Raw genomic sequence first — 117100 nt, forward strand, 5'->3', positions numbered from 1 at the left:
ACTGACTATCAGTTGCACCGTGTAGATGGCGAATGATTCAGAGGTTTGTGGAAGAGCTGTTTGATTGGAAAGTGGAAGGGTGACAGCTCTATTGCAGGCAATTGACCAAGTTCATTTAGATCTTGAAATAGAAGTTACACCAATGTGGAGACTGCTAATAGGAAGAGCTTCACCGTATAAACAATACTACGAAATGCTTAACCCAACTGTCTGCAGATTTCCTCAATGGATTTGGTAAATGATTTGAGGCTCTAAAACACCATTCAAGGTAGCCTGTCTTACTTGGGTTTTCCCTTTATGATTGTCTCACTCAAGGGGAATGTAAATTTGCAACAGTTTTTCCATTGTGAAAAGGAGACCAAGGACAGCAAATACCTCTTCTGGCTGTTCTTACGCTAGTCATCTGTGAAAACTCTTTTTGGCAATGTTTGGTGTTAGCTGGTTGATACCAAGGATTACTATAGAACCTTTTGAAACCGGTAGGGTTGTCAATGCAATAAGAATCTGCAGAAAAGAAATGGAGAACCATTCCATTTTCTGTATGTTGCGTCATGCGTGATAATGAAGAAGAGCAATCAGAGGTGCTTCTGGGGCACAGCAACTTAAGCACATATTCTGAATTTGGATGTTTATCTCTTCTAGCCTTTTGGTAGTATTTACAGAATCTATAAATAGTGGTAAATTTGATAGATTATCTTCAGTTTGAACAGGGATTATAACTAGGCAATTGGTAATTTTTTGTTGCTGGGAAGTGACCCTTTTTGTACTGTCCAGCGCTTAGTGCTTGGCTGCTTTTATTTATAAAACAAAATGTTTTGTTCACTTTTGAAAAAAATGCCTCCTCCCCCTTAAAAAGATAAAGAAGATACCTATAGTACGGGTGATGATTGATGTGTTAATGGATAATTGAGTAGCTTCGTGATTCTTCAAAATCAAGATTGTGTTGCTTGAAAAGTTAACTGAAGAATAAGAGTAGAATAAGGAAAATGATTAAAGCAGAGAATCCACCTTAGATTTTGCCTGTCAGAAAATTTTGGAGTTCTGGATTTTCGTAATTTTATTTTGGTGTTTTTTTGCTTACATGTCAAAAGTTTTCTTTGATTTTTAAAATTGTGCGCCCAGTCACACACTTCCACATAAAATCTGACAGAGGCAGTATGTGATGTCTCCAACTTTCTCAAAGCGTTTAAAAGTTGTAGGACCGAAGTCAAACGTTATTTAAAAAAGAACTGGCCCAGGAAGAATGTTGAACCAGTTATACATGCTGTCTCGAAAAATTTCAGGAATGACACTTTTGAAGATGCTTTTAAAAATTTTTCTGCTCTAAATGCTAGTTTGAAAATATTTGGTTGTTTAAAACATTATTATAATATCAGATGCTATACACCATGTTCATTATGTTTCTTTACTATGGCTTAGGTTATGCAGTTGCTGAAGGTAGACCTATAAGGGAGCACCGTCTTCCTTGCTGTGGTGTGGGGATCGGCTGGTTCTTGTATGCTCCTATTCTGGCACCCTTTTCTTGAGCCCTTGTTTTTAAATTTTCTTTATATATTGTGGTCAGGTTGATAAATATTTTGCTTTAAGCGAAAAATGTGATATGTGTAAGCATACTCAGGTTTTATTATTATTTTAGAGCTCTTTCATCGTCTTCAGAGTCTTAATTTATATTAAAATAAAGACTGGTAAGTTGGATGTTGGGGAAACAATGTGAAGATGCACAGGAATAAACTCAGTGATTTCAAAAAGCCTGATCTGATAGTTGCTACTGGATTTACCTCTTTCTGATGTTTCAGTGACCAGATTTTCATAAACTCAATTTATGACTGCTGTAAAGATTGACTAAGATTTCAATGTTGGCTTACTTTCAATTTTTTCTCCTTTGCTTGCCAGGTTCATCTCTGGTTTCTTTCTTGGTACCATACCTTGGTACGTCGGAGCTTTTCTTCTTCTGTGTGTACGGATTGATTATAGAGAGAAGGCTGGCCTTATAGCATGCACATTAGGGGTAATTTCTCTCTCTCTCTCTCTCTCTCTCTAATTACTATGCGGTAGATACTTTATATGCCTTGATTTCACCAGGCATGGCTATGTTAGCCTCAAACTTAATACTGGCTTAATGTCAGATGTATGCTATCATTTCTATCTACTGGTGTTATGGGTGATCCTAAAATTGGGATCCTTTCACATGTGCTATAACTCTCCGTGATATTCTACAAAAGTTATTTAGTCTGACAAAGAGAAAAGGATGAATATGATCATGAAGATAAAAGGATATTAATAAGATTACCACTTAACAAGAGATGAAACGGAAAAAGGAAAAAATGAACAAACTTAAGCAGTGTGTGGACCACTTATTTCCTTTGTTGGGTTAGAGTGGAAGTGGGAAGGTTAAATGAGAAGTTTGAATGCTATATAACTTGTAGATTTAACTCTCGCAACTTGGGTGCATTAGACAAAATATGTTTCTAGTAAGTCCTCCCATTTTTGGGATGGATAATGTGCAGTAGCAATAGTTTGTTAAGTGCTTTGTTTTTGGTTCAATTGTATGGTTGATGATATCCCTTTTGTCACACATTCTTGGGCATAATATGTTTTTCTAGGAGTCAAGTTGAGCAATATTGTTGGGGTACAATTACTCACTTTCATTGGGTACAGAGTAACAGAAAGACTTTCAGCACATAGCAAGTACCCTTGGAACTTATGGTTTTAATCATGTTTTGTAGCTTTTATGGATATAAAAGCATGTCATTAAGGTAAAATTTGATGTTTAAAGTTGAAGAGTTTGCAAATATAGAAAGGTATTAATTCGTTTTTGTACAAACTAAGAAAAATATTGTGCCATATAAATAGAATAGGATGAGTAATGAAATTTGGTTTGGGCAGCTATAAATTTTGAAAAGAATAAATGTTTTGTACTTCTAGAGTACGTGGATTTGATATTGAATAACTATATTTTGTCACACCCTGTGAGTGCTTAGGAATTTACTTCATTTCACTTAGATATCCCTTTCCTATGGATATTTACCTTATTTAAGAACAGTCCTAAATGTATATTATAGCTTGGCTTTTCTATGACCATATATTAGAGGAACATTAAAAGGATGGAACAATTAGACTAGGTTGAGAGATGGATTATATTTTGGTAATTAATTCTAAGACCAACCTCTTTTAGCTGCCCTTTTTTGGAGCAATTGCTTTTAGCCCCTTTTCATATGAGCATGTTTGATGTTCCCGTCTGCCAGATTAGCCCAATCATCTAATTGTCATTCCTATGAGGCTGCAATGAAGCATTTCTCACAAATTATTCAACAACAGCCTTTATTCTCGATAGAAAGTCCTAATATGACTCTTGCATTAGTTTTTACTTCTTTATATATTTGTGTTACTTTTCCTTCTGGTGTTGACTGATTCAGGAAAGCTGGGGCTTTAGGCCTTATGTTCATGTGTTCAATCTTATTCTGATTGTGGATTTGTATCCAAGTAGGGTGCAGTTTAATTCTTCCAAATTTGAATTGGTGCAACTTCTTAGCTGTCACATAAAAGCCTTCCATGTAAGCGAATAAGCCATCCTGCACCAATACTCTTGTGCACTAATGTTGCTCTGCTTGTAATACATAAGTAATCTGTTGTAGTCTCAAGCATATTCTTTTTAGTAATGCTAAACGTGAGTTGTAATATGCTATGAAGGTGCTTTAAGCCTTTCTTTGATTGAGGTTGAGGGTAGATGGGGGGAGGAAACAAATAGAGGGAAGATAAGATCATGGATAGACAAATGTTTGTTGTTACCACCCAAGCAGTTGTAGCTATGCACTGATTAGCTTTCTGATTTCTGCAGTACCCAATAGAAGCACAGTATCCGCAGAGCACTCCATTACTTCACTATATCTTAATTTCTTTTGTCATAAGATGTCAGCCTCTAACTTTTGTTTTATTTGTTTGGTAAATCAGGCCATGCTTGCTTTGATTGCTGTGACTTTTGGTATGACAAAGGCAACTCATTCCTGGTGAGGCTATCCAGGCTGCAATCTGTAACTTGTTGTGGCGATCTCCATAAGAAAGGGGGGAAACAGAGAAAGGAAAGGGAAACTTTTGCAATTGGTTTTTGTTTGTAAGATATCTCTTTTTCTCAAATTGCATAGCATATATTGACTTGGGTGGTTCTTATACTAAACAGGCACTTTCCTTTGTAATGTTTATGGTACTTCTTGGTTTTGCTCCAACAGTGATGTATATTTTTTGAAAACTTCCCAATAGAATTGCAGAACTAAATTGGAGATTCAGAGTGTAAAATTTGCTGCTCCATTGGGGGAACTTCATCATTTTTGAAGATTGTTGGAGATTTTGGCTTCTTTGGATACATGTATGCGTGAGAGTCCAGATGAACCATTTTGTTGGTTAAAAAATTCCATAAAGTCTTTTTAAAAAAAAAAACTAAATTTAATATATAAAATAGATTTAATATAAATTTATCCAATTCAATTAGATATTTTTTGTAAATTAAAAAGTTCTTATACTAATTTTCAATACGATTATTAATTCATATTGGAATATGTAACTCTTTTACAAAAAATTAAAAATCGATTTGGGTAGGTTCGATATGATTGGTTAGATGGTTTTTCTAAGTTTCTGCACGGACTGTCATATTTCGAAGTGGTATTTATTGTTTCTCTTTCAAATCTATATATTTAATGAAAATTTGTGCGCTAAATTTAATTCGCTCGGGATAATCTTAGTTGTTATATCTGGACATAAGTTGTATAGTACCTAATTCACTAAACATAAAGTTAAAGAATTTTTATTTTTTTCTCCATAAATTCGGTAGAAATTAAGTTAGGCCTCTTGTGACATAACTTGTGGATTTTTAACTTATGCTAAATGTATTGGAATTAAGTTATTCCTTTTATGGCATAATTTGTGGGCAGGGGCGGAGCCACATAGTGGCTAGGGGATTCCTTCGGCGAAAAATTATACTATTTATATATTGTTAAAATAATATTTTTATGTATAAATAGTAGATGTCGAACCTCCTTCAGCTAGTTCGTGTGTCTACTTCTTCATATTTTGAACCCACTTATTGAAAATCCTGTCTCATCCACTGTTTGTGGGTAAACAACATAAATTGTTATGTCTTTTGAGGCATAACTTGTGTTAGATTATGATATGAAAATATAAATCTATATCGAGTAAAATATTTTTTTTTGTTTTGGATATCAAGGATATTTTCAATCATTTTGTTTACTCATGTTTTTTCAGACCTAGCCTGATTCCAACAAACGTAATATTAAGACATGGGCCGCCTCACCAAATATCTGTCTAGCCCAAATTAGGAGCTAGGGTTCTCTGTAAAGCCTCTTTTAACTTAAAAACTCTTTCTTCCTCCTCTTCACTCACTTCGACGGCATAAGCAGTGCAGAGGGAAAGAGAGCTTTGCCGAAATGGTGACGTACAAGGTAAAGACTCTTCTTTCTTTACTGGGTTTCCATTTTTATCTGAATCTTTCAAGGTTTGATCAACAATGGTGTTCATTCTTTTGCAGTTCCATCAGTACCAGGTTGTCGGGAGAGCTTTGCCCACTGAAACAGATGAGCATCCCAAGATTTATCGTATGAAGTTGTGGGCTACCAATGAAGTTCGTGCTAAGTCCAAATTCTGGTATTTTTTTAAAACTTTTTCCCAATGTTTCTTCTTATCTATATATGCTGGTTAATGCTTATGCTAAATGGGTTTTGTTTGATTTGGTTGGAAAAAAGGTATTTCTTGAGGAAGCTTAAGAAGGTGAAGAAGAGCAACGGTCAGATGCTGGCTATTAATGAGGTATGATGAGATTCATTTCTCTACTTCTCTTGACTCGGTGTATTTTTAGATTATGATTAGTAGTTCAATGATAACAATTTTGGTGTATGGTGTTTAGTATTTGGTAAGTAGTTTTTTTTATTTTAAAGTATTGGGATTCTAATTGATTTGCGCTTTTGGATAACCAAATGTAAATCGTATGAAGTTTTGGTTGCATATGTGAAATCTGCTGTATATTTTATCCAAGGGTGTCTTTCTTTTTGGGCTGTGATTATCCTTGGTGTAAATCCATCTTCAAGATAAGTTTTTTTTCTTTTTATCAAAAGATTTGATTTTGAGATTGCATTTTCAATTACCCATTCATCTTTATTGCCCCAATAATATGCTCTAGGTTCAATATGTGCTAGAATCACTGCTATTTACCTTGTTTTTGTGCATAAGGAGCACATTCAAACCCTGACAACTTAATGCATATGATACAAACAGTCAACATCAACCCCCCCCCCTCCCCCACAAAAAAAAGTACTGGAAGTTGATGTGGACTAGCTGCTTTTGCTTCCAGCTCTCTCAAGTTCTGTTGGTGGTGGCATGGGAACACTACAAATCAACAGACCATCATCAACTAAGTTTCTATTTTCTTGTGCAAACCATCACTGACCAAACATGTACTTATCAACCGCGTGAACTTAGAGAGATGACCCTATTATTGTCTAATCCAAATTAGAGAGAAGAACACAACTTCCTAATCGGATCAGAGTTCTGGCCAAAAGGTGAACAAGTATTTAAGCACACTCTCAGTGAAACAACTTTGGTCCGACAATTGTCAAACAACACTTCTATTCTTATGCTTACATCACTTCTCTTTTTCTCGTGTTTTGGAGTAAAGGTTTCAAATGAGTATACCGTGAAGCAGCCATATCTTGTGATCTGTCTTTTTCAGTCATTTACTTTTGCTAATGAAGTTTGAGTTTGCATTTGGTTTTATCGTGATGTTTTTGGGGTGGGTGGTGGTTAAGGTCAACATGCTTTGTGATCATGACCCATACATCAAATTGGTGGTTGGATTGTATTTGGTAAGTCAAGGAGAAGAAATCCGTGTGTGTGGTGGGCTGGACAGGGGATTAAGTTGTAGGGACGTAATTAACACAGATATCCACCATGTTCGAAAGGGGAGATAAGAGGCGCGCCTCTTACTGTGCAACAGGAATTTCAAGCTATGATAGGATGTTAGAAAAATGCTGCAACAACTTGGTGTAGAACTTCTAATTAAAATGCTTAGGAGGTTCAAATTTGAAGGTTTTACCAACAGATTTGAAAATGTACATTGGTCCATTTTTGCTTAGAGCTGTTTTGATCTTACTAGTGATTTGTTTGTTAGAAGCAAATCTAGCTAACTTTAGTGTTGGAGAACTTAACTGAATAGTCAAATGGAACTAGTTCAGATGGAACATAATCAGTGAGGATTCATATAGTTAGTCCAACTTGCTTGGGATTATGGCTCTGCTGTTCTTTTTTTTGTCTTGTTTATTGAAATCCTGAATTGATGCTTTGGTACAAGATGTAGCTTTTAGTGTTGGAGAACTTAACTGAATAGTCAGATGAAACTAGTTCAGATGGAACAAAATCAGTAGGGATTCATATAGTTAGTCCAACTAGCTTGGGATTAAGGCTCTGTTGTTGTTTGTCTTGTTTATTGACAATCATGAAATGATGCTTTTGGTACAAGATGTGCACACCATATCTGTAGTCCTTAGTTTTATTTATTGTGTGTTAATCATTTTTAAAAGGTTAACTGTGGTTAATAAGCTGTTAGTGGAACAGTCCTGCAGTCTTTCTTTACTATTCAAAGTGTTCAGTTTTGTTGCCTGTTTATAATCCAATGATAGTCATTCCTGGTACCTGTGCTTATTCTTGCAAATAGAATATCTTCCTTCCAATTCCGTTCAACCATCGGTATGACCTTAATGGTTTGGTTATTGTGGCACTGCATCATGCACTAATCGCTGTTGTCTCTCTGTCTGCTGTGTTTAAATTTTTTTGTGGAGATTTTATAAGATTTCCTGAATTTTACTTATTTTCGTGATTGGTCTTTGTTGTTCCCACAAATTGAGAGATTTCGTTTCAGCAATTTTTTCGTCTCCTTTAACTATAAATGCTGTGTTGAACCTCCTAACTATAAGATTATATTTTCAACTTTTTAGATCTTCGAGAAGAACCCAACAAAAATCAAGAATTATGGTATTTGGCTCCGTTACCAAAGTAGAACGGGATATCATAACATGTACAAGGAGTACCGTGACACCACATTGAATGGTGGTGTGGAGCAGATGTACACTGAGATGGCTTCTCGCCACAGAGTTCGCCATCACTGCATCCAGATCATAAAGACAGCAACCATTCCAGCTAAGCTCTGCAAGAGGGAGAGCACAAAGCAGTTCCATGACTCCAAGATTAAGTTCCCTTTGGTGCTCAAGAAAGTCAGGCCACCGTCTAGGAAACTCAAGACTACATACAAGGCTACTAAGCCCAACTTGTTCATGTAACTTGTTTGGTCATATGTGCATTGAGAAGCAACTTCAGATTTATGCAATTTTGGTGGTTATTAGAATATTTTTAATCATGGATTTCCATTTGCTTGTATTGTTGAAGTTCTAGCTAATATATATTTTTTAGCATTGGTGGTAGATCTGGAGTTGATTTTCGTTTGATTCATCTTGGTGATGTTGCAATTTGAGAAGAGGTCAGAGGTCTCACTGGGTATGCCAGAAATGCGTGAAGACAAATTGTGCTTGAAATATTTAAGACAGGAAGAAGGTTATAAATTTACAACAACATAACAAGCTAGACTGTAAGGAACTAGACATAACAAATTGGTTTCTATACATGAAGGAAATGAAGAAGAATAACTAGACATAAACAGAGAAAAGCTAGACTGTAAGAAACTAATTGTGTGAAAAAAACAAGATTTGTTTTTCCATCCCAGGACTAGTGCTCAAAGAAATCTTCAGTGTTGTGTATGTACCAAATTGGTGTTGGGCACAACCAGTATTTTTCACTATGATAGTGTTGCAAACACTGTACAGTTGTACTATCCAAATCGTGGACACCAATTTCATAAGGACCTTGTTGACTATGAAAGGTGTCGGTAACCATTAAACTATCTGTAAAATAGATATGATTCCCTTTATATCCACGAAGACAAGATCCATTTCAAATCTAGCCGGAGATCTTCGAGCCTTGTTACGGACTAAAGTCCTAAAGAAAAGCGACCCCAGTCCCTCCCCAGCCCAGGTCAAAGGTCGATCACTATATCTTTGATTTTTCTTTATCTCTCCTTTGCTTGAGCCGTGCCATTGTTGGTTCAGAGGTAGTTTGAGTCTCAGCTTTTCATCCCTCAGACTTTTGGGTTAGATCGGCTAGAGTTTGACTATGGGGTAGAGGATTCAGTTCGGAATGTACATGAGATTATTAGTGCGTATGTAAGACTGACAGGCTTCGAATGAGGCTTTGAAGAAAGAGATAGAGGTTCTCAAAAGAGGATCTTCAAGAGCAAAATCCGGAGAACAGTAAGCAAGAAGCACCTTCTTTCTCATCTCAAAGTGAACTTTCTCCCCTTTTACTAGTAGTTGAGTGCTCATTGTTGTTCATAACTTGACCGGATCCGAGCTTCCCAAGCTCTATGCTGTTGGGGCAGGCTCGACGATCGGGAGAAGCAAAACGAAATCAGGATTTGGCCGAAAAAGAAGCAAGGCTATGGATTCCATGACCGATCACCATCGATAAAGAAGAATCTTTCTAGCGTCCCCTTTCTCCCACTCTTTTAAAGCTTTCAATAAAGCCTTCTTAGCTGTGGAAGTAGCAACCAGTCTGTTGGAAAGTTCCTGCATAAGTTGTCGGATCCGGTGTCGGTAACCATTAAACTATTTGTAAAATAGATATGATTCCCTTTATATCCACGAAGACAAGAAGGTGTTGAAACTGATGTATTTAGTCCCAAAAACAGCACATTTTCACCCATGTTTTCCACCTTACACCACCTTCGACTGCTGGGTTCATACATATATAAGTTGAAGAATTTTGTTTTTTGACACTTACTTTCCCATATAGAGATTGTCCAGAACAAATGTCGTTGAACCAGGAGCAGCCCAATTGAAGTTTTGACCAAGCAGCTTCGTTTATCCGGTTCCCATTCCCCTTGTTTTTGTGGTGGTGGTAGTGGTGGTTGTATAGTATCGACCAGTTTTGGAGAATCAGCAGACAAATCAAATACGTGCACATGACTTGTGAATGTCACAGCATATAGTAAGTTTTGGTCATGAAATATAACATCATCATGGCTCTTCATACCTTTGTCAATGCATGTCCACCTATCTCCAAGTTTGCAGTAGGCCAAGTTACAACAGTTACTACCATAAATGGCAGCAACCATACAATTAGGTTTGGTAGGAGCTGAAGATAAGACAAGTTTGTCTATATAGCATTTGTGCACAAAATCTGCATCCCTAAAGTAAATTTTCCTGTGGCCATCACTATCATAGGTTTCAAACTCATATTTGTCTGGTGGACAGTATTTTGTCACATCAGGAAAGTTATACCTCGGTGGAAGGGCAATTACAACCTTAGTAAATGGGTTATAGAGAGACATTGTAGGAGAGAAATCATTAGTACAAACTAACCAACCGACAACCGTGGGAACATCCTCCAAACTTGCTACCACCTAGGACCTCTGGAATAAACTCAAGGTTGTGAACCTTTTTTTCATGGAAACAAAGAAACTTTTCATGTATTTCATCACGAGGTAGTAGTAACCACGGAATTGAACGATGAATAGTTCGCAATACAGACCTCCATGAAGTACAAACACATCCGAACCTAACTTGATCAGTAAATGTAACAAGGCAATTAGCTATTAACCTCAACAAACCCACTGGAATCTCCGACCAGCCCGACGCCATCTGATATATCAATTGGGAATGAAATAATATAATTAGAGCAACAGTTGTATATCCAGGTTTAATTTGTACTGGTTTGCCCAAACAGCAATATGAAGGTTGGTTTTATAGGACTAATGCTTCTGATTTCTAGTTTACATAGGTTTTCTTTTCCTTACCTTATTCGGTAAATATTTCAACAATTTTATGGAACTTAATTTATTTGTCCTATTTTTTTAAAAAATATTTTTTATAACTCTTTAATTTCAACATGTGACATGTTTAAGACTATAGAATTAAAGGATGCCACAAAATTCAAAAATCTTTTTTAATTTCTTAAAAATATCATATCAAATTAAAACAAGACAAATAAATTAAATGAAATGATGTATATATTATCCTATTCTTTGTGTGTCTTTGTTCCTAATGCATTCAGGATTTCATTATTTTTACGTATTTGAATTATTTAAACTTCCTCACGTCTCCTATTTTATACCCAATCCTAAACTACCCAAATCCCCCTCCTTCGTGATACTTAAAATTAAATACTTCATGATATTTTTTAGTGTTGATTATTATTATTTTTAATGTAAATTTTATTATCTACAAATAACACATCAAATTTTCATAATACTATATTTTTTTGAAATATTTTGACAAAATTTCTTATAAATAAATTTGAACTAACTAACAACCAATTTTGATTAATTAAACTAAATTGAGTTGGTCAATGTATGATTTAATAATTAACCCAAATTTAAATGAATATAATTTGGGAAAACTGCACAAAATAGATCAATTGTGAAACTATTTACTCAAATTGGACTCAATCCAAACTATTTACCCTCAATAGATTCATGACCCAAACTATTTCCCTCTTATCCCACTTTCAGTCTTTTAATTTCGCGCATGACGTCATGCTGACATCAGCATCACTGCTCCTCTTTGATACCATCAGAGTATATTATACTTTGATGGTATCAAACAGTTTTTCTTGATATCATCATAGTATAATATACATTAATGGTATAAGCAGTTCCACTGAAACAATGTCTCTTCCTCCTTGATACCATCAGAGTATATATATAATCTCATGGTATCAAACATATATTTACGTCATTGCCTCTTCTCTTGTTCCTCTTTGATACCATTAGAGTATATTATACTTTGATGGTATCAAACAGTTTCTTCTTGATACCATCAAAGTATATTATACTCTGATGATATCAAGAAGAAAGAGACAGTGCTTTAGCGAAACTGTTTGATACCATCATAGTATATTATATACTCTCATGGTATCAAATGCGCGAGATAATTAAAAATGAGAGATATGAAAGTAATGAAATATCCAATGATAAATAGTTTTTTTTTTAATATAACAATAATTATCTCATATAATTTTATGGGTTAATTCCCAAAGGGAAAAAGACATGAAAATTAACCAAAGGAAGAAACATATGGGTGAAATGAAAAGAGTAAAAGAATCTAAACACAACAACAACAACAATCCAGTGAAATCCCACATCGTGGGGTCTGGGGAGGGTAGAGTGTACGCAGACCTGACTCCTACCAATGTAGGACGGTTGTTTCCGAAAGACCCTCGGCTCAATAAAAGCATAGAAAAAGGTCAGACAAGAATATTAGAATAAATAAGTAGATAAGTAGATGACGAAAACGGTCCAAACAATAGTATAATCAAAGCACAAAAAACAGTAGATATTATTATTGGATAATAACATAAATACCATAAATAACATACATCAGAGTACAAGAAATCATAGTGCGTTAATACGCCTACGAATAAGGGAGAATAAAACCACTATGTACTAGCCTTCTACCCTAATTTGTGTCCTCCACACCCTCCTATCTAGGGTCATGTCCTCGGTAAGTCGTAAAAGAATCTAAACACGTGGTTAGTAATTAGAGTATGAATTAAAAAAAAAAGGATTAAACTGAAAATAACATAACTTTGTGGACTAAAAACGTAGCACCAATTCACCATCACAAGTGAGCTGAACCCAATTCCAAAAGTTGCCGTACCTCACCTTCTCCGTCTCCCTACAGTGCCGCCGTTGCTGGGTTGTCTACCAAAGGTTCGTCCCACTACAGTACCGACGTCGCCGGTTCTTTCTCTTGTGCTCTTTTCTAGTTTCAGAATTTTTCAAATTGTTTCCTTTACTTGTTACTTTCTGATCATGCAATGCTGTAGTATACTGTAACATAAATCTAGTTTCCTCCATTTTTGCTCACTATTCCTCACTCTTTAGAAGCTCAAAAGCAAAGGTGAAGTCCCAATTTAGCTTTTGAGACCATTCTGAAATTGTTTCAGATTTTACCCTAGTTATTTGAAAGTTTTCCTAATCCCAGGTAAATATGGAGCCAAAATTAATCCTTTTTCCTCGTATTCTTCTTGATTATTCGGTGTTTCCTCTTTCTTATCTAGATTTACTCTTATATGCCTATGATTTTTGCATTATTGACTCTCCGAAAATGCTCGCAAGGAAAGCTGATTGAAATATGGGGCATTTGGTAAATTCAAAGTTGGGTTGATCTTCACATGTTGCTCAAATCCGAGTGAGAAGGATGGATTTAAGTTTTATCTACTTAACATTGTAAATATAACTTGACTGGTTCCAAAAAGTTTTTCCACTCTCTTTTCTTAAGTTACCAACTCATGCTGGGCATAGACACTTACCTGCAGTTGGCTTCTAAAAGCAATTTGATTATTTGAAAAATTCTTTCTTTGTCGGTGGAAAACTCTATTTCACCATTCTACCTCCAATGGTTGGTTTAGCGAAGTTAGAAGAGTTTCAAATTGGTGTAAATACTCTTATTAGAGTGTTTTTTTGGGGGGTGGTTGTATTATCTTATTAATGACGATGTTGCAACAGCCTGATTGCTGTATTCTCATATGAGCTGATAAAGTCTATCTCACAGGAATGAACTTGTGTAGTCTTCTATGTTTGCCTGTGATGTTTCAAGCCAATCTCTGCAACTTATTTGAGGGAAAGGTGACTGATACTGGTAGTTAAGGACACCACATCCAAATCCTTGTACCATTCTGTCTCTTGCGGTTCCCTACCCAGTACCTTTTGCACCTTAACAGTGTTTGTGAGGATTAGAAATCTTCTCCTGATGGATAAATTTCAGTATATGTGCTTGTGGCATATGAAATTCTAAACATTTTCTTGAAATTCCATACTAGCATTGCTGTGACTGCATGGTTTCTCTGTAAGGCCTCATATTTCCCTTGATAAAGCCCACCGTGTTTTGTTTTGTGACAGGTCACTTAAAATGTATTTGAAATCTCAGTTGTCATGGAATGTGATAATCCCTGCTGAGAACCTTGATGTTGAAGGTTTAATGCTTCAGAAGGCAATTGTTATTCGCCTCATGGATGACTTTGCTTCCAAGAAGGCCTCAAAAAATCTCGGTTACTTTATGGCTCTCACTACATTGGAGAGGATTGGGGAAGGGAAAGTTCGAGAACACGCTGGTGATGTGCTTTTCCCTGTGGAATTCAGCTGCATTACCTTCAAGATATTCCGTGGAGAGATCTTGGAAGGGGTTGTTGACAAGATCTTGAAGCACGGTGTCTTTTTGAGATGTGGCCCCACTGACAAGGTATACCTCTCTCATCAGAAGATGGCGGATTATAAGTATGTGCCTGGAGAAAATCCTATCTTTATGAATGAGAAGATGTCAAGAATTGAGAAAGACACTGTGGTGCGTTTCATCGTGGTTGGAGCAAGGTATGTGGAGGCGGAGAAGGAATTCCAAGCAGTTGTGAGCTTGGAGGGTGATTACCTCGGACCCATCTCACAAAGTTCTGTTTAGATTTCGGTTGTTCTCCATGATTGGCTCATTTTGGACATAGACCAGTGACATGTAAATCTAACTTCTCTAGCTATATCTGTGTTTAGTACTACTGTTTTGGATTGAATTTGACTTTTCTGTTGATGTTGCTGACCCTCTCTGAAGTGTCTTACTCACTTTAAGTGGTCAAGTAAATGTTTTAAGGCGTAGCATGTCTTCGCAGATACATTTACTTGTTAAGGTGATAAACCTTTACTTAAAATACCTTTCCAAAGTGTCTAGTTCTCTTGACTGATATTTCTCTCTATGTGATTTTTTTTTATTATGTATTAAAAATGTTATGATCAGCAGTTCAATGATAGAAATTTTGGTGCATGGTGTTGAGTATTTGGTTAGTGTTTCTTGATTTAGTGTGTTGGGATTCTAATTGATTTGTTCTTTTGGACAACCAAATGTAAATCTTATGAAGTTCTGGTTGCATATGTGAGTCTGCTGTATATTTTCCTGAGAGTGGCCTCAAGAATACATACAAAGCTACTAGGGCCAACTTGTTCATTTAACATATTTGGTCATATGTGCATTGAGAAGCAACTTCAGATTTATGCAATTCTGGTGCTTTACTTGAGTTGATTTAAGATTCATTGTGAAGCCTTTTTGTTCTGATCAATTGGTGCTTTAGTTGAGTTGATTCAAGATTCATTGGGTGTGTTGTCCTTTTGTATGGACACTTCCATATAACTATTTTTAGGCAACTTGATAGGTAAAAAATCATCTAGTGTATAAAAGATGGGATCCTTCTTTATACATTGAACCATCAGTATTGGCTTTCTTTTTTTGTTGTTGTGTCAGCAGGGGCGGAACCACGACCGCGGGCTCAATCACAGGCGCCTTATCCACTAATCCACAATCTCCATTTATTAAGGGGATGCAAAAATAATATTTGTACATGAATAAAAAAAATTGCAGTATATATATAATGCAAGTTTCCGACGAAGGGGGTTCGGTCGCCACCCCTCGCACCCCTGTACCCCTGTAGTTCCGCCCCTGGTTGTGTGCAGGTGTTGTCCATTTAAAGGGCTGATATGAATATTTGAAAAAGCAAAAAGAAACTCAAAATCTGCATTGCTCTTGCAACACCTCATATCAGATAGGCCAATTACATGTCATTAAATGTTATAATCATCTGGTTTCACAATGATTAAAGGATTTTGGGTAGAAGTTTTCAGACAATAAAGATAAGAAAAAGTGCATGCATAGCAAAAGATGGAATTTAGGACATGGATGTGACCCCTCACCAAACTAGGATAGATGTCAAAATGTTCTTCATTTGTTACAAAAGTGCTACTATATGAAAATCTCTACTATATATGGAGCCATTATTACTCCAACAAAGGGACTAACGTTTTGTCAATCTACTTTATATAGCAGCAATGTTTGACATGCCTCAGGTGAAATAACCTCAATCAAGAATTTCAAAGAGGGAAAATGAAAAGGGGATACTCAATATATTAAAGTAAAAGTAAGCCATGACACTAATCTTTCTAAACAAAGACTAAAATAAAATACTCCATGAGTTTCAAATTGTGTCATGAATTAACATTTTCCTAAAGTTCCTTCAACCAATATTTCTCAAGTGAAATAGGAAGAGGAATTACTTGTTTTTTTAGTTAAAATAGATAGAGAAATTACATAAAATTGAAATATGGAAATAGTTGCTGAGCAAAAATGTTTTGGATGTTGACTATAGGACCCCAAAGTATATGCTCAATTTATAAAATAGTTTTAAGTTTTATGAATTGAAGACGCATAAGAATTATTCACACAATTAAGTCAATTTTAAGATAGCGGTAACTAACCTACTATCACATGTTAAACTATACTGATATTATATAAAAGAAAATTGACAATCTAATTTACATGTATATGCTTTTATATGGTACACTTTGGGAACCATTATTATGAAGGTGAGGAAAGAAGCTTTTTGTATATGATTACATGGGGCAAAAGCACTTTATCTTTGTCTACCACTTGTATGCAAATATCATTACCATTTTCTACTGTTGAGCTGTCTTGTACTGAAACTTGACATAAACTGACATGAAAAAAAACTTGCTAATCAAGCTTTAGTTGTATCTACTAATAGCAATGCTCATACGTTTTTGTGAAGAAATCACATGTTTGGTGTTTGCTCAATTTTTGGTTAGAAAAGTGATATCTCCCATAAATCCAAATGATTGAAATTTGTGGTGTTCTTCTTCACTGGATATTTAAAAATTCTTTTCTAGCTATAATTGTGTCTCTATCAACCCATTGAATTTTGAGAAGGGAATATATTAAGCTTATGACTAATTATGCAATGCTAACTTACTATCAACTTCAATTATAAATGAGCTTGCTCCCACTGTCAGTCCCAAGTCATATAAAAGGATTGTGGTAGGCTGATAGTCAGCGTAAAACTTATCAATTCATGATGAATCCTCATAAATGATTATATGATATGATTTTAAATGAAGAAGTGGGGATTCATATAGCTAATCCGAACTTGTTTGAAATTGATGCATAGTTGTTATCAGAAATTTCTCCAAATAAAAAAAGAATTCTTATTACCATACATTCTGTCTCCTATATCTACTGTAGTAACTTTTAGTATATGAAAAGTAGATGTTACTACTATTATATATAGCTAGCAATTTTGCACTAGACAGGAAGAAATGGGCAGTTGGTCTTTTTGTTCAATGATCTGAAAAGTAGCTTCTTTATACAAGAAGCAAAAGATACATCCTGGTAGAGATAATACAAATTACAAAATGTCTTTAGTCTAATCTATACAACATGCTCATCATTGCAACCTAGATTAAATAAAGTCAATATGGTTATCCTTGTCTGTCATTAGAAATAGAAAAAAAGGCTATAAAAGTTAAGAATGTTATCAAGTGAAAAAACTTTAAAATTGTCCTTTAATTGCTTGCTGTTAGGAGTAGTGGCTGTCCACATTATGGGACCCACTATAAGAAAATTTACTCCTTCATTCTTATCTCCTTCTTCATTCAGGCTATAAATAGCCATACACGGAGAAGAATGAAACATACCTATTTTTCTTCTATTCTGTTCTTCCTCCTGTTCCCTTATTTATTCTTTCTCAAATTGTTCATTTGTTTAAATATTATAACACGTTATCAGCACGAGGCTCCGGCTAATTTTTCAAGGTAACAAAAGTGGTAAGAGTTTTACTTAATTTTATTTTTATAAAATGGCAAATATTTCCAAAATTGAATTTGTTGCTTTGGATATCTCTGGAAAAGATTACTCCTCATGGGCACTAGATGCCGAAATTCATCTTGAATCGATGGGTCTGGCAGACACCATCAAAGATGATAACACGGCATCTAGTCAAGACCGTGCAAAAGCTATGATTTTCCTCCGCCACCATCTTGACGAGGGTCTTAAATTACAATATCTTACATTAAAAGATCCCTTGAAATTGTGGAAAAATTTAAAAGAAAGGTATGACCACCTGAAGTTGGTCATGCTTCCACAAGCACGTTATGACTGGTTAAATCTGAGACTGATGGACTTTAAAAATATAACTGAATATAATTCTGCTTTATTTAGAATTATAGCTCAGTTAACTTTATGCGGAGATGAAATCACGGAACAAGATAAACTTGAAAAAACATACTCCACATTTCCACCCGCGAATATGCTCCTGCAGCAGCAATATCGCGAAAAAGGCTTTAAAAAATATTCTGAATTACTTTCTCACCTTCTTATTGCTGAAAGACATAATGAGCTATTAATGAAAAATCATGATAGTCGGCCAGTTGGTTCTTTGCCACTCCCTGAAGTGAATCAGGCAAATTCTAACCAACGAGAAAGAGGCCATGGCCCCAGTCGTGGTCGTGGTCGTGGTCGTAGTCAAAGAAGAAATTTTAATCATGATGCTCGGCTGGCACCAAGAAATAACCAGCAATATAAAAGGCAGGGTAAAAAGCCAGAAGCTTTACCAAAGGATAATTCAGAAACAATATGTCATAGATGTGGAGGTGTGGGGCACTGGTCGCGGATTTGCCGGTCATCAAAACGCTTGGTTCAGCTATATCAGGCATCGTTAAAGAGGGCAGAAAATAATCCAGAGACAAATTTTATCTCTGAGGACAATATTGAGCCCATGCATCTGGATGTAGCTGATTTCTTTAATTTTCCAGAAGTAAATATGAATATTGATAAGCCCGATAATATTTAAATAATTTTCTTTGTTGTTGTATGATATTAAATATTATGTTTGTATTTTTCTAGCTCAATGTAATGAAATAAAACTTTGTATAATAAATCAGGTATTAATTATAATATTTACTCTTTTTTTTTTGAAGAAAAAATATGAAAATGCCTCAAATTTTATTTGGATCAATGATCAATCAAGAAGATATTTGTGTAATTGATAGTGGAACAACCCATGCTATATTTAAAGACGAGAAATATTTTTCCGATTTACTTAGAAGAAAAGCTAATGTAACTACAATTTCTGGTAATTCAAAAATGATAGAAGGCTCCGGAAGAGCTACTATAATTCTGCCTAAGGGGACAAAAATTGTTATAGAAGATGCACTATTTTCTTCTAAATCCCCAAGAAACTTATTAAGTTTTAAAGATATCCGCAGAAATGGATATCATGTTGAGACATTAAATGAAATGAATATTGAATATCTTGGTATAACCAAGAGTGTCTCAGGAAAGAAATATATTTTGGAAAAATTACCAACTCTGTCATCTGGCCTATATTATGCAAAAATTAGTGCAATTGAAGCAAATATGATCGTAAACCGGAAGTTTACTGATCCAAATATATTTGTGTTATGGCATGATCGAATAGGCCATCCTGGATCAATAATGATGAGACGAATTCTTGAAAATTCAACTGGACATCCTTTAAAGAACCAGAAGATTCTTACAAATGATGAATTTTCATGTGCTGCTTGTTATCAAGGCAAATTAATTGCCAGACCATCGACCCTGAAGGTTGGCATCGAATCTCCTGGATTTTTAGAGCGTATACATGGAGATATATGTGGACCTATTCATCCACCTAGTGGATTGTTTAGATATTTTATGGTCCTAATAGATGCATCATCTAGATGGTCTCATGTGTGCTTATTATCATCTCGCAACCTGGCGTTTGCGAAATTGTTAGCACAAATAATAAGATTGAGAGCGCAATTCCCAGATTATCCAATTAAGGCCATTCGCCTTGATAATGCTGGAGAATTTACATCCCAAGCATTTAATGATTATTGCATATCAATTGGGATAAAAATTGAACATCCTGTTGCTCATGTTCATACTCAAAATGGCCTTGCAGAGTCATTTATTAAGCGCCTACAATTAATAGCAAGACCTCTACTAATGAAAACAAAATTGCCAATTACTGTTTGGGGTCATGCTATCTTACATGCAGCAGCACTTGTACGTCTTAGACCGACTCACTATAATAAATACTCTCCGTCACAATTAGTATTTGGTCATGAACCAAATATATCCCATTTAAGAATTTTTGGTTGTGCGGTATACGTGCCTGTAGCACCACCACAACGTACAAAAATGGGCCCTCAACGAAGGTTGGGTATATATGTTGGGTTTGACTCACCCTCCATAATTCGATACCTTGAACCGTTGACTGGAGACTTATTCACTGCTCGATTTGCAGATTGTCGGTTTGATGAAACAATTTTCCCGCCATTAGGGGGAGAGAAAAAGGAACCCGAAAAAGAAAAAGAAATTGCGTGGAAAGTTTCATCACTAACACATTTTGATCCACGTACCCGCACATGTGAACAGGAGGTCCAGAAGATCACCCACTTGCAGAAAATAGCAAATCAAATGCCAGATACATTTACTGATTTGAAACGGATAACTAAGTCACATATCCCTGCAGTGAATGTACCTATCCGAATTGATGTCCCAAAAGGACCATCTACAAGTATCATAGCTTCTGAATCCCAAACACGCCAGAAGCGTGGTAGACCGTTGGGTTCAAAGGATAAAAATCCTAGAAAAAGAAGCGTAAGAAATAATAAAGATGATACTACACACGAACTTCCTGAAGAAGGTCAAGGTTTGAGTAATCCTGATATTCCTGAAGAAATCAGTGAACCCGATACTCAAGTGAATGAAGAACTTTCAATAAGTTCTACCGGTGATGAGATAAATTTAGATCGATCAAAAATTACGATGGATAATATTTTTGCGTATAATGTTGCAATTAACCTAATGCAAGATAGTGAAAGTCTTGAACCTAAATCCGTCGAAGATTGTCGACGTAGATGTGATTGGCCAGAATGGCAAAAGGCAATTCAATCAGAATTAGACTCACTTGCTAAACGTGAGGTTTTTGGACGTGTAGTCCAAACCCCTGAAGGTGTAAAACCAGTTGGCTATAAATGGGTTTTTGTTAGAAAACGAAATGAGAGAAATGAAATTGTAAGATATAAGGCACGCCTTGTTGCACAAGGATTCTCTCAAAGACCCGGAGTCAATTATGAAGAAACATATTCACCAGTTATGGATGGAATAACTTTTCGATATCTCATCAGTTTAGCTGTACATAAAAATCTTGAAATACATCTAATGGATGTAGTTACAGCTTACCTTTATGGTTCACTTGATAATGAAATTTACATGAAAATTCCAGATGGATTAAAATTGCCTGAAGCATGTAAAAAGTCTCGGGAAATGTACTCAATAAAACTACAAAGATCATTATATGGTTTGAAACAATCAGGGCGCATGTGGTATAATCGCCTAAGTGAGTATTTAATAAATGAAGGCTATATTAATGATGTTATTTGTCCATGTGTTTTTATCAAGAAAACGGAATCAGAGTTTGTTATACTCGCCGTTTATGTTGATGACATAAATCTCATTGGAACCCCTGAAGAGGTCCAAAAGGCAATTGAATATCTAAAGAAAGAATTTGAAATGAAAGACCTTGGAAAGACAAGACTTTGTCTAGGTCTGCAAATTGAACATTTAGCAGACGGAGTTTTTGTCCATCAATCTGCCTACACTGAGAAAATCTTAAAAAGATTTTACATGGACAAAGCACATCCATTAAGTACTCCAATGATTGTTCGATCACTTGAAGTGGAAAAAGATCAATTTCGACCTCCAAGAGAGGATGAAGAAATTCTTGGTCCTGAAGTACCATATCTTAGTGCTATTGGTGCACTTATGTATCTTGCTAACGCAACTAGGCCTGATATAACATTTTCTGTTAATTTGCTAGCAAGGTATAGTTCATCCCCAATACGAAGGCATTGGAACGGTATCAAACATATTTTGCGATACCTGAAGGGTACTATTGATATGGGTTTGTTTTATACTAACAAAGGTTGCGTAGACCTTATTGGTTATGCAGATGCAGGTTATTTATCAGACCCACATAAAGCTCGATCTCAGACAGGTTATCTATTTACACACGGAGGGACTGCTATATCATGGCGATCTACAAAACAGTCCATTGTTGCTACTTCTTCAAATCATGCTGAAATAATAGCAATTCATGAAGCAAGTAGAGAATGTGTGTGGTTGAGATCGATGATACAGTTCATCAAAGAAAGATGTGGTCTGGAAAATGATGTTAAAGTACCCACAATTATATTTGAAGACAATGCCGCATGTATAGCTCAATTGAAAGGTGGCTTCATAAAAGGAGACAGAACGAAACACATTTCACCAAAATTATTCTTCACACATGATCTTCAGAAGAACGGTGAAATTGATGTACAACAAGTTCGTTCAAGTGATAATCTTGCAGATTTATTCACAAAGGCATTACCAACATCAACTTTTGAGAAGCTAAGGCATAAGGTTGGAATGCGACGTCTCCAAAATATCAAATGAAGTTTTCATCAGGGGGAGTAAAATACGCGCTGCACTCTTTTTTCCTTAACCAAGGTTTTGTCCCACTGGGTTTTCCTGGTAAGGTTTTTAATGAGGCAGCAATCAAAGCGTATTACCAAATATAGATATTCAAAATAACTTTGTATATTTTTTTCAGTAGATTTTTTTTTTACGCATGGACATCCAAGGGGGAGTGTTAGGAGTAGTGGCTGTCCACATTATGGGACCCACTATAAGAAAATTTACTCCTTCATTCTTATCTCCTTCTTCATTCAGGCTATAAATAGCCATACACGGAGAAGAATGAAACATACCTATTTTTCTTCTATTCTGTTCTTCCTCCTGTTCCCTTATTTATTCTTTCTCAAATTGTTCATTTGTTTAAATATTATAACACTTGCATGGTTTTAAAGGTCTAAATAGAAAAAAAAGCCATAAAAGTTGAGAATGTTATAAAGTGAAAAAACTTTAAAATTGTCCTTTAATTGCTTGCATGGTTTTAAAGGTCTATATCTCACTGCAACAAACAATTTGTCATCTTGAGTTTCCTCTTCCATCATAGTACTTTACTTTCCTAAAAAAATCAGATTTCTTCAGTCCTGAATTAGCTGCCCTTTTTAAGCTGCTGTTCTTGGAATTAATACTGATCTTCTTGTATTCTGAAGAATCAAGAATGAGGAAATATTGGCTGCCAATTACTTCAGTCTTTGCTTTTTTTCTACTTCCACATTTCATTGATTGTTTATCAAATGAAGAGATCCAACTCAACAGCCAGTTGATTAGCATCAATCAACATGTTCCCAAGGTATGACTCCCCTCACCCCACTCCATACAAAATTGTTTTGTGTACGTAGGCGGATTCAGGATTTAAATTTGACGAGTTGAATATTGATTTTAGTTAGCAAAGGTAGAAACTTTAGTTATTTTTCACATATATATGAGGGTGGTTTCCTTAATTGTGGCATCGCCTTCATCATCCCTCGGATAGGTTGATGGACTTTTGGACAATTCGATATGAGCAAACTCTAAAAGCATCAGACCGTCTGTAATGTGACATAGGAAGATCTTTTACTTTCCCTTCCTTTCTGCTTTTTCCCAAATAAGGAATTAAGTAATGAAAATTTGACAAGTAATGCAAAGTATGGTACAGGTGAATTCTCACAAGATATTTGATATTGAAATTCATGGAATACTATTATGGGCTTCAATGGGATTCTTGATGCCTGCTGGAATACTCACAATAAGACTCTCCAACACAGAGGAGTGTAGCAGAACAAAACTCAAAATTCTCTTTCATCTTCATGGAACTCTTCAGGTAATTAATACTCTTTCCGTTTTAATTTGTTTGTTTAGTGTTAACTTGACGCGAACTTTAAGATAGTAAAAAAGACTTTTAAATTTTTTGTCTTAAACCAAAGCTAATTAAAAATATGTCAACATGCATTTTAATCTTGTGGTCTTAAACTCTTAAACATTAAACATGAAAAGTTAAAATTAAAGAATTGTAAAAAAAATGTTCTTTTTAAATACTAGTAGGTAACCTAAGACAAACACATTGAAATCGAGCATTTAATTTCAAATGCTGAAAAACTTTTGAAGATGAATTGAAATTGTTGTAAAGAAAAAAAACTTTTTGACATCTATTTGATGAATGATAGATGTTTCTTTTGACCAGTGACAAGGAATGATCATAAATTGATCTTTACTTTGTTCTGCTACTTAATTATCATAGGTGCACTTTAATCATAGTAAAGGTTAAAAAGTTCAAAATTCATTTATGTGAGCCCACAGTTTGGTGGGAGTTATAAGTAAAATAGATTTGACTATGATTATGGCCATTGTATGTGGCAAGTAATGAGAATTAATTCAACTAACAGACAATTAAAAATTATATTATCTCTTTTGTTTCTGGCTGCAATAATTTTTTCTATTTTTAATTGAGAAAGGTGCTCGCTGTGCTGTTGGCTACTGCTGGAGCTGTGCTATCAATAAAGAGCTTTGAGAATTTGTTCAACAACAATCACCAAAGAATAGGCTTAGCACTTTATGTTGCCATCTATATCCAATTTCTTATAGGATTTCGAAGGCCTAAGAGGTAATTTTTCCTTTATTTTCGACACAATTAATAGAGATCTTGAGGAACTTAGCCTAGGTTGAATTATTAAATTATATGTAGGAAAAGCAGCACCTTTGCTTTCTAAAAGAAGATTGAATCTCCGTACATGATCTTACAATTTCGCGGAGACTTGTATTTTTTAATAAACACTCGCCCAGGGCTTGGTCATTGCGACCCCCCCTTTGTGAGGAGGCACCCTTCTCCCGAAGCCTATTGGACAAGAAGCTTCTCAAGTTCAAGCATTTACTTTTCTAGTTAGAGATTAACGTCTTGGGGCTAACGCGGGAGAGTTTTGTCACGCCACTAGGTATTCTCTACCTACCCACATGTGTCTGTTTTAGGTATAAAGTTATTCAAGTTTGACCTAGAAGTATGACATGGTTATTTTAGCATAGTAGCACCTGATATTTCCTAAAATTTCTTGTTTGTCCTTTTGTACCTATAGTTTTATTTTAAAAAATGATGTTGAAGTCATTTTGCACGATGTCAACTATAGTATTGGGTATTTGCTATTTTACATTAATACAAATATCGAATAGATTTATTCACCAACTTATGAATGAAAACGAATTATCTAGTGCGCGTTTTCTGTCTTATTAAAATTTGAACTCTAATTTTTCTAATGATTTTCACCAATTTTATTGACACTATGTCACACCCTTGAGCCTTATTGTATAACAAGCATAATGTCAATATGAGTAATGCACAACTAGGGGCTTCTATGGTTCAACTAAACCATTGATTTCAATTAGAATTATGTGTACATATACCAAACAAAAACATTTAAAACAAAAACATATAATAAAATCGCTCACTCTAAATCAACTAACTCTAAATTTTGAATTCGACTCAACGTAGACACATCTCTATTATCTAGTACTCTCATGTAATAGTGGAGTGGGTGCTATGGGATGTAACTTTAAACTAACCTACTATGAACTGTTTTTGGAATGCAGGGGAAGTAAAGGAAGAAGTGTATGGTACTTTTTCCATTGGCTTCTTGGAACAACAATATGCTTGGCAGGAATTATCAACACTTACACAGGCTTAAATGCCTACCATGAAAGAACATCAAAACCAGTAAGCCTCTGGACAATAATTTTTACAGCTCAAATCTCATTCATGGGACTTTTCTATCTTTTCCAAGACAAATGGGAGTACATACAAAAACAAGGGGTCATTCTTGAAAATAATGAAACTATGACACCCCAAGTGGAAATAGTTGTTCCTCAGACTGATGAGCAAAAAATGATTATGAGAAGTGAATCAGGAAGGAAAAGCAATGCACTTGGGACTTTCTTTTCTAGAAGCAATGTCCTCAACAAGTTACTTCAACAAACTTGAAATGTTTCATGTTTTTTTTTTTTGAAAACTATTTTGTATGTAATAGAGTTTTGGTGTATTTTTATCAGAGGCACCAATTATGTGAATGCATCATAACATGAAATGTGATTTCTTAAGAGTGATTATTAGGTAGTTTTGGGAATGTAATCTTGTACATAGATTAGAGCATTCATCAAGTTTGTATTGTATGACGATATAAATACTTATCGATGAATCATTTAAAATAATGTCATATTTTCATGCTAAATTTGAGGCGGAAAAAATCGACAAAAATATGCACAAGGTTAAAACTTGAAAATGTACTTTCAAAAGAATTACTCCAAAAAGACTCCATAGTCTTGGGAATTCTAGCAAGATATAACTGTGCATCACATGGTTGTAAAATTAAAGAACCAATTTTGTTCACAACCACATTTGAAGGACAAGATTATACCAACTCTTAAATATAAAAGGATCACCATTTGAAAAAAAAAATAATCACCAAACTATTCCCAATAAAAAATAATTTAAGGAATATTTTAATCTAACGGCAGATTCCGAATCTTATCTCTCCCTTATTCCCCGGAGAAACCCTGTCACTGTGAGAATCTCCACTCTCCCAAAACCTCAAATGGCTTCTTCAGATCACCATATGCATGACCATGACCACCACCATCATCATCATGACCATGAACATAGCCATGAGTACAAACTTGCTCTGTTATTTTTAATTAATTTTTTTGGTTGATTCTTGATTAATTAGTTGGCTTAATTTGTAATCAGGGACACAAAAGCAACATCATGGGTAGGAGCAGATGGGAAAGTATACCATAGCCATGATGGGTTGGCTCCTCACTCTCATGAACCTATTTACTCACCTGGCTACTTTAGCAGAAGGGCACCTCCACTTATTGACAGGAACTTCAGTGAAAGAGCCTTTACTATTGGAATTGGTGGTCCTGTTGGTACTGGGTATTTCTTCTTTTCCCTAAATTTTCCATAAATTTATGCCTGCTTATTTGGGATGTGTGTGTTCAAGTAAAAGGGGTTTCAGTATTTGAGAAGAAAAATGCAATCTTTGAGTAATGAGAGCAGAAGGGGGAGGATGACATTTAGTAGCTTTTGGTATCTGTTATAACTAGGATTTTCTTTCAGCTGCAGCAACCCAAGTAAAATGGACCATTTTTATAGATAAAAAAAATTGAATCTTTAGAACCCTGCATATAGGAACACAAATGTTCCATGAGACACATATCTCACTGTGTGAGTGTGTCTGTTTTAGGGGTGGCAAAATCAAACCCAATCCGCCCAACCCAACCCAACCCGTTTAAGTTTGGGTTGGTTATTCACCTGCCCATTTATTAGCTCAACCGATTTCAACCCATAAAAAATTGGGTTGATATGTAACCCGAATTGGCTCATGAGAAATCTTGTTAAAATATTTTTAAAAAACTTTTTTTTTTTCAATTTGATATGTTATATATAGCCATAATAAAGAAAAAAATAATTTTATTAGGTATTAAAATAGTTTTAAAGAACAAATAAAACAATTAAGCTTAGTAAAAATTGGATTGGGTTGGGTCTTGACCCGTTATATAACTCATTACCTAACCCGTTTTGACCCAAACTAATTTGGGTTGGGTTGGGTTTTGAGTCAATTGTTGTTTTAACCCATTATGACCCGTCCAAACTTGACCCAACCCGCCCAATTGCCACCCCTAGTCTGTTTGTGTGCACGCGTATTTTCCGTTTCAGTTCAAGGTTCATAATGTACTGGAGTGAATTGAATCGAACATATTGAGTTTTGGAGGGGCTAACTATTCTTTTATATGCAGGAAAACAGCTCTAATGCTGGCATTATGTAAACTCTTAAGGGAACAATACAGTCTTGCAGCAGTATGTACCACCAAATGATTTCTTTCTTTTGCCATTATGACATAATTGCTTCATGAACGAGTTTAGTCTGCACAATTGTTTGGAACTTGCGGATTTCCTTTTGTGGTTTGAAGTACGAAGCTAAAGTCTATTGGTGGTTTTAATATCTTTCTCTGCCTCATCACTAGAAATTCTAGATGAAGATGGGGTTATGTGCAAGTTTCCATTTGATTGAGTCATTCAAGAGGCATAACTGCATTCTTTATTAACAATTGCCTTTGAAGATTTCTGAATAGGTCATGTTCTTGTTCTTCTAATCATTAAGAACTCCTTCCTCCACATCACATATTGGCATCTGCCAAAACTTCAAACCAAATTTTAGGGACTTTACTAGACGTTTGTTAGCTTGGCAGGAAATAAGTTGTGTGCAAGCATGTATTTGGTGTTCTGGAATTCCGATGCTCTTTCATCACTTTCCTAGTCTATGTTCATGAAATCTTCACTTTTTTGTTTAAAGATGTAGAATGAATCTTTGTCTATGTTAAGATGCATTTCTTTGTAGGTAACAAATGATATATTCACGAAAGAAGATGGAGAGTTCTTAATAAAACATGGTGCATTGCCGGAGGAAAGGATTCGAGCAGTGGAAACAGGAGGGTGCCCACATGCTGCTATTAGGGAAGATATTAGCATTAACCTTGGACCTCTTGAGGAGCTTTCTAATTTGTACAAAGCAGATATACTACTCTGTGAATCTGGTGGAGGTAATTGGTCATAGAAACTGTTTGCAGACACAAACTAATAAGGATATTTAAATTTATATTTTCAGTAAGATAATGGTCGTCTTACATCACTGCTTTACTTGGTTTATAGGAAGAGACAATATCACTATGATAAGATATTAATCCGTTTCAATTTAGATCTATTGTCATTTAATCGAATTTCCTTCATTGCAGACAACCTAGCTGCCAATTTCAGTAGGGAACTTGCTGACTACATAATCTACATAATAGATGTATCAGCGGGTGACAAAATTCCTCGAAAAGGAGGTCCCGGAATTACACAAGCAGATCTCCTTGTATGTTTATTATTTTGCACATTTTGACTTCCAAAATTTATCAAGTGTAAACTTCTATATGCACATGATCAAATTATTATATGATTGTTGGTTCTTATATTTTAGGTGATAAATAAGACCGACTTGGCACCAGCTGTGGGAGCAGATTTGTCTGTCATGGAGCGTGATGCACTTCGGATGCGGGATGGTGGCCCTTTTGTTTTTGCTCAGGTTCATTAATCTTCTCGTCTCTATTCACTTTTTTTTTTTGTAATTTTATTAGTATAAATGAGTCTCAATCAAATCACTGGCATTCAAGCTTTACCTATTTGACTTCTTGTAGAGTTTGTAACTGGTTGGCACTAAGAAAGATCAACTTATAACTCTCCAGTATTTGAAGAGTAAACAATGAGTGTAGATACAAAATGTCATTTGCGTTTTTTCTGAATTCTTGAAATGTAAAATGTTTGTCAGAAAATAACTCCCTTTGTCCAATTTTTGTTCTACCTTCTGTCTGTATAGCCTGTCCGATAAACATTAACCTTTTTTCCATAAATAGACTTTCTATCTCCAAAAAGTCAAAATCAGCTCATAGTAATATCATTTGCATTGTTTGCATTTGATTTGACTTCACCATATTAAATAAACTCAAGCACAAGACGACATTTTGGAACTGATCCTGAATTTACTTGCTATTCAGAATAGCTTGGTCACTTTGGGACTGCTGATTTTAGAGAATATAGTAATAAGGGTGTAAAAAGTCGTCTTGGCTTTGTGTTTGCAATTTGAATCTTTGCCATGGCTATGTAGAATTCCATGTTACATTTGCTTTCCTAAATTGTGACTAAACAATGACACAAGTCAAGAGTGAAAGAAATTGTTTTCATGTCAGACATACATCGTTTGTTCTCTTTTAGTTTCTCGTGATTCTTTGGGGCATTTTCCTCGGTGGAGAAGCTTCTAAATCTTCGTCTATAGAGATGCAATCAAATATGCATGCTTAGTGACCAAATAACATAAATATTCCAGTTCAGATAGATTTCTTTGATAACATTCCTTGATGTAGAAACTTCTTGAACTAAAAAAGAAAAAGCGAGGGGTGCAACAGAAGATTTGCCTACTATTAAGGACAAGTACTATAGAAAAGAATGACGTTTCATTTGTGAGAATGGAATTCTCTTGTGCAAATGGAAGTTGGTTTGTTCATTGATACTGCACATTGCTTAGCCACATCATAGGAAAATGTCCCAGAGTCATTTTCATCGATTGATTCCTAATGCAATATATGAATGTGTTGATTCAACTGCAGGTGAAGCATGGGGTTGGCGTAGAGGACATAGTGAACCACATCTTACAAGCTTGGGAAGTTGCAACAGGCAATAAGAAGCGCTGAAATGTTCAGCGGAAAATTTACTTGAACATTGTGGATCTTTTAGCTTCTCTAATGCTATCCAACATTCAATTTCCCTGTTTCTGGACTAATATAATCTATCTACTGAATAATGCTTGTTATGTACAAGCACCAAATAATTTACAAATTTCTCTATCTAATTTGGTTCGTTTGGTCATCATTAATCATATTTACTTTCTTTCGGAAACAACCCTTATATCTCCACAAGGTAAGAATAAGGTCTGTGTATGCTTTACCTTTCCAGACCCCACTTGAGGTGTGTATTTCTTCTTCTTCTTGTCACTTCAAGTTGTGTATTTTGCCTTTGTCCAAACTCAATATTTTATTGGTTGGTTGAGCTTTTTATGTAAGATTTAGGATATTTTTGAATGAAAACTATTCCAAGATATGGTACTTTTAAAGTACTTTTCAAATCTGTAACGTTTATTTACAAGAAAGTACGTATTCACTTATAGTAATTCATTTCAAAAGGTCCAAATAGACCATTCTAAAAACAAAAAGCTACATACTGTAATCAAACAGACAAAAGTAACAGTTTCTATTGTTTGTCTTTCAATAAACAAAATGACAAACATCCACCAGTAAAACACGAAGCCCCTATAGCTCAGTGGTAGAGCGCCAGTCTTGTAAACTGGAGGTCTGTAGTTCGATCCTGCATGGGGGCAAAATAAGTTGGAGTAAACAAGCAATATTTAGTATTATTTTTTTTATTGTCCACTCAACAAATAAATTTATATATTACTTTATACAAAATAAAACATAAAATAACAAAACATTAATTGAAATAACAAAACTAACACATATATATATAATAACAAGATATTTTTAGTTTGTTTAATTAGTAAACAATTATTTTAAATTATACATTATATATATTTGTAATATATTTCTATTACTAATTTATTTTTGGTAGGTAGCTAATATTAAGATGGTTGAACCCATTGGTGACCCTCTAAAATTGGTCCCAATTTTCATTTTGACACCTTAACTAAGCATTGTTTATTTTAGACACCTCATGTCATGTTCGCTGTGTCATTTTGACACTTTTTTAAAGACACAACGAGGCATGACATGAGGTGTCTAAAATGAACAAAATTTAGTTAAAGTGTTTAAATAAAAATTGATGCCAACTTTAGAGGGGCACCGATGGATTCAACCTATTAAGTTTGATATGCTTTTTAGTTGTTTTGTATAAAATTCAGCATAGCAAATATAGTGTTTGATAATCATTTTACAATTGCACATAAAAAAAATATGTATAAGTTATGAGACAAGTATGTATTATTTTTACAAATTCATAATTATTTTATACTTGGCAGAAGGTAATCAAATTTGCCTGTGATTAACGTGGATTAGATTTGCATACACTTTATCCTCTCTAAATTCTACAACTTGTCACGACTTAATTTCTCAGGTCATGATAACGTTTACTATGATCCCCAGTAGGCAAGCCGACTCATATTCGGAAATTGTGAGTAATGGAATATAAGGGTAGAAGACCAACAATTTAAACTAAAAACAATAATGAAATAACAGGAATACTGATGAACGACGGAAGCAAATCAAAATATATACAAATCAAAAGATTCCTCGTAGAACCTAGAAGTCACTTGTACAAAGCTACTACAAAATAAGTACAAGTTCCAAAAGTGAATCACAGAAACAAGATTGTCTCAAAGAGCAAAAGACGGATAAAATATATATACGGAGAAAAACAAATAAATCTAAAATGTTGTATGCTCACTCTCGCCTCCGATTACAACTGTAGCTGATTCGAAATCAACGCTAATAATTAGTACTCAACCATGCATCTGAAATTTCCCTAGGTACGTATTTGTTATAGTAACAATGAAGGGACATTTAACCCAACTATTAATGAAAGACAAATATATTTTATTTCACCATGATAAAAATTTAAGAAAAGAATATTTGTAAGTTTCTCAGAAAGCCCCTATAAAATGTCGTATTTCAAATAGAGGCTCCAAAATTTCCCGAGTCCTCAATCCTAACCCAAAACCCAAACGACAGGGAGAAGAAGAAAGGAACAAGTAGAACCATCAAAACCAATTGAGTAGAGCAAGAAATCAATGGAGGAAGGCGGGAATAATAAGGAGAAGAAGAGGGTGGTTGTGGAGTCGTTAGGATGGCTAACGGAATCCACCATCATGCCCAAAAAGATCCGACCAATTGAAGGCGTCGGTGCTTCTTCCATCCTTGAGCTTAAAGCCCAATTATACAAATCTCAAGAAGAGGCCAAACGCGTTGCCAAGGAGACCATCCACCCTTCTACTGCTGACCCAAATTATTCCCATCTAGAGATCCACCGTGCTAAGAAGAAGATAACTGCCAAGAACGTCTTTTCGTCTAAGAATCATGGGGTTGATGCCAGAGAGGCCAAGTATAATTTCTGCTTCCCTTTCCCTATTTTTGGTTGTTAATTTTAGCACTCGTTTTCAATTTTCGTGTTCAGGGTTCTGGGGTTTCATAAATGGGGTTAGAATCTATTTTGGTAAAGTAAGAATGTATTAATGATAGTTTGATACTATCAAATAGTGGAATCTAACATTCTGTAGCAATCGGATTCTGCGATTAACTAAGATTGGAATTGGTCTAAAAGTAACTTACATATTGCATTTGTGTTTGTGATTAAGATTCTGGGCTTTCATAGTAGGATTGGAATTGGGAAGGGATGGCGGTTAGCGAGTCATATACTAGAATTTTATTGTTTGATCATTGATGCAATTGTGGAAATTAGGACCAATTTTATACTTTGTTCTGATTGATTATATCATGAGGTAAACCTGGATTTATCTTATTTTGGGATAATTTTCTCAAGTCCTACACATGTTTACACATTTGGTAATTCATATTTTTTCAAGGCATAGCTGTTAAGCAGTGGGTGGAGGATTGCTCTGGCAGCATATTGCTGTCTTATGAGGCCTGTGAGCCGGAAAACCTCCAAGGCATTTAATTGAATCGCCAGGGTAATTAGCACTCCAGCTCTATACTGTAGAATCAAATCATGTTTGGATGTGCCAGCAGTCTCCCCGTAGCAAATTGCTTTGTCTTTCCATATCAAGTTCCCTCTATACTTTGCATTCTTTTTCACCTTTAGATAGGGGTTGGTAGAGAGTGTTTAATTAAATTAGAGAAGACACAACCTTGCAGGAAGAAGTTGGTTTTAATAGAGAAGCAGCAACCTTTAGGGATTTTAGGCATATGTGTTGACTTTCTATGAGGTTAATATTATGATTCCACAACAGTGTCTACATGCTTAATTTATGTCTATTTCTCCTTCATTTAAGGGACAAGCTTAATTTATGTCTATTTCTCCTTCATTTAAGGGACAAGCTTGAGATGAAAGCAATCAAGGATGGATCAGTAAGCTATGCTGCCTTAGAACGAAAGGCTAAGTTATACGATAAGCTGGTGAGAGGTGAGCTTTCTGACGGGGAGGAGGAAGAGAAGTACTGTGTTGATTTCTTTCGGAAGGGACAGGAGCAGGAAGACTCTGCGCAGCTTCAACGGCATGATATTTCTAACACAGAACCAAGAGATGAAGATGGAAATGATGATGCCTCCCTAATGTCAGACACAAAAGCTGCAGGACCTGGCCGCCAAGCTGGCACATTCGACCGAAGTGAACATAAGCGTTTTGTAATGTATGTATGTATGGCTAATTGTACACTATTTTGAGCTTAAATGTTTGTGTGGATAGTTAAGTAAGAAAAAAACCAGTTCCTGTGTTTACACTACTTAAGATGTTTGTGAGACTTTGCAGTCACTCATAAGCCTTTCTGGTTCATTTTGTGCATATCATTATTTGTTGCAAGCACTTTATGCTAATAGTATTTAAGAGCTTTTGGAAAATAAAACATCTACTCATTTTTTATGGAAGAATTACAAACCTATCAATGAACAGAATGGTACTTGCTTATGTGCTCAAACGCAGAAGGGCTCCCATAAACAAACATAGAAAAGAGGAACAGTTAACAATATTCATCAAAATCAAATGAATTGCAAGACACTGAATTTTGATGATGGGGAGTTTGGGTGCTATGACATCCTAGGTATCTTAGGTTGTTCTTGATTGTCAGCTTAAAGGAAACCCCTCTCCTCCTTCCCCTTCTTGTCTTGGTTTATTTTTCCCCTCCTTTTCTCGGGTAGTTTGCTTGAGAAACAACTTTCTACCTGAGCAAAGAATTTGATCCCTAAACATAAGTCAAGTGCAGAAAATTATTGTTACTTCTTTGCAAAGAAGTTCATTTATTGCTTTATCAGTCTGTTTTCTCTTACTATATTCAATATGCTCACAACACTATCTACTCACATTTGCATTGCATGTTGCTGTTCTCAGGGAAGTTCATGAAGAAGCAAGTCAAGCAAGGGAAAAAGCATCAGAACTCAAGGTACGTAGGCAAGAACAAGTTGCAGCACGTCGAGAAAAACTAAAGCAGGCTTATCTCCGTAAGCAGATTGAGAAATTGAAGGCTTCCAAGACAGAGCAGACATAGACCTGAGGAGGTAAACTTCTAACTTCTATAATCGACAATAATGTTCTTCTTTCAGCTTAGGCATCTGAAAGATTGTGAAATTGTCACCAGCTTTCCTTTCACTTCATGGTGATTGGTGACATCATTCTATTTGGAAGAATTTTGTCATCTTTTTCATTCTGGAGTGTTGTGTTTACACCAAATTTTCACCCGAATATAAGCTTCAGGTTTATTGAAGTCTCCAAATAACAGCGGTAGATTATTGGTTTCTTACTGATTGTGACATCATGTGAAGCATGGATGTTTTGGGCCTTAATAGTTGTGTTTGTTATTTACCTCCGCAATTGACAGTCATTCAATAAAAAATTGAAGTAGTATGAAGTCATATTGGGGACTAACTGATTTCTTTTGTGTGTTAATGAACTTACAAGTTTTGAACATATTTGAAAATGTATGTTTATTACATAGGGGAATCTAGTAGGAATCGAACCCACCCCTACCGTTTGGAAGACTCTCGCTAATACTGCTAGACTATAAGCCTTGGTGTTTTGGCAGTGCATTGAATTCTAAATTGTTGGAATTTATGTTATATACTTCTTTAAGGCATGTTTGGAAATGAGTTTTGTAAAATCAGTAAATTTTGTTATGATTACCTTTTTGTATTATTCATATAATCTAATATTGAGTAATTAAGAGGAGTAAGCTATTGCTAATTCTAGATTAAGCTGTAGAAATCTGATTGTTTGATAAGTCATGTTCTACGAAGAATACTCTTTTTTGAGAAAGTAGAGTAGTTTTATAAATGGAAAAAGGGTCAAAAATACCCTTGAACTTTTTGAAATAGGTCAAATTTATCCTCCTTTATGGCTTTGGCTAAAAAATACCCTCGGAGGAAGGGTATTTTTGAGCCAAAAACTTAACGGAGGATAAATTTGACCTATTGCAAATAATTAAGAGGTATTTTTGGCTCTTTTCCTTTTATAAATTTGAACAGCATGAAGGATGTTCTACTGGTACTCTAAAATGTAACAAAAAGAAAAGATATGGCCCTTTTACTTTGTGGGGATTCTGGTGTTTCTAGAACTGTTTCAGCCTCATTACATGTTACATTTGACACCATAAGCAAAACGAAAATATACATTTAACTTTATTGATGGAGCTAGCAAAATCTTCAAAACAATTTTTTTCCCTTTCAGTCCAAATATTCCACCCAAATAAAGTCGGATATAGTTTTCCACCATGGTGAACTCCTCTCTCCTACGCCTTCTCTGTACCAGCATATCATCTGTAGTCCTTGGAATGACACATTGCATTCCGATGATACATAATAAAAGCTGCTACAGTTGCACAGTAACCTGGCAGTGCAAAAACAAGTGGCAAATGCTCTCATTATGTCTCCCACAAAACACATTTGCTACTCCGGGGGAAACCTTTTTTTCCCTCATGAATGAGTCAAGCTTCTTTACACCAAATCCATGAAAAGCTAACTGCCTTCAATGGAGCTTTGGATCTCCAGATTTGCTTCCATGACCAAGGACTTAACGTGAGCTCACTGTAATCACACACTTGTTGCTAGGGATCCATGTTATGCTGTCTTATGTGTTATTTAGCTGCAGATATGTGTTTAAAAGACGGAAGAATTCAGCAGCCCTATTCACCTCTCAGTTGTTAGAATTTTTTTTGAAGTTGATGCTCCAACCCCCATTCACCTCCTGAAAAAAGATTCTAATAGGGGCATGGCATTTATACATGTTCAGTTTGGCTGACAGGTGTTTTTGAGGCTGGAAGCTTCATTTGAACAAGCCCTGAGGTTAGCGAATCCAAGCATCAGCTTTTGGCAACTTAATGGCGGGATGCATCTAGCACTTTCAAATGACTTTCTTAGAAGAGACCAAGTAGTTTCAAGTTTCAGTGCAGCTTTTTGTTTTAGAGAATGGAAAAAAAATTCGTGAATGTCTCATCTTTTTAGTGATTAGAGAGAATAATTTTTTTTTGTTATTACGGTGTTTAGACATCTGCTAATGCTGAGAGGCTAAATTCAACGGATATTATACTGTTGATGAGCAAAAGTATACGATGTATAAGAGTGAAAATGCGACTCCACTGGGGATCGAACCCAGAATCTCTGGTTTCGTAGACCAGCGCCTTATCCATTGGGCCATGGAGTCTTAGATGCTACAACAGTTTCCCTTACAATATTTATCGTTTTTCCCTTGGCTTTTTAACTATGTCTTCGCCTGTGAATTTGGAGAACATTGTAATATATGATGCTATTCAATAATAGCGCAAACTTAATGTAGCATTTCTATTTTAATATTATCATTCAACTTCGACTCTATCCTACTTCTAATCTTAGTCTCGTCTATATCATCCGTTAAAAATTTAATTCATTTATGTCATTTTCGTTTGAAAAATACTCATTTATGCCATTATTTGTGAATTGAAATGACATAAATGAGTCAAACTTTTAACGAATGATATAAATGGGTCCTTTCTCAAAATTCGATAACATATTTGAATCTTTTTTCTTTTTAAAAAATAATTTAATTAATGACTTGACCAAATCATAATTGACCACGTGTAACAAATAATTTGCGTATATAAGGTATTTTAAGAATTTTTATGTCTATGTATTAATTTTGAACCTCTTGAATAAAAAATTAGAGATTAGTTTAGTTGTTGAGGGGTTAAATATTAACCTTGAGGTAAGTTCAAATCTTAAGCTAGCCCTTTAATGAAAACCATGAATCCACTGTTGCATATATGAGTTTTTTCTTAAAATTTGATAAATATTTGAGCTTTTTTATAATATTTATGAGTTACATCGCATATGTTATTATTGTACTAGTATTGTTAACTGATAATTTGAAGAAACCTTGGAGTAACTGATAAAGTTGTTGTCATGTGACTCTCCGAACCCTGCGCATTGCAAAGCCTTAGTGCACCGAACGACCCTTTTTATTGTTTCAAATTAAATTCTTTTGCAATCGGAAACTTCCAGAAGATGAGTCGGTGTAAATATATAAGTTGGAGCGAGAAATTACAGCAGCATTTGGCAAAATCACTTTATCAATTCCAATTCATCTCCGGAATGCCTGAATCTCATTTATGGCGGCGGAGGTCACCGCAGGAGGAGCGGCTTAGAGAAATAGAAGTTCTCATATACTCGGCCGAAGGCCTGAAGAACGTGAAGCACTTGACCAAGATGAGGACCTACGCCGAGGTCTACGTGGAGAGAGACGTCCACGTGGCAAAAACCAAAGTAGCGGAGCACGGCGGCGACGGTGACGACGGGACCAATCCAATCTGGAACCAGGTAGTTAAGGTGAAGTTCCACGAAAACCTGCCGGAAAATGACATCATGGCGGCGTTAAACGTGGACATTTACGCTCACGGTCACCTTCGAGAGAAACCGGTAGGGAGCGCTCGAGTATTGCTCTCCGATGTGTTGAAGGATACGTCGGAGATGCTGGAACATAATCCGATTCAGTTTATGACAGTGCTAGTTCGGAGACCTTCTGGTAGGCCACAAGGGTTGCTCAACCTGTGGGTCCCACCTACGGGGAGGTTTATGGTTCCGTTGCATTCGTTGTCGTTTAGTTTGAAGGGAAGAGACGGCGAAGAGGAGGTGGTAATGCTGGAAACGCCGGCGACGTAGAGTAACAGTGAGGTGTAAGGTTTGTTCCAGCTGTGCATGGATGCCATCTGGTGTCAGCTCTTCATTCCTTTAATTTACACCTTGTTTCTATGTAATAAAGCTAGTTTGTTTTTCTCCGTTCGAATCTTGGTTATGCAATTTTGGTTATAAAGAAAATTCTGTTGGCCTAGTCTAATTCGAAATTAAGAAAAAAGCTTGTTTGTTTTTATTGTTAGTTAAAATTATTTTGATAAATTGATGGTTTTGTTTAGGGGGTGTCCAAAACTGACGATCTGTTAAAAATCTTATTGATTTTATGGGTTATACAGAAGATAATTTATATTGAATTAATATGTTTTTAGCTTAATTTAATATAATTTATTTTTAATATAATCTCTAAGTTAGCTTATTATCCGTCGTTTCAAAATAAATGGTATTTTTAGTTTGAACACTTTTTAAAGAAATTATTTCATTCTTAAAAAAAAAAAAAAAATTATTCTTAAAAAATAAACAGTATTTTAAAAATTAATTAATTGTTCTTAGTTACGTAAATAAATATAATTTTGAAACGGAAGAAGTACTAGCTTAATTCTACCCCATTTTAAAGATTTTTCTTTTAGTTTTAATTTACTATTTGAGATTTATTTTGATTTTTTTTCTATAAATGTATATGGTACACATAAAAATGTTTTTTCTGTTATTAATATACTTATTTGTGGATGTCCATTTATTACTTTTATAAGCAGCTCTGCAGTAGATTTCTTAAGTAGCTTATAAGTAGTTCTACAAGCAGGTCGTTAAGTAGCTTCATAAGTAGGTTTCTATAAGCAGCTTATAAGTAGCTCTAGATTCGTATAAGCAGTTTATAAGCAGCTTCAATTCTTCTATAAAAAGAAAATCATTTCATTTTATTTAGAGATCAGTTTAAACTTGAATAAGATGATAATCTCTCTATATACTTTTATTTGGTGTATTTACTTTATAGTCTTTCTTTTATAACATTTTCAAGAATTTTTTTTCTTGAAAAGTGTTTTTTCTACTTAACTAGAGATTCGACTCTCCACTTAATCCTAACTTAGTGCAGGGATAGATATCAAGGTTTGGATTTAGGTCTCGGATCGAATCATATCTCAAGTCAAAGTCGGATTTGGGGTCCTTGTGTCTTGTGTTGGGCCTGTGCTTTGGGCCTTGGATCTCGGGTCTTAATTTGATCGGGTGGGATTTGAACCCAAAGACTCTAATCTCAATTGATGGTAGGGTAGGGATGGGGTGGGCAAAGGGGGAGGGTAGGATGAAGGGGGAAAATGTGAATCATCATTCAATTTTTTTTTTGATAGATTATGATTATTCAATTTTTATTTTTTAATAGATTATGATTTTAATCCGTTTTAATTTTTAGTTCATTTTAGCCAAAGTAAATTTGGGAGGGAGGGAGTAACAGTGAGAGGAAGTTATTACCCGTTTGAATTGCAGATGTACATATATATGAGATGTGTAAGTAGATTGGATTTAGGGGGTGTACACTTTACTTGATTTGGCAAAATCAAGCATTTAAAGATGACTTTACTACATCAGGGAAGTCTGAGGAAAATAAGCCTCTGATTTGAATATGCAGCAGTAATCAATTTCTTATTTAATAATTATTTAATTTGTTTGTTTTTAACTTATACTCTATTCAGTTATTATAGACGACACTTGGTAGTTGTAATTATAAATAAAAGAAAATACTTGTAAGATAAGACTTTGTTATGAGTTTCCAAACCGAAAATTAAATACAGTATTCCTATATAGTATTTTATTCTTTATATTATAAGGGAAGTCAGTAGTTTGGGGTAGATGGATCTGTCCTTCTGCTTGAATTTTCTCTATTTATATTTAGTGTTCTTTTTTATTTTATTTATATTTTTTAGTATGTTATGTATTTTAAAAAGTACAAAAGTGATATTATAAAATTCCCTCAATTCATATTTAGTGTTTTCTCCATTACAAATAACTTTATTATATAGAAGGAAATTCAACAACTTAGGGTCATTCCATCAATTGATCAATTTGCCTTTCTGCTTGAATTTTCTATATTTATATTTAGTGTTTTTTCCGGTTTTATTTATTTGTTTTACTTTTTTTTGATATGTTATGTATTTTAAAAAGTACGAAAAAGTATTACTATAAAGATTTCTTTGATTCATATTAGTCCTTTCTCTGTTTCAATTTGTTTGTATTACTTTTCTTTTTATTATGTTATGTATTTAAAATTATGAAAAAAATGGTACTATGATCCCAATAATAATAATTTTAAAATAATTTTAAAAAATGTTAAAGTTTTGGCTGGGCTATTCGGGACAAGGTAGGAGTGGCCTCGGTGGAAGACAAGATGCGGAAAATGCGATTGAGATGATTTGGACATGTGAAGAGGAAAGACACAGATGCCCCGATGCGGAGATGTGAGAGGTTGGCCATGAATGGTTTCAGAAGAGGTAGGGGTAGGCCGAAGAAATATTGGGGAGAAGTGATTAGACAGGATATGACGCAACTACAGCTTTCCGAGGACATGACCTTAGATAGAAGGGTGTGGAAGTCTCATATTAGGGCGGAAGGCTAGTACATAGTCTCGTTATTCTCCCTTATTAGTAGGTGCATTAGCGCACTATTATTTCTTGTGCTATGATTTCTGTTATTATCTATTACTTTCTGTACTTTGATTACTCTATTTTATCTGTGTCGCTATTGTTATTTTCTTTTTCATATCGCTTTAAACTTTTTAGCTTATCTAACCTCTCTTTATGCTTTTACTGAGCCGAGGGTCTTTTGAAAACAGCCGTCCTACCTTGGTAAAAGTAAGGTCTGCGTACACTTTACCCTCCCCAGATCCCACATTATGAAATTTCACTGGGTTGTTGTTGTTAAAGTTTTGGCTGATTATCAAAATTTCACCACTGTCACTTAAATTGTGGTAGAGAGAGTAACATATATTGTTTGTAAATTACATAAAAAGTCTTATTTAAATACCATTTTATCGTACCCCACTTACCTCCATTCAGGCTTAAAAGCCTTTTCATTGTCATCACTTACCTGGATCGACATGACTAGTTTTCTAGTGAGATTTCTAGATTGAATTAAGGCTTCGAAGCTCACCTCCTCTCTTTGTAACTAGAGAGATAGGCAACTTGAGTCTAGAGCCACCTTGATTTGATATGTCACAACATCAATCTGTTCAAAAATTGAATTCTAAAGTGACATCGGAACAAGTTTGAGAGCTTCGATCAAAAATCTTTCCTATCTAGTGTCAGATGATCCTTCAACGTCTACACCAGCTAAATCGGAAGCTTCCACAATAATTAACAACTTAAAATATTTAAAAATTATATAAAAGTGTGGTCGACTTTCCTAAGTCTATCCGTGCCACATAAATTTAGAAAGATGGAGTAACTAGAAGAGAGTGTGAGCAGCTTCAGGTCAATTAGTGGATTGACCGATTTGTCCTTCTGCTTTAGTTTCCTCTATTTATATTTAGTATTTTTTTTATTTTACTTTATCGATGATACTTTTCTTTTTAGTATGTTAAGAATTTAAAAATTATGAAAACAGTAATACTACAAATCACAATAATTATCAACTTAAAACATTTTTAAAATAAAATTAAAAATTTGATTGACTCTTGAAATTTCATTTGTACCACATAAATTGAGATAAATAGCATAACATGTATTATTTATAAATTACGTAAAAAGTACAATAAATTACAATAATGAACAACTTAAAATATTTAAAAATTATATTAAATTTGCTTAACTCTACTAAATGTATTTGTGCTATAAGAAGAGAGTAAATAAAAAGACGTAAAATTTTCCATCACCACTCATTTAAAATAAGAAATGATGAAAGTGGTGGTTAGACCGCTATGTTATATGGGGCGGAGTGTTGGCCAGTTAAGGTATCTCACGTTTAAAAGATGAAAGTTGCTGAAATGAGAATGTTAAGATGGATTTGTGGTCATACCAGGAGCGACAAGATAAAAAATGAGGCTATTCGGGACAAGGTAGGAGTGGCCTCGGTGGAAGACAAGATGCAGAAAATGCGACTGAGATGGTTTGGGCACGTGAAGAGGAAAGATACAGATGCCCCAGTGCGGAGGTGTGAGAGGTTGGCCATGGATGGTTTCAGAAGAGGTAGGGGTAGGCCGAAAAAGTATTGGGGAGAGGTGATTAGACAGGACATGGCGCAGTTACAACTTACCGATGACATGACCTTAGATAGGAGAGTGTGGAGGACCCACATTAGGGTAGAAGGTAGTTCATAGTCTCGTTGTTCTTCCTTGTTAGTAGGCGTATTAGCGCATTATAATTCCTTGCGGTCTGTTTTCTGTTACAATCTATTACTTTTTGTACGTTGATTGCTCTATTGTATTTGGGTTGCTTTCGTTATTTGCTTAGCTTTGAACTTTTAATCCTTATCTGACTTCTTCTATGATTTTACTGAGCCGAGGGTCTTTCGAAAACAACCGTACTACCTTGGTAGGAGTCAGATCTGCGTACACTTTACCCTCCCCATACCCCACGTGTGGAATTTCACTGGATTGTTGTTGTTGTACTCATTTAAAATGATAAATTTAATACTTTGCACGTATTTTACCTAGTATGTCAAATTATTCTTTGAATTTTTAAATTCAGACTCTAACCAAACACATTCGCATAAAACTAACATTTAAAAGTTAATTTATCTATTTAGGTTGCCAATTGCATTCTTGATCCATCCTAGAAATATGATTCAACGTAATTACATTTTACAATTTTAAAAAGGAATAAAATTCTATGAAGAGATATATAACATCAAACCCAAAAATATATAATAGGTCACAAACAATTTTACCCTATAATCATTATGAAGTACTACTTAATTTTTGTTTTTCTCTTCTCTTTTTTGTCGAAATTTTGATAATTGAATGAATGAATTAAAATATATCCAAAAGGGGAAAGGTCTAAAATTTACTCATTTATAATACACAAAATATTTCAATTTTACAATTAGTTATACTTTGAGATATTTCATATTCTTGTCATTTTCAAATCGCCGTATATTTCGATTGGATTCCATATGTCAAAATATTTTTTTTAAAAATGTTCAAATTAATTAGTCATCTACTTTTGATTGTTGCTTAAAATTACCCACGGTTAAACTTCAAGTAATTAATGCTTATGTTAACTAAGGTAAATGACAAATATGATTATAATTTATCCCTAACAACAAGAGAATAAACAACCAAAAGTATAACGAAAGAATAAAATTAAAAAATTGATTATAGTAAATGATCAGTATCTTTGACCTTTTTTCATTGCAAAAAGAATGCAAGAGCAAACTCCAAATTGTAAAGAACACAAAAGTGAGTGAAATTGTACAAATTGCCCTTTGGTGTGTGCATCGGGATAAATTTTCACCGTCTAGTAACTTGCAAATTACACAGGATATATAAACAATATTAAACAAGTCTTATATGACAAACTGACTTAAAGGACATTGAGAGGAGATCAATCCCGAATTATCTACATGGATGATCCCTCCAAACCAACGAAGGATATGTTTTTCTAAATTAAGAGGGCATAAATTAAAGATAAAATAAGGGCATAAATGTCAACATAAAGATATAAGGTTGATTGGGCCCTAGTAGTTAACAAAGAAAAAAAAAAGACATATAAGACCCATTTGGATCTGTTTCCATCGTGCCTACCCCTCAAAAATATTTCTTTTCTGAGAGTTTTTCAGCCATGAGAATAAGGAAGCATGCCAAAATTTCCCCGCTCCACTATGCTTCTTCAATATTTTTCCAACAACACGGTGCCGTTTTACAGACCCACGTCTGCCAGCTCAACCAGTCTCCATGGGATGTCATCACATTCCCCGGTGAAGATTTACAAAACGATAATATTATTAACCACCACACACTACTTCCTCCTCCTCCACCGGCTCCGGCACCGTCTTCTTCTTCTTATCAGGTCAGTCTAATAAATCTCTTTTTTTCTTCCTCCCTTTTTCCCAGATCTATAGAATAACGGTCATTTCGTTTCTTCAATGTCCCTTCGTTTTTTTGTTTTATGGTTTAGGGTTTTTTATCCTCACTAGGGTTAATGAAAGAGTCTCAATCTCACCATTTATGTCGTGTATTTAGGCTTATTCGTTCAAATTATTTCACTGTTTCTCTCTATTTCCCAACGCACAGCTTGTATTCTTTTGAGAAATAAAGTTTTCTATTTTTTTTATTTCTGATTTGCTGCGGGCAGTTGGATGGATATGATAGTTGCGCTGTAAATGGGACCTTTTATGATTCTGAACAGAGGTAACTTTTACATCAATTTGGTTTTAGTAGCAGCAGTATCTTTCATTTCGATCTTTTTATATTCTCAGAAAAACGATAATTAGAAGTTCGATTCAAAGTTTTGGCGTAACAGTTGGGTATAATATATAGATCGATTCAAAATTTCATTGAGTTAGCATTGTTTTTCTAGTAGCATCACTACAATGAAGCTGGAGGCGAATGATAGTGAGATGAATTATTTTGAGGATAATATTGTCGCTGATGTTCCTGCTGATTCCGGCGATTTCGAAAAGGATGAGCAAGACAATGAGATGATAGATGGAAATAATAATAATAATATTACAACAATGTGCTGCAAAAATGACGGGAAGGGGTGGCAATGCAGTAGAGAGTCGAAAAGAGGGCATAATTTATGTGACCACCATTTCGCTCAAAAGCATTACATTACTATCAACAACTCAGCTCATTCGACGACTGCGGCTGAGACAACTCATAGTTCTCGCGGCCGCCCGCATCGTCCTAAGAAATCTTCGTCTTCCGAATTTTACTATTATTCGGGTTTTGGTCCTTTATGGGGCAAGAAAAGAGGTCCGTCTTCCACTGACAAGTCTACTAACGGAGCACAATCTTCATCTTCTCAAATGGATAATGAAGGATTTGACTATATGGAAGACGACGAATATGATGATAATGATGACGATGAAGTTGAAATCTGTAAGCTGAAGATCAAAAGAGCCCGAAAGCCCATCAAAGCTAGGTCACTCAAATCTTTAATGTGAAATTCTCAACAATAATTTCTAGCTAGCTTACTACTGCTTTTTCGTTGCGATATATTATATTATCGTAGAATATTGTTAGTTTTTTTTTGTAAGGTGTTTTAGGGTATGCTAGATGATTTTGGTTTCATGTTTGTAGTGTCCTATTCTAGGTGTCTACATATATTAGCTTTAATTTGCTTCAGTGTATTGTAGCCTTGGCATGTGTGGCAATGTTTTTTTTGTTATATATATATATATATATATGTAAACCTTGTGTTATGTCGGACAAATCTAAATAAGGATAAAACTGTAATTTAATCATTGTATAATTTATATTCCAAGTGTGCGGCGTGCGGCGGTAAAATGGTTATGGGAGTTCTTCTTCATCATGTGTATCAAGTAAAAAGAGTTCAAAAAATATATTTTCCTTAAATGGTATTATAATATTAAGCAGTACAACAACAACAACAACCCAGTGAAATCCCACATCGTAGGATCTGGGGAGGGTAAAGTATACGCAGACCTGACTCCTACCAATGTAGGACGGCTGTTTCCGAAAGACCCTCGGCTCGATAAAAGCATAAAAAAGGTCAGACAAGAGTATTAAAAGTAGATAAATAGATAACGAAATAATCAAAGCACAAAAAGCAGTAGGTATTATTAGATAGTAACATGAATACCATAAATCAAAGTACAAGGAATCATAGTGCATTAATACGCCTACGGCTAAGGGGGAGAAATGCCACTATGTGCTAGCCTTTTACCCTAATGTGTGCCCTCCACATCCTCCTATCTAAGTTCAGTATTAATTATTAATTAATCTCTCTCCCCCACTTTATATAACTCTATAGTTTAAAAATATTTTGTAGTTTTTTTTAGTCTAGTTGAAAGTATTGCGAATACTTAATTATGTGTAGTCAAGATTGACCTTCTCGTTTGGTTGACCAAATAAAAATAAGGAAAAAACATTAATTTCAATTCTTATTACTACTACTTGTTTCAACGAATCATATGACGTTTGTTTCATATTCAACGGATAACTATGTAGTTTCAATTATCTGATAACTTTACTTCATATGACGTTTTGATCAACTTATATATACTTATTATTTTCACTTTGTAAAATTGTCTAGAATATATCATCATATAGCAATTAGTGGCATAAATTGAAGGATGATTACTTGAATATCTTTTATCAGAAAATTATATTATATTTATAAAAAGTAATACTACTTGCTAATAAATAAAAATATAACGAAACCATGCAGAAACAAAAATACGTACACGATATATCAGATATACAAAACAATAATGTAATTGTGAGCCTATTGATTTATGTTTTGCATGCAGTTAATATCTTTTACTCCAACTTCCTTTGATCTCTGTATCTACTTTTTTGAGAACATTATTTTACCTACATGTACAGAGTCATGTTGAGATTGATAAACCTGAGGAATAATTGGTAACTCAAAAATTCTGATTAGACCTATTATCCTTAGCTTGTATATTATATTATATATAAGGAGAGTTTTCCATTTCCATTAACTGATCTTAATTAGAAGTTGGAACAAGAAGTTAAGAAAAAGAATATAATAGATAGAATATTAGTAATTACTTAATTAGACATAGTTAATTGCTAAAATTTTATGTTTATACAAAGTAAACATACAGTATGCATTTATTGATTTGATATAAATATCGATGTTGATGCTTTGTTCCTTTGTTGTGGCATCTTCCTGCAACTCATGGTCAGGAAGCTTAATAAAATGTAATACTTAGGAAGGAAAAGATGTGTCGGTTTATCCCAAATTGAACACCTTAAAGAACATAATCTCACTGGGAGAAAAAATAATAAAAATCCATTGATACATCATATGACGTTATCTATTCATAATATTATATATTCGGTCTAAAAGTTTTACTCCAAAAACAAAAGATCAATAGAGACTACTTACTTCCTATCACTTGTATATGCTGTGTATAATTGGCTCTCCGATCCTTTCTAAGAAACGCAGCCATTAGCTTGAAAATTGAAATGGAGTTAATGAATTTTAATCTAATAATATGTACATGAATCTCGATCAATAGATTTTTAAGACAAATACATTTAAAGTTTGAATCAATACTACTGAGTTTGACTGAACTCATATCTGACACTCTAGCCCCGTCTCTATTTGTAACAACACAACACAAAATTCGATTATGAGATTGAGAGTTATAACAACACTATCATTAATTAATGCGTCAAGTGATTTAAAATTTTGCATGGTAAACCAAGTTTTTATTTTACTTGAGATGTCCGCACATGTTTCCTAAATTTCTTTGTTTTGTTAACAAAATCACTTTTACGAGTTTAGCATGGGCAGCTCTTGTAGCTCAGTTGGTTAGAGCACCCGTTTAGTAAGCGGGAGGTCTTGAGTTCGACTCTCAACAAGAGCATTACTTTTTCATCTGATTGTTGTACCTTTTCTCTCTTCCTCTTTACCTAGCTGCCCTTTTCTCCTTTCTTTAAAATCTGCATTTTTGCAGTTCCTTCTTTTTTCTTCACATTAGAACTCTCGTTTGAAGCCTCTTCCTCCAGCTTTGATACGATAATAGAAGCTGAAGAGAGTGTACGCTTCTCTGTAAAGATAGAATGCTATCAGATGAAAGTCACCTTTTGCAATGCCCATTTCACAATCAAAAACTAATTTAACCAAATATAAATAATTTCAATACTATCTCAAGATTTTTACCTTTGGTATCAGCCTTGATGGTAAGGGCCAATCTCAAAGCAACATCGCAGAATTCAGCCATTTTTACAAAATCATTCTCAACTAATGCTTTTGGAGCATTTCTTTGAATAGACTTGCCAAGCACCATATTTATTTCTTCAACTAATACTTTTAGATCCCACGTGAAAGCTAAAGACTAAAGAGGGTAGAGCTTAAGAGCTGATACAGTAATCTCTACTTCAACTTAACTCCAGAAAGAAGCTCCAGAGTGAAAGTTCAAAGATTGGTCTGTCAAATGCACTAGCACTAACTTTTAGCTATTGGAGACACAACTTTCTTTAACAAAACCTCCATCACATGACATCCACTGTAGTTAATGGATGGGGAAGGAATACATCAAGTTTCATGATGTTTTTGTTATGGTTGTCGTAAGAATCTTTCAAAAATCTGCAGATGAGTAAACATGAAATTGAAAAGGAAACAATAAAATAGGAGTAGGAGAATAAAATGCGTTCAAGATGTTCACTCCACATGCACCATCCTCTTTTCATCCATCAAACTACATGATGAAGATAAATCTCTTGATGCCAGAAAACGTTGACATAATAGTAAAAAATTGAGATTAAAGCTTTATGAGTTTGAATAGTCGCAACTACCTCGCACTTGGCTAAAGGGAGCCAAGAGGAGGTGTACTAGAGTAAATAAGAAAAACAAATAAACAAAACATTAAGTAGTACCACCATCATAGCAACTATAATCATCAAGAGGGATACTTGCTTGATTGCCGATTCAGAAACTAGAAAAATCATTAAGCGACAAAATTGAATTCCAGTTGCTATGAGGTTGGTCACTTCTTTTACATTTTCCTTTTCTGGGCATTGAAAAACTTTTAAGATGACGTCTCTCCAAAAGATCATGTATTCCATATAAAATTCACCAACATGTTCTTGCAGATTCATACTTAATAAGACTAAAATTTCAGTACTGAAACCTTAAAAAGACGTTGCATTGCTAGCAAGCCTATCATAAAATCATCAAGATCACGTGTAAAGGATCTGTAAAGACTACTATTTTGGGTATTGAAGTTGACTAACCTTCCAAGGTGCCAACAATTTCCACGAAGGCTGGAAACCTGTACCAGATATTACCACATCAGAATCATCACCAATGGCATTGGCTAGTTTAGCTGATCCATCGGTCAAATCAGCTTTCACCTGAGAACAATCAGAACAATATTGTCGAAGATGTATTTCGGCTTTATTTAGCCTATAGCAAAATAGCTAAACTGGGAATGTTGCAGTGTCAAGTAGCACCAAGTCCTACAAATGTTGAGAATGGAATTTAGACTCTATTTCTTTTATAACTGTATGTTTGGGTCAGCTTGCGCGCTCATTGACTAATTCTACAGGTTATCTGCTACAATAATTTAGACTTAAAGTAGGCTAAAGTTAGAAGGTCAAAGTCTCTAAGATATAGCTACATTAAAAACTGATTTTTTTTACAGAAAAGGTACGAGATTTTCATTTTATCACCAAAACTAAATCATTGATTCAACAGCTTGAGTAAAATTGACAGGACAAGATATGTAAGAAGCATAAGCGATCAAGCGGGCAAGAACGAATACCTATTCATAGCTTCATTGCATCATCACTGTACGCTGAAACCATAACTACCAAAACTTAGATATGTAAGAAGCATAAGCGATCAAGCGGGTAAGAACGAATACCTATTCATAGCTTCATTGCATCATCACTGCACGCTGAAACCGTAACTACCGAAACTTACTTTCGAAAAATCCAGGTAGTATGAAACATTACAAAAAAGATCTGGATTATTTTCATGTATCAGCCAGCTGGTAGAAGTGCTACCATATCATTGCCAGAATGAAAAAGGCTGTAACCAGGATCTTTTGGTAACCTTCTAGTTTGAACCACATCTCGTGCCTTCCAAGCGCTATCCCATAAGCCAGCTGCAGAATACATACTTGCTAGAACCACATAGCTAACAGCATTCGTAGGTTCAATATTACACAAATGCTTGGCTGCTACCTTTCCAAGGTCCATATTGCCATGTATGCTACATGCCCCAAGAACTGAACCCCAAAGAGAGGCACTAGGCTTTATATTCATCGTGCAAATCAAATCATATGATTCATTCAAACAACCGCTGCGTGCAAAAATGTCCACTAGGCAAGAGTAATGCTCATCTCTTGGAACAATTTTATACTTTCTAACCATCTTACTGAAACATTCCCATCCTTCAGCAGTCAACCCATTATGACTACAAGCAAACAGGAGAGACAAGAATGTTATATCGTTTGGCTCAAAGCCTTCACACTCCATCTTCTTAAAATATGAAACTGCATCGACTCCTCGACCATGCATACCATATGCAGAGATCATCGACGTCCACGATATTACATTTTTCTCTGTCATGTGCTGAAAAACATTGTTGGCATCTTCAATTTCTCCTGTTTTTGCGTACATATCAACCAAAGCATTACTCATCGCCACATCAAGAGTGCTCTTATATTTGATCGCAATAGCATGTAGTTGTCTCCCCAAAGACAGTGACGCTGTATTGGCACATATGCTGATCATAGAGCATAAAATAATGCTATCAATTTCCCTATGATTCCGATGTAATTGACAAAAGAGTTCCAGGCACTCATTTATATTTTTACCTTCACGTGCGTATCCAGTAATTAGCGCAGTGCATGAAATCATGTCTTTGTTCTGCATCTTCTTGTATATATAACTTGCATTAGCCAGGTTTCCACATTTCACATAGGCATCAACTAACGCTCCACTAATAATACTAAATGACCCATAACCAAGTCGAATGATACATCCATGTATCATACTGATTTTCACTAGTCCACAACACTTGCCACTTCCTACAGATGCTTTGAGGACACTTCCCAATGTGAAGCAATCGGGAAGTATACCTTGTCTGAACATCCAACGGAACAGCAGGAATGCATCAATGCTATAACCTCGAAAAGCATATCCAGAAATCATGACATTCCAAGAAACCAAATCCCTCTCTGCCATTGACTCAAATATACAAAAAGCATCCTCCATTTCTCCGCACTTGGAATTAAAATCAACCAACGCACTCTGTACATATAAATTATCCACAAACCTGCTCTTCTGAATGCACCCTTGTATTTGATTTCCTAAAGTCATACATGACACACTAGTGCACGCCCTCAAGACACTTCCATAAGTAAACTGATTTGCCCTCACCCCTTCCCTACGCATAGCAACAAACACATCAAGGGCTTCTTTTGAATACCCATTCTGAGAGTACCCAGATAAAAGTGCAGTCCATGAAACCACATTCCTTTCAGGCAATTTATCAAACATCTTGCGGGCGGACACCATGTCACCAGACATTGTGTATAAAATTATCAACTTGGTTCCCAAATGAACATTTGAAGGAAACCCATTAGTTATAAGATGGGAGTGAACCAAACGACCCTGCTTATGAGCTTTTAAGTCAATGCAAAGCTGAATTATATTTGAATAAATAGTATAGTCTGCTTCGATGGGGTTGTCAAAAGCAAGTCTTAGAGCTCCCGTAAGCCTTTTGGCATTACAGAGCGATTCAATGGATGATTTCAGGGGAGGGAATCGAGAGGTTGGGTTAAGCAAGTTCACTACATTTCTATACGTTCTATTCATCATTCTTTTGCATTTTTCCTTTCTCTCCAGAAAAACTAAAAATGAAGAAGGAGAAGAGATAGAAATAACTTTCTTTCAAGCTTTCTGCTACGAAGTTCATTGAAGATGAGCAGAAATATCTTCCACCAAATTTCAAAAAATCGTTGCTTAACCAATTGAAGAAGCTTGTTGCTTCTAGTAACCTAAGAGCTCCTACAAACTTCCATCAGCTCGGTCTGCAGCTTCTAAACCTGTCGCTGCTGCTGCCCCGGCGAAGGAGAAGCCAGCTGCAGCTGCTAAGCCCAAAGGGCAAAGCCCAAGCCCAATTGCCCAAACAAAACTGACAACTGACGAAGTCAGGGTTTCAACTTTAAGAGGAGATTTTGGTGCCAGCCACCGTAGCACTCGCCGGCGAAGCCATATCTACCGGAATTCCGAGTAGTTCGACATTTGGGGACTAAGCTCTCCACCAAATTAAAGTAAGTAATTGTACAATTGCAATGTCCTCATTTCTTATCTTTTTTGCTGATGTAAAGATAAATTTACTTAGCTAACTCTAAAGTATTCAACTCCATCTCAAATCAAAATAATTCAAACAAATTAAAATTAAAAAAATATTATTATTAGGTGCCGTTTAAACATAAATATTTTTAGAAAAAGCACGAAGAAAATATAAAAACTAGTGTTTGATCATATAATTTGATAAATATATTTGGCAAATATTCAAGTTCCCAAATTCTACAAAAAACTAGTATTTGGATCAAGTTCTAATATTTGAAAAAATTTAAAAAATTTAAAAATTACCCTAAATTTTTATATTTTATAAAAATATCCATTATTTATTAACTTCAACTAATATTTATGTACCGACTTACTTCATTAATATTGTCAATCAACACCATTAAATAATATCTCTATCTATTTATAAAAGAATAGTTTGCTACTACCTCCTCCGAAAAAAATAGTTTGAGTGACAAAATTGAGAAAAAAGAATAATTTGTATTTAATACGTTTAATGTACTGCTCTTGCCTATATTGTTATTGATTGTTATCAATTATATTATAAGATTTATTTTTAACGGAACATATTCATTATAAAATAATAATACAAACTTATAAGTATTTTTAATAATTTTTAAAATTTACGAATACAAAATAATATTTTTTGAAACTGTCAAATATTTTGAGAAAATTTGTGGCCTTGCATGGTAAAACTTCACTAAAACTTCTCCTAAAAATAACTTAGCCAAAAATATTTGGGAATTTGGGTTCGCTAAAAAAAAAGTTACATTGTTTATTGATTATTTAATTAAGCATCCCAACTGCAAAGGTGTTAAGTTGAATGGCCAACGGTTTCTGGTTGGGATACATTTCTTCTCTAGCTATAGGTTGAATATAATTTAATTGACTTTAATTTATAAAAACTTGGAGTGTAATTATGTGTAGTAATTTTTTAGGGTTTTGTTATGCAACTAATAATTGATCCTTTTTAAAATATGACAAATCGTAGATACAACAGTAATAATGGTGATGTTTCATTACTTTTTTAACAGATACTGAATATTGATATTCGTTAATTAGTCTAATTATTATCGTATATTGATAGTAACTAGACTTTATGAAACGGATTGAAACATCAAGATTGAAGGGGAGTAGAAAAATTTGCAAAAGAAAATGACTTTGGATCCCAAGCTATGGAAATCTTCTTCTTCAGTGGAGAAAACATTTTCAAAAATTTCAAGGTAGAAAATATTGGAAGTGGGGACAATTTTCAGTCATTCCAAAAAAACTCAGTCAGACCTAGTGCAAACATGAAAAAATTAATGGAGAAAGAAAATGCTTCTTTTGGATGTATGTTCCTGAATTGGTAATAGTCCCATTTCCCTCTTGCTAGTAGAAAACACACAACAGAAAAGTTCAAAAAAAAAAAGAAGCAAATTAATCACTATTGACATTTCTACGCGGATTTCCCGCTGCCTGGAACATCTCTGCCGCTCTTATTACCTGTGCATGTGCTCTGATACGTCTAATCATATTTTCACGCTCCATTTCTTCGATGGATTCTTCATAATCCTTTGTACTGAGATGTCCAATCACAACGTTGGGAATGTGTTGGAGTTTGTGCATATCTGAAACTTGAAGCCTAGCAATAAATGCTTCAGTCATTCCTCGAATCTCCAGCTTCTCAAGGTTAGTCAATGATATCAACTCTTCTGGGAGCCTCCTCAACGAGTTGCATTTGAAGATTTGCAGGCATTGGAGTCCTGCCATTGCACCTTTCCCTAGCTTCATCTCCTGCATAGACATTAGTTGATCCACCCTGAGAAACTTGAGTCCACGAAACCCATTCTCTGATACTGTTAAACTGCCATTTTGCTGAACATATGGACCAAAAGCTTTAACCAGTTTTAGAACTGACAACTTGGTTAACTTCTCCAACACTTGGATTGAATTTGGATGGAGATTGGAGTTCAGCAAAGTCAGCTGACAAAGATTAGGTGGAAATCCGCAAGGATTAGCGGGTATTGATGCTAAGGCTCCCTTCAACTTAAGCTTGATAACATGACTCAACTTAGATAAACCAGCAACCAAAGATATTTGCAAGCCAACCTGTACTTCCAAGCACAAGGATTGAAGGCTCTCAAGCTCTGCAAGTGTATCACATAATCGATCTATGTCTAGGTTATAATAACTTGCAATGAGTAAACCAATTTTTTGGAGATTAGTCATTCTTGTCAGGTTTTCATGGTGCATCCCGATATGAGCAGGTATGCTGCCTAGAGTTTGGAGATTGTTAGGTAGGTCAATCTTCAATTGGCTTGGGGAATTTATGTAACCAAATAGATGCCGTAAATTCTCTAACTTCCACAAGACATTAGGAACTTGCACAGAATAATACCTAGACATGGGCATATCTATTGTTTCCAAGTTTTGCAAACGACTTATCGAATGGGGAAACTTCTTTATGCGTGTCTTCCATCCTATACCTAAGTACTTCAAGGAACATAGTTTCCCAATACTATCTGAGATTTCCGTTAAACCAGGAGAGTCTATGTATAGCACTTTGAGAAGTTTGAAACTACTTGTACAAATACAATCAAGGTTAACTAGTTTAGCAGATGAATCAAAGGATAGAAGGGATCTTATATATGATTTTGAATTACCCAAATATTCGTACCTCTCAAGTGGACAATAAAGGACATGGTGCCGAGATTCAGAGAGGAATGTAGATGGATTATCTACCTCGAGAAATATTTCTTCCTTGGCCTTCATAATACAAAAGTCTCGTAGGAGATCATGGAGCCGGCAACTTTTAACTCTGTCATCTGCTCTAACTAGGATTACTTGAAGCATATTTCTACCAATGAGCTCATCAAGATAATCCTCCACAATGTCCTCTAATGTTTGTTCTCCCTTTTGATGAATAAGACCATGGGCAATCCATATGTGCACGAGTTGCTTCACAGGGATGTCTTTGCCTTTTTGGAGAAGGCCTATGTAGAGAAAGCAAGATTTTAAATGGGGAGGTAAGTCCTGATAACTCAACGCCAAAATTGTTGATACGCCATAAGTTTGAGTTTTGACAAGGTATGAACCGAGGTTTCGCTGTACTCTCTGCCACTCACTTCTTTGCTCCTTCTTCCCGGCCAAGAGGCCTCCTATGACAGTGATTGCCAGTGGCAAGCCACCACATTTTCCCAGAATCTCTTTCCCCACGTCTACCAAGTCCTGCGGACACTCTCTATCCTCGGCAATTGCTTTCTTGAGAAAGAGTTTCCAGCTCTCCTCTTCACTCAACACTTCAAGTTTGTAGGGTGTAGTATGGGCATCTGCATGCAAAGCAACCTCCTTTCTGCGGCTGGTAAGTAGCAATCTACTTGACTTATCATTGTCAGGAAATGACCTAACAATGAGATCCCATGCTTCTGTGGTCCAGATGTCATCAAGAACAATGAGATAGCATGTATCTTTCAAACACTTCTGAAGCATGTCCTCCAAACCAGCCTCTGACAATTTGTCCATCGTATCCACTATCTTCACTTTATCTTCTTCTGGATTTGCCAGTTGTAAAATGAGCTCCTTGATGATCTTCATTGGCTTATAATCTTGGGATACATAAAGCCATGCTCGAGTGTCAAACTTGTCTCTGATTTGATTTTGGTTATAAACTTCCTTGGCAAGAGTCGTCTTACCAACACCCCCCATGCCAACAATTGAAGCAACACGAAGCCGTTTGTCATCCTTCAAAAGGATTGACACAACAGAGCTCACATGCTTCTCTAGACCAACAGCATCCTTGTTGGCAACCAAGGGCGAGGAGCGTCGTAGTTCACGCATCTTCTCACGTGTTGTGCTTGATCCTTCTCCATCTCCAAGACCTTGAATATGCCTGATGCCATATCTTTCACGACTGTTGGATATTTCAAGAATTCTGGTCTGAATTGATTCAATCTCTTTCCCTACTTTGTAAAGACAGTGTAGTTTCTTAGGATAGAAGACACACTTGATGAAGAAACTCTGTCGTTTTTGGGACTCAACGTGGTGGATGAATATTTCAATCAAATCCTCAGCATGGTAGGCAGCTGCTCTGATTTCAGCTACCCAATTGCGGATTGTTGCGGCCTCATCTTCCTCTTGCTTCATATCTGCATCTTTCAGGAAACACTTCATACGGACAAGCTCATTTCGCACTCCTTCAACTCCTTGTTGGACGTTTTTCAGGAAAACAATTTTTTTCTGGATAAGATCAACAAGCCGCTCTACAACATATGTAACTGCTGCTTCAGCCATCTCTATATATTTTTTCTCTCTCTTTTTTCTTATTTCTTGTTGCTTGTCTCCTTAATTTTCTGAATTAATGTGAACTATGTGCTTCAAGGGATAGATTGCTGCAATGTGCTATAATGACACTTGATCATCTTCGTAAAAAGGATGAAACTTTACTTAATCAGTAATCATAGCATCTTCTCTCTCTACTTTTAGTATTATCTTGTTATCAAGTGGCTGTCCACTTTTGTCCACTTTACAAAAGTGGTGGACCCTTTTTCTTTAAGTGGGGCCCACTGAAAGTGGGTAAGTTGCCAAGAGTTTTCTCTTCTAGCTATAAATTGTCATTTTTTTTGGCAATAGAATGACACAACACACGAACTCTCTTTCTCATTTTTTTATTTATATTTTTATCGTACTCTTTCTTTCTTATTTGCTAAATTAGTTTATTTTATAACATATTATCAGCATCAAATTTTAATTTTTTTCTAGAAAATTAACTTATATATCAGTTATAACTACTAAAGAAATTTAATTTTAGGTGTCTTTGTTATTTTTAAAATTAATTTTCATCATGTCAAAATTGAAATTTGTGGCACTTGATATTTCTTGCAAAAATTATTTATCATGGGTACTTGATGCTGAAATCCACCTTACCACTAAGGATCTTGGTGATGCTGTAATCGAAGGAAATAAAGCATCAAGTGAGGATAAAGCGAATGCTATTATTTTCCTTCACCATCATCTAGATGAAAGCCTAAAGGTTGAATACTTGACAGTGAAAGATCCACTTGAATTGTGAAAAAATTTAAAAGGGAGGTATGACCACCTCAGGGCAACGGTATTGCCAAGGGCTCACTATGAGTGGATGCACTTACGATTTCAAGATTTTAAAACTGTAATTGAGTATAATTCTGTTGTATTTAGAGTAACTTCTAATTAAAATTATGTGGGGAAACTATAAATGATGAGGACATGTTGGAAAGACGCTAACTACTTTTCATGCCTCTAATGTGATATTACAACAACAATATCGTGAAAAAGGTTTTCAAAAATACTCTGAATTGATCTCATGCCTTCTGATGGCTGAGTAACATAATGCTCTTTTAATGAAAAATCATGAAGCCCGTTCCACTAGAACTGATCCGTTACTGAAAGCAAATGTGGTAGAAGCACATGGTCAGTCTGAAAGAAGACAAAATAAAAATCAAGGTCACAATAATGTGCGTGGACGTGACAATGGTAGAAGACGATATAATAATTGTCATGGTGATGGTCAACATAAAAAGGAGAACAATATGAGTTCTCAAAGTGGTCCTTCAAGAAGTAACTGTCAGTGTTGTGGTATGAAAGGTCAGTGGAAAAATGAATGTCAGACGCCTGAGAATTAATTTTATAAGACATTATCAAAATTCCTTCAAAAGAAAAGCAAATATAGGTGGTACCTCTTCTTCTAACGCTCGAATAGAGTCACACTTGGCGTTTGAAAATAATGTTGAGGCAAGACTTTCGCATAATGATAATATTGAAGCAAATCTGGCTTTGAAGGATTACGATTTTAATGACCTCAATGATATTACTCATTTGGATGTTGAATACTTCTTTAAGGATTATAATTGATGTTTAATTTCATTGTATGATTTACAATATGTTGTCGTTTTTTTATTTACTTTTGATTATCATATTTTTACGTTTATCTATTTAAAAGAAAAGAAAAAAAAGAATTTATATTTTTCTAGCAATATTTTTACTTATTTTAACTATTATAATTTATTTTTATTTTATGAAGATAAATAAATTTTTCAGTTTTCAATTGGATCCAAGATGAGTAATGGAGATATGTGTCTTTTGAATAGTGTCACAACTCATACGATATTAAAAGAAAAAAATATTTCTGTCATTTGATTATGAAAAAGGCCTATGTCAATACAATATTCGATAGTACAAAATTGATTAAAGGCTCTGAAAGAGCGGTCTTATTACTACTTGGAGGAACGCTATTGGTAATTGATAATGCATTGTATTGTAGTAAGTCCCAAAAAAACTTGTTAATTTTCAAGGTTATTCGCCAAAATTGTTATCATACTGAGACTGTGAATGAAGAAAAAATTGAATACCTTTATATTACTACAATAAATACAGAGAAAAAAATTGTGCACGAAAAATTACTTGTACTTTCTTCTGGATCGTATCATACATATATTGGTACTGTTGGATCACATGCACAGTAAACAAAAGGTTTACTGATTGTAATGATTTTATTATTTGGCATGATCGATTGGGCAATCCCGATTATAATATGATGCGCAAAACTATTGAGAATTCACATAGACACATTTTGAAGAATCAGAAAATTTTTCAATCTAAGGAATTCTCTTGTGTTGCTTGTTCTCAAGAAAAACTGATTATTAAACCATCAACAACTAAAGTTGGGATTGAATTCCCTGTGTTTCTGAAACATATACAAGGTGATATATGTGAGCCAATTCACCGTTCATGTGGACTATTTAAATATTATATGATCTTGATAGATGCATCTAACAGGGCTGGGGAGACGGATAACTAATCTAATACAGTGCAGCTATGATCGGGCCGATTTTTCGACCAAATCCCCCTAAAAACCATACGTGCGGGTCTCTCATGGTCACATGTGTGCTTATTATCAATTCGCAGCATGACTTTCGTGAGATTGTTAGCTCAAATTATAAGGTTAAGAGCACAATTTTCAAATTATGCAATAAAGACTGTTGACAACTAATTTTGACTCTACACAATATATATTAATAATTGAGCTTCTTAGTTTAAAACAACCTAAAATAATTAATTTTTGTAAAGATTAAGAAAGTTTTCACGTCATTTTTAATTAATTTTGTCACTTTTGTAATAAATAAGTTTTGTCTTAATTCTTTAAAATGATAAATATTTTGAGATAAATATTTTAATAAGGACGACTATTAATATTATATTGTATGTAGTATCCAATCGAGCATATAAACTTGTGATATTTGTCCATATGATACTAATTAAGTAGTGGGATTATTGTTACTCCGTTACTAATCATGTAATCATTATGTTAACTAACCCTAGGACTAGAACATTGGAAAACATAATATACCTTAGAAAAAATAATAATTAATAATATTTCGGTAACTCCCTGATCAGATGCCAAATGGATTGGCATTTAATTACTTCTCTCCATTTTTTTTATGTAAATTAATAAATAAAGTAAATAAAAGAGGGATTGCAAAGACCATACATCTTTTTTTAATTTTTTTTTTATTGATTGAAAGTAATGTTAGGTAAAATCTTGACTTTAATAGCAATTGCTATCACGTACACATGATTATTCTTAATTTTAACACATTAATTATGAAGTTAAGTCTTCCCAATCATCGACAAGTGTGAAAAAAATAAAGGAATTATAGGTTTAGTTGCTATATAGCTAGTCAATGCTACTGTATTTTGGTAAAAATTAAATTAAACAAAAACTCATGAAATATTCAATTTGCTCTGAAAGTATACATATGGTATGTAATTTAATCCAAACAACAATAACTACACCTATACATTACTATTTTGACACTTATACTATCTAATTTCCTACAGCAACATCACGCGTAACTCCATGTCTATACTACTCAACCCAACAACACTTGGCAAAATTAGCCACATAAATCCAATTCCACCGCCTAACCACCTTAATTAACTAATTCACTCAACTTCCTCACATACAACAACATAATACTCATCCAGCACCTTCTTCACTAACGCCTATGATATACATATAACAACCCACAGCAATTTCCTATATCATACAACAATATCCAGCAGCCCATCACTGATTTTAACTCCCAAAGCCCATCAAAAACTCTACATACGGAACAGGCATAAACACACCCAACAAACACATACGACGCGTATCATACACCATGATTATACGTGTATGCTCGCGACAATACACATAGACATGTGCGTATGCCCATACCGCGCGCACTATCCCATCTTCTTCCTCGAGCACACCCGATAACATTACAACACTCGAGGTATGGCTCGCGGCATGTGTTTTCTTGTTTTTGGTTCGGTTTTAAATTTGGGGGGATATTTATTGAGATGAGAAAGGTAACCAAAGAAGAGGGAAAAAAAAGCGGAGGAAGGGGTAACGATTTCTGGTTTTGGGGGATTTTTGGTTAATTTTTTTCGAGAGAGAAAGCTAAGCTAGAAAGAGTGACGTTTATAGATTTGGGTTTAAAAAGGAGTTCCCTTAAGGCTAAATTTGGTTTTCCTTCTATTTGTTCACTCTCTGAACTTCTCCGGAGTTCATTTTTGTGGTGGAATCGTCGCATCCGAATTCGGTTTTCGATTTGTTGTCCGGGAAGAGGTAAAAAAAATTCTCAATTTTATTTTGTTTAATGCCTAATTGTTATGTGTTCTTTGTTTAAGTGATTCACAATCTTGTATTAGTCATCCTATGTTAGGAGTAATGATGGAAATTGTGTTATCTTTCTTGAAATCTAGCTATTGTTCTTATTTGAGATATAAAAGAGATATTGGATTCATTACTTTATCATGCCAAGTGTGAGCTGTCAGACCATTGCTCCATCCGGTTCTGATTGATTTACGTATGCTGGAATGATTCCATAAGTAGCACGTTAGCAGAATATTCATGTTTGAAATCACCAACTGCTCAACATTTTTGGTTGGGTGTGTTTTCTTTTCTTTCTTGGTGATTTATGAGTAAATAGTTAGCCAAGATAAGCACGATTTTGCTCCGTTTGTATGGATTCCTCCTATTTTGGGCCTTTTGCTTTATCTGCATATTCTCTAGAAAATGTAGGATGGTCATATTAATTAAATATCTTTAGACATGGTGCCTGTCAACTACTCTAATATAATTAGAATAATCACACTAAGGTTGTCTTTTAGTAATTATTTTGTTGTACAAATCTAAATGACAGTATGTTTGTTCTCTATTTAATTCATTGCTATCATAGACATCTTGTTGTGTTGTTAATTTATCTATCTTTTATATTATTATCATTTATTTATAGTTATTTGTTTTCCATTTGTCGTAATTGAAGCGTCTCTAATTTATTTTTATTTCAATGCCTCTTAGTATGTTATTCGGGTTCATCCATAAGTCATTTACTAATTCTCATCATTTTTTCCTTTTTTCTCACGTGAACTCATCAACTGGAGTCTAATCTGGATTCTATCCCTTGCGTATCATCGAGTCTCGAGTTAACCCTACGTTGTTCAGAAATGAAAGATGATGAGAAGGTATACGAAAGCCGATAAACAGATTCCGAAAAACAAAAAAATAGCTAATATACAACCTGTATACAGTTGTGATACGGAGAAATGGGCCAAAGGTCCTAAATGCAGGTGGCCAACTACTTAGTTCAGGCGTACAAAACTAAGTGTCGGGCCAAATTTTTGTATTTTTATTATTTTATTTATCTTATTTATTTTAATTCGGATTGTAATAATTTAATTTGCTTATATTTATTCATATGTACTTAGACTTTAATTTTAGTTTGGTTTAACTTGTTAAATTCTTTTAAAAATAAACTAATTCATGTTAATTTACTTTTTAAATGATTTTCTACCTTTACTTAGTCATTTGGTAAACTTTTACCCTTATAATTTTAAAGTCTTCGTTTTCTTTTAAATTAATATTTTTAAAAGTTAGTCAAATAATTTTTTTGAAATTGTCAGATAACCGCGAGTTGGCGGTCACTTTGAATGCTTAACACCTTCTCAAAGTGAAAATAAGAACTTCGTACCCTTTTCTCTAAAATTTCAAGACTTATTTTTGTTAAAGTCTTTTAAATTAATTTTTTCTTAATTCCTTTAAAAAAAATTAAGTGACGACTCAATCTTTTAATGATTATTGTATGTCGGTTGGAATAAAAGTTGAGCATCCGGTCGCTCATGTTCATACTCAAAATGGCCTAGCAGAATCATTGATTAAATGCCTCCAATTGATAGCTAGACCATTGTTAATGAGAACAAAACTTCCTCTTTTAGTATGGGGACATTCTATTTTGCATGCAGCAGCACTTATGCGCATAAGACCAACAAATTTTCATGAATTTTCTCCGTTCCGTTGTAGTTGGTTTTTGGAAGTAAGCCAAATATATCACATCTTAGAATATTTGAGTGTACAGTATATGTCTCAATTGCTCCACCAAACTGCACAAAAATGGGTCCCCAAAGAAGGTTGGAATATATGGTGGGTATGAAATTCCTTCTATTATAAAATATTTATAACCTATGATTAGAGATTTATTTACAGCAAGTTTTGCTGATTGTCATTTTGATGAATCAACATACCCAACATTAAGGGGAGAACATAAGCAATTGAAAAATGAGATAGACTGGAATTCATTATCACTATCTCATTTAGATCCTCGAACAAATCAATGTGAAAAGAAGTTCAAAAGATGATTTATTTGCAAAATATTACAAATCAACTGACGGATGCATTTACTAACCTTCCACGATTTACTAAATCGCATATCCCAGTTGCTAATGCTCAATTCGAATTGATGTCCCGATAGGACAATTTGTTCAGGCAAATTTGTCTAGGTCACACTTAAAACGTGGAAAACCAATTGATTCCAAAGATAAAAATCCTCGAAAAAAAAAGGAATAAATAATGAAGATAATCATAATTTAAGGGCAATTGCTCAAGAAGAGCCCAGATACACAACAAATGGTGATACCACAGAAGAGGTCCAACCTTCCAAGCGCTATCCCATAAGCCAGCTGCAGAATACATACTTGCTAGAACCACATAGCTAACAGCATTCGTAGGATCAATATTACACAAATGCTTGGCTGCTACCTTTCCAAGGTCCATATTGCCATGTATGCTACATGCCCCAAGAACTGAACCCCAAAGAGAGGCACTAGGCTTTATATTCATCGTGCAAATCAAATCATATGATTCATTCAAACAACCGCTGCGTGCAAAAATGTCCACTAGGCAAGAGTAATGCTCATCTCTTGGAACAATTTTATACTTTCTAACCATCTTACTGAAACATTCCCATCCTTCAGCAGTCAACCCATTATGACTACAAGCAAATAGGAGAGACAAGAATGTTATATCGTTTGGCTCAAAGCCTTCACACTCCATCTTCTTAAAATATGAAACTGCATCGACTCCTCGACCATGCATACCATATGCAGAGATCATCGACGTCCACGATATTACATTTTTCTCTGTCATGTGCTGAAAAACATTGTTGGCATCTTCAATTTCTCCTGTTTTTGCGTACATATCAACCAAAGCATTACTCATCGCCACATCAAGAGTGCTCTTATATTTGATCGCAATAGCATGTAGTTGTCTCCCCAAAGACAGTGACGCTGTATTGGCACATATGCTGATCATAGAGCATAAAATAATGCTATCAATTTCCCTATGATTCCGATGTAATTGACAAAAGAGTTCCAGGCACTCATTTATATTTTTACCTTCACGTGCGTATCCAGTAATTAGCGCAGTGCATGAAATCATGTCTTTGTTCTGCATCTTCTTGTATATATAACTTGCATTAGCCAGGTTTCCACATTTCACATAGGCATCAACTAACGCTCCACTAATAATACTAAATGACCCATAACCAAGTCGAATGATACATCCATGTATCATACTGATTTTCACTAGTCCACAACACTTGCCACTTCCTACAGATGCTTTGAGGACACTTCCCAATGTGAAGCAATCGGGAAGTATACCTTGTCTGAACATCCAACGGAACAGCAGGAATGCATCAATGCTATAACCTCGAAAAGCATATCCAGAAATCATGACATTCCAAGAAACCAAATCCCTCTCTGCCATTGACTCAAATATACAAAAAGCATCCTCCATTTCTCCGCACTTGGAATTAAAATCAACCAACGCACTCTGTACATATAAATTATCCACAAACCTGCTCTTCTGAATGCACCCTTGTATTTGATTTCCTAAAGTCATACATGACACACTAGTGCACGCCCTCAAGACACTTCCATAAGTAAACTGATTTGCCCTCACCCCTTCCCTACGCATAGCAACAAACACATCAAGGGCTTCTTTTGAATACCCATTCTGAGAGTACCCAGATAAAAGTGCAGTCCATGAAACCACATTCCTTTCAGGCAATTTATCAAACATCTTGCGGGCGGACACCATGTCACCAGACATTGTGTATAAAATTATCAACTTGGTTCCCAAATGAACATTTGAAGGAAACCCATTAGTTATAAGATGGGAGTGAACCAAACGACCCTGCTTATGAGCTTTTAAGTCAATGCAAAGCTGAATTATATTTGAATAAATAGTATAGTCTGCTTCGATGGGGTTGTCAAAAGCAAGTCTTAGAGCTCCCGTAAGCCTTTTGGCATTACAGAGCGATTCAATGGATGATTTCAGGGGAGGGAATCGAGAGGTTGGGTTAAGCAAGTTCACTACATTTCTATACGTTCTATTCATCATTCTTTTGCATTTTTCCTTTCTCTCCAGAAAAACTAAAAATGAAGAAGGAGAAGAGATAGAAATAACTTTCTTTCAAGCTTTCTGCTACGAAGTTCATTGAAGATGAGCAGAAATATCTTCCACCAAATTTCAAAAAATCGTTGCTTAACCAATTGAAGAAGCTTGTTGCTTCTAGTAACCTAAGAGCTCCTACAAACTTCCATCAGCTCGGTCTGCAGCTTCTAAACCTGTCGCTGCTGCTGCCCCGGCGAAGGAGAAGCCAGCTGCAGCTGCTAAGCCCAAAGGGCAAAGCCCAAGCCCAATTGCCCAAACAAAACTGACAACTGACGAAGTCAGGGTTTCAACTTTAAGAGGAGATTTTGGTGCCAGCCACCGTAGCACTCGCCGGCGAAGCCATATCTACCGGAATTCCGAGTAGTTCGACATTTGGGGACTAAGCTCTCCACCAAATTAAAGTAAGTAATTGTACAATTGCAATGTCCTCATTTCTTATCTTTTTTGCTGATGTAAAGATAAATTTACTTAGCTAACTCTAAAGTATTCAACTCCATCTCAAATCAAAATAATTCAAACAAATTAAAATTAAAAAAATATTATTATTAGGTGCCGTTTAAACATAAATATTTTTAGAAAAAGCACGAAGAAAATATAAAAACTAGTGTTTGATCATATAATTTGATAAATATATTTGGCAAATATTCAAGTTCCCAAATTCTACAAAAAACTAGTATTTGGATCAAGTTCTAATATTTGAAAAAATTTAAAAAATTTAAAAATTACCCTAAATTTTTATATTTTATAAAAATATCCATTATTTATTAACTTCAACTAATATTTATGTACCGACTTACTTCATTAATATTGTCAATCAACACCATTAAATAATATCTCTATCTATTTATAAAAGAATAGTTTGCTACTACCTCCTCCGAAAAAAATAGTTTGAGTGACAAAATTGAGAAAAAAGAATAATTTGTATTTAATACGTTTAATGTACTGCTCTTGCCTATATTGTTATTGATTGTTATCAATTATATTATAAGATTTATTTTTAACGGAACATATTCATTATAAAATAATAATACAAACTTATAAGTATTTTTAATAATTTTTAAAATTTACGAATACAAAATAATATTTTTTGAAACTGTCAAATATTTTGAGAAAATTTGTGGCCTTGCATGGTAAAACTTCACTAAAACTTCTCCTAAAAATAACTTAGCCAAAAATATTTGGGAATTTGGGTTCGCTAAAAAAAAAGTTACATTGTTTATTGATTATTTAATTAAGCATCCCAACTGCAAAGGTGTTAAGTTGAATGGCCAACGGTTTCTGGTTGGGATACATTTCTTCTCTAGCTATAGGTTGAATATAATTTAATTGACTTTAATTTATAAAAACTTGGAGTGTAATTATGTGTAGTAATTTTTTAGGGTTTTGTTATGCAACTAATAATTGATCCTTTTTAAAATATGACAAATCGTAGATACAACAGTAATAATGGTGATGTTTCATTACTTTTTTAACAGATACTGAATATTGATATTCGTTAATTAGTCTAATTATTATCGTATATTGATAGTAACTAGACTTTATGAAACGGATTGAAACATCAAGATTGAAGGGGAGTAGAAAAATTTGCAAAAGAAAATGACTTTGGATCCCAAGCTATGGAAATCTTCTTCTTCAGTGGAGAAAACATTTTCAAAAATTTCAAGGTAGAAAATATTGGAAGTGGGGACAATTTTCAGTCATTCCAAAAAAACTCAGTCAGACCTAGTGCAAACATGAAAAAATTAATGGAGAAAGAAAATGCTTCTTTTGGATGTATGTTCCTGAATTGGTAATAGTCCCATTTCCCTCTTGCTAGTAGAAAACACACAACAGAAAAGTTCAAAAAAAAAAAGAAGCAAATTAATCACTATTGACATTTCTACGCGGATTTCCCGCTGCCTGGAACATCTCTGCCGCTCTTATTACCTGTGCATGTGCTCTGATACGTCTAATCATATTTTCACGCTCCATTTCTTCGATGGATTCTTCATAATCCTTTGTACTGAGATGTCCAATCACAACGTTGGGAATGTGTTGGAGTTTGTGCATATCTGAAACTTGAAGCCTAGCAATAAATGCTTCAGTCATTCCTCGAATCTCCAGCTTCTCAAGGTTAGTCAATGATATCAACTCTTCTGGGAGCCTCCTCAACGAGTTGCATTTGAAGATTTGCAGGCATTGGAGTCCTGCCATTGCACCTTTCCCTAGCTTCATCTCCTGCATAGACATTAGTTGATCCACCCTGAGAAACTTGAGTCCACGAAACCCATTCTCTGATACTGTTAAACTGCCATTTTGCTGAACATATGGACCAAAAGCTTTAACCAGTTTTAGAACTGACAACTTGGTTAACTTCTCCAACACTTGGATTGAATTTGGATGGAGATTGGAGTTCAGCAAAGTCAGCTGACAAAGATTAGGTGGAAATCCGCAAGGATTAGCGGGTATTGATGCTAAGGCTCCCTTCAACTTAAGCTTGATAACATGACTCAACTTAGATAAACCAGCAACCAAAGATATTTGCAAGCCAACCTGTACTTCCAAGCACAAGGATTGAAGGCTCTCAAGCTCTGCAAGTGTATCACATAATCGATCTATGTCTAGGTTATAATAACTTGCAATGAGTAAACCAATTTTTTGGAGATTAGTCATTCTTGTCAGGTTTTCATGGTGCATCCCGATATGAGCAGGTATGCTGCCTAGAGTTTGGAGATTGTTAGGGTAGGTCAATCTTCAATTGGCTTGGGGAATTTATGTAACCAAATAGATGCCGTAAATTCTCTAACTTCCACAAGACATTAGGAACTTGCACAGAATAATACCTAGACATGGGCATATCTATTGTTTCCAAGTTTTGCAAACGACTTATCGAATGGGGAAACTTCTTTATGCGTGTCTTCCATCCTATACCTAAGTACTTCAAGGAACATAGTTTCCCAATACTATCTGAGATTTCCGTTAAACCAGGAGAGTCTATGTATAGCACTTTGAGAAGTTTGAAACTACTTGTACAAATACAATCAAGGTTAACTAGTTTAGCAGATGAATCAAAGGATAGAAGGGATCTTATATATGATTTTGAATTACCCAAATATTCGTACCTCTCAAGTGGACAATAAAGGACATGGTGCCGAGATTCAGAGAGGAATGTAGATGGATTATCTACCTCGAGAAATATTTCTTCCTTGGCCTTCATAATACAAAAGTCTCGTAGGAGATCATGGAGCCGGCAACTTTTAACTCTGTCATCTGCTCTAACTAGGATTACTTGAAGCATATTTCTACCAATGAGCTCATCAAGATAATCCTCCACAATGTCCTCTAATGTTTGTTCTCCCTTTTGATGAATAAGACCATGGGCAATCCATATGTGCACGAGTTGCTTCACAGGGATGTCTTTGCCTTTTTGGAGAAGGCCTATGTAGAGAAAGCAAGATTTTAAATGGGGAGGTAAGTCCTGATAACTCAACGCCAAAATTGTTGATACGCCATAAGTTTGAGTTTTGACAAGGTATGAACCGAGGTTTCGCTGTACTCTCTGCCACTCACTTCTTTGCTCCTTCTTCCCGGCCAAGAGGCCTCCTATGACAGTGATTGCCAGTGGCAAGCCACCACATTTTCCCAGAATCTCTTTCCCCACGTCTACCAAGTCCTGCGGACACTCTCTATCCTCGGCAATTGCTTTCTTGAGAAAGAGTTTCCAGCTCTCCTCTTCACTCAACACTTCAAGTTTGTAGGGTGTAGTATGGGCATCTGCATGCAAAGCAACCTCCTTTCTGCGGCTGGTAAGTAGCAATCTACTTGACTTATCATTGTCAGGAAATGACCTAACAATGAGATCCCATGCTTCTGTGGTCCAGATGTCATCAAGAACAATGAGATAGCATGTATCTTTCAAACACTTCTGAAGCATGTCCTCCAAACCAGCCTCTGACAATTTGTCCATCGTATCCACTATCTTCACTTTATCTTCTTCTGGATTTGCCAGTTGTAAAATGAGCTCCTTGATGATCTTCATTGGCTTATAATCTTGGGATACATAAAGCCATGCTCGAGTGTCAAACTTGTCTCTGATTTGATTTTGGTTATAAACTTCCTTGGCAAGAGTCGTCTTACCAACACCCCCCATGCCAACAATTGAAGCAACACGAAGCCGTTTGTCATCCTTCAAAAGGATTGACACAACAGAGCTCACATGCTTCTCTAGACCAACAGCATCCTTGTTGGCAACCAAGGGCGAGGAGCGTCGTAGTTCACGCATCTTCTCACGTGTTGTGCTTGATCCTTCTCCATCTCCAAGACCTTGAATATGCCTGATGCCATATCTTTCACGACTGTTGGATATTTCAAGAATTCTGGTCTGAATTGATTCAATCTCTTTCCCTACTTTGTAAAGACAGTGTAGTTTCTTAGGATAGAAGACACACTTGATGAAGAAACTCTGTCGTTTTTGGGACTCAACGTGGTGGATGAATATTTCAATCAAATCCTCAGCATGGTAGGCAGCTGCTCTGATTTCAGCTACCCAATTGCGGATTGTTGCGGCCTCATCTTCCTCTTGCTTCATATCTGCATCTTTCAGGAAACACTTCATACGGACAAGCTCATTTCGCACTCCTTCAACTCCTTGTTGGACGTTTTTCAGGAAAACAATTTTTTTCTGGATAAGATCAACAAGCCGCTCTACAACATATGTAACTGCTGCTTCAGCCATCTCTATATATTTTTTCTCTCTCTTTTTTCTTATTTCTTGTTGCTTGTCTCCTTAATTTTCTGAATTAATGTGAACTATGTGCTTCAAGGGATAGATTGCTGCAATGTGCTATAATGACACTTGATCATCTTCGTAAAAAGGATGAAACTTTACTTAATCAGTAATCATAGCATCTTCTCTCTCTACTTTTAGTATTATCTTGTTATCAAGTGGCTGTCCACTTTTGTCCACTTTACAAAAGTGGTGGACCCTTTTTCTTTAAGTGGGGCCCACTGAAAGTGGGTAAGTTGCCAAGAGTTTTCTCTTCTAGCTATAAATTGTCATTTTTTTTGGCAATAGAATGACACAGACACACGAACTCTCTTTCTCATTTTTTTATTTATATTTTTATCGTACTCTTTCTTTCTTATTTGCTAAATTAGTTTATTTTATAACATATTATCAGCATCAAATTTTAATTTTTTTCTAGAAAATTAACTTATATATCAGTTATAACTACTAAAGAAATTTAATTTTAGGTGTCTTTGTTATTTTTAAAATTAATTTTCATCATGTCAAAATTGAAATTTGTGGCACTTGATATTTCTTGCAAAAATTATTTATCATGGGTACTTGATGCTGAAATCCACCTTACCACTAAGGATCTTGGTGATGCTGTAATCGAAGGAAATAAAGCATCAAGTGAGGATAAAGCGAATGCTATTATTTTCCTTCACCATCATCTAGATGAAAGCCTAAAGGTTGAATACTTGACAGTGAAAGATCCACTTGAATTGTGAAAAGATTTAAAAGGGAGGTATGACCACCTCAGGGCAACGGTATTGCCAAGGGCTCACTATGAGTGGATGCACTTACGATTTCAAGATTTTAAAACTGTAATTGAGTATAATTCTGTTGTATTTAGAGTAACTTCTAATTAAAATTATGTGGGGAAACTATAAATGATGAGGACATGTTGGAAAGACGCTAACTACTTTTCATGCCTCTAATGTGATATTACAACAACAATATCGTGAAAAAGGTTTTCAAAAATACTCTGAATTGATCTCATGCCTTCTGATGGCTGAGTAACATAATGCTCTTTTAATGAAAAATCATGAAGCCCGTTCCACTAGAACTGATCCGTTACTGAAAGCAAATGTGGTAGAAGCACATGGTCAGTCTGAAAGAAGACAAAATAAAAATCAAGGTCACAATAATGTGCGTGGACGTGACAATGGTAGAAGACGATATAATAATTGTCATGGTGATGGTCAACATAAAAAGGAGAACAATATGAGTTCTCAAAGTGGTCCTTCAAGAAGTAACTGTCAGTGTTGTGGTATGAAAGGTCAGTGGAAAAATGAATGTCAGACGCCTGAGAATTAATTTTATAAGACATTATCAAAATTCCTTCAAAAGAAAAGCAAATATAGGTGGTACCTCTTCTTCTAACGCTCGAATAGAGTCACACTTGGCGTTTGAAAATAATGTTGAGGCAAGACTTTCGCATAATGATAATATTGAAGCAAATCTGGCTTTGAAGGATTACGATTTTAATGACCTCAATGATATTACTCATTTGGATGTTGAATACTTCTTTAAGGATTATAATTGATGTTTAATTTCATTGTATGATTTACAATATGTTGTCGTTTTTTTATTTACTTTTGATTATCATATTTTTACGTTTATCTATTTAAAAGAAAAGAAAAAAAAGAATTTATATTTTTCTAGCAATATTTTTACTTATTTTAACTATTATAATTTATTTTTATTTTATGAAGATAAATAAATTTTTCAGTTTTCAATTGGATCCAAGATGAGTAATGGAGATATGTGTCTTTTGAATAGTGTCACAACTCATACGATATTAAAAGAAAAAAATATTTCTGTCATTTGATTATGAAAAAGGCCTATGTCAATACAATATTCGATAGTACAAAATTGATTGAAGGCTCTGAAAGAGCGGTCTTATTACTACTTGGAGGAACGCTATTGGTAATTGATAATGCATTGTATTGTAGTAAGTCCCAAAAAAACTTGTTAATTTTCAAGGTTATTCGCCAAAATTGTTATCATACTGAGACTGTGAATGAAGAAAAAATTGAATACCTTTATATTACTACAATAAATACAGAGAAAAAAATTGTGCACGAAAAATTACTTGTACTTTCTTCTGGATCGTATCATACATATATTGGTACTGTTGGATCACATGCACAGTAAACAAAAGGTTTACTGATTGTAATGATTTTATTATTTGGCATGATCGATTGGGCAATCCCGATTATAATATGATGCGCAAAACTATTGAGAATTCACATAGACACATTTTGAAGAATCAGAAAATTTTTCAATCTAAGGAATTCTCTTGTGTTGCTTGTTCTCAAGAAAAACTGATTATTAAACCATCAACAACTAAAGTTGGGATTGAATTCCCTGTGTTTCTGAAACATATACAAGGTGATATATGTGAGCCAATTCACCGTTCATGTGGACTATTTAAATATTATATGATCTTGATAGATGCATCTAACAGGGCTGGGGAGACGGATAACTAATCTAATACAGTGCAGCTATGATCGGGCCGATTTTTCGACCAAATCCCCCTAAAAACCATACGTGCGGGTCTCTCATGGTCACATGTGTGCTTATTATCAATTCGCAGCATGACTTTCGTGAGATTGTTAGCTCAAATTATAAGGTTAAGAGCACAATTTTCAAATTATGCAATAAAGACTGTTGACAACTAATTTTGACTCTACACAATATATATTAATAATTGAGCTTCTTGGTTTAAAACAACCTAAAATAATTAATTTTTGTAAAGATTAAGAAAGTTTTCACGTCATTTTTAATTAATTTTGTCACTTTTGTAATAAATAAGTTTTGTCTTAATTCTTTAAAATGATAAATATTTTGAGATAAATATTTTAATAAGGACGACTATTAATATTATATTGTATGTAGTATCCAATCGAGCATATAAACTTGTGATATTTGTCCATATGATACTAATTAAGTAGTGGGATTATTGTTACTCCGTTACTAATCATGTAATCATTATGTTAACTAACCCTAGGACTAGAACATTGGAAAACATAATATACCTTAGAAAAAATAATAATTAATAATATTTCGGTAACTCCCTGATCAGATGCCAAATGGATTGGCATTTAATTACTTCTCTCCATTTTTTTTATGTAAATTAATAAATAAAGTAAATAAAAGAGGGATTGCAAAGACCATACATCTTTTTTTAATTTTTTTTTTATTGATTGAAAGTAATGTTAGGTAAAATCTTGACTTTAATAGCAATTGCTATCACGTACACATGATTATTCTTAATTTTAACACATTAATTATGAAGTTAAGTCTTCCCAATCATCGACAAGTGTGAAAAAAATAAAGGAATTATAGGTTTAGTTGCTATATAGCTAGTCAATGCTACTGTATTTTGGTAAAAATTAAATTAAACAAAAACTCATGAAATATTCAATTTGCTCTGAAAGTATACATATGGTATGTAATTTAATCCAAACAACAATAACTACACCTATACATTACTATTTTGACACTTATACTATCTAATTTCCTACAGCAACATCACGCGTAACTCCATGTCTATACTACTCAACCCAACAACACTTGGCAAAATTAGCCACATAAATCCAATTCCACCGCCTAACCACCTTAATTAACTAATTCACTCAACTTCCTCACATACAACAACATAATACTCATCCAGCACCTTCTTCACTAACGCCTATGATATACATATAACAACCCACAGCAATTTCCTATATCATACAACAATATCCAGCAGCCCATCACTGATTTTAACTCCCAAAGCCCATCAAAAACTCTACATACGGAACAGGCATAAACACACCCAACAAACACATACGACGCGTATCATACACCATGATTATACGTGTATGCTCGCGACAATACACATAGACATGTGCGTATGCCCATACCGCGCGCACTATCCCATCTTCTTCCTCGAGCACACCCGATAACATTACAACACTCGAGGTATGGCTCGCGGCATGTGTTTTCTTGTTTTTGGTTCGGTTTTAAATTTGGGGGGATATTTATTGAGATGAGAAAGGTAACCAAAGAAGAGGGAAAAAAAAGCGGAGGAAGGGGTAACGATTTCTGGTTTTGGGGGATTTTTGGTTAATTTTTTTCGAGAGAGAAAGCTAAGCTAGAAAGAGTGACGTTTATAGATTTGGGTTTAAAAAGGAGTTCCCTTAAGGCTAAATTTGGTTTTCCTTCTATTTGTTCACTCTCTGAACTTCTCCGGAGTTCATTTTTGTGGTGGAATCGTCGCATCCGAATTCGGTTTTCGATTTGTTGTCCGGGAAGAGGTAAAAAAAATTCTCAATTTTATTTTGTTTAATGCCTAATTGTTATGTGTTCTTTGTTTAAGTGATTCACAATCTTGTATTAGTCATCCTATGTTAGGAGTAATGATGGAAATTGTGTTATCTTTCTTGAAATCTAGCTATTGTTCTTATTTGAGATATAAAAGAGATATTGGATTCATTACTTTATCATGCCAAGTGTGAGCTGTCAGACCATTGCTCCATCCGGTTCTGATTGATTTACGTATGCTGGAATGATTCCATAAGTAGCACGTTAGCAGAATATTCATGTTTGAAATCACCAACTGCTCAACATTTTTGGTTGGGTGTGTTTTCTTTTCTTTCTTGGTGATTTATGAGTAAATAGTTAGCCAAGATAAGCACGATTTTGCTCCGTTTGTATGGATTCCTCCTATTTTGGGCCTTTTGCTTTATCTGCATATTCTCTAGAAAATGTAGGATGGTCATATTAATTAAATATCTTTAGACATGGTGCCTGTCAACTACTCTAATATAATTAGAATAATCACACTAAGGTTGTCTTTTAGTAATTATTTTGTTGTACAAATCTAAATGACAGTATGTTTGTTCTCTATTTAATTCATTGCTATCATAGACATCTTGTTGTGTTGTTAATTTATCTATCTTTTATATTATTATCATTTATTTATAGTTATTTGTTTTCCATTTGTCGTAATTGAAGCGTCTCTAATTTATTTTTATTTCAATGCCTCTTAGTATGTTATTCGGGTTCATCCATAAGTCATTTACTAATTCTCATCATTTTTTCCTTTTTTCTCACGTGAACTCATCAACTGGAGTCTAATCTGGATTCTATCCCTTGCGTATCATCGAGTCTCGAGTTAACCCTACGTTGTTCAGAAATGAAAGATGATGAGAAGGTATACGAAAGCCGATAAACAGATTCCGAAAAACAAAAAAATAGCTAATATACAACCTGTATACAGTTGTGATACGGAGAAATGGGCCAAAGGTCCTAAATGCAGGTGGCCATCTACTTAGTTCAGGCGTACAAAACTAAGTGTCGGGCCAAATTTTTGTATTTTTATTATTTTATTTATCTTATTTATTTGGTTTAACTTGTTAAATTCTTTTAAAAATAAACTAATTCATGTTAATTTACTTTTTAATTGATTTTCTACCTTTACTTAGTCATTTGGTAAACTTTTACCCTTATAATTTTAAAGTCTTCGTTTTCTTTTAAATTAATATTTTTAAAAGTTAGTCAAATAATTTTTTTGAAATTGTCAGATAACCGCGAGTTGACGGTCACTTTGAATGCTTAACACCTTCTCAAAGTGAAAATAAGAACTTCGTACCCTTTTCTCTAAAATTTCAAGACTTATTTTTGTTAAAGTCTTTTAAATTAATTTTTTCTTAATTCCTTTAAAAAAATTAAGTGACGACTCAATCCTTTAATGATTATTGTATGTCGGTTGGAATAAAAGTTGAGCATCCGGTCGCTCATGTTCATACTCAAAATGGCCTAGCAGAATCATTGATTAAATGCCTCCAATTGATAGCTAGACTATTGCTAATGAGAACAAAACTTCCTCTTTTAGTATGGGGACATTCTATTTTGCATGCAGCAGCACTTATGCGCATAAGACCAACAAATTTTTATGAATTTTCTCCGTTCCGTTGTAGTTGGTTTTTGGAAGGAAGCCAAATATATCACATCTTAGAATATTTGGGTGTACAGTATATGTCTCAATTGCTCCACCAAACTGCACAAAGATGGGTCCCTAAAGAAGGTTGGGAATATATGGTGGGTATGAAATTCCTTTTATTATAAAATATTTATAACCTATGATTAGAGATTTATTTACAGCAAGTTTTGCTGATTGTCATTTTGATGAATCAGCATACCCAACATTAAGGGGAGAACATAAGCAATTGAAAAATGAGATAGATTGAAATTCATTATCACTATCTCATTTAGATCCTCGAACAAATCAATGTGAAAAGAAGTTCAAAAGATGATTTATTTGCAAAATATTACAAATCAACTGACGGATGCATTTACTAACCTTCCACGATTTACTAAATCGCATATCTCAGTTGCTAATGCTCAATTCGAATTGATGTCCCGATAGGACAATTTGTTCAGGCAAATTTGTCTAGGTCACACTTAAAACGTGGAAAACCAATTGATTCCAAAGATAAAAATCCTCGAAAAAAAAGGAATAAATAATCAAGATAATCATAATTTAAGGGCAATTGCTCAAGAAGAGCCCAGATACACAACAAATGGTGATACCACAGAAGAGGTCCAACCTTCCAAGCGCTATCCCATAAGCCAGCTGCAGAATACATACTTGCTAGAACCACATAGCTAACAGCATTCGTAGGATCAATATTACACAAATGCTTGGCTGCTACCTTTCCAAGGTCCATATTGCCATGTATGCTACATGCCCCAAGAACTGAACCCCAAAGAGAGGCACTAGGCTTTATATTCATCGTGCAAATCAAATCATATGATTCATTCAAACAACCGCTGCGTGCAAAAATGTCCACTAGGCAAGAGTAATGCTCATCTCTTGGAACAATTTTATACTTTCTAACCATCTTACTGAAACATTCCCATCCTTCAGCAGTCAACCCATTATGACTACAAGCAAACAGGAGAGACAAGAATGTTATATCGTTTGGCTCAACGCCTTCACACTCCATCTTCTTAAAATATGAAACTGCATCGACTCCTCGACCATGCATACCATATGCAGAGATCATCGACGTCCACGATATTACATTTTTCTCTGTCATGTGCTGAAAAACATTGTTGGCATCTTCAATTTCTCCTGTTTTTGCGTAATTATCAACCAAAGCATTACTCATCGCCACATCAAGAATGCTCTTATATTTGATCGCAATAGCATGTAGTTGTCTCCCCAAAGACAGTGACGCTGTATTGGCACATATGTTGATCACAGAGCATAAAATAATGCTATCAATTTCCCTATGATTCCGATGTAATTGACAAAAGAGTTCCAGGCACTCATTTATATTTTTACCTTCACGTGCGTATCCAGTAATTAGCGCAGTGCATGAAATCATGTCTTTGTTCTGCATATTCTTGTATATATAACTTACATTAGCCAGGTTTCCACATGTCACATAGGCATCAACTAACGCTCCACTAATAATACTAAATGACCCATAACCAAGTCGAATGATACATCCATGTATCATACTGATTTTCACTAGTCCACAACACTTGCCACCTCCTACAGATGCTTTGAGGACACTTCCCAATGTGAAGCAATCGGGAAGTATACCTTGTCTGAACATCCAACGGACCAGCAGGAATGCATCAATGCTATAACCTCGAAAAGCATATCCAGAAATCATGACATTCCAAGAAACCAAATCCCTCTCTGCCATTGACTCAAATATACAAAAAGCATCCTCCATTTCTCCGCACTTGGAATTAAAATCAACCAACGCACTCTGTACATATAAATTATCCACAAACTTGCTCTTCTGAATGCACCCTTGTATTTGATTTCCTAAAGTCATACATGACACACTAGTGCACGCCCTCAAGACACTTCCATAAGTAAACTAATTTGCCCTCACCCCTTCCCTACGCATAGCAACAAACACATCAAGGGCTTCTTTTGAATACCCATTCTGAGAGTACCCAGATAAAAGTGCAGTCCATGAAACCACATTCCTTTCAGGCAATTTATCAAACATCTTGCGGGCGGACACCATGTCACCAGACATTGTGTATAAAATGATCAACTTGGTCCCCAAATGAACATTTGAAGGAAACCCATTAGTTATAAGATGGGAGTGAACCAAACGACCCTGCTTATGAGCTTTTAAGTCAATGCAAAGCTGAATTATATTTGAATAAATAGTATAGTCTGCCTCGATGGGGTTGTCAAAAGCAAGTCTTAGAGCTCCCGTAAGCCTTTTGGCATTACAGAGCGATTCAATGGATGATTTCAGGGGATGGAATCGAGAGTTGGGCTAAGCAAGTTCACTACATTTCTATACGTTCTATTCATCATTCTTTTGCATTTTTCCTTTCTCTCCAGAAAAACTAAAAATGAAGAAGGAGAAGAGATAGAAATAGCTTTCTTTCAAGCTTTCTGCTACGAAGTTCATTGAAGATGAGCAGAAATATCTTCCACCAAATTTCAAAAAATCGTTGCTTAACCAATTGAAGAAGCTTGTTGCTTCTAGTAACCTAAGAGCTCCTACCTCGGTCTGCAGCTTCTAAACCTGTCGCTGCTGCTGCCCCGGCGAAGGAGAAGCCAGCTGCAGCTGCTAAGCCCAAAGGGCAAAGCCCAAGCCCAATTGCCCAAACAAAACTGACAACTGACGAAGTCAGGGTTTCAACTTTAAGAGGAGATTTTGGTGCCAGCCACCGTAGCACTCGCCGGCGAAGCCATATCTACCGGAATTCCGAGTAGTTCGACATTTGGGGACTAAGCTCTCCACCAAATTAAAGTAAGTAATTGTACAATTGCAATGTCCTCATTTCTTATCTTTTTTGCTGATGTAAAGATAAATTTACTTAGCAAACTCTAAAGTATTCAACTCTATCTCAAATCAAAATAATTTAAACAAATTAAAATTAAAAAAATATTATTATTAGGTGCCGTTTAATCATAAATATTTTTAGAAAAAGCATGAAGAAAATATAAAAACTAGTGTTTGATCATATAATTTGATAAATATATTTGGCAAATATTCAAGTTCCCAAATTCTACAAAAAACTAGTATTTGGATCAAGTTCTAATATTTGAAAAAATTTTAAAAATTTAAAAATTACCCTAAATTTTTATATTTTATAAAAATATCCATTATTTATTAACTTCAACTAATATTTATGTACCGACTTACTCCATTAATATTGTCAATCAACACCATTAAATAATATCTCTATTTATTTATAAAAGAATAGTTTGCTACTACCTCCTTCGAAAAAAATAGTTTGAGTGACAAAATTGAGAAAAAAGAATAATTTGTATTTAATACGTTTAATATATTGTTCTTGCCTATATTGTTATTGATTGTTATCAATTATATTATAAGATTTATTTTTAACGGAACATGTTCATTATAAAATAATAATACAAACTTATAAGTATTTTTAATAATTTTTAAAATTTACGAATACAAAATAATATTTTTTGAAACTGTCAAATATTTTGAGAAAATTTGTGGCCTTAGCATTGTAAAACTTCACTAAAACTTCTCTTAAAAATAACTTGCTAAAAATATTTGAGAATTTGGGATCGCAAAAAAAAAAGTTACATTGTTTATTGATTATTTAATTAAGCATTCCAACTGCAAGGGTGTTAAGTTGAATGGCCAACGGTTTCTGATTGGGATACATTTCTTCTCTAGCTATAGGTTGCATAGTGAAACTCTTGAATCGTCAATATAATTTAATTGACTTTAATTTATAAAAACTTGGAGTGTAATTATGTGTAGTAATTTTTTAGGGTTTTGTTATGCAACTAATAATTGATCCTTTTTAAAATATGACAAATCGTAGATACAACAGTAATAGTGGTGATGTTTCATTACTTTTTTAACAGATACTGAATATTGATATTCGTTAATTAGTCTAATTATTATCGTATACTGATAGTAACTAGACTTTCTGAAACGGATTGAAACATCAAGATTGAAGGGGAGTAGAAAAATTTGCAAAAGAAAATGACTTTGGCTCCCAAGCAATGGAAGTCTTCTTCTTCAGTGGAGAAAACATTTTCAAAAATTTCATGGTAGAAAATATCGGAAGTGGGGAACAATTTTCTGTCATTCCAAAAAAACTCAGTCAGACCTAGTGCAAACATGAAAAAAATTAATGGAGAAAGAAAATGCTTCTTTTGGATGCATGTTCCTGAATTGGTAATAGTCCCATTTTCCTCTTGCTAGTAGAAAACACACAACAGAAAAGTTCAAAAAAAAAAGAGCAAATTAATCACTATTGTCATTTCCTAGCCGAATTCCCACTGCCTGGAACATAAATGCCGCTCTTATTACCTGATCATGTGTTCTGCGGTCCATTTTTTCGATGGATTCTTCATAATCTTCTGTACTGAGATCTTCAATCACAACGTTGGGAATGTGTTGGAGTTTGTGCATATCTGAAACTTGAAGCCTAGCAATAAATGCTTCAGTCATTCCTCGAATCTCCAGCTTCTCAAGGTTAGTCAATGATATCAACTCTTCTGGGAGCCTCCTCAACGAGTTGCATCTGAAGATTTGCAGGCATTGGAGTCCTGCCATTGCACCTTTCCCTAGCTTCATCTCCTTCATAGTCATTAGTTGATCCACCCTGAGAAACTTGAGTCCACGAAACCCATTCTCTGATACTGTTAAACTGCCATTTTGCTGAACATATGGACCAAAAACACTAACCAGTTTTAGAACTGACAACTTGGTTAACTTCTCCAACACTTGGATTGAATTTAGATGGAGCTCGGAGTTCACCAAAGTCAGCTGACAAAGATTAGGTGGAAATCCGCAAGGATGAAAGGGTAGTGATACTGAGGCTCCCTTCAACTTAAGCTTGATAACATGACTCAACTTAGATAAACTAGCACCCAAAGATATTTTCAAGTTATCCATTACTTCCAAGCACAAGGATTGAAGGCTCTCAAGCTCTGCAAGTGAATCACATAATCGATGTATGTCTAGGCAATAATATTCAATGAGTAAACCAATTTTTTGGAGATTAGTCATTCTTGTCAGGTTTTCATGGTGCATCCAGATATGAGCAGGTATGCTGCCTAGAGTTTGGAGATTGTTAGGTAGGTCAATCTTCAATAGGCTTGGGGAATTTATGTAACCAAATAGATGCCGTAAATTCTCTAACTTCCACAAGACATTAGGAACTTGCACAGAATAATACCAAGACATGGGCATATCTATTGTTTCCAAGTTTTGCAAACGACTTATCGAATGGGGAAGCTTCTTTATGCGTGTCTTCCATCCTATACCTAAGTACTTCAAGGAACATAGTTTCCCAATACTATCTGAGATTTCCTTTAAACCAGGAGAGTCTATGTATAGCACTTTGAGAAGTTTGAAACTACTTGTACAAATACAATCAAGGTTAACTAGTTTAACAGATGAATCAAAGGATAGAAGGGATCTTATATATGATTTTGAATTACCCAAATATTCGTACCTCTCAAGTGGACAATATAGGACATGGTGCCGAGATTCAGAGAGGGATGTAGATGGATTATCTACCTCGAGAAATATTTCTTCCTTGGCCTTCATAATACAAAAGTCTCGTAGGAGATCATGGAGCCGGCAACTTTTAACTCTGTCATCTGCTCTAACTAGGATTACTTGAAGTATATTTCTACCAATGAGCTCATCAAGATAATCCTCCACAATGTCCTCTAATGTTTGTTCTCCCTTTTGATGAATAAGACCATGGGCAATCCATATGTGCACGAGTTGCTTCACAGGGATGTCTTTGCCTTTCTGGAGAAGGCCTATGTAGAGAAAGCAAGATTTTAAATGGGGAGGTAAGTCCTGATAACTCAACGCCAAAATTGCTGATACGCCATAAGTTTGAGTTTTGACAAGGTATGAACCGAGGTTTCGCTGTACTCTCTGCCACTCACTTCTTTGCTCCTTCTTCCCGGCCAAGAGGCCTCCTATGACAGTGATTGCCAGTGGCAAGCCGTCACATTTTCCCAGAATCTCTTTCCCCACGTCTACCAAGTCCTGTGGACACTCTCTATCCTCGGCAATTGCTTTCTTGAGAAAGAGTTTCCAGCTCTCCTCTTCACTCAATACTTCAAGTTTGTAGGGTGTAGTATGGGCATCTGCATGCAAAGCAACCTCCTTTCTGCGGCTGGTAAGTAGCAATCTACTTGACTTATCATTGTCAGGAAATGACCTAACAATGAGATCCCATGCTTCTGTGGTCCAGATGTCATCAAGAACAATGAGATAGCATGTATCTTTCAAACACTTCTGAAGCATGTCCTCCAGACCAGCCTCTGACAATTTGTCCATCGTATCCACTATCTTCACTTTATCTTCTTCTGGATTTGCAAGTTGTAAAATGAGCTCCTTGATGATCTTCATTGGCTTATAATCTTGGGATACATAAAGCCATGCTCGAGTGTCAAACTTGTCTCTGATTTGATTTTGGTTATAAACTTCCTTGGCAAGAGTCGTCTTACCAACACCCCCCATGCCAACAATTGAAGCAACACGAAGCCATTTGTCATCCTTCAAAAGGATTGACACAACAGAGCTCACATGCTTCTCTAGACCAACAGCATCCTTGTTGGCAACCAAGGGCGAGGAGCGTCGTAGTTCACGCATCTTCTCACGTGTTGTGCTTGATCCTTCTCCATCTCCAAGACCTTGAATATGCCTGATGCCATATCTTTCACGACTGTTGGATATTTCAAGAATTCTGGTCTGAATTGATTCGATCTCTTTCCCTACTTTGTAAAGACAGTGTAGTTTCTTAGGATAGAAGACACACTTGATGAAGAAACTCTGGCGTTTGGGGGACTCAACGTGGTGGATGAATATTTCAATCACATCCTCAGCATGGTAGGCAACTGCTCTGATTTCAGCTACCCAATTGCGGATTGTTGCGGCATCATCTTCCTCTTGCTTCATATCTGCATCTTTCAGGAAACACTTCATACGGACAAGCTCATTTCGCACTCCTTCAACTCCTTGTTGGACGTTTTTCAGGAAAACAATTTTTTTCTGGATAAGATCAACAAGCCGCTCTACAACATATGTAACTGCTGCTTCAGCCATCTCTCTATTTTTTTTTCTCTCTTTTTTCTTATTTCTTGTTGCTTGTCTATGTGCTTCAAGGGATAGATTGCTGCAATGTGCTATAATGATACTTTACTTGATCATCTTCATAAAAAGGATGAACTTTACTTAATCAGTAATCATAGCATCTTCTCTCTCTACTTTTAGTATTATCTTGTTATCAAGTGGCTGTCCACTTTTGTCCACTTTACAAAAGTGGAGGACCCTTTTTCTTTACGTGGGGCCCACTGAAAGTGAATAAGTTGCCCAAGAATTTTCTCTTCGCGTCAACCAAAGATCGGAGCATCTTAGCAGACACCGGAGAGAAATCCCTAGTAACTTCGTTGCTCCTATAGCTATAAATTGTCATTTTTTTTGGCAATGGAATGACACATATACGAACTTTCTTTCTCATTTTTTTATTTATATTTTTCTCATACTCTCTCTTTCTTATTTGCTAAGTTAGTTTATTTTATAACACATTATCAGCATGAAACTTTAATTTTTTTCTAGAAAATTAACTTCTATATCAGTTATAACTACTAAAGAAATTTAATTTTAGATGTCTTTGTTATTTTTAAAATTAATTTTCATCATGTCAAAATTGAAATTTGTGACACTTGATATTTCTGACAAAAATTATTTATCATGGGTACTTGATGCTGAAATCCACCTTACCGCTAAGGGTCTTGGTGATGCTATAATCGAAGGAAATAAAGCATCAAGTCAGGATAAAGCAAGGGCTATGATTTTTCTTCGTCATCATCTAGATGAAAGCCTGAATGTTGAATACTTGACAGTGAAAGATTCACTTGAATTGTGGAAAGATTTAAAAGGGAGGTATGACCAGCTCAGGGCAACGGTATTGCCAAGGGCTCGTTATGAGTGGATGCACTTACGGTTTCAAGATTTTAAAACTGTAATTGAGTACAATTCTGTTGTATTTAGAATAACCTCCCAATTAAAATTATGTGGGAAAACTATAAATGATGAGGACATGTTAGAAAAGACGTTAACTACTTTTCTCGCCTCTAATGTGATATTACAACAGCAATACCGTAAAAAAAGTTTTCAAAAATATTCTAAATTGACCTCATGCCTTCGGGTGACTGAGCAACATAATGCTTTTTTAATAAAACATCATGAAGCCCGTCCCACTAAAACTGTTCCGTTACCGGAAGCAAATATGGTAGAAGCACATGGTCAATTTGAAAGAAGACAAAATAAAAATCAAGGCCACAATAATGTGCGTGGACGTGACAATGACAGAAGATGATATAATAATTGTCATAGGGGTGGTCAACATAAAAGGAAGAGCAATATGAGTTCTCAAAGTGGCCTTTCAAGAAGTAACTGTCATTGTTGTGGCATGAAAGACCACTGGAAAAATGAATGTCGGATGCCTGAGCATTTTATAAGGCTTTATCAAAATTCCTTCAAAAGAAAGGCAAACAGAGGTGGTGCCTCTTCTTCTAATACTCGGATAGAGTCACACTTGGCGTTTGAAAATAATGTTGAGGCAAGACCTTCACATAATGATAATATTGAAATAAATCTGGCTTTGAAGGATAACGATTTTAATGACCTCAATGATATTACTCATTTGGAGGTTGAAGATTTCATTAAGGATTATAATTGATATTTAATTTCATTGTATGATTTATAATATGTTGTTGTTTTTTTATGTACTTTTGATTATCATGTTTTTACGTTTATCTATTTAAAAGAAAAAAAAGGACTTATATTTTTCTAGCAATATTTTTACTTATTTTAACTATTATAATGTATTTTTATTTTATGAAGATAAATAAATTTTTCAGTTTTCAATTGGATCCAAGATGAGTAATGGAGATATGTGCCTTTTGAATAGTGCCACAACTCATACGATATTAAAAGAAAAAAAAATATTTATGTCATTTTATTATGAAAAAGGCCTATGTCAATACAATATCCGGTAGTACAAAATTGATTGAAGGCTCTGGAAGAGCAGCCTTATTACTACCTGGAGGAACGATAGTGGTAATTGATAATCCATTGTATTGTAATAAGTCTCAAAGAAAAATGGTTAAGTTTCAAGGTTATTCGCCAAAATGGCTATCATACTGAGACTGTGAATGAAGTTAAAATTGAATACCTTTATATTACTACAATAAATACAGAGAAGAAAATTGTGCATGAAAAATTACTTGTACTTTCTTCTGGATCGTATCATACAAATATTGGTACTGTTGGATCACATGCATAGTAAACAAAAGATTTACTGATTGTAATGATTTTATTATTTGGCATGACCGATTGGGCAATCCCGATTATAATATGAAGCGCAAAACTATTGAGAATTCACATAGACACATTTTGAAGAATTAGAAAATTTTTCAATCTAAGGAATTCTCTTGTGTTGCTTGTTCTCAAGAAAAACTGATTATTAAACTATCAGCAACTAAAGTCAATAAATACAGAGAAGAAAATTGTGCATGAAAAATTACTTGTACTTTCTTCTGGATCGTATCATACAAATATTGGTACTGTTGGATCACATGCATAGTAAACAAAAGATTTACTGATTGTAATGATTTTATTATTTGGCATGACCGATTGGGCAATCCCGATTATAATATGAAGCGCAAAACTATTGAGAATTCACATAGACACATTTTGAAGAATTAGAAAATTTTTCAATCTAAGGAATTCTCTTGTGTTGCTTGTTCTCAAGAAAAACTGATTATTAAACTATCAGCAACTAAAGTTGGGATTGAATCCCCTGTGTTTCTGAAACATATACAGGGTGATATATGTGAGCCAATTCACCGTTCATGTGGACTATTTAAATATTATATGATCTTGATAGATGCATCTAACAGGGCTGGGGAGACGTATAACTAATCTAATACAGTGCAGCTATGATCGGGCCGATTTTTTGACCAAATCCCCCTAAAAACCATACGTGCGGGTCTCTCATGGTCACATGTGTGCTTAATATCAATTCGCAGCATGGCTTTCGCAAGATTGTTAGCTCAAATTATAAGGTTAAGAGCACAATTTCCAAATTATGCAATAAAGACTGTTGACAACTAATTTTGACTCTACACAACATATATTAGTAATTGAGCTTCTTAGTTTAAAACAACCTAAAATAATTAATTTTTGTAAAGATTAAGAAAATTTTCACATCATTTTTAATTAATTAAGAGCACAATTTCCAAATTATGCAATAAAGACAGTTGACACCAAATTTTGACTCTACACAACGTAAATTAATAATTGAGCTTCTTAGTTTAAAACAACCCAAAATAATTAATTTTTGTAAAGATTAAGAATGTTTTCATGTCATTTTTAATTAATTTTGTCACTTTTGTAATAAATAAGTTTTGTCTTAATCCTTTAAAATGACAAATATTTTGATATAAATATTTTAATAAGGACGACTATATTTTGTAACAAATGGGATGTCTATTAATATTATACTGTATGTAGTATCCAATAGAGCATATAAACTTGTGATATTTGTCCATATGATATTAATTCAGTAGTGGGATTATTGGTACTCCATTACTAATCATGTAATCATTATGTTAACTAACCCTAGGACTAGAACATTGGAAAACATAATATACCTTAGAAAAAATAACAATTAATAATATCCCTGTAACTCCCTGATTAGGTGCCAAATGGATTGGCATTTAATTACTTCTCTCTGTTTCTTTATGTAAATTAATAAATAAAGTAAATAAAAGAGGGATTTGAAAAGACCATACATCTTTTTTTAAATTTTTTTTATTGATTGAAAGTAATGTTAGGTAAAATCTTGACTTTAATAGTAATTGCTACCACGTACACATGATTATTCTTAATTTTAACACATTAATTATGGAGTTAAGTCTTCCCAATCATCGACAAGTGTGACAAAAATAAAGGGATTATAGGTTTAGTTGCTATATAGATAGTCAATGTTACTGTATTTTGGTCAAATTAAATTAAACAAAAACTCATGAAATATTCAATTTGCTCCGAAAGTATACATATGGTATGTAATTTAATCCAAACAACAATAATAACAACAATAACTACACCTTTACATTACTATTTTGACACTTATACTATCTAATTTTCTACAGCAACATCACGCGTAACTCCATGCCTATACTACTCAACCCAACAACACTTGGCAACATTAGCCACATAAATCCAATTTCACCGCCTAACCACCTTAATTAACTAATTCATTCAACTTCCTCACATACAACAACATAATACTCCTCCAGTACCTTCTTCACTAACGCCTATGATATGCATATAACAACCCACAACAATTTCCTATATCATACAACAATATTATAACACCCCAAAATTTTTTTTGTCAAAGCACGAACCATTCTTCATATGCGTATAGACTCGAGCTGAATGACTTCTAATTGTATACACGAGTTAGGATCAATTCTTAAGTATTTAAAGTGTATTAGATGTGGTTTAGGGTCATAATGGTCAACTTCAAATGACCATATCTCCTAGAATATAACTAATTGGGTGGCTCATGACCTATCAAGTTAAAGGTCTTTGAGTCTTATTTCCAACGCCACAAAGATTGTATTTTTTGAAGTTTGGAGTAAAAGGTTATGCTCAGTCAACCAGAAAGGTGCGCGATAAGTCATAATCGCGGACCTGTCGCGAACCTGGCCAGTTTTTCCAGATTTTATTTTTTTTAATTAGAAAGGTGCGCGAAAGGTCCGCGTTGCGGGCTCGTCCAGTTTTACTTCAACTTTTGCGATTTTTCATATTTTTGGAAAGGGCATTTCGGACTTTTTCCTCACATATCCCAGGTATAACCCTAGTCGTTTTGGGACTGAAAATCAGTTCCCTCATGATATCCAAGGAGGTTTACCTCTCCTTCACCTTAGGAGATTTGAGAGAAGAGACTAGAAAGGAGAAGAAGAGTTAGGGTTCAAGAGCTTCAAGCCATGGCCTTGGTTTTTTGTGAGATAATCTTCATTCCAGGTATGTAAGGCTGACCTAAAACATGGATTTAATTCACCCATGTGCCCTACATCTTCTTTGAGTTGAATGTTCATAGGAATTGAGTTTTCTTGATAGATCTATGTCCTAATGAGTTTTTACATCTACTAACTTGATTTTGTTATATTGATGTTTATGAGTTGAGAAATTGATAAATGTTTCATGTCTTCATCCCCATGAACCCGAATTGATTCATATATTACAATATTCTTATACTATGGTTGGGTCTAAGAGTTGATTGGTATGAGTTGTTATATATATTTTTGTTATAAACTTAAATATTTTGAGTATCCTTAATTATTGATTTGGAATCTTGATAAGTCATGATTTAGTCCCAAAAGATTGGTTAAATGAATGAAGAAATGATTGGAAATGATTAACCGTTGTCATAAATGCATACCACGTATGTTGATCTTGAGTTATATATAATGTTCTTGAGTTGAGTTTTGTTGAGAGTATAGATTCATGTATTCATTCACATGAAATCAAGATGAGATTTCATTTTTTTTGTCATGATTTGTCTTGAGGTTGAGATTAATGGTTTTCATGTAAATATTGCTTTCAAAGTGAAATGATGTATTTTTTTATGAGTTTAATGAAATTGAATATAGAGTTAAATGAGGATTTTGAAGCAAGATGTTTGATGATGATGTGAATGATGTTTATCTTTAACAAAGGTAAAATGATTGATGAAGAGGTTATGTTGATGATGATGTTTTAAGATGAAATGGATTGGAGTCTAATGTGACTACATCATATGATTTACATAACTCGATTTGATTTGAGTCTTATGAGGATTTTGAGTATAAATGAATGTTTGAGAAAGAGTTTGAGCATGAGTTGAGTTTGACATGTCTCTTAATTACTATTTTAAGCATGAGTATTTTGAGTATAAATGAGTTGAGCATTTTTACATTAAAACGTCTATTTTGAGATAGAGTTGAGGAGTTAAAATTATATTTTAAATGCATTTAATACTTACTGCATTAATTGAGTTTGAAAGCATGAGTTTTAATGTCTTAAATAAAGTGATGCTTGAAATTGATTGAGTTTTGAAAAGGGTCCAATGAGACCAGATTGATTGAGTTTTGAAAAGGGTCCAATGAGACCAGATTGATTGAGTTTTGAAAAGAGTCCAATGAAACTAAATGAGTATTTTACTCACCTGATAGATATGAGCATATTGAGTCTTGGGAGGAGTATTGAGTACCGAATTGGGTAAGAGTATAGTCTATACTCGAATTTCATGAACTGCATAGCCAACGTAGGTAGGGATCTGACCGTTAAAGTCGGGTGTTTCCCATTTCATTGTCCTGAAATGATAGGACTTGATTGATTGATGAATCCATGATTGGTTGATTCGTTCATACTCTGGTAAAGTATGGACGGACGTGGCAATAACGTCGGCTTGTTGTACATCACTGGCTCATAGGTGATGTTTTTCGATTAGAAAAAGTCCTAAATTGAGTGGATTATACATGATATGATTGGGTTGATTGTAATTATAGATGATTGAGTTGAATTGTAAAACATTGCTAAATTCTAATTTGCATATATATTAAGTTGAGTCCTTTCACTTTATTGTTGAGTTAATTATATATGATTTGATTGGATTTGATTGGATCGGATGGTATATGATTGGATTGGATTAGATGGTATGTAATTAGATTGAATTGGATTGTATGTGATTGGATTGAATCGGATAGTATGTGATTAGATTGAATTAGATTGTATGTGATTGGATTGAATCGGATTGTATGTGATTGGATTGGATCGGATTGTATATGATTGGATTGGATCGGATTGTATATGATTGGATTAGATCGAATTGTATATGATTGGATTGGATCGGATTGGATTATATATGATTGGATTGGATAGTATGTGATTAGATTGAATCAAATTGTATGTGATTGGATTGAATCGGATTGTATGTGATTGGATTGGATCGGATTGTATATGATTGGATTGGATCGAATTGTATATGATTGGATTGGATTGGAGGGTATGTGATTTGATTGAATTGGATTGTACATGATTGGATTGGATTGGATTTTTTATGATTGGTCTTTGTCTAAATTGTATTCTTACTTTAGACTTATGACACCTTGATTGAGTCTCTCTTATCTTTCTGATTTAAGATATCTGAACTGATATTATTCTACCTTGATGTTGTTGACACCCAATTTTGACCATCCACAACGCAAATTAGCTATCGAGTTTTTTTTGAATTCGAACATTTTGAAATAATTAGCTTTTATAAAAAAAAATATATATATGTATATATATATATATATATATATATATATATATTTTCATATTATTCTTAACTATTTTTATCTTTATATAAATTTTAGTATAACATATATATTTCTATATAACTATATCTTTGATTACTATTTATGTGATTATTCAAAAATTATCTCAAAAGATTTTATTTTTTACTAAATAAATTTTAGTTAGGTTAGTTTAATTATGGTTTGTATTTTTGAAAATTTTAGTTTTTTCTAAAAATAAAAATAAATAAATAAAAAATATCTTTTCTTTTCTCTTTCCATTATCAAACAACTATCCCTCTCTCTAAACTCTCTTCTTCACTATCTCTCTCTCTCTAAAAACTCTCTTCTTCACTATCTCTCTCTACACTCTCTTCTTCACTATCTCTCTCTTTCTACACTCTTTTCATCTTCTCAAAAAGAGAAAATAAGACAAGACCATCCTCACCATTCTCTCCCCTCATCTCTCAATCTCTCTCCTCTTACACACCACCAAATATTTCTCTTCCACTCATCTCCGGCGAGAGCTCCGACGAACCACGCAGGAAAAGCTACCAAGCCGCCGCTAGACTAACAAGACGAGAGGTCTAATCCGTCTTGGTATGGTTTCGTTTAACTTTATTTTACTATATATGTTATGTTTTTTTTTTAGATCTAAAAGTTTATTTTTTTTTATTATTGTGTATATGTTGGGTTGATTACATCTTGTGTTTTGTGTTCTTGATAAGTTTTTTTGCTTGGAAGATTTAGATCTTTCTCATGTTAGACTCCTTTTACTGATTTTGTTTTCATAACAAATGTTGGGCTGATTAATTAGTCTAACCATTATTGTTATTTTCTTGCTTATAAGATTCATATTGTTCACATGTTACTACATCACTTTAGTTCTTTATTTTTTGCTCCAAATGAATTGATAAACTCGAGATTCAAAGATTTTTTTGTTCATTCATAATTGATTAAGATTGCAAAGCATATTTATGTTATTTTTGTTGTTGTTGTTGTTGTTTATGTTCATGTTCATGTTCATGTTCATGTTCATGTTCATGTTCATGTTCATGTTCATGTTCATGTTCATGTTCATGTTCATGTTCATGTTCATGTTCATGTTCATGTTTATGTTTATGTTCATGTTCATATTTAAGTTCTTACACTTTAATTATGTTCATGTTTATATTCTTGTATTTAATTAAGGTTTCATGTTCGTACATTTTAATTATGTTCATGTTTATATTCTTGTATTTAATTAAGGTTTCGTATTCATATTCATGTTCTTACATTTTAATTATGTTCATGTTTATATTCTTGTATTTAATTAAGTTTTTTACGGTGAGATTGTTATTATTTGCTATTGTCTAAATGCATATCTTTTAATTCGGATATCTATTTGATTAGCTAATTGATAACCGATATTTTATTTTCTTGATTTAGATTTGGGAAATGTTTAATATTTTGCTAATCAGGCATAATTTGTTGATTGAAATATTTGACTGTTAGGAAATAATTATAGTATTTTTTTACAAAATTTGCTAGCATGTAGTAATTATTTTGGCATTTATCACAATTAATCTTGTCTCCCTTTATTAAATTTGAAATAAAGTTATTACCCCACAACTTTAAATAAAATTATTTCACCACTACTTTAAATAAAGTTGTTATCCTACTACTTTAAATAAAGTTGTTACCCTACTACTTTAAATAAAGTTGTTATCCTACTACTTTAAATAAAGTTATTACCCTACTATTTTAAATAAAGTTATTTCATCACTACTTTAAATAAAATTATTACCCTACTACTTTAAATAAAGTTATTACCCTACTATTTTAAATAAAGTTGTTACCCTACTACTTTAAATAAAGTTATTACTTTACTACTTTAAATAAAGTCATTACTCTACTACTTTAAATAAAGTCATTACTCTACTACTTTAAATAAAGTCATTATCCTACTACTTTAAATAAAGTTATTTTACTACTACTTTAAATAAAGTTATTACCCTACTACTTTAAATAAAGTTAGTACCCACTTCTTTAAAATAAGTTTTAAATAGTTTTTTTTATTATTTGGAGGGATGATTACATGTCTACTACTTATGTAACAGACTTTATTTTGGCCAATGAAAAATCTCTCCGTCGGGTTTCGAGGCCTCTCCTTTTTAAAGACGGAAATTTTAAATTAAATTTACATTATATATTATATATTACAAGTTGAAATTGGCCAATGAAAAATCTCTCCGTCGGGTTTCGAGACCTCTCCTTTTTAAAGACGGAAATTTTAATTTAAGTTTACATTATATATTATATATTACAAGTTAAAATTGGCCAATGAAAAATCTCTCCGTCGGGTTTCGAGGCCTCTCCATTTTAAAGACGGAAATTTTAATTTAAGTTTACATTATATATTATATATTACAAGTTGAAATTATCCGATGAATAAATTACCGTTGCTTTCCAAGGCCTCTCATGTTCATAAGATGGGTTTTATTTTTGTATTAGTATTATTATTATTATTGTTATTATTTTTATTTTTATTATTACTATTCATATTATTTATTATTAACATGTTTACTAAGTATTTCTACAGGCGCTAGAGCAAAATTGACTGATATGCAATTTTACATATATCTGATATACAAGAAAACTGTTGGTTGTATGCATTAATATACAGTGTATATACAGTTGTGATATACATCAGAATTGGCCCAAAAGCCCAAAACGCAGGTGGCCCAACAACTTAGTCCAGACGTACAGAAACTAAGTGTCGGGCCATATTTTTATATGTTCATTACATATTTTTATTTATTATTTTATCGATTCGGTTTGTAATAATTAATTTATTTATGTCGTTCATGATTTCCTTAGCTATTAATTTTAATTTGTTTTAACCTAATTAGATTCCCCTAAAGATAAAGCAATTCATGTTAATTTATTCTTAAAATAATTTTCTATATTTACTTAGTCATGGATAAACTTTTACTTCTTTATATATATATATATATATGTATATTATAATCAAATGTTTAAGTTTTATCAATTTTGTTTTTTATTTTTTTATTTTTTTTATAAAATAATTTCAAAGTCTTCATTTTCTTTTTAATTAATATTTCCCAAAATTAGTCAAATAAATTTCAAATCGTTGGATAACCGCATGTTAGCGGCTATTTTAAGTGCTAAAACCTTCTTAAAATAGTAATATGAACCTCGTACCCTTTTTCTCTAAATTTTTAAGACTTAAATCTGTTAGAGTCTTTTAAATTAAGTTTTCTTAATTTCTTTAAAAAATTAAGTGGCGACTCTTTTTTTACTAAAACTGATTTTTTCTTATAAAGATGAAATTAATTTTGTGCTTTGTCCATTTTTTGATATAACAGATGTAAGTTTCATTCTGTCATATTACATACTCGTACATTTCATGTACTAACGTCCACTTGGACCTTCATGATGCAGAGATAGGTTTAAGAGATCGTCAATAGGCGCACCATTGAGGATCTATTCACACTCAGCTTATTGGTGAGTCCCCCCTACATTCGGAGGACACTACTTATGTTATTCTTGCGTTGAGTTTAGTCTTTTTCATTCTGATTTGAGGTAGCCATGAACATGTCATCGACACCAATTAGATAGTAGTGATAGAGACTTCATAGACTAGATAGTAATGGGTCGATTGTGTATTTTATTTTATTGAATTATTCTTATCAGACTAATTAATGACATAGATTGGAGCTTGATTTGTTGGCTCATGGCCTTTCTTCCTTGAACTAGATTGTTGATTTGAGTTGCCCACTTAATCACCTCGTCATTTTAAGTCTTCCGCTGATTGAACGAATAAACGGATGTGTGATCATGTCAAGTGGTTCGTTTGGGAGCCAGCAATGATTTCTAAGTGCCGGCCACGTCTAGGATACCCTCCCAGAGCGTGACAAATATCCAGCAGCCCATCACCGATTTTAACCCCCAAAGCCCATCAAAAACTCTACATATAGAACAAGCATAAACACACCCAACAAACACATACAACGCGTATCATACTCCATGATTATACGTGTATGCTCGCGACAATACACATAGACATGTGTGTATGCCCATACCGCGCGCACTGTCCCATCTTCTTCCTCGAGCACGCCCGACAACAGTACAACACTCGAGGTATGGCTCGCGGGCATGTGTTTTCTTGTCTTTGGTTCGATTTTAGGTTTGGGGAGATATTTATTGAGATGAGAAAGGTAACCAAAGAAGAGGGGAAAGAAGCGGAGGAAGGGGTAACGATTTCTGGTTTGGGGGGATTTTCGGTTAATTTTTTTTTTTTGAGAGAAAGCTAAGCTAGAAAGAGTGACGTTTACAGATTTGGGTTTAAAAAGGAGTTCCCTTAAGGCTAAATTTGGTTTTCGTTCTATTTGTTCACTCTCGGAACTTCTCTGGAGTTCATTTTTGTGGTGGAATCGTCGCATCCGAATTCGGGTTCCGATTTGCTGCTCGGGAAGAGGTAAAAAAAAATTCTCAATTTTATTTCGTTTAATGCCTAATTGTTATGTGTTCTTTGTTTATGTGATTCACAATCTTGTTTTAGTCATCCTATGTTAGGATTAATGATGGAAATTGTGCTATCTTTCTTGAAATCTAGCTATTGTTCTTATTTGAGATATAAAAGAGATATTAGATTCTTTACTTTATCATGCCAAGTGTGAGTTGTCAGACCACTGCTCCATCCGGTTCTGATTGATTTACGTATGCTGGAATGATCCTATAAGTAGCACGTTAGCAGAATATCCATGTTTGAAATCACCAACTGCTCAACATTTTTGGTTGGGTGTGTTTTCTTTTCTTTCTTGGTGATTTATGAGTAAATAGTTAGCCAAGATAAGCACGATTTTGCTCCGTTTGTATGGATTCCTCCTATTTTGGGCCTTTTGCTTTATCTGCATATTCTCTAGAAAATGTAGGATGGTCATATTAATTAAATATCTTTAGACATGGTGCCTGTCAACTACTCTAATATAATTAGAATAATCACACTAAGGTTGTCTTTTAGTAATTATTTTGTTGTACAAATCTAAATGACAGTATGTTTGTTCTCTATTTAATTCATTGCCATCATAGACATCTTGTTGTGTTGTTAATTTATCTATCTTTTATATTATTATCATTTATTTATAGTTATTTGTTTCCCATTTGTCGTAACTGAAGCGTCTCTAATTTATTTTTATTTCAATGCCTCTTAGTATGTTATTCGGGTTCATCCATAAGTCATTTACTAATTCTCATCATTTTTTCCTTTTTTCTCACGTGAACTCATCAACTGGAGTCTAATCTGGATTCTATCCCTTGCGTATCATCGAGTCTCGAGTTAACCCTACGTTGTTCGAAAATGAAAGATGATGAGCAGGTGTACGAAAGCAGATAAACAGATTTCGAAAATAAAAAAATAGCTAATATACAGCCAGTATACCGTTGTGATATGGAGAAATGGGCCAAAGGTCCTAAATGCAGGTGGTCAACTACTTATTCCAGACTTACAAAACTAAGTGTTGGGCCAAATTTTTGTATTTTTATTATTTTATTTATCTTATTTATTTTAATTCGGATTGTAATAATTTAATTTGCTTATATTTATTCATATGTGCTTAGAGTTTAATTTTAGCTTGGTTTAACCTGTTAAATTCTTCTAAAAATAAACTAATTCGTGTTAATTTACTTTTTAAATGATTTTCTACCTTTATTGAGCCATTTGGCAAACTTTTACCCTTCTAATTTTAAAGTTTTTATTTTCTTTTAAATTAATATTTTCAAAAGTTAGTCAAATAATTTTGTTGAAATTGTCGGATAACCGCGCATTGTTGACCACTTTGAATGTTTAACACATTCTCAAAGTTAAAATAAGAACCTCGTACCCTTTTCTTTAAGTTTTTAAGACTTATTTCTGTTAAAGTCTTTTAAATTAATTTTTTTTAATTCCTTTAAAAAAAATTAAGTGACAACTTCTCTTTTTTTTTCATTGGTTTATTTCTAAATCAATTTTAAACCCCGTCTATTTCTCGACATAACAAAGACAATTTGTCTTGATAATGCTGGTGAATTTACATCTAAATCCTTTAATGATTATTGTACGTCGGTTGGAATAAAAGTTGAGCATTCGGTTGCTCATGTTCATACTCAAAATAGCCTAGCAGAATCATTGATTAAACGCTTCCAATTGATAGCTAGATCATTGCTAATGAGAAGAAAACTTCCTCTTTCAGTATGTGTGCATTCTATTTTGCAGCAGCATTTGTGCGCATAATACCAACAAATTTTCATTATTTTTCTCCGTTCCGTTACATTTGGTTTTTGGAAGGGAGTCAAGTATATCCCATCTTGGAATATTTGGATGTGCGGCATATGTCTCAATTGCTCCACCACACTGCACAAAGCTGAGTCTCCAAAGAAGATTGGGAATTATGGTGGGTATGAAATTCCTTCTATTGTAAAATATTTATAACCTATGACTAGAGATTTATTTACGGCAAGATTTGCTTATTGTCATTTTGATAAATCAATATACCCAACATTAAGGGGAGAATATAAGCAATCGGAAAATAAGATAGATTGGAATTCATTATCACTATCTCATTTAGATCCTTGAACAAATCAATGTGAGAAGAAGTTCAAAAGATGATTTATTTGCAAAATATTGCAAATCAACTGGCGAATGCATTTACTAACCTTCCACGGTTTACTAAATCGCATATTCCAACTGTTAATGCTCAAGTTCGAGTTGATGTCCCGGTAGGACAATTTGTTCAGGCAAATAAGCCTAGGTCACACTTAAAACGTGAAAGACCAATTGGTTCGAAAGATAAAAATCCTCGAAAAAGAAAAGTAATAAATGATCAAGATAATCATATTTAAGGGCAATTGCTTAAGAAGAGCCCAGAGACACAATAAATGGTGATACCACAGAGGAGGTCCAAGTACCTGAAAATAATGAGAACGAAGAAATCTCAATAAGTTATGTCTTAACAGAAAAATGGTGAAATCGAAATGATATTGTGATCTATAATATTTTTGCTTACAGCCATTGAAATAGTGCAACAAGATAAGGATCTTGAACCAAAATTTGTAGCTCAAGGTTTTTCGCAAAGGTCTGACATTGACTATATAGAAACATATTCCCTTGTGGTGGATGCAATTACCTTCAGATATCTAATGAATTTGGGAGTTCATGAAAAACTTGAAATGCACCTAATGGACATGGTCACTGCCTATTTATATGGCTCATTAGACCATGATATTTTTATAAAAATTTCCGAAGGGTTCGAAATGCCCGAAACATACAAGAATTTTTGAGAAACTTGTTCAATAAAACTTCAGAAATCCTTATACGGGTTGAAACAATCAGTGTGCATCTGGTACAATCGTCTTAGTGAATATTTGCTAAAAGAAGGATATAAAAATGATCCAATTTGCCCTTGTGTCTTTATGAAAAGGTCTGGATCTGAATGTCATAATAGCAGTATATGTTGATGATTTGAATATTATTGGAACTCTGGAAGAACTTTCAAAGGCAGTAAAATGTTTGAAAAAAGGAATTTTAAATGAAAAACCTCGGAAAGATAAAATTTTGTCTTGGTCTACAAATTGAATATTTTACAAATAAGATATTTGTACATCAGTCAACATATACTAAAAATATTTTAAAGAGGTTTTATATGGATAAAGCACATCCATTGAGTACCCCAATGGTTGTGAGATCTCTTGATATTAATACAGATCCGTTTCGACCTCATGAAAATGATGAAGAGCTTATTGATGCTAAAATACCATATCTTAGTGTAATTGATGCATTAATATATCTTGCCAATAATTCTAGACCGGATATAGCTTTCTCTGTAAGCTTGTCATCAAGATTTAGTTCTTCTCCAACACAGAGATACTGGAATGGAATTAAGCATATATTCATATACCTCTGAGGGACCATTGATATGAGATTGTTTTACTCTATCCACGTCATAATTGATTGATTATCCAGATGCAGGATATTTGTCTGATCCCTATAAAGATTGATTGCAAATAGGCTATTAATTTACATGTGGTGGTATAGCTATATCATCGCGTTCAATAAACCAAACTATGGTTGTCACTTCCTCAAATCATGCAGCTATAATAGTCATCCATGAATTAAGTCGAGAACGCGTTTGGTTAAGATCAATAACTCAACACATTTAAGAAACATGTGGTTTTTTTTTGAAAAGAGACATTCCAACAATATTGTATGAAGACAATGTTGCATGTATAGGTCAACTGAAGAGAGGATACATCAAATGAGACAGAACAAAATATATTTCACCAAAAAAAATTTACTCATAATCTTCAAAAGAAGGGTGAAATAGATGTCCAACAAGTTCGTTCAAGTGACAATTTAGCAGATATGTTTATCAAGGCATTGCCGACTTCAACCTTTGAGAAAATAAGATACAGAATAGGAATGCGTCGTCTTTGAAATATTAAGTGATGTTTTCTTCAAGGGGAGTAAAATACGCGCTGTACTCTTTTTTCGTTTGCCAAGGTTTTGTCCCACTGGATTTTTCTGGTAAGGTTTTTAATGAGGCAACACTCAAAGCGTATTACCAGATGTGTATACTTTTTTTCCTTCACTAGTATTTTTCCACTGAGTTTTTCATAGCAAGGTTTTAATGAGGCACAACATCTATGGATGTTCAGAATAGTTTTGTATATTATTTCTTGTAAAGTTTTTAATTAGGCAAATTTCATATAGACATCCACGAGGGAGTGTTATCAATCAAGCGGCTGTCCACTTTACAATAGTGAATTTCCCTTTTTCTTTATGTGCGGCCCACTGAAAGTGGGCAAGTTGCCCACTAGTTTTCTCTTCCTTCTGGTTATAAATTGCTAGTTTTTTTTGTAATAGAATGACACAGACGCACGAACTCTCTTTCTCATCTACTCATTTATATTTTTCTCCTACTCTCTCCTAATTTTGCTAAATTAGTTTATTTTATATCATATCTCATTTTTAGTATTATTTTTCTCTATAAAGGTACCAAGTCTTCATGTAATTAGTCATACATAAATACTTCTTTAATTTGATATATGCTTTACCCTTAGAACTGAACTTGTGTGTGCCCAAATTTTGGATGGCATGGATAAATTTCAGGCATTCAATTGTTTATGTGTCAAGTGGAGGAAAATATTAGAAAACCGAAAGCAACTACAATGGATTACGCAAAGTTTCAATTGTTTAAAGACATCATTCGCTACAAACCTAAAGTAAAGAATTGATGGCTTTTGGTTATAATATACCAACAAGACTCTTTCTTGAGGAACTCAAACATCCATTGATTCGACTGTCTTCAACTAATTGTGTGTGGAGCCAAGTCTTTGGATTGAAGATTAATGTTACCTTTTCAATTTTATATGTGTAATGCCTTTACTTTTTATGAAAGCCAATTTACTAATAATATATATCTACAGAACCCAAGGACAAGGGTGAGCCGAATAAGATAATAAAGTGAGTGGAGAATCATGAGGTCAACGACAGAAAATTAAATTGGTAAATGATAAAAGATGCATATGAGTACTTTGGAGCATACACATTTAAGGGAGAGCAAGTTAATATATTTGAAGAGGTTGAGACACAACTAGTAGTATGAAACTATATATATTTCTCAGAAGAAATAAAAGTTATCAAACCTCTTCTTCCAGAATGAAACTATATTCTTATTAGATATCAAGGTCCCAACAGATAATCTCAAGATTACAAATACGGAAAAGCAATAAGATTAAAGGAGGGGCAAAAAAATAGAAACTTTAGAAAAAGACGGCAGCCATTGAAGTAATGACAGCCATTAAAAGAGGAGCAAACAAAGTAACTCCAGCATTCTCCATGGTAGGTGAAGGTGCTGGTGCTTCTGCAGCCAAGACTCCAACATTTCCAAAAGCTAAAAGAACCATTAAGAAAATGGTGAAAACCATAGCAAACTTCTTGGAAGCCTCCATTTTTTCTTATTGAAAGTGACTGTGAGAGTAGTGTGTTTGAAAAGGGTAACAAGAGGACTGGCTTTTATAGAAATAAATTTAGTTGAATCTCCAACTATCTTAGTACAGAAAATAGAAAAACTTAGAATATATTTTGAAGGGGTAATGTTAGTCAATCCAGTCTGTAACCAAATAAAGAAATGAAGAAATTCATTTTTCCAGCCTAGTTTTTACTTGCTCAACAGAAATGAAGCTCCTACATGTGCACTGCTACTGAAAAATAATTGGCGACAGATTTTATTTAATTATTTTGGAGGGAATTATCTTAATTAACTATGTAATTTATCCAAAAAAAAAAATTGTATTAGTTGTGAGCTTGTGTGGATAATCATTGAGAATGGTTAGTTAAGCAACCAGCACATGTTAAAGCATCAATTAGCTGATTATCATTTTCCATTATTAGGTGAATTGGGTGTTTTAATCTATATTTTTCTTTCCCTGATCTTTTGTTGGTATATAATTAACAAGTTTTGTTAGTCTCTTTCTGATGTATCTTCTTCGTCACCTCTACTGTATAATCCCCCTTTTTAATTAAACTAGTTCCTCGTCACGTGCGTTGCATGTGTATGTCGAATTATGTAGTATAAATTATATAAAATAAAATGCTAGCAATTAATATACATTATAATGTGAAGTAGAAATTTCTATGAATGATTAATGTTGGATCGTCGTATGATTAGGAATCAAGCCACTTGAAAGAAATAAACATGAATGGCATACCTCACATGCTCATAAATACCGGATAAAGTTAGTAAAAACTATACCATGACATGTCAAACATAACTATCGTTATGCAGATCAAATAAACTTCTTGCATTTGCATAACCAACAATCCCTTGACAATATTGGCTAGAAATAATAATTGCATATCAATATTTGATTTCACTAAAATATGTCAAACCTAAAAGTAAAATTATATCCTTACAGCACATTAATAAAAAATATCATCTCATGTATAGTAATATTAAGATTTGTAAGTGCATCAATTGTACTAATACATGATATTTTCTAACTATTTTCATGACAACATGCTTTATTATGTAATTATTTTCATGACAACATGCTTTATTATTGTTATTATTATGATTGAATCTACCTAATTTAAGAAGAAAATGAGCAGGTTCACTTCTTATTTCATAACAAAATTTGCAGGTAATGTACTTTTGTATGCCCCTTAGTTTAGTTTTTCCGTCGGTGTCTTTTGGTGTTGGTAAATTACAAGAAGTTAGAAAAATTACTTACTATCATCATAATATGTATAGTTGGTACACTAATAAAAATTGATCATATCCTTTTAAGTATTGTTTGTTCGATTCACAAGATCTATTTTTATTGTCTAACACCATAAAGTGTGCATTGAGATATAAAATTTATAAAATAGTGATAAAGGATAATAAAAATTTTAGCATTTCATATTCCATAGGCTAAATTCGATCAAACAAAATAAAAATATCTCAATCAGTAAAGACTGAGTACAAAGTCAGAGAAGTCAATACTCTCTACAATCTAAAATATCAAAATCTAATACTAATTTTTTAATGTCATTGAGTAGCCATGAGATTATGAAAAATATTCACATAAAAACATACGCAATTAAAACTGACATATTAAGATGCAGTATGTTAAGCATTATTCTTTGAGGTCAAATTAATATGCCATAAGATCTAGCGTAACATGACTACAAGAATGTAATAAAACATTATTTAGTTACATAAAAAATCATGTACTTATTGTCATACTCTAAACCAAGCTAGCACTTTGATCAAGCACGTTCATCAAAAATCACATTATAAAGAACTTAAAAAAGTGCAAGAATTATTTCATCAGAAATATTTTGACCTTGAAAGCAAGCAAGTAGTATAACCATAAATATATAAGTTCTCTCCATTGACAAAAGTCACTGGCAAAATCATTTAATCTTGTTTTATCAAAATTTTAAAACTACTATTAAAATCAGCATAGCAAAAATTATAAAATCTACAATGAATATTTTAAATGATAATTCCACTTTAAACTTCAGTGGCACTCAGAAATGAATTCAAAGCTAGTTTAAACACACACACAAAAAAAAAGTCCACGCACTATATTTAGTTTTTCTTTTTTTCATTTAAGAGTCGTCTTTGTTTAAATTAGACTAATTGAATACTTGTCCATGAAGCAAAACACTTAAGAAGACATACATAAATAAATCTAAAATATTGACATATCACTGATATATGTATATTATTTTTTTCATTCATCTATAGTTCTATACCACTACTTAAATAGTATACTTGTTAAAGTTTTTCAAGGTGATGCATGGAATAAAATAGTCACATAATACTTAAAATGGAAAAGAGTTTTCTTAGTTTTTAAACAACCTCAATTGAAAAAAGATATTGAAACTTCTAAAAACTCCTAATTATTATCAACCAAGTAATATCAACCAAGTAAAATGGTTGTCCACTTAAAATGGTGGATAGTCCATTTACTTTTTAAGTGGGTAAAATGCCCATTAATATTTTCCTCCACTTGTAAATATGGCTATAAATATAGCCTTAAACTTCAATGTAAAAACACACAAACACATAAAAGAAAGAATTACTATTACTCTCTCTATATTACTACTCTCTCTATTAATACTTTTTATATACATATTCTCTTGTTCTTCTTCCTTTATAAATTGTCAAGTTAGTTAATTTATAACACGTTATCACGTTATCAGCACGAAGCTCTAATTTTTCAGAAAATTAACTTCTATATCAGGTATATCTACTAAAGAAATTTAATTTTTAAGTTATCTTTGTTACTTTCAAATTAATTTTCATCATGTCAAACTTGTCAAAATTGGAATTTGTGGCACTTGATATTTCTGGTAAAAATTATTTGTCATGGGTACTTGATGCTGAAATTCACCTTACCGCTAAGGGTCTTGGTGATGCTATAATTGAAGGAAATACAGCATCAAGTCAGGATAAAGCAAAGGCTATGATTTTCCTTCGTCATCATTTAGATGAAAGCCTAAAAATGGAATACTTGACAGTGAAAGATCCACTTGAATTGTGGAAAGACTTAAAAGGGAGGTATGACCACCTCAGGGCAACGGTATTGCCAAGGGCTCGTTATGAGTGGATGCACTTACGGTTTCAAGATTTTAAAACCGTAATTGAGTATAATTCTGCTGTATTTAGAATAACCTCCCAATTAAAATTATGTGGGGAAAATATAAATGATGAGGACATGTTAGAAAAGACACTAACTACTTTTCATGCCTCTAATGTAATATTACGGCAGCAATACCGTGAAAAGGGTTTTAAAAAATACTCTGAATTGATATCATGCCTTCTGGTGGCTGAACAACATAATGCCCTTTTAATGAAAAATCATGAAGCCCGTCCCACTGGAACTGCTCCGTTACCGGAGGCAAATATGGTAAAAGCACATGGCCAGTCTGAAAGAAGACATAATAAATATCAAGGTCATAATAATGTGCGTGGGCGTGGCAATGACAGAGGACGATATAATAATCGTCGTGGTGGTGGTCAACATAAAAGGGAGAACAATATCAGTTCTCAAAATGGCCCTTCAAAAAGTAACTGTCATCGTTGTGGCATGAAAGGCCACTGGAAAAATGAATGTCGGACGCCTGAGCATTTTGTAAGACTTTATCAAAATTCTTTTAAAAGAAAGGCAAATAGAGGTGGTGCCTCTTCTTCTAATGCTCGGATAGAGTCACACTTGGCGTTCGAAAATAATGTTGAGGCAAGGCCTTTGAATAATGATAATATTGAAGCAAATATGGCCTTAAGGGATGATGATTTTAATGACCTCAATGATATTACTCATTTGGAGGTTGAAGATTTTTTTAAGGATCTTAATTGATGTTTAATTTCATGTTTTTCAATATGTTATCATGTACTTTGAATTATTGTGTTTTTACGTTTATGTATTTGAAGAAAAAAAATAATAATCAAGGTTACATTTTTATGATAATTGTATATTATTTATTACATTGTGCTATTTTACAATGTTGTAATTAATTACTATTAGTGTGCTATTATTTAATCTTAATATCATATTGTTACTAGAAATAATATTCGCCTTATTTAATGTCATTATAATAACTATTTATTCTTGTTAATGTTTTAGACATTAATAATATATAATGATTGTATTATTTTTGTCAATAAACAAATTATCTATACATGATGAATAATATTATATTAATATTTTATAATATTTTATATTTGTTTTTAATACTTGTGTATAATATTTATTTAAGGTTAATAAGTATACAATTCCATAAACTAAATTATTGTAACATTCATCATAATTGAATCATATAATTTTTTTTAATTATAAATTACCATAATTTAACTTTAAAAAAAAAAGGACTTATGTTTTTCTAGCAAAATTGTTACTTATTTTATTTCTTACAATGCATTTTTATTTTATGAAGATAAATAAATTTATCAGTCTTCAATTGGATTCAAGATGAATAATGGAGATATGTGCATTTTGGATAGTGCCACAACTCATACGATATTAAAAGAAAAGAAATATTTTTGTCATTTGATTATGAAAAAGGCCTATGTCAATACAATATCTGGTAGTACAAAATTAATTGAAGGCTCTGGAAAAGCAGCCTTATTACTACCTGGAGGAACGATATTGGTAATTGATAATGCATTATATTGTAGTAAGTCTCAAAGAAACTTGTTAAGTTTCAAGGTTATTCGCCAAAATGGCTATCATATTGAGACTGCAAATGAAGGAAAGGTTGAATACCTTTATATTACTACAATAAATATGGAGAAGAAAATTGTGCACGAAAAATTACCTGCACTTTCTTCTGGGTTGTACCATACAAATATTGGTACTGTTGAATCACATGCCATTGTAAACAAAAGGTTTACTGATTCTAATGATTTTATCATTTGGCATGACCGGTTGGGCCATCCCGGTTATAATATGATGCGCAGAATTATTGAGAATTCACATGGACACACTTTGAAGAATCAGAAAATTCTTCAATCTAAGGAATTCTCTTGTGTTGCTTGTTCCCAAGGAAAACTGATTATCAAACCATCAGCAACTAAGGTTGGGATTGAATCCCCTGCGTTTCTGGAACGTATACAGGGTGATATATGTGGGCCAATTCACCCTTCATGTGGACCATTCAAATATTATATGGTCTTGATAGATGCATCTACAAGATGGTCACATGTGTGCTTATTATCAACTCGCAACATGGCTTTTGCGAGATTGTTAGCTCAAATTATAAGGTTAAGAGCACAATTTCCAGATTATGCAATAAAGACAATTCGTCTTGATAATGCTGGTGAATTCACATCTCAATCATTTAATGATTATTGTATGTCGATTGGAATAAAAGTTGAGCATCCGGTCGCTCATGTACATACACAAAATGGTCTAGCAGAATCATTGATTAAACGCCTCCAATGGATAGCTAGACCATTGCTAATGAGGACAAAACTTCCTATTTCAGTATGGGGGCATGCTATTTTGCATGCAGCAGCACTTGTGCGCGTAAGGCCAACAAATTATCATGAATTTTCCCCATTACAGTTGGCGTTTGGAAGGGAGCCAAATATATCCCATCTTAGAATATTTGGGTGTGCGGTATATGTTCCAATTGCTCCACCGCATCGCACAAAGATGGGTCCCCAAAGAAGGTTGGGAATATATGTTGGGTATGAATCTCCTTCTATTATAAAATATCTGGAACCTATGACTGGAGATTTATTTACGGCAAGATTTGCTGATTGTCATTTTGATGAATCAGTATACCCAACATTAGGGGGAGAACATAAGCAGATGAAAAATGAGATAGATTGGAATTCATTGTCACTATCTCATTTAGATCCTCGAACAAATCAATGTGAGCAAGAAGTTCAAAAGATGATTTATTTGCAGAATATTGCAAATCAACTGCCGGATGCATTTACTAACCTTCCACGGGTTACTAAATCGCATATCCCAGCTGCTAATGCTCAAGTTCGAGTTGATGTCCCGGTAGGACAACTTGTTCAGGCAAATGAGTCTAGACCACGCTTAAAACGTGGAAGATCATTTGGTTCCAAAGATAAAAATCCTCGAAAAAGAAAAGGAATAAATGATCAAGAAGATCATAATTTGGAGGCGAGTGCTCAAGAAGAGCCCAGAGACACAACAAATGGTGATACCACCGAGGAGGTCCAAGTACCGGAAAATAATGAGAATGAAGAAATCTCAATAAGTTATGTCTCGACAGGAAAACGGTGGAGCCGAAATAATATTGTGGTCGATAATATTTTTGCTTATAATGTTGCCATTGAAATAATGCAACAAGATAAGGATCTTGAACCAAAATCTGTCGATGAATGCAGACAGAGAAATGATTGGCCAAGATGGAAGGATGCAATTCAAGCAGAGTTAACTTCACTTGAAAAACGTGAAGTTTTCGAATCAATAGTTCGAACACCTGAAGGTGTCAAGCCAGTAGGGCACAAATGGGTTTTTGTGCGTAAACGAAATGAAAAAGGTGAAGTCGTAAGATATAAAGCACGACTTGTAGCCCAAGGTTTTTCGCAAAGACTTGGCATTGACTATATGGAAACATATTCCCCTGTGGTGGATGCAATTACTTTCAGGTATCTAATGAATTTGGCAGTTAATGAAAAGCTTGAAATGCAGTTAATGGACGTGGTCACTGCCTATTTATATGGCTCATTGGACCACGATATTTTTATGAAAATTCCCGAAGGGTTTAAAGTGCCTGAAGCATACAAGGATTCTCGAGAAAATTGCTCAATAAAACTTCAAAAATCCTTGTACGGGTTGAAACAATCAGGGCGAATGTGGTACAATCGTCTTAGCGAATATTTGCTAAAAGAAGGATATAAAAATGATCCAATTTGCCCTTGTGTCTTTATGAGAAGGTCTGGATCTGAATTTGTCATAATAGCAGTATATGTTGATGATTTAAATATTATTGGAACTCCAGAAGAACTTTCAAAGGCAGTAAAATGCCTGAAAAAGGAGTTTGAAATGAAAGATCTTGGAAAGACAAAATTTTGTCTTGGTCTACAAATTGAACATTTTACAAATGGGATATTTGTCCATCAGTCAACATATACTGAAAATATTTTAAAGAGATTTTATATGGATAAAGCACACCCATTGAGTACTCCAATGGTTGTGAGATCTCTTGATATTAATACAGATCCGTTTCGGCCTTATGAAAATGATGAAGAACTTATTGGTGCTGAAATACCATACCTTAGTGCAATTGGTGCATTAATGTATCTTGCCAACAATTCTAGACCAGATATAGCTTTCTCAGTAAACTTGTTAGCAAGATTTAGTTCTTCACCAACACGCAGACATTGGAATGGAATTAAGCATATATTCAGATACCTTCGAGGTACCATTGATATGGGATTGTTTTACTCAAATGATTCCACGTCACAATTGATTGGTTATGTAGATGCGGGATATTTATCTGATCCCCATAAAGGTCGATCGCAAATAGGCTATTTATTTACATGTGGTGGTACAGCTATATCATGGCGTTCAACAAAGCAAACTATGGTTGCCACTTCCTCAAATCATGCAGAGATAATAGCCATTCATGAAGCAAGTCGAGAATGTGTTTCGTTAAGATCAATAACTGAACACATTCAAGAAACATGTGGTCTTTCTTTGACAAAAGACGCTCCAACAATATTGTATGAAGACAATGCTGCATGTATAGCTCAACTGAAGGGAGGATACATCAAAGGAGACAGAACAAAACATATTTCACCAAAATTCTTTTTCACTCATGATCTTCAAAAGAAGGGTGAAATAGATGTCCAACAAATTTGTTCAAGTGACAATTTGGCGGATATGTTCACCAAAGCATTGCCAACATCAACCTTTGAGAAAATGAGATACAAAATTGGAATGCGTCGTCTTCGAGATATTAAGTGATATTTTCATCAGGGGGAGCAAAATACGCGCTGTACTCTTTTTCCCTTAGTCAAGGTTTTGTCCCACTGGGTTTTCCTGATAAGGTTTTTAATGAGGCAGCACTCAAGGCGTATTATCAGATATGTGTACTCTTTTTCCTTCATTAGGCTTTTTCCCACTGGGTTTTTCCTAATAAGGTTTTAACGAGGCACATTTCTCGTGGACATCCAAGGGGGAGTATTATCAACCAAGTAATATCAACCAAGTAAAATGGTTGTCCACTTAAAATGGTGGATAGTCCATTTACTTTTTAAGTGGGTAAAATGCCCATTAATATTTTCCTCCACTTGTAAATATGGCTATAAATATAGCCTTAAACTTCAATGTAAAAACACACAAACACATAAAAGAAAGAATTACTATTACTCTCTCTATATTACTACTCTCTCTATTAATACTTTCTATATACATATTCTCTTGTTCTTCTTCCTTTATAAATTGTCAAGTTAGTTAATTTATAACACGTTATCACTAATATGCATTTGTTTATCCATTCTACGTCTCTCTCTATTCTATTACAAAGCTACATACCCCTTTGCCATATTGTTGGAAGTATTTTTTTCTTCCTTTTTAATCCTTTTTTCCCTTTTGGGTAATAGTGTGTATCAACATTTTGCAGTAAAATATTTTTCTTCATACTTTAATTTTAGTTTTTGTGATAAGTGTTGAATATTAATATATCCCATTACAATTTAGTACTTTTTTTTAATAGTTGTACATCACATTAAGAAAAATAGTTACTTCATATTTTATTCTGGTAAAGACTCTTCCTCACCGGCAAAATCGTTACAATTTGGCGATAGATAGACTATCAGAGTTAGTGGCGGAGCAAGAATTTTCACTAAGGGTTTTCAAAATATGAAGTAAACACACGAATAAGTCAAATGGGGTTCAACATCAACTATGTATTTATAAAAAATAATTTTAATCATATACAAACGATGTAATTTTCTACCTAAAGAGTTCATTCGAACCCCTCAGTGTTACTTGGCTCAGCCCCTATATTCAGAGTTTAAAGCGATTGATGCCAAAATAAATTCATAGGTAAATATATCTTACTGAATATCTAGTGCAGATTTTCTTTGTTTACAATTCAAGGAATGAAAGCTTTGAACATATAAAAATGTCCTCAATCAGGAGGTCCAAAACATCAAACATATATCAACCTACATAGTAACTTAAAAATTGAAACTAAATAAATATAGAGATGCCTATCAAACACTAACTTTTTTCTTAAAGGAAAATTCCTTCGGTGAATATGATGATCTGCAACTCTTGGATAGCCGACGATGAAACTCTAACTGTTAGATACACTAAAAAAACATGATTGTTTAAGTGGTTAAGAGGAAGATACTATCTGGAAAAATATGAAAGAGTGATCGACCGATTAAGAAACGCCAAAAAAGGAAGATCTTGAAAACTAACAAAATTATTTGTTGTAGTATGTCTTGGTCAACACCATTAATCAAGTGCAAAGGTGCTTTGATTTTGTTGCCAAGGTTCAACATTCTATCCGTAGTTGCAATAGTTGCTGCAAAAAAAAGGGGAAAACTCATCCAAAACTATCAATAGACTGATTGTGAAGTATATGTGAAGCCTTGGCTTAGTTGGATTTGGTGTCAGTGGTTGATACTCAAATTTGAGCCATGTTTATCATACCGATATCCTTTTGTAGTGAATTTATTATTGAAAAATTATGGATAAATAGAATAGAACCCTAAACATGTTCTGACTAATATCTTGAGTAAACCAACTATAGAAGTCTAAATCTTGCGTAAAAATATGCAGAATGAATATTAAGTAAAGTCTTCCTTTGCAAACATAATGCTACATACATTACTATTCAAAGCAGTGTGGCTAAGGGTGGCAAAATCAAATTCAACCCGTCCAATCTCCTCAATTTGTTTAAGTTTGGGCGAGTTATTAACCCGTCATTTATCAGCTCAACCCATTAAAAATTGAGTTGATAGAAATTTTATCAAAATGTTTTTTTTAAAAACTTAAACGGTAACAGGTTTTATTTGGTGTACAAAATAAAGAGAGAACATAAATATTTGATGTACAAAACCTATTTTGGCGGCAGATAATGCCGGTATTAGGGTTCTAATCTTCAGTGTCATTGTTGGATTCAACTTCAACCAAGCCAGAGTCAGAGAGAAGAAAAAGTTTTTTTTATTATTGGGAATTATTGTGGGTTTTGAATAGCAATGTTTGGACTTTGAACTTAAATGGTAACAGTTTGTTTTCTTAAGTATATTAAAATATTTAAAAATGAGGATTTTAATTTATCAAAGCCTAGGACTAAGGAGATTATAGACAAATTCTTAGTGCGCCGCTTAAAATGTAATGAAACAACCTCAATTTTATTCAAATGCATATGCCTATGGTTTTATTACATCTTATGAAGTTTTTCTTTCAAAAGCTAACTATTTGTCGTATTGGGTTTGAGTGTCGCAAATGTATTTGGAGGATGATCTGGGGTGGTATCATTGTGTAGTGGATTTGATCTTGAAGGATTGGAAAGTTTTTAATTCTATTATAGATTGAAAAAATCTCTCTGACTTTTAACGATTTGGTTGAAATGTTCTCAATTATGATAGCTGCAACTTCTACTCAAGTATTGAGAAGGAAAAGAACAATAATGGACACAAAAAGATGAAAGTTACTTATGATGAAACTGTAAATAATAGGATTTTGCTTTTCATGTGTTCATTATTGTTATGCTTCATTTTTTATATAGTCCATATTTGATTTAACTTATTTTAAACAACTTATGAGTTAAAAGAAATAAGTTGGGATAGTCCAACTTATTTTTTTGGGGGCTTATAAGCAGTTTTGAGTTTATAAGCTGCTTTAGTTAAGCTTAGCTAAACAGACCCTAAGCACAAAATAACTTTAAATTGATCAATCAAACACTCAAAAAAGCTAAAAATATAGCTTATCAACAACTTATAAGCCAATTCAAACGGGCTCTCAATAGAATAAATTGGCATAGATTTTCTTAACAAAAAAGTATCAAATATGGTGAGTTACCTTAGTAAAAAGATTTATGTTATCTCAAATCACAATTACCATGTTAATGTATATATTTGATAAACAATTGATTAAATCTATACTAAGCTTTTTCATTATATTTTCTATATGTTAATCTATATCTATATCTATATCTATATTTATATTTATATTTAGTTTACCTTAAAAGTATGAACTTCCAACTTGAAAATGTTAAATTACTACAATATCCCCAATTAAAAATATCCGATTTAGTATATCTTCTATATTTGATATTTATATTTTTATTTATTACTTATATTAAAAGCAGGTTCACATTGAAGGATTGTTTGTTTGCTTTTTAGAAAATTGTGACTTTTTCGAGGAGATTTGACTTTTTCAAAAAGTTGTAACTTTTTTGAAGGATTGTGAATTTTCTATAAGGCACAATAAGCACATATTCATACTATCATCAGTTAAAAATAAATAAAGGGGTTTCGTCTCATTTTTAAACTATAATTTTTTTAAGTTTTCTGTTTTTCTTCTTCTTAAAAAACCTCAACTATAATTTGTAGTCGTTGAATGAGCTCGAAATTCAGAGGAATTTGACGTATCAAATAGGTTGGTGAACAGATTGTAGCAATCATATTCTTTAAGCAAACAAGGCTGCAAGGAGCATCAAATGGGCGGGTTGAGTTAAAATTGAAGATATTAAAATTAGTTGAAATAGAAATCGGGTTGGGTCATGACCCGCTCAAATTTACTTGGGATAAATACACAAAATGGACTCTTTAAATAAATTATTTACCACCCCATACCCCACTCCTAAATAATTATATTTTGTATCCATTTGGCCCAAACTAATTACCCTTGTACCCCCTTTAGTCTAGGTCCGATTCGCGTTTATGATACCTTCATAATATATATATATATATATATATATATATATATACTATGATAGTACCATTCAGTATTTGTGCAATTTTCTCTAAATATTTGATTCTTTAATGATATCATAACATATGCAATATTATTATGGTGTTATTGAGGATTTTAAAAGTGTCTCATTAAAGATTTTTAATATAATGACAATATATGAATATACTGTGATAGTATCACTCATGTAATATCGAATGATTTAATACCATCACAATATATATATATATATATATATATATATATATATACACTATGATGGTATCATTCAATATTTGTGATGGTATTATGTTAGTATACGATATATACTTGAAGGACTGCTCATTGGTGAATGATACCATGCTATTATATATGATATTATGTGATGACATCATTGACATTCACATACTGCGATGGTATCATACATGATTTGAGGAGTGTTACTGATTATATGAATCAATCATTAATGATACCATGCCAGTATATGATGGTATCATAGAGATGTTGTTAAACATTGAAGTAGACATCAATGATACCATGACAATATATAGATATAATGTGGTGATATCATTATGGGCTAAAGAAAACTTCAATGATGTCATGTCAGTATAATGATACTGCAATGGTATCTTGGTCACGAGTCTCATACTTTGGAGCGTATGAATTATAAAGGGGTATTTGTCTGTAACTATTTTGCTTTTATGGGGCATGGGCTTAATTTTTCCTAATTTACTTTAGTATAACTTACATAAATCATATAGTGTAAGAAGCAAATTACATCTTATCCCCACCCTTTTTCAATTTACAAAAATCCCCTAAAATATGAGTCATCCGGATACATCCCAATATGCGTGATACATAACAATTGATACATTAATTAGCTGCTCTGTTACGATTAAAAAGGAAACAAATCATAAGCATTAATATGAAATCCACAAATCAACACAAATCACGTTGATGTCAATCTCTCCCAAGTCATAACAATTTCAAACAATTCAAATTTCAAATTTTCTTCTCTCACATCTCATCCAAATCTTTCTAGATTCAAAAAAAAATGGAAAAATTATCCGGTACATGATGAATGTATATATTTTGTTGAGACATTTAAGAATATGGGAAAGCGATGTGAGTTATGAACGATACAAAAGTGATGGAATAGTTGTTGGACAAACTACGGATTCACCCAAATTGTAAAAAATTCTTTCAAAATCATTGAGAATTGTAGAGATACATCATGAATATCTCAATTTTTTTTTTTATTCATGAATCTGGAAAAACGAGGTGAGTTATGAACGATACAACACATGTATTATACTGTGTAGTAGATTTTTTTATTTATAATGTTGAGATAAATACATAAACCATGATACATTGTTGTTTCGATATTGTATACATCAGTTTGTCCATAAAGTGTTTGATTTTAGGTCTATACATTACTGAGTTGTAGTTATTAGGTATCAGATACAGGCTCTGTAACCTTTATGAATATATCATGTCCAAAGATTTTTTAGATTTGTGTTTTCGATCTGGATATATAAGACTTGATATATTACTATTCCTAACATCAGTCGTAAATTACTAAGTAGTGTAATACTACCAAATACATTAGAGAAGTAAAGATTATCCATATTGTATTTTCTTTTAGATATGACTGTTATCGTGTGGTCATTATTAAGTATCAAATACACGTATTGTTACCAACGAATGGGTAAGTAACAATAATTTGTATGAACGTATCATGGCTAGTAATATGTATCGGATACATGTAATACAGAGTACCTATTAATATGAAATATTGTAGTTAATATGTACAATTACATTGTAGTGAATATGTATTAGATACATGGCATGCTAAGGACCGTGCAATAGAAATGATAAGGGGTGCTAAGGACCACCACTGGAATTTCACTGATGTATGTGTGTGCATAATACACAGAGATGCAGTCAAAAGTTCAATATGTTTATGTATCAAATACATTATATACTTGGAGATTGGTTCATTTAAAATTGGTACACTTAATGTATCACTAAGAGTATGATGTATCAGGTGCATCATATTTTGTATCAGATGAAATAATTTTAAAAATTCATTCATGATGAAATTTATAACTTGATAAAATGCATTTGATATATATTTTTTGATAATTATGTATCAGCTTAATATGAATTTAACATTAAAGAAACAACAGATTGTACAAACAAAATTAGGATTTATATGTATCTAACAATGCAGAATCGGGATACATTCGAACCAATGAATCACTAGAGCATCTAGCGTAAAACCACGGTCACCAACTTTATGCTCAATGTTACAAACTATAGCACCTTCAGGTATAGATCTAAGTGCAAGCATATTACCAATCATAAGATTAGTTTTTTTCCCAAAATAAATAAACTGACCTATACATCCCTTCTATATCAACCAACAATTCCTTCTAATGCTATCAGAATTTTGAATATGACAAATTAAAAAAAAAATAGAACACAAAGATGAATTGTAAGTTGGAGAAGAAGAAAAACTAACTATGGAATAAGTTGAAATTGATTGACTGGAGAGAGAACCAATTTGAAATTCAAAATAGCAATTGTTGTTATTAAGGGAGTGAAAATAGGAAGAGGTTGGAGAAGAGAAAACATGAATTTGGGAGTTGTGGAGTAATGTATCCGGATGATTTGTGTTTTGGAGGGAAAAGAGGGATCTTTGAAATATTTTGGAATGGTAGGAAATAATAGAAAATATGATAAATAAAGATGTGTAGATAGGTAATTTTTCCTTCACTTTATGCTCAAATGGGTTGGACTTCAATGGGCTAACAACCGGGTTGGGCTATGACCTGCCTAATTTGACCCACTTAATTTCAATAAGTCTAACATATTGTTATTATATTTTATATTCACAATTTGAATTCCAACTCAAGAAAATAAATAAGTTACAAATGGATAGATAAATCCTAAAAGATATAAAATAAATAATAATTCATACATTCAATATGAGAACACACATTACACCAATGCAAATAAAGAGTCTTAAAACGGATTGAAATTGGATATTAAATTCAGCTCAATTGAAGATTCTTTTAAAATGGGTTAAGCCTTGAATGATTTGAAATTGACCCAATTCAAATTATCTTGAGCTCAACCCATAAAATTTTAGGCGGAATTTGGGATCATTTTGACACCCCTAACTGCGAGCATGGTTAAAAATATTGGCAAATGTGAAGATGATGAGGTGCTATTTAATTTCATGTATTCGAAAGTTGAACATCATAGGTATGATTCATGAGTTCAAGTTCAACTCAAACGGTGGTTTCTGTCTATTTATCCACTCTCTATACCAATCCAATGATATTAGAAGAAGGTACTAAACCCCAAAAAAAAAAAAAATCTCCCCAAATTAAGATTTTACCTTCAAAATATAAGGATATTCTCACATTCATAATTTGAAAATAATTTTTAGACGTTAGTGCATTGCGATGATAATAAACATCAGTCCAATGGGTTAATCATTCATCAATTCGCACATGTATTTTTCTCCTACGATTTTCATCATATACATACTTCAATATTATTTATATCATTTTAAAATATTAATACTTCCTACGTTTTAAAAAGAATGATCTAGTTTGATTTGACTCGGAGTTTAAGAAAATAAAAAAGATTTTTCAATCTTGTGGTCCTAAATTAAAGTTATGTCAAATATATCAAAAAGCTCTTTAAGTTTGTGGTCTTAAACATGTCATGTGAAAAGCTAAAACTAAAGTGTTGTCCAAAAAGGAAAATAGGGCATTCTTTTTTAAACGGTATACTACAGTATGTAATATACATGCAAAGCACATGTTTATTACTTGCATTACTTTCTGTACTTTGATTGCTCTATCTTGCTTTTCCATATCGCTTTGAACTCCTTATTCTTATGACATCTGACTTCCTTCTTTCTTTCTTATCTGATTTTACTGAGCCAAGGATCTTTCGGAAACAGCCGTCCTACCTTGGTAGGAGTCAGGTCTGCGTACACTCTACCCTTTCCAGACCCACGTTGTGGAATTTCACTGGGTCGTCATCGTCGTCGTTGTATAATAACAAGTGGGAAGATCCAGTTTGCTTAGTCCAGGCTGTATCTAGAAAGTAATATTACTGATAGTATTGTTTTTTTATCCTGACAACCCATCAACCTCAAAAATATTTTGTTCTTAATATTCTCGAATAAAATAGCTGGAGAATTATTGCTTTCTTCCCATAAACTTTTCCTATAAAGCCATGTCCTATTGTCCTTTCAATACACACTTAAGACAGTCATTTAATCAATCTTTGTACTCATCTCAAAGAGTTCTCTTTCTCTTTTCTGTTATTTTTACTTAGAATCTTGAAGAAAACAAGAAGAGAAAAATGGAGGGTATCAAGAAGTTGGCTGTTTTCACCATTTGCATGATGATGCTAGTGGCTTTTGGGAATGTTGGAGGAGCAATGGCTGCTGGAGAAGAATCACCTGCACCTTCACCTTCACCTTCAATGGAGAGTGCTTCCATTACTTTGTTTGTCCCTGTTATAATGGCTGCCTTTGCTTCTCTGGCTGCTTTCTTCTTCTAATCAAACTTTTTTCTACTCATTTTCAATTTTTGTAATTTGTTACTTTCTACTTTGTTGAGATTTATTCATCTTATAAGACGATCTTATTTTTGATACGTAGATCTTTCAGTAATAGTCTTTCTACCTTCACAAGATAGGGGTAAGGTCTCCGTACACACCACCCTCTCCAAACTCCACTTGTGGAATTGTAGTTGTTGTTGTTGGATGTTTGGTGATCATCATGAAAAAATAAATTAAGAAATGGCATTCATAGCTTTGAAAAAAAAACGCTAGTTGTAGGTTTTTTTTCTAAAAGATGAGGCAGCAAAAAGGGATTAAAATGATTCTCAAGAGA

The 117100-nt window shown here is 33.9% G+C and overlaps 11 protein-coding genes, 3 non-coding genes and 2 pseudogenes across 24 annotated transcripts in view; 8 read left to right on the top strand and 8 right to left on the bottom strand.

Annotated features, from left to right (window-relative positions):
• LOC129873417 (60S ribosomal protein L18a-like protein) overlaps positions 1-4340 on the top strand; it is a 6806-nt gene extending 2466 nt beyond the window's left edge. The window contains exons 2-4 of the mRNA XM_055948511.1: positions 1420-1495; positions 1894-2008; positions 3952-4340. Of these exons, the coding sequence (XP_055804486.1) occupies positions 1420-1495; positions 1894-2008; positions 3952-4011 (251 nt within the window). The 3' untranslated portion in view covers positions 4012-4340. The remainder of the gene's footprint in view (positions 1-1419; positions 1496-1893; positions 2009-3951) is intronic.
• Positions 4341-5288: 948 nt separating this feature from the next.
• On the top strand, positions 5289-8436 carry LOC129873416 (60S ribosomal protein L18a). Its single transcript, XM_055948510.1, has 4 exons — positions 5289-5453; positions 5540-5655; positions 5754-5817; positions 7998-8436. The coding sequence occupies exons 1-4, from the start codon at positions 5439-5441 to the stop codon at positions 8337-8339; spliced, it is 537 nt and encodes a 178-aa protein (XP_055804485.1). The 5' UTR covers positions 5289-5438; the 3' UTR covers positions 8340-8436.
• Positions 8437-8659: 223 nt separating this feature from the next.
• LOC129873418 (putative F-box protein At3g25750) lies at positions 8660-10828 on the bottom strand (annotated as a pseudogene).
• A 1847-nt stretch (positions 10829-12675) lies between these two features.
• Positions 12676-14824, top strand: LOC129873419 (DNA-directed RNA polymerase V subunit 7). The gene is made up of 2 exons (XM_055948513.1): positions 12676-12820; positions 14012-14824. Exon 2 carries the CDS (start codon positions 14022-14024, stop codon positions 14562-14564), a length of 543 nt encoding a protein of 180 aa, XP_055804488.1. The 5' UTR covers positions 12676-12820; positions 14012-14021; the 3' UTR covers positions 14565-14824.
• An 8206-nt stretch (positions 14825-23030) lies between these two features.
• On the top strand, positions 23031-36881 carry LOC129872613 (uncharacterized). The gene is made up of 13 exons (XM_055947554.1): positions 23031-23244; positions 23590-23754; positions 24386-24534; positions 25512-25889; positions 26662-26850; positions 27714-27774; positions 28316-28517; positions 28710-28831; positions 28937-29041; positions 32297-32619; positions 33566-33883; positions 34579-34745; positions 36484-36881. The coding sequence occupies exons 1-12, from the start codon at positions 23113-23115 to the stop codon at positions 34733-34735; spliced, it is 2301 nt and encodes a 766-aa protein (XP_055803529.1). The 5' UTR covers positions 23031-23112; the 3' UTR covers positions 34736-34745; positions 36484-36881.
• LOC129872186 (urease accessory protein G) lies at positions 26388-30401 on the top strand. Its single transcript, XM_055947074.1, has 7 exons — positions 26388-26583; positions 26662-26850; positions 27714-27774; positions 28316-28517; positions 28710-28831; positions 28937-29041; positions 30120-30401. The coding sequence occupies exons 1-7, from the start codon at positions 26510-26512 to the stop codon at positions 30201-30203; spliced, it is 837 nt and encodes a 278-aa protein (XP_055803049.1). The 5' UTR covers positions 26388-26509; the 3' UTR covers positions 30204-30401.
• TRNAT-UGU (transfer RNA threonine (anticodon UGU)) lies at positions 30815-30886 on the top strand. The gene has a single exon. It is a non-coding gene; the product is annotated as a tRNA-Thr (tRNA).
• TRNAR-ACG (transfer RNA arginine (anticodon ACG)) lies at positions 36810-36882 on the bottom strand. Its single transcript has one exon. It is a non-coding gene; the product is annotated as a tRNA-Arg (tRNA).
• A 7197-nt stretch (positions 36883-44079) lies between these two features.
• On the top strand, positions 44080-45669 carry LOC129873846 (uncharacterized). Of its 2 annotated transcripts, none has more exons than XM_055949038.1 (3): positions 44080-44338; positions 44624-44679; positions 44852-45669. In XM_055949038.1, exons 1-3 carry the CDS (start codon positions 44111-44113, stop codon positions 45435-45437), a joined length of 870 nt encoding a protein of 289 aa, XP_055805013.1. In that variant the 5' UTR covers positions 44080-44110; the 3' UTR covers positions 45438-45669. The 2 variants fall into 2 exon arrangements, with proteins under 2 accessions (XP_055805013.1, XP_055805012.1); XM_055949037.1 differs by having other exon boundaries at positions 44849-45667.
• Positions 45670-47668: 1999 nt separating this feature from the next.
• Positions 47669-52151, bottom strand: LOC129874565 (pentatricopeptide repeat-containing protein At3g20730-like). Of its 6 annotated transcripts, none has more exons than XM_055949863.1 (4): positions 49755-52151; positions 49225-49344; positions 48152-48577; positions 47669-48038 (listed from the first exon to the last, which is right to left on the bottom strand). In XM_055949863.1, the coding sequence occupies exon 1, from the start codon at positions 51817-51819 to the stop codon at positions 49975-49977; it is 1845 nt and encodes a 614-aa protein (XP_055805838.1). In that variant the 5' UTR covers positions 51820-52151; the 3' UTR covers positions 47669-48038; positions 48152-48577; positions 49225-49344; positions 49755-49974. The 6 variants fall into 6 exon arrangements, with proteins under 6 accessions (XP_055805838.1, XP_055805840.1, XP_055805839.1 ...); XM_055949865.1 differs by having other exon boundaries at positions 48152-48689; XM_055949864.1 differs by having other exon boundaries at positions 48152-49344; positions 49857-52151.
• On the top strand, positions 47782-47855 carry TRNAT-AGU (transfer RNA threonine (anticodon AGU)). The gene has a single exon. It is a non-coding gene; the product is annotated as a tRNA-Thr (tRNA).
• Positions 52152-53619: 1468 nt separating the features above from the next.
• Positions 53620-56771, bottom strand: LOC129874712 (putative disease resistance protein At1g50180). Of its 3 annotated transcripts, none has more exons than XM_055950041.1 (2): positions 55039-56771; positions 53620-54090 (listed from the first exon to the last, which is right to left on the bottom strand). In XM_055950041.1, the coding sequence occupies exons 1-2, from the start codon at positions 56584-56586 to the stop codon at positions 53734-53736; spliced, it is 1905 nt and encodes a 634-aa protein (XP_055806016.1). In that variant the 5' UTR covers positions 56587-56771; the 3' UTR covers positions 53620-53733. The 3 variants fall into 3 exon arrangements, with proteins under 3 accessions (XP_055806016.1, XP_055806017.1, XP_055806018.1); XM_055950042.1 differs by having other exon boundaries at positions 53977-54405; positions 54974-56771; XM_055950043.1 differs by having other exon boundaries at positions 54009-54090; positions 54974-56771.
• Positions 56772-63064: 6293 nt separating this feature from the next.
• LOC129875227 (pentatricopeptide repeat-containing protein At3g20730-like) lies at positions 63065-65382 on the bottom strand. Its single transcript, XM_055950675.1, has one exon. It carries the CDS (start codon positions 65048-65050, stop codon positions 63158-63160), a length of 1893 nt encoding a protein of 630 aa, XP_055806650.1. The 5' UTR covers positions 65051-65382; the 3' UTR covers positions 63065-63157.
• Positions 65383-66850: 1468 nt separating this feature from the next.
• Positions 66851-70003, bottom strand: LOC129874752 (putative disease resistance protein At1g50180). 3 transcript variants are annotated; one of them, XM_055950101.1, is made up of 2 exons: positions 68271-70003; positions 66851-67321 (listed from the first exon to the last, which is right to left on the bottom strand). In XM_055950101.1, the coding sequence occupies exons 1-2, from the start codon at positions 69816-69818 to the stop codon at positions 66965-66967; spliced, it is 1905 nt and encodes a 634-aa protein (XP_055806076.1). In that variant the 5' UTR covers positions 69819-70003; the 3' UTR covers positions 66851-66964. The 3 variants fall into 3 exon arrangements, with proteins under 3 accessions (XP_055806076.1, XP_055806077.1, XP_055806078.1); XM_055950102.1 differs by having other exon boundaries at positions 67208-67636; positions 68206-70003; XM_055950103.1 differs by having other exon boundaries at positions 67240-67321; positions 68206-70003.
• A 6213-nt stretch (positions 70004-76216) lies between these two features.
• Positions 76217-78535, bottom strand: LOC129873514 (pentatricopeptide repeat-containing protein At3g20730-like; annotated as a pseudogene).
• A 2212-nt stretch (positions 78536-80747) lies between these two features.
• Positions 80748-83140, bottom strand: LOC129875183 (putative disease resistance protein At1g50180). Its single transcript, XM_055950622.1, has 2 exons — positions 81354-83140; positions 80748-80826 (listed from the first exon to the last, which is right to left on the bottom strand). Exons 1-2 carry the CDS (start codon positions 82964-82966, stop codon positions 80820-80822), a joined length of 1620 nt encoding a protein of 539 aa, XP_055806597.1. The 5' UTR covers positions 82967-83140; the 3' UTR covers positions 80748-80819.
• Between the last annotated feature and the right edge of the window lie 33960 nt (positions 83141-117100).

This window comes from Solanum dulcamara, chromosome 11, assembly GCF_947179165.1.
Source record: "Solanum dulcamara chromosome 11, daSolDulc1.2, whole genome shotgun sequence".
Taxonomy (NCBI): domain Eukaryota; kingdom Viridiplantae; phylum Streptophyta; class Magnoliopsida; order Solanales; family Solanaceae; genus Solanum; species Solanum dulcamara.

What these genes read in the sequence shown, in the direction of transcription:
- LOC129873416 (XM_055948510.1), top strand. An exon ending in CGTGCTAAGTCCAAATTCTG is followed by an intron (nt 5,656 to 5,753) that starts GTATTTTTTTAA and finishes GTTGGAAAAAAG; the next exon opens with GTATTTCTTGAGGAAGCTTA. An exon ending in AGATGCTGGCTATTAATGAG is followed by an intron (nt 5,818 to 7,997) that starts GTATGATGAGAT and finishes TCAACTTTTTAG; the next exon opens with ATCTTCGAGAAGAACCCAAC.
- LOC129873419 (XM_055948513.1), top strand. Translation starts at nt 14,022, where the DNA reads ATGTATTTGAAATCTCAGTTGTCATGGAATGTGATAATCCCTGCTGAG.
- LOC129872613 (XM_055947554.1), top strand. Translation starts at nt 23,113, where the DNA reads ATGAGGAAATATTGGCTGCCAATTACTTCAGTCTTTGCTTTTTTTCTA. An exon ending in GTCCTCAACAAGTTACTTCA is followed by an intron (nt 25,890 to 26,661) that starts ACAAACTTGAAA and finishes ATTTGTAATCAG; the next exon opens with GGACACAAAAGCAACATCAT. An exon ending in GCCCTTTTGTTTTTGCTCAG is followed by an intron (nt 29,042 to 32,296) that starts GTTCATTAATCT and finishes CCAATTGAGTAG; the next exon opens with AGCAAGAAATCAATGGAGGA.
- LOC129872186 (XM_055947074.1), top strand. Translation starts at nt 26,510, where the DNA reads ATGGCTTCTTCAGATCACCATATGCATGACCATGACCACCACCATCAT. An exon ending in TTACACAAGCAGATCTCCTT is followed by an intron (nt 28,832 to 28,936) that starts GTATGTTTATTA and finishes CTTATATTTTAG; the next exon opens with GTGATAAATAAGACCGACTT. An exon ending in GCCCTTTTGTTTTTGCTCAG is followed by an intron (nt 29,042 to 30,119) that starts GTTCATTAATCT and finishes ATTCAACTGCAG; the next exon opens with GTGAAGCATGGGGTTGGCGT.
- LOC129873846 (XM_055949037.1), top strand. Translation starts at nt 44,111, where the DNA reads ATGAGAATAAGGAAGCATGCCAAAATTTCCCCGCTCCACTATGCTTCT. An exon ending in CGTCTTCTTCTTCTTATCAG is followed by an intron (nt 44,339 to 44,623) that starts GTCAGTCTAATA and finishes TGCTGCGGGCAG; the next exon opens with TTGGATGGATATGATAGTTG. An exon ending in TTTTATGATTCTGAACAGAG is followed by an intron (nt 44,680 to 44,848) that starts GTAACTTTTACA and finishes TTGTTTTTCTAG; the next exon opens with TAGCATCACTACAATGAAGC.
- LOC129874565 (XM_055949864.1), bottom strand. Translation starts at nt 51,819, where the DNA reads ATGATGAATAGAACGTATAGAAATGTAGTGAACTTGCTTAACCCAACC.
- LOC129874712 (XM_055950041.1), bottom strand. Translation starts at nt 56,586, where the DNA reads ATGGCTGAAGCAGCAGTTACATATGTTGTAGAGCGGCTTGTTGATCTT. An exon ending in AGGAAGAAATATTTCTCGAG is followed by an intron (nt 54,091 to 55,038) that starts GTAGATAATCCA and finishes ATGTCTATGCAG; the next exon opens with GAGATGAAGCTAGGGAAAGG.
- LOC129875227 (XM_055950675.1), bottom strand. Translation starts at nt 65,050, where the DNA reads ATGATGAATAGAACGTATAGAAATGTAGTGAACTTGCTTAACCCAACC.
- LOC129874752 (XM_055950101.1), bottom strand. Translation starts at nt 69,818, where the DNA reads ATGGCTGAAGCAGCAGTTACATATGTTGTAGAGCGGCTTGTTGATCTT. An exon ending in AGGAAGAAATATTTCTCGAG is followed by an intron (nt 67,322 to 68,270) that starts GTAGATAATCCA and finishes ATGTCTATGCAG; the next exon opens with GAGATGAAGCTAGGGAAAGG.
- LOC129875183 (XM_055950622.1), bottom strand. Translation starts at nt 82,966, where the DNA reads ATGGCTGAAGCAGCAGTTACATATGTTGTAGAGCGGCTTGTTGATCTT.